The sequence below is a fragment of the Thermobia domestica genome, chromosome 1 (genome assembly GCF_964235325.1).
Source record: "Thermobia domestica chromosome 1, izTheDome1.hap1.1, whole genome shotgun sequence".
NCBI lineage: Eukaryota > Metazoa > Arthropoda > Insecta > Zygentoma > Lepismatidae > Thermobia > Thermobia domestica.
In genome coordinates this window covers 152,453,849-152,598,027 of record NC_137454.1, presented here as the reverse complement: position 1 = coordinate 152,598,027, position 144,179 = coordinate 152,453,849, and the positions used below count along the sequence as shown (strand labels likewise).

General features: G+C 35.9%; 1 protein-coding gene across 2 annotated transcripts; it reads left to right on the top strand.

The window, feature by feature from the left end:
- Positions 1 to 32,766: 32,766 nt before the first annotated feature.
- Positions 32,767 to 129,240, top strand: LOC145690017 (SMC5-SMC6 complex localization factor protein 2-like). Of its 2 annotated transcripts, none has more exons than XM_081764509.1 (11): positions 32,767 to 32,924; positions 45,558 to 45,641; positions 49,424 to 49,550; positions 54,960 to 55,085; positions 63,490 to 63,599; positions 84,763 to 84,946; positions 96,073 to 96,188; positions 101,284 to 101,475; positions 106,641 to 106,826; positions 119,253 to 119,378; positions 123,770 to 129,240. In XM_081764509.1, the coding sequence occupies exons 1-11, from the start codon at positions 32,922 to 32,924 to the stop codon at positions 123,980 to 123,982; spliced, it is 1,467 nt and encodes a 488-aa protein (XP_081620635.1). In that variant the 5' UTR covers positions 32,767 to 32,921; the 3' UTR covers positions 123,983 to 129,240. The 2 variants fall into 2 exon arrangements, with proteins under 2 accessions (XP_081620635.1, XP_081620630.1); XM_081764504.1 differs by lacking the exon at positions 32,767 to 32,924 and adding an exon at positions 32,963 to 33,638.
- The last annotated feature ends 14,939 nt before the right edge of the window (positions 129,241 to 144,179 follow it).

Below are 144,179 nucleotides of genomic sequence, written 5' to 3'. Positions count from 1 at the left end.
CGTTGATTCTTTGCCCCTTCTTTGGGAGGTGATGTTGGTGGGATTAGGGGAAAATATGGCTGTTATTCTGTTCTGGCTTTTTTATACCCATAGGGCAATGTCTCGTATGTGTCTGGTATTAATCGGCGTTTTTTATAGTTGAAACTGTACTTCTTTTCTTCAGGTTTTGTGACAAGATGATGATCGTGGGTTCTGTAAATTTTGTGCGGCGTGCTAATGGAGATTTTTTCACTCGATTGATTTATGATCATTTGCTCCAGACTATTAAAATTTAGCTTTTGACTTGCAGTATAATTGAGTGTAAACCCACGAATTTTGCATACATAACTGGTTGATTTCGTGTCGGGGTTGTAGATTTCCAAGGCGTACTGTTTTGGGCCACCAGACACGAATTTTTTAATGTATGCTTTTGGTCCAATTGATTCAAGTTCATTTGACATTGAACCAAGAAATACTTCTGGTTCTATTGTGGGCTGTGATGGTCGCTGCGTGAATATCACGGAATCTGTATCGAAATATAGTACTCTTTCTTGCAGCAGTTCTAAATATTTGTAGAGTTCCAGACGAGCTTGACACGTTGTAAATGCTCCAAGGACAACATTAGCATTGTGATTTTGTACTGGAACATCATCTTCATACTGCCAATAAAGGTATAACATCGAATCGTTAACAGGTAAAATTTGGTTGACTTTTATATCTGGAGCAGTTAATTTCTGATACAGTTCTTTGGGGTCGTTAATGATGGTCGTTTGGCTGAAATTGTCTCTTATAGCGAGTCGTCCCCAGAAGGCATTCAAACAGAGCTTTGCAAGACTACGACGTGCTGAATTTGTCATTATATTTGCTGCATCCAAAGTTATGCCTTCCCGTTGTTGTACCACTTGGATATACTGCTGCTTTTCTTCTTCGGTGACGCAATTGGCAGGCCAACCAGAAGCTTCCAGCTTCGATTTCAAAAATGTGTTAATGTATTCGCTGAATAATCCGCCAGTCTTGGTTTCTGGATCATATACGGTGATGTCGTAATCCCAAATTTCGTAAATTTCAATGACTTGATACCCAAGTTCAATGGCTTTTTGAATTTCATAGGACACCCATGTTCCCGTTAGACTTCGTTCACTGTCCGAATGTGTACATTCAGAATCTTGATTTAATGCTATGGCACAGGCAGCACAAAGTGGAAACAACAACTTCTTATTTGAGCGAAATGGCAGCACTGGATGAAACACATTTCTGCTAGGCAAAATCTTCAACTTGACCAATCCGTTGACATCTTGAATGTCGGGCATTTCTGGATCTCCCTGTAGATATATTCGTGGATGCCCTATTGGATACCGTCCACATTTATTCACATAAGGATACAGGGAGACGATATCCAAGAATTTTATTTCTTCGCCTTCATTTTCATTTGCGACGTGATACAATTTAATGGCATTAACACGGCCACCATAGAAGCTGTCTCTTGGATTTAATGGTGTCTTATTAGTATAAGGATGTGTGCTTAAAGAAGAGGCCAATGCTGGATTGGATTTTAACACTTGACGAAATTCACATTCCCACATTTCATGTACTTTATATCCCATGGATCGTAATAACTTCATTTTACGCTGTGTTCTCTCGTAGCGATAGTTCATTGTTTCTTCGGAGTTCTCATAAATGGGTTGATCACGGCCTGTAGGGACACATAGAGGACATCCATGGAATCTGCACCCTTCAAATTCATACACGTGTTCCTCTTTAGTGTTGGGATCTTGGTAGTAGCCGTCCAGATGAAAACCAGCAACATAAACTTCTTTTCCTCTCGCAGCATATTGAATTGAATGACCCTCTTTTTCTTCCATGTAGGCAAGCCACTGCAAAGCAATCCGTGACTGATTGTTTCTGTGACGGTATCCTCGTGCAGGAAGAATGCTAATAGTATTGGGTTTTAAGAAATTTCGTCGAAATACTAAATTGCACGCACTCGCCAAAGTGATAGCCTCCAGGAAAGGATTGACGTGAGTTTCTTGTTCAAAAGTGGTCATGAAAGATATACAAGCCATTCGAAGTACGTTGACGTCCTGGACACAATAGTTTACCAATTCTTCTTGGAAAATAAACGTATCGTTCTGGTGTTCGTTGTACCATGTCATGAATTTCTCTCGTTCATCCACTTTCATTTCATCTGCACCATAATAATGGATGTCCGGTAATTTTCCCACATACGTTTGATTTGCAGCAGTATTAAAAAAGTGTGGAAAATATCCTTTGGTCGCGGGTAAATGAAATGCCTTGGATAATTTACTTAAAGCCATTGGCATGAAATTTAAGGAGTCAATAAACGATAAGTGATTCACTTTCATGCTTAAAATTTTTGCTCCGTTCAAGATCAAAGTAGGTTTCAATTCATGTTCTTCCACTAAAGATTTAAGAATAAAATGACCATCATAGCCCTTACAGTTATGTGCCAAAGATACAATAAGTTTGATGTTGGGTCGTGGTTGACGTAAATACGCAAGAAAGGCATTGATCGGATCATCTTGAAAAATATGTTCTCGCTGTCCACAAACTTCACACGGATGATGTATATCTTCATCTTGAACACAGTTGTAACATACTTGTTGGGCCACCAGTAAATTGGGCTTATGAATGAACGTGTCTTCATCGAAGAAAGTATCCTGTGTGGCTTCGATATCATAGAAGACAATCATAGCTTTCTTGGTATGTAACACTGATGGAACTCCAGGTTTTAATTGAGTCGTATCAGGCATCATGTAGCATTGGTGGGTAGACGTAACGTGTTTACGACATACATTACAAAAATAATCTGTACAATCATGTTTTCTTTCCCCTGTACGGACAAACGAATAAATGCGTAGACATTTGGCACACTGTTTCACCATCTTGCATATTGGCTGGCCCTTATGGTATGGTACAGTCAGATGATTTGTATAGCATGTTTCACCATAAAATTCACGATTGCATTCTAGGCACTGCTTCTCCGTATTGGTCTTACTACATGGCGGTTTCTGCAAACATTTTTCACACATGGCCGAACAGTTCTTGACGTGTCTATTAAGATGATCATATTTTTTGTGGCATGCAACACAATAATACACAGTTGAAAAAACGGCTGTTAATGACGTGATGATGTCATAATGTGAATTGATGCACATTAAATTGATTGGAATTTTGTCTTCGCCACCTGGCCCTTCATACAGAATATCTTCTCCGGAAAAGCTAGTGTACACGGTAAGTTTATAATTTGTCAAGTAGCGTTGCAATTGTCGTAATTCTTCCACGGATCCCCCATGATCTAAATTCACTGAGGATCGAGACAAAAGTTCATGTACGGCTGGGAGAACGACACACTTGCTCTGGTCCTGGTATTGTCTGTACAGTTTCTTGTTCGTATCCTTATATTTCTTTAGGCCAATAGCAATCACAATTGCATACGCTAAACATTTCTTGTCGGTGTTTTTTACACGTAAAATGCCTTTCTTGCGTTTTAATAATTCGTCGTTTGATAAAAGACCTCGACGCATTCTTCCAAATCCACGGGGCACATCCACATGATGAAAATGGACAATGAACGGTTCGTTCATGAGAAAACTATCGTTACTTTGAAGGATGCGATCAAAGGATGCCCATAAAGTCTCCAGTGTCAAATTACTTGCATGCCGGAAAGATAAATAAAATGGCTTGTTCTTCTCATCGTGGGATAAAATCGATAATCCAACCATCGATGATTCGTCGACGTTTTCCAATAAATAATCCAACATCTGTTGAAAGGAGGCCTGAACCCACTCCACAATATCGGTGCCACTGGCCGGAGCATTAATTTGAATTTCCAGCATTCGTCCTTCGAGATTAAAACGCCGATAATGTCTATTGATTTCTCGCAAGACAGTAAAGCCAGAAGTAGCCATATTCAAATAGGAAAAAAAGGTAAGGTAAGCAAAAAGGAATAGGCAAAGAAAACAAATATCTAAAACGAAAAAAGCACGAATTAAAATTGAATTCAGAGATCACTACGTTATCAAAATGACTACACGATCAATCCTAAAAGAATGATCATATCTCAAATAGTTCTACTACTGAAACGTTTTATTGTCGTCATACTGGAAATCAAACCCGGACCAACATGTAATTGACCTAAGTTTCTGTAGTGATAAAAAGAATGAATGAAATTGTTTTCTAACTGTGCTGAAAGAATCATTGTAGTAGTAAGCATTTTTCCTCTGACACTGAACTTTAAACGTATGACGAACATGAAACGAAAACAAAATCTCATGTGCTTGCTTTTTTCGAGCTAAGACAAGACAGACTCGAATTCGTTTCTCGGCGGGAGATCAGATCCCACATTAAACTGCAAGTCCACGTCTCACGTTGTAGGGAACAAATTCGTGCGTAGTTTCTTTGTTTACTTTCAGAAACTGAGCTAAGTGGTTAGCGTTACGTTCCTCTGGCCCGGGTTCAACACCCAGTATGCGATCAGATTCAACATTAAGCTGTATTCCTAGACTCACTACTGAAGGGACGCTAAACCAAAATCAACAATTTTCTCGTGCTTACTTCTAATGTGTGGGATTCCTAATTCGATCCCCGGTCAAGTAAGTGAGGGTTATTCTTCCATTTGCTAAATAATTCATGCTAAATAAAAAACAATGATAACAATGTTATCCTCATGCAAAAACACTCCATTGATGTTAAGAAAACGCGGTCGATACTTACCTCAAATTCAAGGAACGGAGTAAAGTCACGCTGTCACTAGAGGTACACCTACGTTCATTCACGATCTTCGTGGAAGTAGGACTTCAAAAATGAAATTAAGAAATTTATTTAGGTCTGAAACGGTTCAACTATAAAGTGACAACACTATCAGCCAATCAGAAACGAGGAAAATGAATCAATGACATCACGGAGAACCAATGAAAACACAGCTTTCATCATGTATCATGAGCCGAAACGTGATGTAAGAAGCAATCTGATTGGTTGTGACATTATTCACGTTTTTCTCCTTACACATCAATCGTTACGACATCTAGTATCGCAATTTTGATAATGACATCATACCGTTGACTCGTTAGTTTCTTACGACATTCAAATTACCACATCTAAAATGTGATTCATTTTTCTTAAACTTGATTGAAAAAATGTAACACTCATCGATATGTTACGAAACTGTCTTTGACATAAATGTAAAGTTGAGCTTTAAAAGTCCGTCAGCTGAGAAAAAATGCTGATGTAGTATAAGCAGATTCTGCAATTTCACAATAACAAGCTTCTATGCGTAACAACGAGCAGAAATGTGTAGTAATGTAACATAATCTGTTCATGTTCTTTTTCATACGCAAAAATTGCTTGCACTGAAGTTGGCATGGTGCCTCAGCGTTTTTTTTTTCTGATGTGTGAGATCTCTGCTTCAATCCGCAAGCAAGTAAGTTTATGATGTTTTCTCATTTCTCATCATCGTTTCAAGGGGACGTTAACATTTCCTGAAAACTAGCACCAAGAATCAAACTCGGGACCATTGCATAGTAATCAACACACGTGTACGATGGCTCAGTGCTTGTCTCTACTGTATGAGGTCCCTGCTTCAATCCTCAGTCAAGTAAGTTCATGTTTCGTCCTATCATTTCTCACCGTTTTCGCGGGGACGTTAAACTCAACATTTCCAAGAATCAAACTCGGGACGATTCCAAGGTATCCATGTTCACTCCTAAAGCGGAACAAAATGCCCCCTAAAAGGGAACGAGGTGGACCACCCAAATTTTGTAGTAATATATATTAGGGTCCAGTACTATGATACCAAATGTTTACATTTGGCAATTTCTAAAACTTAAGGGGCGGGCCAAGGTACCATTCCCGGGGGGGGGTGCACATATGTACTTATGTTTCATAATAGGGAATGGACTCCTATACATGGCCATATAACCATATAAGGTAATAGGACCTCATCCAAGGAAATGAATTAGGTCAAAAACCAAACACGTGGTACAACGTAATGCTTACGTTTATATTTTGGCAATTTTGTACCCCTAAAAGGGAACGAGATAGACCACCGAAATTTATAGTAATCTATATTAGGGTTCTATACTATTATACCAAATGTTTAAATTGGGCAATTTCCAAAATTTAAGGGGTGGGCCAAGGCACTCCTGCCGGGGTGCACAAATGTACCTATGTCTTACAATAGGAAATAAACACCTGTATACACCCATATAAGGTAATAGGACCTCATCCAAGGGAATAAAATGAGCCAAAAAACCAAACATGTGGTTGTACTAAAATTTTGGCAATTTTGTACCCCTAAAAGGGAACGAAGTGGACCATCCAAATTTATAGTAATACATACTAGGGTTCTATACTATTATACCAAAATGTTTAAATTGGGCAATTTCCAAAATTTAAGGGGTGGGCCAAGGCACTCCTGCCGGGGTGCACAAATCGTCGACAGCGTCACAAAGTGTCGTATCTCAAAAAAATCGAAAATTGAGATATTTTACTATGTGGTTGCATACACTGACTTCTACAATTTCCCAAAACGACATATCTGTAATGTGCGTTGTTTTGACGGTGGTGATGACGTCACTGTGTCGTATCTTAAGATGAAGCATATAAACCATTTTCACAAACAGTCGTATCTTGAGTTACGACAGTTTGTGAGCAACAGATCTTTCGCAACTGGACAGATACGCCTATATTCAAAGCAATTGGTTTATATATACAAACTGGCCCAAAAGTAGGTATACAGTCCCGTACTGATAAACTCATTGCTTTTTATATCATTTCTTATTGTTATCCACTTAGTTTCTATATCATTTGTTCCTAAAGTATTTTTACTTATATCTTAAGCTCGGAACAGCCGAAGCAAATAAACTTATAAGCTAGAATGTTATACTTGATTAATGCGGGGCTGCATACATATATATTTACATGGCATGGGGCGTCCACAGGTTGCGGATCGACATGACATGATATTTTTGAGTTTTACGTCCCACGGTTATGCCGGTTAGGCTAAAGGAGACGGTGAATGAAATGAATGAAATGATGGAATGAAGAAAGTGGGAAGAAACGGGAGAACCCCGAGGAAACCCACGCACACGCTGTTTGTCCACCACAAAGTTCACTTGGCGGGATCAGGGTTGGAACCCGCGACCCCATGAACCAGAGGTGAACACTCTACCACTGAGCAACCGCGGCCCCAGGTTGCGGATCGAGGAGAAGGCCTTTAGATATAGAGGTTAGCTGCGAAGATCCTGAATAAGCAGTCGCGGGCAGACAAGGAGTGACCCTCCAGCTTAGGGGTTTGGGTGAGGCTAACAAACTCATCCTGTAATAGGAAAAAAGGACACTTTTCAGAAACAATCACAGAAGCCTCGGACCAAGACTGATAACTTGGCACGACATCAGCAAAAGAAAATGGACATGAGATTTGGAACATGGGATATTAGAATTCTTTATAGGGAGGCACGTTAAAATCCGTAACGAATGAGTTAGTGAAATACAGGATGGACCTAGTAGGAGTTCAGGTTGGTTGTTATGATGGGGTATGCGGTGCAAACACGTAAGAACATCAGAGAAATTTCTCTCCGATTCTTTGAATCTAGGCATGGATAAAATGAGGAAAATTCAGTCCACAGTGCTCTAAGCACATCTATTAAGCACTGTGGCAGTAATTTTGTACCCTCGCAACTTGAACCGATTGTTAAACTGGCAAGGAAAAAGAACCCATATACCGTTCATTGTGTTAACAGAATGGATGTATGAGACTAGATCTCTGTCCCAATGTCTGTATTCTGTCAGTTAGACGTGGCGAAAATGGAGATCCAATCAATTGGACGGAAATGCGCGAAGCGAAAGTGAACAAAGACTATCCAAACTGCATTCAGTTTAAGACAAGTCATTTTGAGGACACTTACATAACTATTTCCCTTAAAAGAACGCAGATTGAATCCACCAGATAGAAGTTCCTACTTTGCAGACTTGTCAAAAATTATCGCTCCAGAGAAGTACGAGGACTCGTTTTGATTGATTGATTTTTAACGTTCCTTTCAGCAGCGAGACTATATGAGACGTTGACCTACTGATTAACGTGCAATCCGAACCACATGAGCTCCCGCCGGGAATCGAACCCGGGTCTCCCACGCCTACGAGGACTCGTTATCATTGTGTCCGGGCCCAACTCCAATCATTCGAGATCCTGAACATGTTCAATTTTACAGAAACTTACTACATTAGCCATCCTTCTCAAGTACAATATCAAAGCATGCAATTTGCAAATTACTTTGCAAGATTTTATATTCTGGCAATGGCAACTTGATAACATTATTTTATGTTATGGTTAGTATGCTCTTAATATTGTGTTTCTTGTGTGTTCTCAGGAATTTCGTTTTACCCTTAAGAATCTCAGGAAGCATTTGTTAAATTATTTTGTGTAATAAACACGAAGTTTTTCAATAAAGTGCAATATATTCCGATTGTTCATCTATTAATGTAGTTCTCAGAATGAGTAATATGCGTCGTATCTTTCATACAAGAAAGGATTACCATAGTCACAAACTGTCGTATCTCTTTCCCGCCAAATTTTCCACAAGCTTTTACAAGCAAATTCCATAAAACTTTCTACACTGATTTCTTATGATTTAAGTTATAACTTGGTAAAGTTTCTCTCCTTTCGGTAAAATAGATTTTGAGTTATGGCTGTTCAAAGTTGTGTGAAAACCTAAAAATCGCTCTCCTGAAAAGTTTAGAAAACTGAGATACGACAGTTTGTGACGCTGTCGACGAAATGTACCTATGTCTTACAATAGAAAATAAACACCTGTATACACCCATATAACTATATAAGGTAATAGGACCTCATCCAAGGGAATAAAATGAGCCAAAAACCAAACATGTGGTTGTACTAAAATTTGGCAATTTTGTACCCCTAAAAGGGAACAAAGTGGACCACCCAAATTTACAGTAATACATACTAGGGTTCTATACTATTGTACCAAAATGTTTAAATTGGGCAATTTCCAAAATTGATGGGGTGGGCCAAGGTACACCTCCCAAAAATTTAAAGGGGTGCACCAATATACCCATGTCTTATAAAAGGTAATGAACCCCTGTATATGCCCATATAACCATATAGGGTAATAATACCTCATCAAAGGGGATAAATTAGGTCAAAAAACCCCGAAATTTGACTTTTTTGGCAATTTTTTACTCATGAAAGGGAACGACATAGACACCCAATATTGATAGAGGTACATACTGTGGTCCTAGGCTACCACACCCAATTTTTAGATTTGGCAATTTCCAAAATTTAAGGGGTGGTCCTATGTACCCCTGCCAAAATCTAGAGGGGTGGTCCTAAGTACCCCTAGGTCATTGACACGGGCCAGGGACCATGGGTCCTGGGGGTGGTCCTATGTACCCCTGCCAAATTTTAGGGGGTGGTCCTAGGTACCCCTAGGTCATTAACCCCGGGCCAGGGACCATGGGTCCTGAGGCAGGGACCCAGGGGCCAAAAAGTTCGGCAAAGTGCAGCCCATACTACTCTCAGCTCTTAAGAAAAAAGTATTCTTTCAAATGTTCGAACGGTAAAATATTTTTGTTCTTCATCTTTATAAAAACAACACCAATAAAAGTAAAATAGACTACCGGTATCATTGCACTCCTAGTTCACTCACTGAATGTAATGACTTGGAGCTGTCAAAATCTATGACAAAACTTTCCAGGTGCTTGCAATCAGTACACGTGATTTTCCTAAGGCTGTCCTCATCTTCCAAAAACGGCAAGTGGCACTACGAACTTAGCTGTTTCTCTGTGTGTCTGTGACTGTCGGTCACTGACATACATAGTTCATGCTCGATTGTTTCATTCTGAGAAATTCACTTACAGGAAAGAAAATTTTGTTTCCGAAAAAATATATACATATATTGTAGTTACTCATCCGAAATGTAACGCGAAAAAAGTAACGCAAACTAGGTACGTTACTTAAAAATTTGTAACGCGTTACTAGGAAACGTTACTTAAAAAGTAACGCGTTACTTGAGTTACGTTACTTCCCAAGACTGCACTACACTTATCATCACACTTATCCCAAAAAGCACTTTTTAAGTCAGATTATTGGGGGGGGGGGGACAGTGCCCCCAGGTCCAAGATTGGGGAACATGTCCCCCTCGTCGCCCGGGATTTCCGCCAGGGGTGTATTACATCCAGTGGGCAAGATTATTCAGATTCGAGATTATAGATTTATTTTGACAAAATTCATTCGTTTTAACTTAGAAAACAAAACTTTTACGCAGTACACAGATAAATAATTCATCTCTGGGAATATAGACGTAAACGATATGATTTCTTCACATTACATTGGACTCCATTCCGTAACGGTTTGTGTCAATGTAACACAAAATCTGCGTTGTAATTTGTGATAATAGGCATGCCACAGGGGCAGCGATTATTGAGACAAGAGGGGGCAGTGGCCCTCTCATTTTTTGAAGTGACACCCATGTGTATGTAATTTAATTTGGAAATATAGTTACTGTATGTATTGCTGGTTCATAGAAAAAAATGGTGCCATATTACAGTTGCCGTTGTGTGAGTAGGTATTGGTTATTTGTCTTCACATGGAGTAAAGAAAGCTATAGGAATTGCGTTTTAATTGCAATTCAAGGCAGGTAATATTGTAATTGCGTATTTCTTTAAATGCAGTAGTATTTACATGCTTCTAGTATTTACTATCTTTCATTTCCTAAAGCCTGTTATAGACGAACAAATATTCCATCATATATTGTTTCAAATATTTTATCAAAGTGGAATTTGAACGTTTACGATACCAATTTGTATGGGGTTGCACTAAAATCGAGTATAGTGTGGACAAGGAAAAGTTGACATTCTTTCGATGTATACTAGCAGTAATCTGTTTTGTATAACTATAAAATTAAAGAATATTAGGACTAAGTACCGCAGGCGACTTCCCAAAATTGGTGTTGATTGAGAATATTCCGTGAAATTTAAAAGAAAAAACCAAACATTTTCTTTCACTTTTCTTCATTTAAATGATTTCTTAAGACGCTCTGGTATGTTATTACTTTATCGTATGCTCAAATTATTGCGTACTGAATGACAATATGCATGCGTATGATGTGTCTGGAATGATTATATGCTATCTTACTATATGTAATTATTTCTTTACGTAATTCATTCATAACGTCTTAAAAATTATTTCTTAGAGTAGGAGTTGCATTCATGAGTGCAGATTCACTTTACGATAACTTTCTTTAAGTTATAAATACGCGTCAGACGAATACCATTAAAAAAAAAAAAAACTGCAGATAAAGCAACTTACGTTAGGTGGCCATTAAACGCGGGGATGATATTTAACCGGTTCAAAGCAGGAGCACAGCAGGAAACCCACGACTTAGCACAGGGTTGTGTTCGCAAGAGGCAGGAGTATGAGCGACTGAGAGTAGATGCGTAAACGAGGATAGTGTGAGAAATACTTGATGTTGTGTAAAATCACATAGGTCAGAGCATTAATATTTTCGCATTTCTAAATATAAATTAATAGTTTCCTCCATTGTGAAGAATTTCTCCGGAATTTAATGTCCTGCAGAATCCTCTTTAATATATACTCTTTCATATTAACTGTAAAACCTAATATTTTTATGACTGACTATTTATTCTTAATCAGTGTCCCGAAGCTACAAAACTTACACGGAAATTAACTGAATTAGATGAAATTTAAGGATCAGATTAGCAAATACAATATAAATTCATACGTATTTAGTAAACAAGAAAGAAAGCATGAAGGTAAGATGTATTTGGGAATAGAAATAAAGCAAGGAAATGAGACAGAAATAACTGTGAGTAGTCATTCCATTCATTTCTACAACCTTATTAATTATAGTTACACCAGCAGGTGCCACCGTAAAACTCACATATACGTTTAAGTAACCTAATAACTAAATCAAGAAATATAAACAATTGAGCAATGATATTCACCTTTATATCTCATCGTTTATAATGGGTGCGAAAGTTTTAGCCAACTTATTTGACCAAATTACCGTCAAAGAAAAGTTTGATACAATATTTGATGGAAAAGTATGACAATGTATAAGTTGCTTAAGAGTAATAACATATATTTAATGGTATATGTAGAATTAAAAGTATGAGTTGTTCATTAATCCCCAGTTTCAATATTACTTCTACAAAACAAACCTAATTTTTTATTACTATGATTAATATTATCCTTTCCATTTATTTCTTTTGCAAATTTGTTATTAAATAATGTGAGCAAGGATAAAGTCTCGGGACCCGGACAAATCCGCCAAATGACAAATCCGCCAATTACCAAATCTGCCAATTACCAAATGCGCCAAACGCGAAAATGACCAAATGCGCCAATTGTGAAAATGGACAAATCAGCAATGGACAAATCTGCCAATTACCAAATCTGCCAATTACCAAATCTGCCAACTACCAAATCTGCCAATTACCAAATCTGCCAATACCAAATCTGCCAAACGCGAAAATGACTAAATGCGCCAATGACGAGAATGGACAAATCTGCCAATTGACAAATCCGCCAATTACCAAATCTGCCAAACGCGAAAATGACCAAATGCGCCAATCGTGAAAATGGACAAATCAGCCAATTGACAAATCTGCCAATGACCAAATCTGCCAATGACCAAATCTGCCAATTACCAAATCTGCCAAACGGAAAACACCGAACTCTGTTTGTATTATTATCAAATAACTGGATAGTCTAGTAAAAAGCATACAGAAAGAAAGTATATATGAATATCAAGCAAGAAACTAAAAGTAATTAATAGAAAATAATCAAATCATCGCCCAAATATTTGAGGATTTGAACGAGGTAACCATTTAAAATAACATTAAAATAACTCAGTATATGTTAAAAAAAAAAAAAAAGTTGGTTATTTTATGAAGGCCGGAGAGACATGATGTAGAAGTTCAATAAATCGTACATGCTCTAACGCAATGAGATAATTTGTTTCTTCTTATATGTTAATTTGATGAATTTATAACTGTTAAAAATAAATGTTCTTGTTATTTGCTGGAGTGATTGCCCCCTTTCTGCACTGAGGTTATGTTTTTGGGGTGCCCAACCTCTTGGACATTACACTATAGAATACTTGTTACAGTTGGCAATACTTCTTAAAATGACGTAGTTGCGAGAAATTTTTAAAACGATAGTTGTTTGTTTTCGTACCTTTGACACTTGACCAACAGTTTTTGGTAGTCGCGATTACTACAAATTCTCCTAATTTCACGACTTTTAGCAGTATTGCCAACATTAACATTCATTATCACATCTCCTAAACCATGTAAAATAACAAATTGCTATTACGTGTTGTTTGCCATGACTCGATTTTGGTGTTGTTTGCCACGGTATTGTTCTCTCTAGCTTATCTTATATCACAATCGTGAAGACTTATACAAAATCGACTTATAAGCTAAGGGTTGCCAGATGAGCATATTATAATGATCACATCTATTATATTATAAACAGAATGCATACAATACGAATTGTCCCAAGCACGTTATTGGGTTACTACGCTATCGGCTGTTAACGCCACAGTTAAATTTATTCAAGGTGAGTTCAAGCACTCAATATAATAATTTGTTTGCTTAGAAACTCTACAAGTGCATTTTCAAAATTGATATTGCCTACAATTTGTTTGTGTTCGACTGTGTAGCCAACGTTAAATCTAGGCATATCATCAGGACTAACAATAAGGGGGATATAGGAATCCCGATAAATGGGGACCCAAACCTTCTAGAGGGGGCGCGATACGCGATATATATATATATATATATATATATATATATATATTTCATAACCTTTCTAGAGATAAAATTAAAATTAGATTTAAAAATCTGGATTTAACGATCTTTTAACCACCTTTGGTGAAAGTAGAAAAATTTAGTCTATTGATAATACAAAAATTTAGTGACTTATGTATAGTTACTGGGATATTTTCAAGTCCACACAAAGAGCTCCCTAGTGGATGAGCGGTTAGCGTAGGGACCCAGGTTCGATTCTTGGCGGGAGCTTATTTCGTTCAGATTCCACGTTAAATTGTAAGTCCACGTCTCATATAGCCTCGATACTGAACGGGACGCTAAGACTGAAAATCAAATCTGTCCCACAGAGATTATTAAAATACAAGGGTCGGCAATCCTTCCATAGCCTTTCTGAAACAAGATGGAATGTACACGAATTGGAGTGGATTTGAGTTAAGCATCCCATTCAGCAGAAGATTATGAGCCTTGGGCCTACAACTTAACATAGTTTCCGATACACATGAGTTTCCACCGGTAATCGAACCCGGGTCTCCCATACCAAAGGCGCGTACGCTATCCACATAGCCACAAGGGAGCCCTGTGTACGATTTAAGACTATAAAACGATTAAAACCTATGGCAGAAGAAACGGGTAGGTTACATTTCTCTAAGTTACAACCATTAATTAATTCTCTCGGACGTTTGAAGATAAAATCTAGATTATATCAATGTAAGAAATTGAATCCTGCATTTGATTCTGAACCACTCCGAGAAGAAATCAGAGAAGAACAATTTAAAATATTGGTACACAACCAATATTGATGTAATCGTACACAAGATCGTATCTCAGGTGGATTCTCGGTGTACAGAAATGAGATATATTTACTTGACTTTTCAAGCAATTCTCAGAGTAAACACTTTGGATGACAGTGTCGCAATCAAGAAATTAATTACAATCTACTCTGATGACTTCAGTTGTAATTTTGCCAAAGAGAAACAAGTTTATAAGTCAGTCTCTGTGCAGCTACTTTCTCGGATCTTCACACTAAAACTTATAAATTGATGTTATATTTGTTTCCTGAACTTTACAAGGCACTCAGAATTTCCTCGCGCGAAGTGGATTTTGTGGTGGACAAACACAGTGTGTCTGAGGTTTCTCGGAGTTCTTCTTCCTCCCATTTTCTTCATTACATTATTTTTCATTCATTCTTATCATTACCATCCTTTAGCTTACACGGCATAAGGGTAGGACGTAATTTAAATTGAAAACAGAAAATTATACAACAGGAGATAATATTAAAACTCCGTTAGAAGAGAAAATGCAATTATATCAATTTATTAAGTTATTGTGATATTAATGATGTTCTGTGTTCATTTGTTTTGAGTTTAATGTTCTCTTTCAACAGCGACTCTAATGAGATCTCTCTCGTCCCAAAGGCGAGAACATTTACCACTTACCTTGCTCCCGCCAAGTGAACTTTGTGGTGGACAAACACCGTGTGCGTTGGTTTTCTCGGGGTTCTCCTGTTTCCTCCCACTTTCTTCATTCCACCATTTCATTCATTTCTCATAATCACCGTCTCCTTTAGCCTAACCGGCATAACCGTGGGACGTAAAACTCAAAGATTTCATTTCATTTCATTTTCATTTACCACTTGTTCCAGAGGATTAAAAACAGAGGTGCCTGGCAACCCTTCCTCTTACTCCAGATGTGAGTAAATTTTCACGATTATAAGATATGATAAGATCGGAATGCAAATACTTCGTGGCAAACAACACGAAAATCGAGTCGTGGCAAACAACACCGTAGCAAACAACACGCCACCCAAATTGCTGTAAACGGCATTATGATCATTACATCTTTTGAAAATAATCTACGTAATTAGATGTGATACTTATCTCAGCTCTTTTTCGAAGCAAAGCCCTTTGCAAGAAGTCAAGTTTTGAATTCCTTGTAGCTTTTCTCTTCTGTTTGATAGAAATACATCATATGCTGACCATAGTATTCGACACTAATTTGCTTTCGATGTGCGATGCACCATCCGTCTCACTTGCGTCCTTACTGTCGTAGAGGCCTCCAAAAGTGTGGAGGATGTGTGTATTCACCAGATAAAGATTCAAATTCAACAAAAATTAGAATAACAGTAACCTTACACCCTTCACTACAATTGCAATATTATTTTGACTCACGACAATAGTTTATCCGATAAATATATTCTTCCTAACACAGTAACCTTCCCCTTCGTTTATATGCAATGAAAGATATAGCCATTTAACACACTTAAACACACTTGCACTTATACACTTTCGAGTGACGAACTCAGTACTAATCAGGAACTTTTACTCATCATACACAGTGTGAAACTACTTGAGCAAAGTACAGATCTTTAAATGTGACATCTCATCTGAAACCTGTTACCTGATTGACTCGTAATTATCAATCATCTTACAGAAAACAAAGTTACACAAAAATTCTAAAATCCCTTCCCTTTCCTGCTCTACCTTCGCAAATACATAGAAATAATCTAATTACATGAATATAAACATTAATTCTTATGCCTTTTCAGTAATTTATCCCACTGGCAAGAGCGGACTTGGCTACCAGGCTACCCGGCAATCATTTCTTTCAACTATTTTAACGTATTAGCATTGTTCATTTTTTAAAAAAAGTACTTCATTTTATACTATATTCTTCATTTGCTGTAGGCAGGGGGGTGTGCCTGGGGATCCGAAAACCCCTCTCCGAAATCACAACTTTTCTTAAATTTTGTCTAATTTTAGGGGCGATATTACAAATTTTAATACAATTTGTCCTCATATTGAATTTGGACACCTTCCCTCCGAAATGAATTCCTGCTCACTCACGTCCCTGGCTGTATGTAAGTATTAAACAAGTTTAATTAACATATAAGCGAACTCTATTTGGCAGGATATGGTTTGAAGGTCCAGCTCTTCGTTCCACTCTCTGGTTACCCTTCTGTATTGTACTCCTATTGCAAGTTCCTTGTTGCATTTTTTTAATGTCAACTTTACCAAATAAACCTATCCTCCCTTTAGGTTGTGAAAGAGTTCATTTATATTTTTGTCTGACTAAGTATAGTTATACACTTTCTGCTTGAAATTTTTTGCATACTATGGATCGTTAGGCTCAGACTGTTTGATGTCTGGGAAGTTTTCTGAATCGGAATTTGTGCAAACATGTTTTCATTACGCAATAAATGGAACATAATTATGAGAACTATCATTTTAATTTGTCTCTTCTTTACACATAAGTATTGAGCGTCGGTGAAGACTTTTTTCACTCTTCAAAAATTTTCTGCGTTCCTGATCCGAGTTAAGTTGTTTTCGAGGAGTTACAATTCTATTTCTGTAGGCAGAATAAACGATTTATATTGAGGTAAAAGAAATAAAATACATGTAAGGTGGATAATGTTAAAAGAGATTCTACTGTTTTACGTACAAAAACAAACACTTACGCACTCCAGAACTTGTAGGACTATGTTTATGCCGTTTTTCTTTTCTTCTTTCTTTCTTTCTTTTCTTTTTTCTTTTTCTTTTTTTTGTAATTAGGTATAACTTCGTTCCCGTGAATTGCAGTAGGGTGTTGAAAATCCGGATTCCTGAGCCATAATGATCGGATTCATGGGTCAAAATTTTGATGGTGGGCCAAAGTTTGCCAGTCCACCCCTGCTCTGTGATAATTAATTCTTAGTTCTGATTTCGAATCCATTACATTGTTACCTTCTTTTTCAACGCAACTTATTTCTTTCCAGTTTTTCAGTATCCTTCTGTGGGCTACCAATATATGAAAATTATTGTAAGGCGAAAGGGGAATTCCCATTTTGCCTTATGATAACAAGTCATTAAGTACCAATTTTTGGTTGACGTTTCCTGTGATAAGAATCATAAGGCAAAACGGGAGTGAAGACACGATTGGGATCATTTCCCCATCAACTACTTGTATCGCCAGGATTTCTTGTGTGTGTGTGTGTGTGTGTGTTTACGTATCTAGTTGTGTGATATTTTGTATGTTTATTAATAATAAGTAACCTTAAATTCAAAATTTTCAGTCATTAAGAAATTAAGTATGTAGATACTATAATTTTAAATATATGTAGTAGCCAAACTATATTTTGGATTTCAAGTACAAACATTAAACTATTCTTCACCACTATCGATCAATATTAAGAAATTCGCAAAGAAGGTCCATTCTGAGCTTCCGTTACATTTCACAAAATATTTTTTACTGTAAAACAATCAAAATTAAAATCTTCTTTATGTGGTCACATACCGAATAAAATTACAAAAGTTTACAATTATTATTGGAAATTGATGCTGTTACCCATTTCGAACATTTCTTTTTAAGCACATAGTTTCGTGAATTTTCATAACTGTTCTCAAGGTGGATTTGTGTACAGCCAGAGGCAGTTTTGTAAGTACAACAAAAAATCCAAAATAAGCCTCTTGAAAACAGATTTTATTTGTAAAAGAATAGAGAATGATCACTTTTGGCTGTTGCAATAATCTGTGCAACCAGCTTGATAAAAATTCAACGTAGCGTAACAACAGCTGTTTCTCTTATTTGCCAAAAAGAAAAAGAAAAGAAAAAGAAAAAAAGAAAAAAGAAAAGAAAAGAAAAAGGAAAGCTCGATAAGGTGAGTGTAGGGGCGCCGAAGTCTATAGCTACGGCTCTGTTTTGTCATCCCCCTTCTGAACATTTGTCTAGTTTACTGACACTCACTGGCATCTCTGGCATGTAAAATTTGGGGAGGGGGACATCGAAGAAAGTGATTAAAATGGTGCTACCTGGCCCAACATATTTAATATTTTGTACTTCAAAATATTGGGGGGACGCCCCCGCCAGAGACGCCTATGCTGACACTTATCGATACGACTGTGATATTCCTCATTGCTGTAAAAAAAATATATATATATATATATATATAGAAAATTTTTCGAACATTTAACTTTCCCCTTCACCGGACGTAAATTCTTATTAATTAATACACTGAAAAAGTCCGTTATCCGGACAGCGATACATTGTACAAATATACGGAATCATTATGTTTACTACAGGAATCTGCAAGGAGCACACGTTATCCATATGCTACAGACTTTCCTCACTTGGATGTTACATAATGCCGTTTCAGGATGTATGACATCTAACAGTCTTCCATATATCACATACGTATACGTATGTTACATACGCCAGCTGTATGTTACATGAGTATATCTGTATGTGACATCCTGATCACTTATATACAGCTGTATGTGACATCCTGATCAGTTCTTACGTTCGTACAGAAAGTGGGTTTATTCGAAACATTTATACGGAAAGTATGTTTTAGTTATACTTTTTTAGGTATACGTTTTTTAGTTGTACCTTAAGTCCAAAAACTACAGGATTTACACATGTAACCTACGTTTTTACGTACGCCACATACATTTTTTCTGAGTGTATAACTTCACAATACGCCTTATGTCCGCCTCTCATGTTAGTGTATAAGATATAAGAAATTTACAGCATTCAATGTAAGGTCTACTGAAAACATTTTGAAACAGCAAGCAGACACTTTTGATCGATGCAAACCAACTTTTAAATTGAAAAATGATTGATTCAAATCACTGGACCAAACCACATGTTCAAATTAGATATAACAAATTTGGTGTTCTTTTAAAAAAAATAATTTAGTTAACTGTAAACAAATTAAGTTGTTGGCCAATGCAATGATTGTTAGTGAATATTCTATGTTTGAACGCATCGTTGGATGACTAACAATTAATGAAAATATAATGAAACTAATTGTAGATCTGAAGTGAAGTGATTCAATAAAAGCGTATAGATATAATTATATACTACTAAAATTATCCCTCAACAATATCTTAAAATTCAGTTAAATTGGGAATAATATTAACAAGTGTGCTGTCCATCGGCGATTAGGTGCGTGGAGGTAATTGCTGCTATCACTTTTTTAGCTTTACACTATAACCTAATTACATGCTCCCTTTATATTAGTAGTGTTTTGTCCCCCTTTTTAGTGTTCATACCCAATTGGCGTACTATTGTATTCCAAGTGAATGGATCTGTGTTTTTGCGCAACTACAATCGATCACGGAAAGTAAGATAAATTTAACGCTTTATTAAAATTGTTATAGTTATTTAGTATACTAAATATTGAATTTTTCTAAAAACAGAGGTTTGCACGTATATGTTATATGGGAACAACATATAATAAAATGTAGGGTTGTTACAAATGATTGGAGCTGTTTCATGAATTTGGCGTAGCTATGATATTTGGCATTTTATCACGAAGCTTTACCATAATATAGACCTTACTTTATTTAATTTCGAACTTATAGTAGTCAAATTCGGTCCAAACATTAGCCATTCACAACTCTTTATCCTACAATTCAACTCAGATTAGGTTATTTTCAAACAAAGGTAAACTATTCTCAACTACTAGTTTGTTTAAATTTTACTACATGTTGGTACAAACATCTAACTGCTTAATTAAATGAATTGAGAACTACCCAATCTTGGTTCAGATTTTTCTTTCAAATGATTAAACTGTTAACTCATTAAAGATACTTTGAACCAAATCCATTCGTTCATTTAAATTTATTTTTTTACTACATTTGTTTCACAACTTATGAACCAATCAGTTTGAAGCAATCTAAGTCGAAAGAGTTTCCATACTGGTTCAGAAAATAAACAGGTTTGTTTTATTTTAACTTTTCATTTCTCTCAGTGTAAAGATCCCGTCGAATTGTATGTCTTTAATACTCCTAGTTCTTATATTCATTACATAAGGCATATTTCACTGTAATAAAGCGTGGTTATAAGGAATTAAGGAGAAAGTAAAAAGAAAATGTAAACAAACTTGTATGTTATACGAAACTGAAAACAATTAAATATCAATTAATTTCGAAGCTCTAGTAGTTAAAATATCACTAAAATAACACACTATTAAGTAGGAAGTTGCGTCTATATCAATTCTCCTGACAGTGATGGACATGCTACTTACAAACATAGTAAAACGATATAACTTGAGTTGATTTTGAGTTTAACGTCCCTTTCAACAGCGAGGCTATATGAGATGAGACCTACTGATTAACGTGGAATCCGAACCACATGACTCCCACCGGGAAGCGAACCCGGGTCCTTCACGCCAAAGACACGTACGCTAACCGTTTAGTGACAAAGGAGCTCAGTAAAACTATTGAATTGTTCATAAAAGAAATTTTTTTAAGTGTCAGGTATTCATTGTTATTTAATATTTTGTGGTAATATACCTTAAGTTAACGTTTATCTGGGAAAGATTGATAGTAACCATACCACAAAGGTTGAAAAATGCTTTAATGGAATACTACAAGTTAACATGAACTATTATGAGTGTATTCCTATTTCCTGCAAATGGGTGTCATTTCAATTTTGATGTTAGATATGTTATGTTTTGAACCTACATAAGCCATTAAAGTAAGTGTTGGTACAGTCCCCATCATGACGAGATATAATAAAATGTTGAAAAATATTCAACATAGCTGACTGATACCCTGGATTGAACTAGAACTTTTATGACTGGAAAGCAAGCACACTAAAACGAGCGGTACAATGATTCTTCTATTTAGACTTAGTATGTGAGCATTAATAGAGAAATAGGATTATTAAGTCTATTAAATTTAAATATGTGTACAATCTGAGGTTTGAAATAATACACAAAGAAAGAAACATTAGGCTATGTACTGTGGTTTATCACATTTTCTTTTTCACGAGTAAAGTCACGTGGAAAAAAATAGTGACTTTCTGAACCCATTTTGCTACAACTTCTTGTAAGATTGAAAAGGTACTTAAAATAACAAGCAGCAGGTGGTCGAAATAGCAAAAAACTTTTCACCGAATTTCGATACTCAAACGCAATTTTTTGCTCAGTTTTATCAGGCAGATATCGAGATAGTATCTTGTTGAAGGTCAGGATTACTACTTTTTATCTTAAATATACCTACTAGGTACCTCTAGCCTCTGTGCTGGTGATGATTTCTTCTAAAAGTATTGTATGGGTAGCGTGGGACCAGGGGTGTAGCCAAGAAGGGGGGGCATCGGTGCCAGCCCCCCCCCCCTCGCCAAAGGGTTTCCTGGCTCCCCCAAATGACCAGCTTTTAAAACATCATAGTAAAATTATCTCGCTTTATTCATTTAAAAGTAACAAAGTTTATTGACAATTAATAATTTACGGTAAAATAATATGGAGAAATATTGTTTTTCCATACCGATCGAAAAATAGTATAGTATCTCTACCTTATACCGATCGAAAAATAGGATACTTTTTTTGTGACAGCACATTACACAATTTACTGCGATTTATATTTGACAGTTTGAAGACAAACGTTTTAACAAGGTACTACAAATACAGCCATAAAACAAAGGTACTAAACTGATTTGTAAGTACAGCATATTTTTATATGTTTTAACAAGTGTTTTAAAAGACATAGAGGATAGAAAATTTGGTGAGAAACAATGCTTTGATTCAATTTGGATTTCATTCGCTCTCTCTTTAATTTCTACTCAGTGTAATAAAATAATTATTTTTTTTTAAGTCACGAATAACAAATAAATATTTTTGTCAGGAAATCGTAAAGAAATTAAGTGAAATTTCAAAGAAAATCAATCTTGTGTAGATAGGTTCTGTATACAAGGTCTTAAATTTAAATATAAAGGCAACCAAGAAAAGTTTTGTTGCTTTTTCACCCACCACCTTCGAACATCGATACGTCACCTAACCTGGAAGACCAAAAATAGTCCCCATCAACATCGACGACCTTCTGAAAACGTTCTGGAAGGCCATGGAATCCATCGCGGTAGAACTTGATGGGCCGTTAAACGAAGAAGGTATCAGGTGCATTTTAGATTTTTACTAAGGATTTGAACTGGCGTCTTCTAAGGTGATTGTCCAAAGAATGAAAATGGTGATAATCGGACGGTGCAATACCCGGGGAATATAGTGGTTGCAATATTGTTTCCCATTCAAGGCGGAGAATGGTGTCCTGAGTCATCCTAGCCACGTGGGACTTACCGTTGTCCCGTAAATGAGGACCCATTTGCAATTCAGAAGTGATGGCTCCAGAGTTTTGAGTTTTTCTTGAGCACAACTCAACTGCTGATACTACACAGTTGCATTGATACTCTGACCAGCTGGTATCAGTTCCCGATGCACGATGCACCAAACACACAGAAGGACCTTCTTCTGGTACAGTGCTGGTTTTGGTTGTTTTGAAATCGGTTCATGGGGTGCTAACCAATGATGGCGGTGCCGTAGAGCTTCGTATAGGACCCTCTTTTTATCACATGTCAACGCCCTCTTCAGAAATGGCTCCGAAATAGTAAATAAACACAGGCGACTGCCGCATTGTCTTCTGGCCCGGAGTCAAAACATGTGAGACCCAACGACCCAACTTGTAGTGCTTCCCAAGTTGATGGATGTGCTGCCGAATGGTTTCTCCACACACTGAATCGTAGTCCCAGTTCCTCTTTGTACATATGTTGGTCTTCTGGCATGTGGTGTTTTTGGGTGTTTCGTCATCGTCCTTAAACTTGTTAAACCATCGCTGCACTGTCCGCGTCGTCACGACACCCTCAACGAAGGCCTGGGCATATCTTCTGTCCCGCTACAGCGGCGTTTGACCTCCATTTGAACTCGTTCAGCATACATGCTCTTATGACGCTCTATGGATGTCCCATGTTCCCTGTGTCTTTATGCAAGTTCACTGTGTATCTGAATTGCCACAGCCAGGTAGTATGTTGGATATACCACACCAACAACTGACGTTCGCCTTATCTCCACTCGCATTCAACTCATGGTGTGAGGTCCAATTGAACACAGACCTCCAAGAAAAGTGACAGAACTTTCTTGGTTACCTTTATAGTTATGCACAAAAGTATAGCGTTTGGTCCCGGGCAGTATTTCTTGATTAAGCATAATAAAAACTATCTTGAATATAATTTATGGATAATAATAATAATAATAATAATAATAATAATAATAATAATAATAATAATAATAATAATAATAATAATAATAATAAAATAAGCTAAAATAGTGTTATTAGTTTTCCAGAAGGAAACCAAAATTTTCCTTTCTTTCAGGCCTCAAAAACACTAGCAGCAACGCATTATTTTTGGCTTTGTACATTGTAGCTGGCCCCCCTTAAAAACGACGGCCCCTCCTACACAAACCTGCTGGCTACACCCCTGCGTGGGACAAAACAAACTATTAGAAAGCTGCACTTGGACATTATTTGGTGGAGTGTTCTTCACAAGAGTGAAATGTAATTTATCTTTGCTTCTGGGAACATTTTTATTCATATTCGACCGGAGAGAACAAAGTGCCCGAAAGTATATCTGGAAGTAACATTGCTGTTGGTTGCCCTAACCTTCCTTCTTTTCCTTCTCTTGCTTTCTCTCTCTTTTATAAATAGCGTGACATTTTCAGTTTGGCGAGAATTGGTCACACCCTATTAAAAGTCATGTTATACTTCTCTTTTTAATATCAGAACATAAGCAATTCTAAAGGTGTGACTTCATCTTTATAACCATCTCGACCTCTGTGTGTGGGGGGAAGGGACTAATATGCAAATACTAAATTTAATGTTAAATTCGTAGTCGAAAGACAGCATGTTCGATTGGATTGGGTTTCAATTTAGCGACCTCTTAAACAGCGAGGCTATATGAGAAGTGGGATCCAAACTGCATGAGCTCCTGCAGAGAATCGAACAGGATGTCCCGTGCCAGAAAAGCGTACGCTGACCATATAGCCACGGAGGAGCTCTCATCATTTGCGAATTCTGATTAGGGGTATTGGATTTAAATAGCTTTTTCTCTATGTACTGAAAATTAATTATGCATTTTAATTAGGAAATAATATCTTGTTTTGTGCAATAGAAAATATTAATTTAGCCGAAATCATGTATTGTATAGAAAGACTGAAACTAAATTGGAATGATGATTTCTGGTGAGTCTACCAGCAAACCTCAGCAACGATCCGCGAGGACAACACAAGAACAGGTTTTCTCTTCTGAAAACAATAAAACCAGAACGGGTAGAAGGCCTGGAAAGGGCAAGAGACCACCTGCTGCTCGAAAACTCTTTCATCTGAGCCGTTTTTACGCGAGGTATTTACGCTCGAAGTTAAAAGCAGACAGACTTTTCCAGCGTATAAAAATTCGTTACGTAAACTTACCCCAGGTCCCATACACTAACGTATTGACAGCTGCTAACAAGACTAGCGTATGAAATTTTATGGTTACGACCGAAAAATACGTCAATGTATGGCTGACTTAAATGTGCAATTCGCATTTCCTGAGCAGCTGTCAGTCTCTTAACTCTCCCCAACTGAGACAATATTCTCTGTAATTATCTTTTGATTCTAATTGTACTGAATGAAACATGACAGAGACACGGACACAGAAAGATCGAGGACAGTTAAAATCACAGAGAATCTCCACTGCGGATGAAACCTCGAACCCATACACCAAAAACCCACCCACCAGCCACTATACCAGCTTAATTTCCTTTAATTAGTTGCAACCGCGACACCCGACTGTGTAGTCATCTTTTTTGGTTGCAATTCAACTTAAGCATACACGTTAGTGACAAACAGAAATGTAACGGACAGTGCAAATCACAAAGTATATCTTACCAGGAATCAAGGCCGGGACTCCTTATACAAAATGCTCACGTACTAGCGACTAGATTAACGCGAAGCTTGAAAGGGAGGGTTTATAGATATTGTAGATAAATGTGCAAAAAGGACTTTCAGAAGATTACAATATTAATTTAGGACCATTTTAACTCTTATACACTCCGATGATTACAATATTTGCTTTAGGCCATTTTAACTCTTATACCCTTTGATGTCTGCCCCCATTCAAGATAAGTACATAGAATAAGAATTCATTCATCTATACGAAAGCTTCTCAAAAGAAGAAGGGAAACTTGGTGTTCATGATTGCATCACTTGCTCGCATCAGACATATGTTATAAAGGCTGTAAAAAAACGCATAGTACTCATGTTAATATCACCTTCCAGCACAAATACAAACTGCTATTTGAGCAGGTATGTAGTCTTAAAGTAGCTAGGTGGTGGCCGTAGGAAATGCTGTCATAATCATATGTCTGTCAGAATCGCATGCTAGGGCTATGTTTGATGAACCAAGGGTAGGTTATAAAACGAGGGTAGAAGGTGTACAGTGACTAGAATATATCTGATTCATGTTAAGAAAACGTGTTATCCTCCTCGAAGATGAAATCGCAAAAAGTTGTTCAAATATTTATAAAGATGACAATTGAGGATGAAAGCACCCATAGCGGAACAACAGATGAGTGAGATATGTAGCTTAATGCCCTATAGTAAAATTTTGGTATTCATTCTATATGCGAAATTCATACACACTCAATAGTCGTCATTGTGTTAAAGGGTAAAACGACAATATTATCGAAATATCAGCGTCCTCCATGTGCCTAGTCAATGACGAAGATCCTGTAAGCGATGAACAGATGGAGAAAAAATCGTAGGAAAAGAACATAAACCTGCGATTCAATAGTAGATTGGTTACTGTTCGTGCGTTCACATGGGGCCACACATGTTCCAATGAAGTTGGTAGTGATCGTCCTATCAATTATGGTTATCCGCACGTGTCTTACTTACGACTTACAGCGAATAGCTATATACATCATTATCCACGAGAATGGTCTATAAATAAATACGTAAAATAGTGGTAAAATTCAGAGCAATATTTTAGTTTACTTTTAATAATTCAAGTAATAAATTACTTTCTGTAGAAAGGAAATAAATATATCTGGAAGAATCATCTGTTTTTGCTTCAGAGATGAAAAGAGTTGAAAATTAAGTATATGTAAACAGTTACTGTAAGCAATAATGAAAGTGATGTTTAATTTTGTATAGGTGAAAATTCTTTGCATCTCCTTAGCATGCACAACAATATGTTCAAAGAATATTTCTAACGTTAAATAAACCACCTATAGACCTTGTAAACAAATTTTATATTTAACTCAATCGTCATGACAAGGTACAGCACTTTTTAGTAAAAACACTGTATAAAATGTAAAGTTTCAATACTATAACAGATTTTCACCAGACTTAACACACTTATCTAGAATGTTATTTCTACTCTTTCTACATCTCGTGGTGTAGCTCAAGGTTGTGGTTGCAATGAGGTACCTAAAAGAACACCAAAAGCGATTCTACTAATGTAATGTCGTATAATGCATTGCCCTTCTTCCCAAGATGCCTCTATTGATACATAATGGGTTGTAAAAACTTTATCAAGAGCGTGGTATGTATAAGCTTTAATGTATGACATTTTAACGAACATTTCTAAGACATTATAATATTTATATATGCCATTAAATTGTATCATTGTGACTCTATATTACGTTTGCAATTGTAAAAAGACACAGTACATTTTTTTCTCAAAGAAAGTGACTGAATGAGAAATGGAAGAAGAATACATGTTGATTTCGAAGTTATGACTACTTACTTTATAAATTTATAGTTTACAACTATTCTCAGGTTATCGAAATGAATAATGAGAAATATATAACTAGTTAGTAAATCAAAGAAATATGAGTCGAAATGTTAAGTTTTGTATAAATAAATTTATAAGTACAGAAAAGGGAACATGTCATACACATCGTTATTTTAGAGAACCTAACCTATTCATTGAAAACCACAAAGTAAAAATTGTATGTAAGAGAATAACACTTACACAAATAATAAGAGAATATATATACTTTATATATGCTGTATTATAAGTAGGCAATTTGTGATACTTTTATTGAAGTTATAGTATTTGTTCCAAAGGATCAATCTAAATATGCCCATGAATATATTATAATGAAAGAAATACAAGAGAATATGAAGATAAATATGTGAGTAATATGTGAGTAATTTTTGTCCACGAGCTTCCACGTCGAAAATGGCCTGAAACAAGGAGATGCGTTGTCGCCATTATTATTTAACTTTGTGCTGGAATACGCCATAAGGAAAATCAAAGATAGCAACCAGGGCCTAGAGTTGAACGGCATTCACCAGGCTATGGCATATGCTGATGATGTAAATTTAATAGGGGATGATAGGAGAACAGTAGAAATAAATGCAGAGATCTTATTAAATGCTTGCAGGGACATGGGTTTAGAAGTAAATGCAGAGAAAACTAAATACATGGAAGTGCGTCGGGACCGGAATACGGCAAATTGTGGAGGCGTTAAAATATTAAATAATACTTTTGATAAAGTGGATACTTTCAAATATTTAGGATCAATATTAACAGACGAAAATCATATTCACGAAGAAATTAAATGTCTACTAAAAGCAGGGGATTCGTGTTACTATTCGGTTCAAAATCTCTTGTCGTCGCGAATTCTGTCGAGGAATTTGAAGCTTAAAATATATAAAACGATAATCATGCCTGTTGTTCTGTATGGTTGCGAAACATGGTCGCTTACTCTGAGGGAAGAACATAGATTGAAAGTATTTGAGAACAGGATCCTGAGAAGAATATTCGGACCCAAGAGGAACGAGAATGGGGAATGGCGGAAGCTTCATAACGAGGAGTTACATAGTTTATACGGTTTACCCAACATTGTTAGGGTCGTCAAGTCTAGGAGGCTTAGGTGGGCAGGTCATGTAGCTAGAATGGAAGAAAGTAGAAACGCTTTCAAAGTCTTGACTGGTAGACCCAAAGGAAAACGACCATTAGGAAGACCTAGGCGCAGATGGGAGGATAATATTAAGATGGATCTCGCAAAAATAGGAATACAAAGTAGAAACTGGATCCAATTAGCTAAGGATAGAAGTCAGTGGAGAGCTTTTGTGAACGCGGCACTGAACCTCCGGGTTCCATAGGCCATAGAGTTAGTTAGTTAGTTATGTGTTGGCTTATCGTATACTATTTATTCTTAAAAAGAATCTAAATGTATGTCGAGGAAATATTATCTTGTAAAGGACAAACTGCGTTTCTTTACTAATATGACCGCAAAGGGGGTAACCGTGGCTAATATTGTGGAAAAACGGTCTTTAGGGAGCAAGTTTATTTCTTTTCTTTGTTTATTTTGTTTATTCCGTTATGACTATTTCAAGTTTGAAGTTACCGACGAAGTGCCTGTAGTGCATTATCATGTAAGTAGCCCACTATGAGAGGGATACACTTTACACAAAAGCTCTTCAATTTTCAAATTGAAAAGTAGTAGAAGAAATAATAAAGAAAAAGAACTTGAACCATATAAATATTGTTACTTGACTATTTCAACAAAAGCGAAGTTGCAACTGTGCTGACGACCTTTACGGGGATGGAGATTTCACAAGTTTGGTTGGACCTCGCATAGAATTTGTGTGAAAGACCATGAAATCTACGAGCAGCCCTGTCTATGGCTGACCTAATTCATTAAGCGGATGTCTGCTTCTTTTTTACATTTTCGAAATAAACCAATATATGTATTTCTTATTATAAGTAGAAAAATGCAGTCGGTAAAAGTTAATAATAAAAAGTCTTCAACAAGAAGTTATAATCTTTAACAGAAAATGGATAACGAAAGTAAGAAGAAACGCAATTATTTTAGCAATAATAACATCGTTAATAAGTAGGCAGTAGTTAGTATAATCATGACTAGTTTGCAAACACGTATCTTGAGATCTTTTTTGAGTACTCTATTTAGAACGTTTAGAATATTTAGTTTTTTTTTTTTCATATAATTTATTAAGAGTCAGGTTTGCGGAGTTCTTAGATTGTAGGAACTTTGCCCATATTACAAGTAACTTTTGTCCTCTTGACCTGATTTACTGTCGTGAATTTTAAAACCGAAAACAAAAAATTCTTTTACAACTATAAATTTTGGTATTTATTTTCTGTACGATCTTGTGCTTGGTGAGAAATTCTAGTTTGTAATTGTGAAAGTTGTGAATATTTGAAAGAATATGATGAAATATTTTTCATAGCCTTGTAAAATATAAAGTAAATATTTTAAGTAAACACTTTTGTAATTTTCTTTAAAAAGGTTCTAAAGTGACGGCTTATATTTTGATGTCCCTATTCAAATTACCCGTCCCGAAAACAGGTTCGTTTTCATTTTAACCAATTTGAAAATACTTATTACCAAGACTTTTTAATTAACTTGATTGTTGTTACCTACGATTACAACTAGCATGTTCGAAAAAGTGTATGTGTCACCTTACGAAAAGACAAGGAAACTGCTAGTTCGCTACTGCCAGGACAATGAATGAAAGCTGTCACTGATTATTGGCAACGAAAGATACAGTTGTTAGTGTATCATTTTTTTTTTTTTTATATAAACTAAACTTGTATTCGAGCATCTCATTTTATTTGGTTCGATGTGATTTATCGATTTATACATATATAATGTGTTTGACAGTGTTATTTTTAAAGGAAGAAAATCAATCAACAGTGTGGACTATATCTCATTAACTGAGTAATGTAGTCTTATAAATGGTGTAATAAAGATCTTAATGACAGCGGCGACGACTTCTGTATAATTTTGGGGAGGCACTGAAATATGTGTATATCCTTGTCACAAATTCGAATAAAGATATCTACATTCAGGGAGGGCAATCTCCAAGATCAGTGTGCATAGTTAATGACGATATAATTCAATTTCACATTTATATCAGTAAGTAGCTGTAACAGAGCGTCAATGTTCATATCTACGATGGGTTTTTACACGCATGTATAACATTTTGTTTACCTCAATATTATCAATGGAATGATATATGTCTCGTCATTGGAAGACTGTTAGAACTACGCGTTTCATTCTTGGAAATATGTGTGTCAATGTTAAGAGAAATCAAGTAACAAAAGGTACAATTCGATTGTTAACAGTTAATATTTTTCACTTTAGAAATCTGTAATCAGGATCACAAAATTATTACAAAATCACTAAGCATACAAGTTACAAAACACCAGTTACTAATGTGTATTTACTAATAGATGCGAAGTGAACTCAATTATACTAATTTTCCTTTTATATGAACTAATCTTGGATCATATTCAATCCACATTAAACGTATTAACTACATAAAGAGAAACTTACTCTGAAAATTATTTTTTGGCTATCGAATAATTACAACAAACATTAGTCTTTTCGGGTTCGATTCCTAGTAAGAGGGCATTAAAATTCAAACGCGTTACGTCACGTCTCATATAACCTATGTACAGCAATGGGATACTAAACTCCAACAACCAACATCAGTAAACATTCATTTTGAAACATAATTGCGAATTAATTAAAGTAAGACACATCAAAATTAAAATACCCTTTTCCGCTTTCTTTCATAAATAATTCTTCTTCTTTTTCGTAATATTGTGGGATGATGATTGAAAAATACATCTAAAATAAAATGATAGTTCGGTGACTTATCTGTTGGCAGATTTGTCCATTGGCAGATTTGGTAATTGGCGGATTTGTCAATTGGCAGATTTGTCCATTGGCAGATCTGTCCATTCTCACGATTGGCGCATTTGGTCATTTTCCCGTTTGGCGCATTTGGTAATTGGCAGGTTTGTCAATTGGCAGATTTGTCAATTGGCTGATTTGTCCATTTTCACAATTGGCGCATTTGGTCATTTTCGCGTTTGGCGCATTTGGTAATTGGCAGATTTGGTAATTGGCAGATTTGTCCATTTTCACAATTGGCGCATTTGGTCATTTTCGCGTTTGGCACATTTGGTAATTGGCAGATTTGGTAGTTGGCAGATTTGTCAATTGGCAGATTTGTCCATTGGCGGATTTGTCCATTGGCAGATTTGTCCATTTTCACGATTGGCGCATTTGGTCATTGGCAGATTTGTCCTAGGCCCAAAGTCTCTTCCTACGCCTTCCTTGTTTAAGGCCGCACCTCTATTGCTTCCGAATGCGAATGCGAATTTTCCAGCACGTGTAAAAAAGTTGGAGTGCATCGATTAGTTCCAACCTGCGAATTGCGAAAACCGACGAAATGCGAATGCGAATGCGAACGATCCCAACCTGCTGGGATTATTCGTCCGAATTCGTGCGAATAGTCGTCTACAGAGGAATTGAACGATACCTGAGAGGAGAAAGTTTGTTTCGAGTGAAAGTAGACGACGTTGCGAGGTGCGGAGATAAAAAATAAAAAAAAAGATGGAAATAGATGTTGATGCTTTAATAAATTGTGTTTTTAATAAGTTCTATTGTGGAACCAAGTTCATCCAGATTACCAGAAACGACAAAATGTGAACAAATTATGGGCAGATGTAAGCAAGGAACTTGGAGTGGAAGGTATGTATATTTTTCTTTGTTTTGTTTTTAAAATATGAATATTTAATTAATACACGAACATTAATATATTCAATCAAAAATATTTCACGTTAAAACTTCGAAAGAGACATTGCAACTTGATTCGCATTTGTAAAACTTCGGATCTGGTACAGGAACATGAATTCGCAGTTCGCATTCACATTCGCATTCGGAAGCAATGTAGGCGCGGTACAAAAGGCTAGTACCTACTTGCGTTGCTCTTGTCAAATTACTTAATAGAAGATGAAATACGATGTACGGCATTTTAACTAAAAAAGATAGTATCCTATTAGTTATACAACCTTTCGTCAAACAATGTTTTAGAAACAAGCAGGAAAATTAGCATTGATATACAAATATTCAGATCATGTCATACCCCCCACTTTTAACGTCCATATGCCGGCACTGATGTCAGTTTGGCGTAGTGTTGTACTCCGCACTTTTTGCGAAGGTTGTATCTAATAACATCAATTGACCGCCGGTTACATCATATAAATTATTTAATGATATTTTGAAAGGTGTAGAAGTACTTATGCTGACTCTCATGGTGCTGGTGCTAACAGACTTTCCTTAATTTCCCTGATCTTTGACTTTTTGGTGGTATTTTCTTGGCATTGGATACATGAAGTTTTTGACAACACTGAAAACATAGAAGCAACAAAGTGCGTTGCATAGTTGTTTTCTAAAGAAGAGGTAGTTTTCAACTGTAATAGCAGATAATAGTGGTAATTTGCTGTTAAGTAGTGTGAAATTTGTAAGAAAAATTGAAGAATTGTTTGCATATAAAACAAATGGTAAGATTAATACACTGTAACTGATGAACTAACTCTTAAGGGTTTAGTCTTGTAGTGAGGGTGGGCTATGTGCAAACCCATTTACGTAACAATAAAATTACATGAGACATTTTCGGGACAGTTCAGTGCAAAATACGGATACGTAATTTGAGGAGAAAACCTAAGTAATTAAGAAAAAAATTGTGTCCAAAAAGTCAATGTTGACTAGTACTTACAGTAAAGTAATTATATTAAACGTTAATATATATTGTAATTTGGGACGAATCGAATATAATAATAAACAAGGGGCCTAGTGTGATAGCTGCGTGAGTTACTGCAGTTAAATGAATTTTGCATGATGTATGTTGCAAATGTGAAATAAGTTCTAGAAGAAATTCATAAAGGATAACATAGCCACATACAAAATTATGTTCATTGGAAGCAATGTAAATGTGCTTAAATATAGAATCTTTAGAATCCTGGGGAAGATGGAAGAGTGGAGAGGAAGATTAATTGATAAATTGCCTGAAGTTCATGAAAATTCAAGGATTTATAAGTGGGGAAATTACTGCAGAAATATTTATTTAGATTATCAAGATGTTGTGGTAGATAATACTCTTATAGCTCAAGGAAACCCTCTTAGAACGACCATTATTATCACAGGCCTTGGCTTCATCGGCTATTGTTTCTACAAAAATCCTGATGAGCAGAGTTTTCGAGACCTGGTGCTTAAAAGTGAGTCTGATTTCCTCCTGATTGGTGAAAATATTCGGAATCCATTTACAGAGCAATATCTCAATAATGTGGAGAAGTTATACATTAGACGTCAGCTTCGCAGAGTAAATTTCGGCGTTTTTTCTATAATTATGCAAGACAGCTGTAGTAAAGAATGTGGACTTTATAAAGAACGGTGTCCCTATTTGCAACCAAAATTTATGACATTGTATGAGAGAATTATAGATATAGGATTCATAGGTCAGTGGTGGATTTTAAATATGAAAATGATGAACTATGACCTGAACCCGAATGAATGGAAGGAAGGGACATAATGTTAGGTAGTGCCAGAGAAGATAACTTTGCTTTAGATTGATTTCGTGATCCGGGGACATAATTTGCGTAAGGCATAGTTTCTCCTGGGATAATGCATGAACTTAAGTCTACATCTTCTGGTTTAAAATTTATTATTTCGCACACTGTTTCCTTTTTCTATTATAGATAGAGATCGTTCGTACTTCTTCACTTACTTTTTAAGTATTTATTTGAGATATGTTTCTCTGTTCTAATACAGTAGAAATGTATAGTTCAGTCGGCACTGTTTTGTTGGGTTTAGTTGAACTTTCCATTATCTTAGATTATCTGCGGAGTGTATTAATTTTAGTTCTAAGAACTTTAAGGAGTGGTTGATCAAATATAAACATTATGATCAATAAAAGATTCTCACGTAGGTCAGCGCTCAAGATGCGCAACGCTTAATATGTTTAATATTAGTCAACACCATTGTACTACTTATATATTTTCGCATAGTAACTAAATGTTTATAAATAAGTTTCTGGCATTTGGAGTATTCTCTTTGTTTATACTATAGTTTATTTCTAAAACTCAGTTTTCTCAGTTGTGTGTTGGTTATTTTCATTTTCATTTGGTCGAAAATTTGTAGTAGAAAGTCGATATTCGTATATAAAGTTGAAAATGAAATATTTTAACTTTGTAAACTCAGTCTTAAAGTCTTGTAAAGCACTACTAAATGTTGATTCAGTCTTGACAACTTTGCAATACAAAATTAAGAAGGAAACTCATGTAAACTTCTAATATTTGGAACATCTATCAATAACTACTCCACTTTTAATTTATTAGGGGAGTAAAGTAGGCCAAAGAATTCTTTTGGAGGCATCTACTAGTTTTAGTACACCAAAACCAGACAAGGACAGAATCAGAGAACGTTTGCTGCTGATGTCATACTGATGTATATATTATTTATTTATAGTTAGTGTTATATGGATGGCAGTAGTGCAGAAAGGCGTTTACAGTAATATTTCATGTATACTCTGATGAAGAAGTACATAGTGTCTGTGTATTTCTTTACTAAACCTTCATGTTAGTACTTTACTCTTTGGTTGGCAATGTACCGATTAAAAATAAATAAATAAATAATAATAAAAATCTTTATCACAAATTCTAATTGGTGAAGTCGAGGCTTGCAAACCATTAGCAGTTGGCATCAAAGGGTCACCCATTAGCAGTTGACACCCATGAAGTACCGGTAACATACATGTTCCTTTACTACATGAGAGGGATATTGCAAACAAGTCCTTCGAGTTCAAGTGTAGTCTCTAGGTTGACCTGCTGAAAAAATTAATAAGGATGTTTCAACGTATTTACCCCATTTCTCATTCTGATTTCTCAGCATAGTCTGACTATAAAAACAGTGTGTCTTCGTTTTTTAATTTTTTTTATATTCGACGTTTTACAATGTATGTGTGTGTGTGTGTTTTTTTTTTTCTCCATCAGTAGACCTAAATACTTCTGAAATAAAAAAGTAGAGAAGTTGAGACATAAATCAAATAATCAAATTTCTCGTACGAATTTTGATGCATGTGAATCTTCAAATAATTCCGAGTAATCGAGCTCCTACCATTCAAAGAAAAGTGTAACAAACACTTTAAACAAAGTAAAACATTTGTGTGCAATGTGCACGGCCACATTGTAATAAATTATTTAGGAAAGAGTACAATTTCGGAAGCAGTCAGGATTTTTAAATTACGCAGGAAACAGTTTCAAAGAGCAGGGTTGGCAAAAACCATGGTTTTTATTAAAAAAAAACGTTTTTTTTGGTTTAAACCAGGTTTTTATGGTTTAAATGATTTGCTCTATATATTCATATCATATATGGACAGAAATAAGTTTATTTCGCCTTGATGTTATTATGCAACAACCGGGTTATGCTGGAAGGGGTCACATAAGCTTAAAGCAGAATAAAAACCGCTTCTCGAGTTACATCCGAGAGAAATTGTCCTCCAGTTGAACTCAGATCCAGGACTAATTGGCCACAAATGCGATACGTCTGCCGACTCACTCACGAAGGAATCCTGATAAAAAAAAAATACGTTATACTGATCTTTACATGCTTCTTAATATAACTGTCAAGAGTCATTTCAGAAGGACAAAAAGATAAACAGTTGCACAAGTGAAACCATTACACAGAATTACATATGAACAATTTCAAAGTACTACGGAGTACAGAAGAACTAATTAGTTCTTACTTAACAACGATTTTTATTGGTCCAAATTAAAGAAATACACCGACTTAATCTGCATATCAATAAGAAAAGTGAATAAAGATACGAATTATTTGAGTCCACTTTGGCTCAAACTCATTTATACATAAATAGATACCAAAGATACTTATTTCACTAAATGCCTCTCGTGGAGTCTGTATGACCCCCCCCTCCCCCACACACACACAAAAAAAAAAAAGTACGGCATTTTCGATGTATTTTATCAATAGTAAACATTGAAGCAAAACAATATTTAGAATTTTTCTTCGATTGCAATTACATGACAATAATAACAACTACAAAAAATCACAAAATAAACTTGTAAAAAGAAGTTGCTTTTGTAGTATAATCTTTTTGAGTAATGAATGGGGAATTTAAGTCTGAATATAATACGAATAATATACGGAGTGAAACGTGATAACCCACAAATGTGTGTTTATCAAGATTTTACAAACACTTACACTTTTACGAACATTTTTTGTTTTTTGGTTTAAACCAGTTGGTTTTTTTGAAAAAACCAGCTGGTTTAAACCATGGTTTAAACCACCTTGGTTTAAACCAGCCAACCCTGTCAAAGAGTGAGAGATTTGTCGGTTTTATAGTAAAGAACAATTGCCAATCATGTGTAACTATTAAAGTGTCTGAAATGGAAGCAACGATTTTAGACAGGGTTTGCCCAAGTGGGCCCAGCCCGAAAAAAAAACAATGTTTTTTTTTCGGGTTGGACCCACCTGGGTGTTTGAGCTTTTTGTTAGTATATTATTGGTACAACTAAAATGATCGCCTTGAAAATGATTTTTATCAGATTTGGGACTTTCCTTGGGCAAATTAGATGCTTTCACGTTAAGGTATACAACAACATTCAACATACGACCTTTATGAAGTTCTGAATGCACTAAATGAAAGAAAGAAAGAAAGAAAAAATAAACCTTAGCTTGAGGTAATTATAGAACAAATTAATGTATGGATTATGCTTATAGCCTATTTGAAGTAAAATATGCAATTTTATATTTTAGAAAATACTTTTCGTGAATAGTGTATTCCCCGACTAGGCAACGCCGAGGGATAAAATCCTCATAAAATTTGACGAGTTTAAGGTCATAGGTGCCGGCACTACCAGTAAATATGTAAATACATTAGTTAAAGTATTAGTATTATTCCTTGCCTTTAATGGTAACACAGGTATTCTTCAGTAAAATTTGGTTTTCCAACAACAACAGTTTAGTTGTCATTTGTTGCTACTCTACAAAAAGCATTCTGTGGAATCAACATCAGCAATACCGTAAAAATTATTGTCAAATGTAAGGAGCTTAATGTTCGGAGTTTCGAAGACTACGTAACGGTTACCATTTCAGATCTTGAGTTGATTTTGAGTTTAACGTTCCGTTCAGCAGCGAGGCTATATAAGAGGTGGACCTACTGATTAATGTGGAATCCGAACCACATGAGTTCCCGCCGGGAATCATTTCAGATTTTGAATTCAAATTTCCGTACTAGTGTAAGTTTCGATATACAGTGAAGAGAGCTGAATTTTCGGGAGAACCCGTCGTGATAGAAGTGTTCGGGAAATTCCCGCAATTGAATGCACAGAGCATCGAAGTGAATACTTCAACAATAAAATTATTTATTTTGCGCTGGAAGATATTTAATTTCATTTAGGACATTTTGAAAAATTTACTTTATAAAATATGAATTATATTTTTGTTAATTGTTTTAAATTAATTTTCGAGAAAGAACCGTCTTACAACAAGAGCTCGGAAATTCCCGAAATTGAACGCACAAAATATCGGAAGTGAACTTCAACAATGAAGCTATTTATTTTTCGCTGGAAAATATTTATTTCATGTAAGACATTTTGAAACATTTATTTTATAAAACATGAATTATATCTTTGTGTTACATAAATATGTTTGGTATTCATATTTGGCTATCGTGACTGAGGCTCCTGGGATGACTCGATCTACATTTGTTAGTTTGTCTGCCTGTACCGTACACACAACAGGGTACAACTTTTAGTTTTTTAAGTTTAAGTTTTCAGGCTACAAGCACGAGATACTGTATAGATTTTGGTGGCATGCTAACGTAAAATTTCAAAATGGTGGCTTTTTTTCCAAAATAGCGGGTATCCACGCTACAAGGTGCAATTTTCGGAGAGTGGAAGCACGAGACATTCTAAATTTGTTATGTAGATATTCTCGGCCCCCCAATGTAAAATTTCAAAATGGCAGCCATTTTTTCAAAACAGCAGTAAATAGAAAATTGTTGCAAGTTGTGACAATGACAATCCTTAAATATAAATCACATTTTAACACTTTTACCCCAAAGACATCGAAATATTTCGAAAAAAACCAGTTAAACCCGAAAAAGCCCATGTGGGCTGAGGTGAGTTTTTTTTTTTAAAGAAAAACACGTTTTTTTTTTTTTTTCAAACTGCTTTGAGAGCTGCTAAACAACCAGTTTTGTTTTCATCGCCTTAAAGAGAGAACTTTAATGATGGAATCAGCGAAAATTGTGGGTTGGCAGTACTGGTATCGGCCCAGTGACTAAAGGAGCTTCGGCAGGAGGTTAAAAGAGTGTTCTCCTGTCCGAAATTTGATCTGACATCAGGGTCTACAGAAGATATTGGTTGACGGCAGGGTTTGCCCAAGTGGGCCCAGCCCGAAAAAACCCGGTGAGTTTTTTCGGGTTGGACCCACCTGAAAATAAACACTTTAAACCACCTGGGTTTTTGACCTATTTGTTAGTATATTATTGGTACAACTAGGGTGATCACATTGTAAGTGATTTTTATCAATTTTAGACTTTCCTTGGGCGAATTAGAGGCTTTCACGTTAAGGTATACAACAACATTCAGCATAGGACTTTTATAAAGTTCTGAATGCACTAAATGAATTTAAAGAAAGAAAAAAAACTTACCTTAGCTTCAGATAGTTATAGAACAAATTAATGTATGGATTATGCTTATAGCCTATTTGAAGTAAAATAAGCAATTTTGTACTTTAGAAAATATTTTCCGAGAGCAGTGTGCTCGTCGACTTGGCTACACCGAGGGACATTATCATTCATACGTTTGACGGGTTTAAGGTCATAGGTGCCAGTACTAATAGTACATATGTAAATACATTAGTAAAACTATTAGTATTATTTCTTACCGTTGATGTAAAACATAAATTTCTTCAACTAAAATTTGGTTTTCCAACAATAACAGTTTAGTTCACTCATTTGTTGCTACTCTTCAAATAAGCATTCTGTAGAATCAACACCAGCAATAGCGTAAAAATTCTTGTCAAATTTAAGAAGCTTAATGCTCAGGGTTCCGAAGACTATGTAACGCTTACTATTTCAAGTATTGAGTTCAAATTTCCGTACTAGTGGAAGTTTTAATGTACACGCCGTGAAAGAAATGCTCGGGGAATTCCCGAATTAAACGCAGAAGGATCGGAAATGAATACTTCAACAATAAAACTATTTCTTTTACGCTTAAGCCTGCCATACGTCCCGTAAGAAACGGGACAGTCCCGTTTTGGGCCCGAGTGTCCCACGCCCCGTAAATTTAGTCGGGACAGGGAAATGTCCCGTATTTTAACTCCGTTTCATTTCTGCTATCAATATCAGCTTATTCGAAAAGTGAAAAACAAAAAATTCTGACATTGGCTGAGTATCCTGTAATTAGTGAATGAACAGTACGCTGTTGCATGTAACAGTTTCGAGGATGTTATTACACAACCCTGTTCGACTTGACAGCGAGCGAAATTTGCAATGCTGCTTTTTCCATTGCACTTGATGGAAACTCGGATACTCTCCGGAACATTATATATATATATATATATATATATATATATATATATATATATATATATAAAAAAAAAAAAGCTTTGAGTGTTTCTACATTTACAAACACAGGGAAGATGACTGACCTTTGCTCCAGCAACACATTAGATAAGTTAACAAGAATTATAATCTTTTTCAGAGGCCAGGGGCACAGAATTGTGCTTTGGTCCAGGTCTTAGAAAAATGTAAATCTGGTCCTGACAATTACACACGACACAAGGAGAAAAATCAGCTTTTCATCAGATTAAACTGACGAACGTAATTTTGGCAAGTACAGCCATGTAAATAAATATTGCTAAACGCGCGAAGAATATTGAAGGTATATTGTACCACTGATTAAAATAATTTGCATAGTGTTTTCCTGTAAAGCATTTTTATAGCACATCTTAAGTTTTTAAGCATCTTCAGTCTGTACAATTAATTGCAGAGTACGAACAGAGAAAAGCAGCTGCTGTTTAGTGAACTTTCGCCTATTATATTCTTGAAAAATAAATAAATAAAATGAAATCTTTTAGTCTAGGTGACGGTGATGATGAGAAATGAATGAAATGACGGAATGAAGAAAGTGGGAGAATCCCGAGAAAACTCATGCACAAGGTGTTTGTCCACCACAAAGCTCACTTGGCTTGAGCTGGGATCGAACTAGGAACCCCATGCACTAGAGGTGAACGCTTTACCGCTGAGCCATCGCGGCCTATTATACTTTTGTTCATAACCAGACTACAGTTCATTGCATTGTGTTGGAAAGTTGAGGGGGAGGGAATCTGAGGTGTCCCGTATTCTCATGGAGAAAATATGACAGGTTTATTTACGCTGGAAGATGATAATTTCAAATAAGACATTTTAAAACATTTATTTATTTCATACAACATGAATTGTATCTTTGTTTTAAATTAATAGACTCCTTTTGTTATTCATATTTGGCGAACGTCAGTCAGGCTTCTGGATGACTTGATCTACATTTGTTCGTTTGTCTGCCGAGCTTCTTCATGGCTATGCAGTTAGTGTACGCGTCTTCGGCGTGGGACCCGGGTTTGCTTCCGGAGGGAGCTCATGTAGTTCGGATTCCACGTTGATCAGTAGGTCCCGTCTCATAGCCTCGCTGCTGAAAGAGACGTTAAGCACAAAATCAACTCAACTCGTTTGTCTGCCTCTACCATACACACTACATGGTACAACTTTCGGCCTTTTAAGTTAAAATTTTCAGAGTACAAGCATGAGACGCTGTAAATTTCCTGTGTAGATTTTGGCGGCATACCAACGTAAAATATCAAAATGGCGGCCATTTTTCAAACCAGCGAGTATCCACACTACGAAGCACAATTTTCAGTCTTTTAAGTAGAAATTTTGACGGTGGAAGAACGAGATATGCTAAATTTGCTGTATAGATTTTCTCAGCGATCGAATGTAAAATTTCAAAATGGCGGCCATTTTTTTCAAAACAGCAGTGAGTAGAAAATTGTTGCAAGTTGTGACAATGACAATCTTGAAATATAAATCACATTTTAACACTTTTACCCCAAAGACATTGAAATATTTCGAAAAAACCCGATTAAACCCAATTAAACCCGAAAATACCCGAAAAACTCATATAGGCCCAGGTGGGTTGGGCTTTTTCAAAAAAGCCCGGGTTTTTTCAAACCCTGGTTGACGGTACCAGTAAATATATTTTAAAGGTGAAGTCAATGGAGGAGAAACGCATCACGGTGATCCATGCTGGAAGTAGTGGGGGATGAGCCCAGGTATCTTTATCTATAAGCATCTTCTGCAAATCTAATAGCTATGATGAAATGATGGCACAAGTCTTCGAAAATTCTTGATAACAAGTGCCATTATCGTGCACAATATTACTTATCTACCATTCGCGGCTCCTGGTGTAACTTTGTCAGTAAAACTCAGTTGGCATATTACCCGTGCTGTTAGAGGCAGTTAAATTGGAAACAGGCAAACTATATGTGATTTATGAGTTTGCAGCATCACGTGGACATAGTGTTGCGTGTCCTATCCTATCACTGTGTATCGTACTAGTATGGACCTATAATTGAATATTGAGCGTATGGAACACACAATAATAATAATTATAAAATTTTACCTGAATGATGTTCCTTTCAGGTGTTTTTGTGACTATATTTCAAGTACATCCCGCTGGCTCTTTTCATTGGAGCTTAGCCTTAAGTCTTCCTTCTATATAGGTCTTCATGTAGTTTTTTTTTTTTTTTTTGGTAACTACAGTGATATATATCGGGTGTTCTAAAAATGGCGCTCAAGGACCATAGAGCACTATTCTGCCGTGCGAAGCGAAAAAGGCCTTAACTCCATTTCACATACTATCGAGAAAATAAACAAAACGCGTTTTGGCTTAGGCTGTACGTTAAAATTTGTTGTATTTCAGTAAAACTTTATTAAATATATTTTCACGATCTAAAATTTGTGTGGTAATACAGTTAAATATTTTTGCTTATGAGTTGCCACTTAAGATCTTTTTGCTTAGTTTCAGTTACAGTTTTGAACATAAGGTAAACATTCATGACGTCATTACCCCGTACCTATTGGTCAAACCACGTCAATTTCATTTTAGATAGATGCAGAATTGTACTACGAACATTCCCATACCAATATCTCGATTTTCGAAAAATGTGGAGTTAAGATCTTTTCGCTTAGGACGGCAGTATTCTACAGGCCAAAACAAAGCGAAAATGTTATATGATGATTTGTTTTCCGGGGCTTCCTTCAGCATCACTCTACAAACACATCAAACAATTAAATCGATTGCTACACTAATAAGTAATGCTCGTTTTAATCTATATCGACTTTAGCTGCTATCTTGAAAAAATCGATGCAACCATAGTAGATCTACTCTATAGTTCTTTACTTACGATGTTGCCACAAAGTGCAATTCGTGTCTCCAGACAAAGGTATACAAATATATATATATTTTTGCTTTATTATGACTTGTAGAATGTACTCTGTGGTCCGTGGGCGCCACTTTTAGAACACCCGATATATATATAATCTATGGTCACAATATGTGTATATATACACACTCCACTGTAGTTACAAAAAAGGTTTGTGAAGACCTGCATAGAAGAGAGTTTTAAGTCTAACCTCTGACGAATAAAACCCGCGAGAATCACTTGAAATATAGGCTACAAAAACACGAACATTATTCAGGTGAGATTTAAGTATTAGTATCGTCCTACTTCGAGATACAAGGGCTCAGAAGAAAAATTACTTTTTGAGAAAAAAAAAATCAACTTTCTTGCCTGGGAAATTTTGTTCTTTTTTTCAATATATCAACTTTAGTGAAGAAATAGCATTACGTTCACCTTTTTTTTTTTTCGCATTATAACATGTGAAAAAACATCCTGAAGAAAATAAAATTATGGTAAGTTCAATAATCAACAGTAACTAGGCACTTGATGGAAAAGAAAAAGGGCAAATTTGTGATCACAATGAGTTTTCTAGTTTGAACGATTTTTTTTTTTTTTTTTTTGTAGAACTATTAATTGTTCTACGATAAAAATGTTTTGGTAAAAAAATTTATAATGATACCAAGAACCATTCTGAAAATGTTGTAGTAGTTAGACTTAATGGAACATAATTGTCACTTAGAAGTAATGCATAATTTATAAACTTCAGTTAGTAACGTTTTTGGAGCTTAAGAGGTTACGTGGAACAAGTTTATCACTCTATTTGTATGCGTAGCATTTATTGAGACCATTAAAAATTTGAGCGGGAGAAGGTTAAGATGTTATACGCAACTTGCCCATTTCAAGTATATTGACACGATATAACTCTAAAGCAAGAATAAACTCTGTAAATAATATATTTTTGCTTCCGCTAAACTAATATCTTACCAAAATGTCCGTTTATGGCTTTAGTTTTGTAAACTGAACTTATATAAGGCCAAAATTTGACATACAAAAACAAAAAGCAGAATTTCATATTAGGCTCCACACAAAAAAATATTCCTCTAAATTTAATCTAACTCACATAAAATGAACTAAAAGGCAGCAAATACTTATATAGTGTAAACGTAATTCTAAGAGTCAGTGATTGATATTTAGAGTGATAATGTACTTTGATAGTTACATTATACTTACTAGTCTCTATTACATATATATAGTGCAAACGGATATTACCGTTGCAAATTTTTATTGTGTACAAAATTATGCGTGCTGAACCAGGTGTTGCTGTGTATACCATAAAAAATAATAGGGTTATTTAAGCGAAGTCGAAAACGATAAAACTATGTACCAACTTTAGAACTAATTGTTTTTAACCAGTAAGTAAGAGATAATAATGACAATCTGAGCGTCTTGTGGGTTTCTTCTATAGCATTTTCTTCTGAATGGAAACCTCTGTCTTGTTTGGGATTCAAATTACGGGTCTGTTATCCTATCCATGGGCGCCGGAAGGGGGAGGCAAGGTGAGACCCCTGGCTCACGAAAATGTATATGTAATATAGCAACACTTATATTAAATACCAATCGTAATATAGCAACCATGGAATGGTCCCCCGTAGAAAATTTTCTTCGGGCGCCCATGATCCTGACTGAGGACTTTTGGCTTTTCTTCACCACTATTTTGGCATCGAGGGACTAAAAATATCAGTCGAGTACGAGTAGTGCAAATCAAAGCCATAAAGAAATCAGTTGCAAAATTGATAATAATTTAGATCAACTTTAAGTCTGAAAGAAACCGATGAAATATAAGTGTCACTGTTAATATTAAACAAATTGAAAATAGTTCGGAAAATGTATCGCTAAATAACGATGTCTAGTTGCCGGTACCGATACCAATACTCCTAAAAGTGGCCAATATCACCGACACCGATATCTATATATCGGTACATCCCTACATTATTTTAAATACGGTATGTAGAACAAAAATGGGAACTCCTTTGGAGCAATAAATCAGGGGAAGCATAAATTATACCTTAAGCTAGGTGTGATGAGAAACAGAAGTCACGTTTTCGCACTGAAGGTTACTACATCTCGGTATATAAGTAGCTACCAATGGCATGATATTTTTTGTTTTAATGCATTGTGATTTTATGTTTGTACTTAGTTGATCTGTAGACCTTACTAGGGTCTAATATTATATTCCGAAGTTTTATTTTAATCCGTAATTCTTATTCCTGAGATTTGTTTTTCTGGTAGCAAATCGATTACTTTTAGGTGGTACTTACAATGAAGCGTCAGTCACTTGTTTGATTTGATTTGCGAGTTTAGCGTCTCGTTCAGCAGCGAGGCTATGAGACGTGAATCTACAACTTAACGTGGGATCCGAACTACATAAGCTCTCGCCGGAAAGTTATTTGTTAACTGTAGATAACCAATATAAATGATGTACAGTGAATATCTAAAATAAAAATGAAATTCAGTCCAGGGGTCACAGAAGGAAAATAAGTCAGGGCCATAAAGTTGCCGAGTGGTGCAGTGGATTTAATGTTTTGAAGCTTTTTGATAATTTTCTAAGTGTTAATTGAACTCGCATGCTTTCAACATTCAGTAATAATGCTTTTTCTTGTTTTAATATTTTAAAGGGAGTTGCTGAGACAATGGACTGCAACTCAGACGATGATTTTGAAGATTTACCTGCTTTTCGTTTCAGTATCAAAGAGACAAAGGTTGGTATTTTTGCCTATAAAAAAGTAAAATTTCAATTATTCATTTATTTTGTACGCACTTGATACATGTTTATTGTAGTATATTCTGCTCTTACAACTGTCGATTTTTTTTAAAAAAAAATTTGTTTTCCATAAGTAGAAGCTTTTTGTTGTGTTGCATTTTAATGAAAAATATTGTTTTGCTCAGCAAGTAATTAGTTTATATTTAAATTTTGTTTATCATAATGCCCAGATATTGAATGTGTAATGTAACATATAAAAAAAAAGTACTTCTGTAAGTTCCAATTAGATTTTTTTTTTTTTCTGCACATGTCTGCGAAAGATTTAGGTAATAGAATAATAATACAGACTTTTTTTTTTTTTGGAGTCTGTACACTTACCGAGGCATAACATGAATTCCTCAACTACTATCCATACTTCCTGTCAATCTACATGCTGTATAAACAGATCATGTCTCGGTAAATGTACAGACTTCATTACCTAAAATGTCTGTATTATTATTGTATTACCTAAACCTATTACCATCTTTTATTACCTAAGAACATTTACCCTCGTCGATTCAATTTTTACGTTGAAAGATTTTATGGACAGTGTTTTAGTTTGTTTGGGTGAATTGTAACACTTGTGCGATACTATTTAGCAAAATTGACAGTTTCCAGGGTATTCGTCAGCTTTGAAAATTACATGTGCAAAACAAATATGAAATCTTTGATTTCGAATTGATTTACTCCATATTAGGGAAATCATGAATGCACTAACCATTTTACAGAAGAATAGAAAATGACATTATTCATTGTAAGTTAAAGTTTATATCATGCTCATACTTTCATGAATGCAAGCTATAAATTGCATATCTTAATGTACTTAATTAACTTTTCCGTACGATATTTTTCTACCTTGTACAGCAGCTGTGCAGACGTATATTGAAACCGAAATGTTCCCTCGCACTCTGAAGCAGTTGCTTTCCTTAACAGAGTTGTGTGAGATAAACACAGTTAAGTGTATTGGAAAGCACAGAAGAATAAATCACTGGAAAATTATTAAAGAAAAAATAGTACCTGTGTAACAATCCGTGGCGTTACCATCATCACATCGTAACACACGATGCTGGTGTTTATATACACAATTGATATCAAAACTAAACAAAGAGAAACTGTTACTAGAGCCTTTCTCTTTCAAGTATGCCCTTGGAAAATATGTGAAACGTATTTCGTATTTTCAATTATGAGCCCTCCATTCGATAGAGCATCAGACTATGTGAGAAAGTGATGGAATGTTTCGCATCACTCTTACCGTTCCTGAGATATTGGCCGAAAAAGTTCCGAATTCGAAAGATTTAAGGAGCCAGATCTCGGGAACCGTAAGTCATAGAGAGATGATGATGATGTTCATCAATACGTAAGAGGATAATAAACATTTTGTTCCAAATAGTAACCGGTGGCCACTGGCGAACTGGTAACCGTTTCCCAGATATTGGCCAAAAAAGTTCAGATTTCGGAAGATGTAAGGAGCCATATTTCGGGAACCGTAAGTCATAGAGAGATGATATTTTGCGAATTTTTCAATTTTGAGCAAGCAGTTTTCATCACGCTCGATTACACGGTTCCAGAAGTCTTGTGGCTTATTGATGTGAAATACATCTCTACCTTCATTAGACTTATTATTCAGCGAACTGACAAAAAACTTTTCCAAGTTTTTACAAAATATTTTATCTTTGTATTGAGTTTTACTTTATCTTTTTATAACTAACTCTAACTCTGTGGCCTATGGAATCCGAAGGTTCAATGCCGCATTCACAAAAGATCTCCATTGACTTCTGTTCTTACCCAATTGGATCCAGTTGCTGCTTTGTATTCCTATTTTTGCGAGATCCATCTTAATATTGTCCTCCCATCTGCTCCTAAGTCTTCGTAATAGTCGTTTTCCGATTGGATTTCCAGTTAAAATTTCGAAAGCGTTCCTTCTTTCTTCCATTCTAGCTATATGACCTGCCCACCTAAGCCTCCTAGATTTGATGATCCTAACAAGGTTTGGTAAAGGATATAAATTATGTAGTTTCTCGTTGTAAATTTTCCACCACTCACCATTCCTGTTTCTCTTGGGTCCAGATATTCGTCTTAGGATCTTGTTCTCAAACACTTTCAATCTGCGGCGACCATGTTTCACAACCATTCAGAACAACAGGTATGGCTATCATTTTATATATATAAAGCTTCAAATTCCTCGACAGAATTCGCGAAGACAAAAGGTTTTTAACTGAATAATAACGTGAATTCCCTGCTTTTAGTCGACATTTAATTTCTTCGTGAATATGGTTTTGGTCTGATATTGATCCTAGGTATTCGAAAGTATTGTTTGATATTTTAACGCATCCATAATTTGCAGTATTACGATTATCTTTTTATAGAGTACATATTCTTACTAAATAGTCCTTTAATTCTCTGAAGTGACCGGTATATTGTGAACATGGTTTGAACATATTCAAGACACTTCAGCAGTTAATTAAAAGAAAAAAAGAAGAAGAAAAAACTCTTATGAAATAAACCGATAAAATTTCTTTATCTTCTGGCCGCTTAGCAGCAAAAGGAGTTCATGAGTTATGAGTTTTTTTCAACTTTATTCTAATGATAGGAAACTTGAATTATTCGTTGTATAATTCGTGGAACGTATCTCATTTTCATTTTAAGTAGCTGAACCTGCTCTCTCTACACATCGCATCATTCACATATGAGCATAAATCTCCTTGTCATTCCTCACAACATCTGTACATGTCCCTTTTTAGACACAAGTGAAGGAGAACTTGGTAAAAGTCAACAAGGGGTATTATAAAGGGGGAGAGTTTTTCGATTATTTTTTCAATATTGCACCGTTTGCAAGATTTGAGCCTACTCCCGGTTGGAATTCTTAATTCATGGGTGACTAATGTTTTCTTTCTTATTGCATGCAGTATGTAATAAGCAAATACATCACATACACAGTTAATTGAGTTGAGTTGATTTTAGTTTAGCGTCCCTTTCAGCAGCGAGGCTATATGAGACGTGGACCTACTGATTAACGTGGAATCCGAACCACATGAGCTCCCGCCGGGAATCGAACCCGGATCTCCCACGCCAAAGACGCCTACGCTAATATACAGTTAAGTATAATGCCAGTGATATATGATGTTCATTGGGCAAAACAGTCCAAACAATAAAGATTAATCTTAGCCTGGAGAAATGGTTATCCTTCGTTTATCATTATCATTTGGTCATGAAACAAACGCCTGAGAGATGTACAACCCCTGTGTACAAGTATGTGGTGTTGCAACGTATAACTCGTAGGATATAATGCTTTATTCAAAAATTTCAACACTTCCAATGTACCTCTAAAAATGTAATAAAGGAATAGCGGCCATGTTTTTTTTAAATATTCAATTAGAACTGGACAATCTACACAAAATTTGGAATCGACCAGTGAAAATGGCACGTTTCTAGCACTTAATGTTTTTGAGATTTCATTATCGAAAAGATTGGAACCAAACATATAAACTTTTTCTGTGAAGACAAATATATAAACCTAGCATTTTAATAGATAGATAATATAATACACTGGTATTTTGTGCACTGGAAAAATATCATGTTCTTTTCTTTTCTTTCCTTTTATTTTTCTGTTTGTTTTTTCGTCCTTTCTTTTTAAAATGGAAGTAATATGAAATATAAGCGAACTTAAAATGTGTACGAAGTACGTTAATAAAATCTGGAGAATAAACTTTATCTCTTTAACTTGGGGTTTTCGTTTTGCAGAATGGAAAGAAGGAAGAAATTTCAAGACCTGAAAGATTCTCCAGCCCAAAGCTAGAAGATATAGTGTTAAAACGTGCTAAGGCTATCGAGTTGGATAAGGAAATAGAGGCAATGGCTTCTGCAGCAGGTACGAAGTGTACTTAATTGTTATGTTTTAAGCGTATAATAAGTTAATCAAACTAAACATAATTAAAGATATACCATATTGACATGATCCTAGTCTTCCGTTCCAAGCGCTGCTATCGGTTGAAGAAATTCCACTCCTTTTCTCTCGCTTAGCAACAGCTGAACCCTTACTGGCTCAACGCGTGTGGATGTGTCGAGGTTGTGAGCTTTAGTTCACATTTTCGCCACAGATCAAGACATTTTGGCAGCCCTATAGTTTATCAGCGATTCGAAATTTCTTGATAGCAAATGAAAGATAATCCACCATATATTTTTTAAAGCTTTCTAAAGCATCGAAAAATAACAGAAGAGTATCACAGTGCTTTTGACTCTATAACCCTTCTGTCGCTACAAAATACTATTGAAACGAAGTTACTATATTTTAGAAGGCCGCATGTGTCGAACAAAATTAATCAGCGAAACGTTTGTGACTTACTCAAGATGAAGTAATATTCCCAGAACTTCAGAATTTTAGTAAATTTGTTTATTGGTTTGTTTGTTGAACTGTAACAACCCTTTTTAGCACCAAGATTATATGAGAGACGGATCTACAGTTTAGTAGTCGGAGGGTGCCATGTCGGGGCTGCAGGGAGGATGTGGAAGTGTTTCCCACCCAATCTCCTGATGTGCTCCATAGTGACATGTGCAGTATGCGAACGCGCATTATCCTGTTAAAGAATGATCTTTTTTTCAGGACGCTTATCATGCAAGGCATGACGGAGCTTCAAAAGTGTCTGGAGTTAGCCGGCAGAATTTATGGTTTGTCCAGGTTCAAGAAAGTCAACCAGAATGCAACCCTATGCATCCCAGAAGACGCTCCCCATAACTTTCCCTACCGATTGCATTGTCTTCGCTTTCTTCTTCGGTAGCAAATTCAAGTGGTGCCATTCCATACTCTGTTGTTTTGTTTCAGGTTCAAAATGATGGGACCAGCTTTCATCTTCAGTCAGAATACTCGTCAAAAAGTCAACACCTTCATGTTGAAATCTCTAAAGAAGGGTTTGGGCAATGGTTAGTCTATGAAGTTTGTGGTCCTCGATTAATAAACGTGGGACCCAGTGGGCACAAACCTTCCGATAACCTAAGCTATGAATCATTTCTTGCACCGCACTATGCACAACACCAAATTTTGCAGCGATTTCATTCACAGGGATACGTCTATCTTCCTTAATTAGCTCATCAGCCCTTACCTTGTTGCGTTCCGTGGAGATAGTTCGAAAGTGCCCGCTGCGAGGCTCAACTTCGATACTCGTGTTTCCATCCTTAAAGTGTTTCGCACGCTGCATAGACACGCTGCAATCTGTGGTAAATTTCAGAAGCAGATTGGTCCTCTTTAATAAAAAATTCAATCACAGCACGCTGGTGAAACGAAACCTCGCTCCCTGCCATTTGGGAAATCCTGCTTGCGATCACGTGCTAGCAACAAACAGCGTCAACGTCTGGAAAGAGACAGAGAAAGGTCTTTAGATTGAGATGATATTGTAATGTCCCACGTGGTGTTGTATACAACTAACTTCACGCTTTTGTTTACAAACACCACCACATGGTTTTTCAAGAGGATTCTACACACCAGATGGATCCACTATCACCTGCAGATGACGGTCTTCTGGCTCCTTCCACGAAGCAGACGACGACAACGGAGCAGCAGCGCAACCGTCGTCCGAGGATCCCTATAAATTTGATGGCCGACAGCAGACCTGTACCAGTTCTCTGGTGCCCCTCCTATTGTTTGCAACGGAACATTAGGAGTAACCTAACCCTAGGCCCTAGTCTGCTTCAGAACTTTTGGCTTTTCCTTTGTCCTGGCCTAGCCTACTTCGGGGCTCTGTGGAGATCCTGTCAGCGACCTCTCGGTCAAAGACGACCTATATCCAACCCTGCAACTTAGAGAAATTATCTGTATAGTATATTTATAAAATACTGTTTATAGTAGGATTTTATAATAAAAGCCGGTAGTGTACATAATATGTGTTTACATAATATGTTCATTAAAAGTGAAGTTAGTTCAAGTTCATTCGCACTGTGTAACACCTGTTACAGTATTGAACAATTTTTAAAATCAAAGCCATTACACTTACGAAATTTCTGTTTGCAATATTTACAGCAACATACTTTCAGAAAAGTACACATATAATTGAAAACAAATTTTAAGCTGGACATTCGCCGAGTTTGGCTTAACTTTATATGCATCCGGAAGTGCATGTTCAATTGCTGTAACGCCCGTTACGCCACATTTTTCGCTATCACTGAGTTGTGGTATCATGTATATGTAACGAATTTAGTGTTTACTAAAATATACAGACAAACGGTTTTGTTTCGAGACAGTTTGATATATCTTAACCCAATAACTACAACTCTATAACAATCTCTATTCGTCCAAATGTAACACCCGTATATATATACTAACGATTTTCTTGAATGTTGAATAGTGTTACGTTATGTTTCATAAATCTATGTTGCTGCCTTTGTCAAGAATATTATTTAGGGATTTATTGATTAAGATAATAGTAAGTCCGTCACAGTTTAAAATGAACAAAGTAGATTATACAGAAAAAAAATCATGTACAAAACATTCAAAACATAGTGACAGAAAGCAGTACCAAGGTACCTTTAATTTACCATTTGAATTTACCAAGGTACTACCAGATTTGGTATAGGAGTAGTAAAAGTAATTAGAAAGAAATTGAATTTTATTTTTAAAGAAACTTTCTGAAGCCTTGCGTGTTTTTTTAGTGTTTTTTTTTTAAAATCTAAAATTACTCGGAAGCTACGTATTCTTAGGGTTTAATACCTCTTTGTAAACAGTGAAAAGTCATAAAATATTCCTTACAAGTTACAGTAAATGACAGTCAGTAGAACATTATTGAAATTCTAATAATGTTTTTGTCCCCATTATCCAGATGATTTTCATAAAAGAATTTTTTACATTTGAAAAGAAAAATGATCAGACGTGGTGTAGGTGAACAATTAGTTTTCTATTTTGGTAATTGGAAGTTTCTGGATTTGAATGCTATGGCATCTATCTAGATTAAAGTTTCTCCGTAATCCTGTCAGGTAATTTCCGGGATAATTCCTTTATATATAGCTCCTAGCTCACTTATTTACCAGAAATCATTTTCCATTTTCCAGTGTTAAAATGCTTTTAGTAGCTATGTATAATACTGTTAGTAAATAAATAAACTTAAAGGTTAGCATTGTTTAAGAGAGTTAAATGTTTTATAATAATTTCCTGTTGCAAGTTAAATAATTTCTTTGTGGGTAAAATGTCGAGTTCTGAAAAAAATGTATACAGTGCGAACTAAAAGTACTAATAGATAAATAAGTAAAAATAAATAGTTTATTTTTAACTAGAATGAAAGTTCGATGTTAGAACTTAAGAATTATATTTCTAGGTATTAGTGTTTTCTATGGCCTAAGCCAATTATGTGTGAGGCTAACGTCGTTCGACGATCACACTACTGGTAGTGGAAAAAGAAATAAGTAGCCTGGAACCTTTTAGGTTAAGTACTATCCTGTTATTTGCGTGACGTGAACGAGGAAAACCCAGGTAAAGCCTCACTCAGGATTGCTGGCCTAAAAAGGTTTTTACACTTTTCGACTGAGATCCCACCTGGAATCAAACCCGAGACCACTTCAGAAAGTCCGATGTGTAGCATAATTGTCGAAGTTTGTGTTTATGTCTCTTGTGGTCACTTCTTAACCACAACAATAGCATTTGAGTTGGCTGTTTAATTTTGTGTTTGAATCAAGACCAAATTCTTCGATTTAGCTCCTTCATTCACTTATTTGAGATTCATTCACTGCGGATGATGACAGTCATTGAAGCTCTATGCAATTATATGGAATTATTTGATTTAATGAATGCTTAAGGTGAGTTTGTTAAGCTAGGAAACGAATGTTGTTGAAATTTACTGTGTATACTCCGCACTGACAAAGGAACATCTTATATTGATAGTAGCATTGCCCAATCAAACAATACGCAATCGATAGAGGAGTGAAGAAAAGTGAGAAATCCAAAGTTTTACGGACCGACATCCAAAATCACAGGAGATACAGAGGTAAGAAGGATCTAGAATCATGTGAAGATAGCAATGCAAAAGATACACTGACACAGAAGATGATTAAAGTAATGAAAATGACATTTACACAACAATATAGCAAACATTGTACCCACTGACATGCTCAATAACATCATATGTAATGCAGCGTTGCTAACTGAACACAAAATGAAGTTTTCTTAAATAGCACGGAACACAAATTATAACATATAGAAAATCTAATTAGGAGTAGAACCAAATCTATGAAGTCGTGATGTACAGTGTTGCCAATAATGTGTAAGGTGCCACAATATTACGTGCATCAGAAAGTGAGCCTGCTAATCAATTGTTTATTCAAGAGCATGCATCATTTCAGTTTTGTGTATTGTGTTTGATACTATTCTGATTTTCCACTTGGGCAGAACTGCTTCGACATTGTGCTTCGTCCCTTATTTTCGTACTTCATTGATTATATTCTTGTTTGTAGTCTCATATTTTGGTTTTAACTAGTTCGAATCGTGTACTGTATGTACTCTTCTACATCCAAGAGTCATATAGAAATTCATATAACCTTATCCACAAACGCTGGCAACACTGTACATCACGACTTCACAGGTATGGTTCTACTCCTAATTAGATTTTCTAGATGTTATAATTTGTGTTCCGTGCTATTTAAGAAAACTTCATTTTGTGCTCAGTTAGCAACACTGCATTACATATGATGTTATTGAGCATGTCAGTGGGTACAATGTTTGCTATATTGTTGTGTAAATGTCATTTTCATTACTTGAATCATTTTGAAGTTTTTTTCTGTGTCAGTGTATGTTTTGCGTTTCTATCTTTACATGATTTTAGATCCTTCTTTCCTCTGTATTTCCTGCGTTTTTTGGGGTCGGCCCGTAAAACTCTTTTTAACTTTTGTTCACTCCTGTATCGATTGCGCATTGTTTGATTGGGCAATGTTACTATCAATATAAGATGTTCCCTTGTGACACTGAATGTGACGTAGAGTACATGTTTAAATGGAATCCGAATCTCACTAATGCGTTCAGTGCCCTTCCATTGGAAATTGAATCCGAGACCATGTGCACGAAAGGCCAATCTGGAGGACTTCGGAAGGAAAGAGTAAAAACAGTGTCAAAAGTTGTAGGTAACCAAAGATAGAACACTAAGTGCCTATTCCCAAAGGCAGGGAGAAAAATGCACTGGGCTCATCGAACGTGTGACGACGACGACGACTTCTTCTACTAGTAAAACAACAACAACAACAACTACTACTACTACTACTAATAATAATAATGTGCCTGAAATTCCTATATTTTACTTTCTTTTAGATGAACCTGAAGAGACAGCGTTTGATTCCGAGATATTGTTAAAGCTCACTGAACCAGAAATACTTTTCACTCCTTCAGGCTGTGAAATCTTTAATCCTTCTGGACATTGTGTTTTCTTCAATGCAGGTATGAAACAGTTTTTTTTTTTCCTTTTTGTGTGCGTGTGTATCTTCAAAGATTATACTGTATAAAGGTAACCAAGAAAGTTCTGTCGCTTTTTCACCCACCACCTTCGAACATCGATATGTCACCTAATACGTACATGGAAGATCAAAAATGGATCCCATCAGCATCGACGACCTTCTGCCAACGTTCTGGAAGGCCATGGATTCCATCACGGTAGAACTTGGTGGGCCGTGAAGCGAAGAATATATCAAGTACATTTTGCATCTCTACTAGGGATTTGAACTGGCGTCTTCTGAGGTGATTGTCCAAGGAATGGAACAGGTAATAATCGGATGGTGCAATGTCCGGGGAGTGTGGCGGATGCAATAGTATTTCCCATCCAAGGCGTAGAATGGTGTCCTGGGTCATCCTAACCACGTGGGGCTTAGCGTTGTCCTGTAATAGATGGACTTCTTTGCGATTCAGAAGGACTGGCTCCAGAGTTTTTAGTTTTTCTTGAACACGGCTCAACTGCTGACAGTACACGGTTGCATTGATGGTCTGACCAGCTGGTAGAAGTTCCCGATGCACGATGCCTTAAGCAGTCCACTGAACACACACAAGGACCTTCTTCTGGTGCAGTGATGGTTTCGGCTGTTTTGGAACCGGTTCATGGAATGCTAACCAATGGTAACGGCGTCGTGGTGCTTCGTACAAGACCCACTTCTCATCACATATCAATACCACCCTGTCCAGAAATGGCTCTTCCCTCAGACGAGACAGCAAAGAAACATAGGTGTCTGCTCGCATTACCTTCTGGCCCGGAGTCAAATCATGTGGGACCCATCGACCCAACTTGTAGTGCTTCCCAAGTTGATGGTGGTGCTGCCGAGTGGTTTCTCCACTCACATTGAATTGTAATTCCAGTCCCTCAAATGTCTGGCCATTGTTCGCTTCAATTGCTGCCTAAAGATCTTAATTTTGTACATGTGTTTGTCTTCCGGCACCTTGTGCGTCTTCGATTGTTTCGTCACCGTCCTTCAACTCGTTAAACCACCGCTACACTGTCCCCGTAGTCACGACATCCTCACCAAAGGCCTGGCATGTCTTCCGGCCCGCTGCAGCGGCGTTTGACCCCAGTTTGAATTCGTACAGCATACACGCCCTTATGACGCTCTGTGGAGGTCCCAAGTTCACTTTGTCTTTACGCAAGTTCACGGTGTAACTGAACTGCCACAACCAAGTAGTATGTTGAATATACCCACACCAACAGCTGACTTTCGCCTTATCTCCATTCGCATTCAACTCACTGTGTGGGAGGCAATTGAACGCAGATCTCCACAAAAAGCGACAAAACTTTCTTGGTTACCTTTATATTAGTTGTTATAAAAACGTTCGAATATTTAGGTAATACAAACTTTAAAATAAGACTCTGTAAAACTCCTACAATAGCCGGGAAACTGTAAAATATTTAGTTTTTTTTATTAATTTATTTTACTATGACAGTGACACCTCTCTAAAGCGGACAGCCATTGGGGAATCAAAAATTGTCCGCTATAGAGAGGTGTCCGTCTTAGAGAGGTTTCAATATTTTATGACGTAAATTAGTGAACAAGGTAATACGCAATTAGAAAACAAATATTTTTGCATGAATCATGTATTTACGAATATTACAAAAATGCCTGAATTATCCTCCGCCACCCAATACTCTATGTTCGAGGCACAACATGGAAATAAGATGATATAGTTCTCTGCTCTTTACACCTGCTACTACTTACTACATTTTCGGTATGTTGTTTTAATTTGTGAGTTAATTGCAGTCCAGTAGTGTCTACTTTTCAGACAATATGTGTACCCGCGGGCCAAAAATACCAAACTTGTCTTCTGCTTGCGTACAGATTCTAGTGGAACAGTACCATAACGTGTCATCCCAAATTGTGTGTAACTGTCTAACACTTTGCTGTCTAAAACAGTTTGGGTGGGAGTGGATGCAAGCAAAGGACATGAGAGTGTTAAACAGAGACTTCGTCTGGGTTGCTGAGCAGCCAGTTGAGGAGGCAAAATGTCACAATGCTTCATTGATGACACATGTATGAATTACTAAAAATGTATTTTTACGGCACTTTCCAACTTGTTTCTAGAGAAAGTGTCCGTAATACGGAGGTAAATAATACTTATAAAAGACAGGAAAGACTGTCCGTGTCCGTACTAGAGAGTGTCCGCTTTAGAGAGGTTTATCAATATGTTTTTTCCTATTAGAGTGTTTGGGGATTACAAAATATGTCCGTTACGGGAGGTGTCCGCTTTATAGAGGTGTCCGTTGGTAGAGGTTTCACTGTATTAGGAAACTTGGAACTAAATACACACCAGCATCTTTTGCGGCTGAATTAAGGATTTATTAATTTTATTTCAAAGTATTTTTTAATATCGAACTTTTCCGCATATAATCATGATCGAAATTAATTCGAGTTTGCAATCTCTTATGAACTGAACTTGAAACCATGCCATGTCAAAGAAGCGGCTTTTCATTATACAGCACATGCATAGCGTTTGTAATAACTATTTCTCCTAACACAGAGAATGATAGTATTGTTAACCTGGGTTAGTACTTTTTAAAAATTGAGTTTGGAATGTTGTATTATTATGAATGGAGTAAATTTAGATTGTTTTTGTTATCTTAAGGTACATTTTTGAATTACTCATATTGCTGATGTTTGATAAATACACATGCAATATGTATTTTGCTGCAGTATGTTGCAATATGTTTGTGTTAACATAGAATTACAAAAATGTTTACATTCACATAACATTTTTTTAAGAATTTACATTAACATTTGCAGATTATGCTTTATGAAATTGCAAATTCATTATTCAGTTTTTACAACTGAAAACTAAAATTCACAATATTTCTAATTAATAAGGATAAAATATTAACATTTCTGAACAGTATTATTATTTCATTTGATTACTAAAGTGCAGCAATTTGGGGGAGGAGTGGCGAATGAAGGTTTCATAACCGTGTCAGATACAGATTGAAAGAAGAATGGAGAAAAAAATAGAGAACAGAAAAGTAACTATGAATAATCACAACCATCTTTCTGATCTCTAATTTTCTATTTCTTTCCTTATTCTTTCATATTTCTTTTCTTCATATTGGCGAAGCGTTTAAACAGGATGTCTATCGGTCACGAATGTCACGAAAAAATAACGAAATTTAGCTTTTGGGTCACGATTTTTTTAACTGTACAAATGTAAGTACACATTGGAATATTTTGTTCTATAAAACGTCAAAATTCACCACCAAAAATGTCTATGGTCGGGTTTAGACGCTACCAAATCGCAAGCAAAGTACGTTTCTATCGCATGGATGAAAATTCGACCTAATTCGTACCCAAATTCGCTCTTGAAAATGTTAGGAAATTTTATGATTTGGTAAAGAAAAGGTCACGAAAAAGTCACGAAATTTCATTTTGGAATTTTAGTAGACACCCTGTTAAAGAAAGCGTTTATAATGTATGTTCTTTGGTGTGTGTGATTATGTTTTATATATATAAAGTTTTCGTGCCGGAGCTTTCGCCCCTTTATATGCCATAGGATAAAATCGTGGTTAATTAAAAACTCTAATTGGTTACATTTACCATTTTTTTAAATAATTAAGTTCAAACAATAAGTTTTTAAGTAGCAACTAAATCATCATGTGATTTTAAATCGGCAAATTGCCTGCACAGTTTAACATCTCATAGCGTAGGTAACAGCATCTATTACCTTGACTATTTACTATTAGGAATTAGCGTGACACACAGGCTGAGATTTTGCTGTTTAGTATTAGGATACGAGGGTAAATCAATAAGTATCTGCAATCATATTTTAATAAATATTATTACCACACGAGTACAATGTTTCTATTCATATCATTTTTCAACATACTCACGTTGCTTTTCAATGCACCTGGTCCACTGTTGTACAAGCTTTTCGGTATCTTCTGCTAAAAATGTTTTTTGGTTGCGCAGGAAGCCACGAATGCGCCGCTTCTTTCATGTGTTGATCGAACCTGAATCGACGGCCTCTGAGAGCATCTTGAAGTGGACCAAACATATGGTAATCCGACGGGCGAGATCGGGACTGTATGCAGGATGCACCAACATCTCGAAATGCAGCGTCTGAAGAGTTCGAGCGGTGTGGATGGCGGTGTGTGGACGCTCATTGTCATGTAACACTAGAACGCCTTCCGACAATCGACCTCTGAGTTTATTACTTCAGCTTGCATATCAGTGTACCTTTTACTCTTATTGTTGACCCTTTTCCAGGTAATGTTTCAGGATTGGTCCTTGTAAGTCACAAAATACTGTGAGCATCACTTTCCTGCAAAAGGTTGACTCTTGAATTTCTTCTTGACAAGAGATCCAGGATATTTCATTCCATGCTCTGGCGTTTGCTGTCTGGTTCAAAGTGATGAATCCACGTTTCATCTCCAGTGACGATTCCTGAGAAACGTCTCATCTTCGTTAGCATAACGGGCAAGTAGGTGCTGACAGGTTCTCAAACGGTTTTGCTTGTGCTCTTCATTGAGTTTTTTTTCTTAACTCATCTCGCACAGACTTGAAATTTAAGCCTGTTATGCATGATGTGATATGCAGAACCATGATTAATCTGCATATGGATTGCCACTTCATCAACAGTCACTCGTCTTTTATTCATAATCAAGGCACGGACTCGTTCAATAATGTCATCGATTCTTGCTGTAACTCGACACACTACTCTTTTCTCATTCTTCACGCTCGTTCGACCACTTTTGAAATGTTCAGTCCACTGGTAAACACTTCGTTGTGCCAACACATTGTTCCCGTATTGTACTGAAAGTCTTCTATAAATTTTCGCTCCGGGTACATCTTCAAACTACAAAAAACGGATGATAAAACTTTTTTTTTTTTTCTTTGGTGCACACAAAGTGTGACGCTGCCATTTTTACTTCGCAGTTGCGCAAAGCAGACTGATGTGATAACGTTGCAACCTACCTCAGTCGAAGCAAACGGTGACACCTGGCGTCTGGTGAGCACACAATGTCGTAGATTCAACCTGAAAAGAAAAAAAAATATATTGCAGTTACTTGTTGGCTTATCCTCGTATAAAAGGATAAACTTTCTGAAAATGAACATAAATTACATGGGTCAACTCTAGAACTTCTAAGTTAAATATTGAAGTCCGAGGTTTTGACTTCCTTGCTGATCATCCCTGCAGTTTGGTAAGTACGAAGTCCAGTGAAGTAGTAATTGCACACTTTGTAATCGGAAAGTTATGCGAGTTTGGAACCATTGCTAAATGGGAAATGTACTTTATTTTTATTTCATTTTACTTGCAGTGATCCTATATTTTAAGAACTACATAAATTTGATTAAAACAAATGAAAGCTTATTTCTCGTATACACAAAACTAGTACTGGTATGAAACTGGTTATAATGATTTTTTATAGTTCTGTAGGCTGCTGTGAAGCGATTAACGTAGGAGTGTTGAGGGAAATTCATTTATAAACGATTACAGTTATAAAGGATAATAGCAAACTTGTTGTAATAGTGTGAGAACGGTAACGTGGATTTTCTTCTGCAGTTCGTAGTTAGAGCTAATACGGTTATCGAGGAAAAGTAGGCAAAAACTTTGTGAGAAGATTATTTTTTAACTATGAAGACAACCTTCAAAGAATTATGATAGTAATAGCATCGAATTGAAGGACGAAATCTTATTATTAAAAAGATAACTTAATTAAAGACTTTGAAAATAGGCAATAATAATAATAATAATGGTGCCGTTTCCAGAAAATCAAAGACTATACAGCAAGTGAGTAATGCTCAGTGTGCTTTGGTTTGGTTATTTGGAGTTTTAGCGCTCCTTTTCAATAACAGGCTATATAAGACGTGAACAAAGATGGAATTCGAACCATTGTATTGCGTTCAAATTGCAAGACAGTCCAACCGGGAATCAACCCGAGACCCCGTGCATCAAAATCGCACACGCTAGCCACTAAATTAGCGGAGAAAGTGACGCTCAACATAGTGATGCGTAGTCAGAAATTCTGGACACCATTATTTATGGCTTTTTTAGTACAGGTTGCAGTTTCGTAATTGTAGTAACTCAAATTAAGAAAGAGCTCCTTCGTGGCTAAGCGGTTAGCGTACGCGCCTTTGGCGTGGGAGACCCGGGTTCGATTCCCGGCGGGAGCTCATGTGGTTCGGATTCCACGTTAATCAGTAAGTCCACGTCTCATATAGCCTCGCTGCTGAACGGGACGTAAAACTCAAAGTCAACTCAACTCAAATTAAGAAATTTGTTTTGTCCTTATCATGCGATGTTGGGTGAATACCAAACATTTTGTACACTTCCTTTTGGTTTAGTGTCCAGTGGACGTTGGCACGGGGTCTGGGGTTCGATTCCCGGTGGGGGAACATTCAAACGCATTACTGTGGTTCAGTTTCCACCTTACTGTAGATCCACATCTCATATAACCTGGGTACTGAGAAAGAACGCTGATCTTCGACAAACAACCACCAAACATATTGTGCTTTCTCGATATCGAACTCGGATGATGCGCACATAAGGCATGTGAATTAATTATTAACTAAATAAAAGCAGTGAAGGTTGGAAAATGTAGTGTAAGCACTTCTACAAAGTTAGCCAAAAATTATTGACTGTTAAATTGTTTTTTCATTCCTTATGATTGCCATTTCTGTTTAGTTCTAACGTTATACCTGGTCTAGCCATAAATACCTTTACAAAAGTACCAGAGGCTGCAACACTGTTTGTTGTGAGTACAAAGAACGAACCTAGCGGTGGAAAGTGCTATAATGCATTGAGGGTGCTCTTGTAGAAAGAGATACACGTAACCTGTGTAGGCAAGGTGGAATGGGGTGAATACAAAAATAGGATAACAGTGATAGCGCTACATAAAGTTGGAAAAGCAAGAAGTGAAATTTTTAACACACTAAAAAAGCTTATCAACAGTCGCATGTTTGTTTACTGTACCACCCAGCGTTTCCTTAATACTGGATCTGTTCAGGATCGCCCGAGAGCTTGCCGACCATGAAGTGCAAGGATTCCAGAAGCTGTGAAAGCAGTGGCAGCGCGTGTGAAGAGAAATCCCGTGCGGAAACATACAGTAATGAGCCGTGAGATGAACATCTCCAAGGGAACAATGTCCAGGCTACTCAGGGACGATCTTTGTATTCGAGCCTTCCGATAGTCAATGGGACACTTTGTGACGCCGCGTCTGATGGAGCAAAGGAAGCGTAAAAGTAAACGTTTGTTTCAGCGGTACCCGCAAAATCGGCACAGACAGATTCTGTTCACCGATCAGAAAGTGAAAAGTTGTTCACTATCAAAGAGTGTTTCAATCGCCAAAATGTTATGGTGTATGCGTCATCAGCTCATGAACCAGGAACAATGTTCCGAAAATCCAGAGAGCCCATCATCCCGCGTCCGTCATGGTGTGGTGAGGAGTGAGCTATGCTGGCATCACGTCTTCATTTTTGTTGAAAAGGAGTGAAAACTAGTACCCGGGTGTATCAAAACACTGTGCTGGAGCTTATAGTGAAAGACTTGATCACCACTCTCTTCAGAACACCCACATAGATTTTCCAGTAAGACGGCACCTGCTCACAAGACAAAATCAACCCAGGAGTGGCTGGCGTACAATGTGCCTGACTTCATATCCACTGAGGGCTGGTCCTCTAGCAGCCCTGGCCTTAGTCCCCTGAATTACAAACTGTGGACGGTGCTTGAGGATATTGCCTGCAAGAAGCGTCATCTCACAGTTGTCAGTTTGAAGCGCTTTTTACTGGCTGCAGTGGCGTCAGTTCCCCTGGAGACAGTGCGTGTTACCATAGACGAGTAACCCGCCAGACTCCAAGTCTCTGTGCGTGCTAACGGCGGACATTTTAAAATATGATCGGTCGGTGCAAAGTGTTGTCAGACCATGTATGCTTCACATACTAGATGTGCATATTAAATCCCCTTTTCTCTTATTGCTGATGTTGAGTTTGTTCTTTGTAACAGTATTTACGGCTAGATTAGATACATCGTGGCTTTCTCTCATGTCAGTCAAAAATTTGGTTATTATGCTTTTTATTTCTCTCTCTTCCGCTCTTTTGCTTTTTCATCTTCGAAGATAGAGTGACTCTATATTTCTTATTTCTTTAAGAACAAAATCGTTGAGTTTTTCCCTTTTCAAAAATAAACAAACGAATGAACAGACAAACAAACAAACAAACAAACAAAAAAAAAACTATTTTGTAAATAAGGGAATGAAGACAATGAGACATGATATGAATATAATAACTGGAACTGTAGATTTTCATTATGTTTGTCTTTATAATATGTTTAATCTGTGTTATTGTACGTAGTACTACTATATTATGATGAATTTCCATTGTTTCAGAAACACTGTCACTAGAATCATGTGAAATTCGTACCGTTCCGGATAGTTTGAAATTTCTGCAGCAAGCATCCAGACATGATCCTAGTTTCTACGAATTGAATCGTTTCTCAGTAAGTTGGTTCTATATTTAATACATAAAAATGGTTTTCTTGAGTTTAAAGGGTTACCGTTACTTCCTTTGAAGAAAGAGACCTGAGTTCAATTCCATACGGGAGCCCATGTAGTTCGAATCCCAACTTGAGTTGGTGTCCATGTCTTATTATAATTGCAGTACTGAAGAGGGACATAGAACTTCAAATAGACATAAAAACTAAGTAAATCTCTGTATATATAGATCTATTCAATTAAGTATTTACTTGTTTTAAGCAGCTTGATCATTGTACCGTAAATTGAGTGGTAAAATCCCTTCTGAGTTTCTTAATAATAATAATAATAATAAAAAAAGTCTCAACTATACTCGCCGCGACCTTATCCTGATAGCCGAGATACGCAGCTTCAATTCGGGCGACTCCGCGCACGTTACATAGTTCTTCACATTACGCACGAAAATATTACTTAGGAGATAAATTCAAAAAGGTAATTGAGTGTAAATATATAAAAATGTCAATACAGGAACAATATTTAAAATAAAAGGTACTAGATTTATTAGTAACGGGTTATGAAAATGATGTCACTATTCAGAATCGGAAAGAGAGAAGGAAAGAAACGAGTGAAAAACCGGCAGCTAAGTTGCGAGTCTCTTGCAAGTGTTGCAAGATTACAAACTTCAAAAATCTTATATCAAAAACAGAAGACCAGTAAAATTAGTTGATTGATCAGTGTTGGTAATCGTCCACAGTGGATAGAAAATGGCTTGATATTTTTATTTATAAATTAAATAGAGTAGTTACTCCGTAAGAAACGTCTTTGCCTGCTGGTAAATGAAACAAAAGAAAGAACGGATCTCATGTGTAACTTCTGCAATTTTTGTGCAGATGGTAACACTACTTAGCCAAATATCGTCTGCACGCGTGCGTTAGTGTGAGTACGTGGGTGTAGTGAAACAAATCACGGAGAGTGTTGAGCGCGAAATTGAAAATATGAAAGAAATTGGAATTATCACCTTCTTTGTATTATTGCAAACACGAGAAAGAAAACCTCTTCAAAGTCAAGCAAAGCAAATGTCATCAATGTGTACGCTCGACTAAGAGAAAAAAATATGCAGACAAAACTGTTGAGGAAATTGTTGATTGTTGAAATTGTTGAATTTATTGTATGGGAAGGTGACTGTTCGTGAATTTCTGTTTATAATTGATGTTTTTCAGGTAGACATATGAAGATAACTTCATTTCTTATCCTCTCTTAATCTTATCAATCTTACCGTAAACAATCGAAGTGAATAAACAAAATAGTATTCATTCTATCAGTTTTTAACAGGATTGCCACAGACCTGGAAAGTCAGGGAAAGTCATGGAAAATTGTATGAAGATGTATGTTTTAAATTATTTTGCTGTTTTAATACTTTTTCACAGATTAAGTGGTTATCTTAGTAATGGTAGTAGTACATACTTTTTGTTTGTGTGACAATAATAATAATAAGTCTTCTTAAAGTTACAACATACGAACAACCCAGTATTGACAGAAGAAGTAGTATGACGTACTGTTTTGCTGAGGGTTAATGTAATGCATATAAGGGTTAGGGGGTGTTCACGACGAAGAGTTAAAACTCTGACGAAGAGATCGCTATGATATTGGTACTGGAATGCGAGGAGTTGGTTGGGAGATGAACTTATTTCTGAGAGATTTGTACTATATTTTTAATAACTCACCAGCAAGACGTGGGGAATATACAGCAGTTACATGTAGTTTAATGTTCCCTATGAAGTATTGCGCAACAAGATGATTGGTAAATGAAAAATGCACTGAAAGGGCATTGCAAATATTTGAGGATGTAAAAAAAGCACATTCATGAAACAAAACCATTAAATTCTGAGCCATACAAAAGGGTTACTCAGCACATGCGGGACACCTTTCTGAAATGTAAATTGAGTTTCTTTAAGACCATCCCATGTGATTGCCAAGGCTTTTTGAGAAGATTCCAGACTTCGGATCCACTGTCTCCATATTTGTATGAGAGCTTTTGCATCTGTTGAGGGTCTTCATGGTTCGAATTGTTAAACCAAGAGTAATGGAAGAAGCTACTACTGTCAAGCAGCTGTATGCTGTACACAAGGATAAAGAGTCAGATACCTTGCTTCTTGCCTCCAAAGTAGACATTGGATTCGAGTGTGAAAAGTTTTTAAAAGAAGTCAAAGGTGAAAAAAATGTCAGTGATTTACAGTTTCGGAATGAATGGAGGACATTTCTCATGAAAATGGTGGACAAGTTGAAAGAGAGATGCCCCCTTCAATATCCTGAAGTGAGAAGAATATCTTGTTTTGATTCAGCAATTATAATGAACGAACCTGAGGTAGGGAAATCTAGAGCAGATGTTCTCCTTAAGAGACTCTTCAGTTTAAACAGAATAAGTGGAAGTGTTGCAGAGAAGGCAAAGCATCAATATTTTCAACTATGTTTTGAGGCAAACGGTTCTTTGAAGAACATATTCGAAGAACATGCTAATAAACCACAGAGATTAGATGAATTCTATGTGCGTGTTCTTCAGGATAAAAAGTATGCTGAAGTGTGGGAAGTTGTAAAGCTAGTGTTGATTGTTTCGTATGGTAATGCATCTGTGGAGTCTGGATTTTCGAGTAACAAAGACTTCATGGTTGAGAATCAGAGTGAGTTCAGCATCATAGCACAGAGAACTGTTTATGAGGCCATTCAGTTTCACGGTGGCAGAGAACATATAACCATTACAAGTAAAATGTTGGGATCTGTTCGAGCAGCAAGACAGAGGTATGAAAGTTTTTTAGAAGAGGCACGAAAGCAGAAGACAGAGGAGAAGAAAGAGAAAAATGACGAATTTAGAATTGCAAAGGAACTACAGAAACTACAAGAAGAGAGAAAGGTCATTAGGAAAGCCCGGAATTAATGGCGAAAAAAAAAGTCCGAAAATGGCTGGCAAAATTGCAAAATAAACACCCAAAAATGGCAGGTAAAATGAGAACGAAGGGAAAAAGTGAACCACTGTTATTCATAACAAATCACTTGTTAACACATAAATCATTTAGACTTCATAGTGAGCATTCAAGACGAATTTTTCTTGCTCTACACAAAACTTATTGTATCGAGGAAAGTGAATTATTGTTATTTTTAAAACGCATGTTAAACACATACTTAACGAATCATTTAGGCTTCATAATGAGCATTCAAGACTTAATTTTTCTTGCTCTCACACAAAACTTATTGTATCCAGAAAAGTGAATCATGGTTATTCTTAAAACGCATGCTAAAACACATACTTAACGAATCATTTAGACTGCATAGTGATCGTTTTCTTTCTCTCACACAAAACATATTATATCCAAATGTTATACTTGTAAATATATTTTGTAAAGTGTACAAAAGAAAGAAAATAAATAAGGTGTGCGTTCTGCAGCTATGGGGATGGTAGAGGCCGTAAAAAAATTTGTATTATTTTAATTTTCCATCTAGCGGTAATGGAAAATAAGTACAAAACAGCTGGAAAGTCATGGAAAATGATTTTAAAAAAATTGTGGGAACCCTGTTTAATTGTGAGAATTCCAAATAAATCACGTGCGAATTTCTAATATATATATTCCTGTTGTTGTGTCTTCATGAATTATTAAAATATATAGGCCAAGAAACATATTATTTTCGTTGCGGCAGGAAATGGACGAGAAATCACCGCTCCGCGCTGTATCAGCTGAAACCCAGAGCAGCGCCAGTCGAAACAAAGCGATTGAGAACCAACCAAAAAGACGGTGCAAACCAAAACACACATAACACAAAGGCTTTCCTGTAAAAAGGTTTCTCGCGCCAACATGTAGTAATGCGCTTGCGATCCGGCTCTCAAGATAACATTGCATTTAGTATAGACTCATCCACTAGACATTGTCAAGTGAAAGCCTGGATCTGCATCCGACACTGACATCATGCTAAGCATAAAGAATTGTTACACATATTCTTAAACCACCAATTCTTAGAAGTATCTGCTAATGAAATCTTTTACAAAGTCTGAAGTGTTTTCATACGTACAAATAATAAGTGACGAATTATTCCTAATCTTAATCCTAAGCTTAGTTCCCCTCTACGAAGTTACTATTGGTATGAAGCAATAGAAAATGCCACATCGAATTGTTCCTTCTTTCTTCGAACACAGTGAGTAAACATAGTCTTTTCGAAGTGCCGCACGTTAAGCATCAAACTTTAAATTACAATTCCCATAACAGTAATATTGTTGCAGTGAATTTGGAATAGCAAAGTGATACATACTATGGTGATTGGATTAGCACATCATTTTCAGCGGAAGACTTGATCTATTTCTGTGGATTACTCAGTAGCATTAGATTGGTTCAATGGTATCTGTCTTCGGATAATTTGAAAAAGTCACCTTTATGCACATGGATTGGCGAAATTTAATTTTAAGTTATTCTCATAGTTGAAGTTCGAACTATAGGATATTCCTGGAAATCCAGTGCTGTTAAATATTGATAGTTGTGGTCTTCATACAGTTAATGGGACATTCAAAACCGATCTTAAGGAGAGAAGTTGGGATTTAATAGACATTTTACGTGTCTTATACGAGGATTTCCCTTGACATACCAAGACGGAACGTAAGGTATCGCAATTATTAGCCCTTCTCTATATAACTGTAACTATATTCACATATTTTCTTGTTTTATGCAGCTACAGATGTCCGTGTTGTAGAATTCAGCAGATTGGAACGGAAGCCCATCATCTTGGAAGATTTTCTATTTCATAAATAACTCCCTGAGGAAGTAAAGGTGAATATCAGATGACACATGATAAGATAATAAGGAGAACGATGGGGAATCTCATGGTCTTCAAAACATGCTTCCAGTTGTACGACAACATGGTTTGTAAACAGGAGCATTGTCTTGTAAAATACGGGCACCCTTGGAAAGCACACCACCCCTTTCTTCTTGATGGCTTTCCGTAACTTCACTAGTAATAAGTCCAGGTTCTTTTGGACCTTTTGCCAGGAAATCTGCCTTCATTGCTCCATACTGATGGGGGTGGGGGTGATCACCTTGCCAACATGGGGTACATGGGGTTAGACACATTGCCTGTTTAGGGTTTGGGAATCATAGTGATATTATGGTTTAGACTAGGCTATGAATCCACATCTCATTTTGCGTAGTTAGTATTCCGATAAAAGAGTCACAGGCTAAAAGTTTACTAGAGCAAGTCACCCTGTCCATCTTTTGAAAGATGAGAGCAAACAAGAAATACAGTGTGCCGACATCTTCCGCATAGGAGATGCTTCAGAATGATTTTTCTTCATTCTTTTCAATGATTTTACACTAACTTGACTATGTCAACAATTTTCCGAATTTATGTATTCTGTTTTAATATATTGTAGTTTTTGAGCTTTGCTTCTTATCGTTGTGCTCTTCAGGATAAAGTTGACAGTGAGATATGAATGGTGATAATGAAATAAATGCTACAAGCACAATATGTAACATCTATCTCATGAGAGGAGTCCGAATCTACTATAGGCAGGTCTTGTAATCACCATCGTAGTGCTTTAGACAGCTTGGCAATGCCAGCCGGCTTTTTCGTCAGAATGTTTAACAGTCTTCTAGCATAATAGCGTTCAGTTTCTTAATGTATCCATCAATTGCTAAATGAGCAACCAGGAATGAAAACTATGTATATTGTCATTCGTCCATATTTGAATTGACAATACGAATACTTTTGTGAGAAAATTTGGCATCTGATTCGTGGGTCATCTTCATCTCCTTAAAAATTAGTTGGTGTCACCTTTCAAAAAGACAAATCTGATAACCACTCTGTATATACTGGGTTTGATAACCACTGTGTATATACTGGGTTTATCCTCACACTTTCATGCAACTTCGTAGCGTAAAGCAAAAACAAAATTATGAGTTCAGAGTTACAACTCGCATTGTGCCAGTGTGATTGCATCTTTATTCATGTGTATTTTTATCCTTCATCCACTAGCAATGGATCGTGGAAAATATTGGATACGTTATTATTGTTCACCGGATTCAGCAGCTTATAAGTGGGGTTATATTGACTGTACATGATCTCAAATATTAATACGAAAGTTGTGTACTGTGAATTGGGACAAGAGCGCCGCATTACATTGCGGACAGTATTAATATTCTCTCAATTTGAAAACATGTATCCAGCGTCTTTTAATAAAAGAGATATAACACCAGTTTTGGGTGCTTGGGAATCTCAATTCCCTTGTGTAGACACAAATGAAAATCATAGTGCAGGTCAATGTTCTAGGCAAGCAGTAGGATCAATTGAGAAGATACCCAATAGAATAAAAAATACTAAGCTCTTTATCCGGTTGAAAGTTTGAGTTTAGAAACCATTCACTTTTCCCTAAACATGTGGGCATAAGCTTTGCCACAAGGGATGTCATATGAATCATTGCGGAAGTGTCTGACAGACAAATTGCCATTGCAACAAGCATGCAGAGAAGCCAGCACAACAATCTAATGCTGTGTAAAATAAGATAGGTCACCTTTGTAATGTAGTCGAATATATTCGTTTAATCGAATTATTCTTGTAGATACGTTGAGGAGATAACTAAGACACATATAATTTTCTTGATCCTACTATCTGTTACAGCATGACATCCGACCCCCCTGATAACATCTTGTTTGAACAAATTGATGCCAAACGTTAGTTAACAAGAAGCAAAGCAGGCACCATCAAGAAATAATATCAACAGGTATTTTTGTCATCTGATTTCAGTAACTAGTACAAAGAAAGAAGCGCTTAGATAAATTTTACGTTGCACTTCTACATTGGCCCCATATAAAAAAATATTTTTTTGAAAAGAATAAAGCCTGCGTTGCACAGACATACATTTATTTCCAATTTATAAATCGCTGGTCTTACTTTGGGCTTTGTGAAATGTTTATAACAACATCTTTAGTTGTATGTGTTAATCAGTTGACAATTATGAGATCAACATTGGACCCTCGAATATGCGTATATTCTCAGTATCCGAATGGTAAGAACGTATGTTGTCGACTTCCGTGGAGTTAAGTATTGAACTCTAGGTCCACGCCTTATGTAATCTCGGTGCTGGAAAAGGATTAAAGTCCAGTAAAGAAGAAACAAACAATCGAGACTAAAATGAGGAACTTACGTACAGCAGTGACAGTTGTTTTTTCCTTTCTTTTCTTTTTTTTCCATGTTTTCTATCTTAAGATACTATTGTCAATATACAGGGTAGCGCAGGTAAAAGTAGCCCGCATCTCCTTTGAATGCGAATGTAATATTTCAACTTCTGAAATCGGTCGACGTGTATATTACTGCACGTGGCTTTTGAATAACATCAAGGATGGTTTGTTAGATCCCCATTACATCATGAGTAAGGCCCGGATTTTTATGTAGTACAAAGTACCGAAATATGTACATAAATATGTAACAAAAATCAATGAAATATGTAAGAAATATGTTAAAAATATGAAAATAAGTAAAAATATTTTTTCGTGTTTATTTTGTGTCTGTGCTATTTTCTTAGCTAATAAATATACTGTAACATCTTTCTGTAATAACTTCCTACAGATACGTACAAATTTTCAAGAGAAACAAATGAAAATATGTATCAAGAAAGTAAAAAATCACAATATTGAACATAAAAAATATTGATTTTTTTCTGGCTTCTCGCTAACATCTGCAATCCACCCGAAATTACTTGCAATGTACGCTAGTGAACATTGAACAACAGGATTTTTGAACGCACTTTGAGAATCACGTACTGCTGCAATGGAATCTGCAGGAAATGTGGTGACAACTGACTTTACAGCATCAACATTTTCATTGTGAGAAGTTAACAACAGCCTGTATCCAGGTGCCCGACCGTGTCAGTACAGGCTGCAGTGGTAGCGACATATTTGGTATCATATTGTTGTAGCACTGCACACGACCAGGGGCTTTCACAAAAACTTTCTTAGTAGAAGACACAAGCTCATTGACTTCAGGGAAGTTGATCCGCACTTCCTCTGCTACACGATGTAATCCATGGACCAAACAGCACATATGAATGAGGTTTGGGTAGAACACTTTAAGCGCATTGACAGCTCTTAACATGTACGCCGCAGCATCAGAACACATCAGAAGAACTTTTTCTGCAGGAACGCTTTTTGGCCACAACACTCTCAGTCCATCATTTACGAAACGTGCAACTGTGGAATGGTTTGTTTTGTCTAAAACTTTTGAACAGATCAGAAATGGTCGTGATGGAGAATCAGGGTCAAGCTTTCCTACTACCAGATTGGCAACGAAACGTCCTAATATGTCTGTAGTTTCATCGACCGCAAACCATATATGCGAATCACCAATTTCAGCTCGAATGTGTTTGATAGTATCTTCATAGCACACATCCAAATAATTCTTGCGGATAGTAGATTCGTCAGGAATATGCCTCTTGCAATATTTTTCCAAAAAGGAGGCGAACTTTGGGACTTGCAATTTATACCACGGTATGTCTGCTGCTATGAACGCATTGGCAAGGTCTTTGTAAAATTCACTGCTGTTTTCAGATGCTGGTTTTGTTTGGGTTAAAAGTTTTTGCTTTGTGGCACGCTGTAACACCTTGTTTTTCATGTGAAGAGCTGTTTTCGTGTTCTGGTCCAATTGCGACTTCATTGAACAGCCCACTTTCTTATCGAATACTTGACAAAATACAATTTTACCGTCTGTGGTACAAGCGTCGTCCATAGCTATCCACGATTCCAATTTTGACGCTAAAGAGGAAGCCATATTAAAAACAAGAAACAAACTGACTCGGTCACAAGCTGCACACTAACAAACCGGTCGCGAAACTGAATCTTTTTTCCCTTTGTTTTAAGGAAGAAGTGCCGAAGTAGCCATCGACTCATACAAAAGCGATTTTTTATTCGATTTAAGAAACAAGTGATAAAGCCTAGCCGCTCCAATCACCTCCCTCTCACCGTCACCCCCACCCCCACCCGTAGAGGTTGCACATACAAAAAAAAAAAAAAAAAAAAAAAAAAAAAAAGTGACAGAGCCAGTCAACTGTGTGCGTTTTAGTTTGTTTTGTCGGCACACATCCGAGTGGCGTCTGCTTGCAAAGGGGATAAGCACAAAAATCCTTATATTGTTTTCTTTCTTTATATATAAAAAACAGATTTTTTCGTGATTGGAAGCGATAACTGACGACGTTTCTTTGCATATTGTAGGGTGTATGATTTGTTTTAATCCAGCTTTCCCGCAATGCAAATCGGTTGAACAAAGTGAGAGAAAAAATGCAGAGAATTAAATAAAGTACTTTTTGAGTGATTGTTCCATATATAGGCCTATTTTTATTTGCGTATTATTTAAAGAAAATTAGCGACAAGGAGCAAGCAAACTGAATTTATGTAAAAATATGTACAGTGGTTTGGGTACAAAACCTCGCGGCGACAACCTCGCGGACCAAAACCTCGCCTCCCAAAACCTCGCGGCCCAAAATCTCGCCAGGCCGAAACCTCGCTTGGCCAAAACCTCGCCTACCAAAACCTCGCGGGACAAAATCTCGCCGGGCCAAAACCTCGCCGCCCAAAACCTCGCGGGGCCAAAACCTCGCCTGGCCAAAACCTCGCCACCCAAAACCTCGCGGGCAAAAATCTCGCCGGGTCAAAACCTCGCGCCCCAAAATATCGCCATACCCAAAATCTCGCCTGACCAAAATGTAAATGTTCCAACAGATGATAAGGATGACGGTATAAAAGACGCTGTTTCAGAAGAAGTATCACGCGTATTTGACCAAGTCCCGCGATAGCATATGAAAGTTCTATTTCTGTATTAGAGGATTTCAATGTGAAGGTAGGGGGACAGGATGTTTTTAAACTGGTTATAGGGAAAGAAAGTCTGCATAAGGAAAGTAATGACAACTAACGAGGTTAGTTTCGTGAACTTTGGAACATCCAAAAACTTAAAATTTTAACAAAAATCTAATAATATCTATGAAAATATGAAATAATATATGAGTTTTTACGACGTCCCTTGATTATGTCCTATAGGTTAAAGGAGACGTAGATGACCAGGATGAAGGAAATGATCGAATAAAGAAAGTGGGAGGAAACGGGAATAACCCGAGAATGCCCACGCACACGATGTTTTGTATCTTCTTCATCATCTTCTTCTTCTTCTTCTTATTATTATTATTATTATTATTATTATTTCTAATGTGGAATTGCATATTAAGAAACACATTGGGTAAATTTTAAAGAAAAGTTTCATTCGCGGCGAGGTTTTGGCCCGGGAGATTTTGGGTGGCGAGGTTTTGGCCTGGCGAGATTTTGGGCGGCGAGGTTTTGGCCCGGCGATATTTTGTCCCGCGAGGTTTTGGGCGGCGAGATTTTGTCCCGCGAGGTTTTGGGTTGCGAGGTTTTGGCCACGCGAGGTTTTGGGCGGCGAGGTTTTGGCCCGGCGAGATTTTGTCCCGCGAGGTTTTGGCCGGCGAGATTTTGGACGGCGATGTTTCGGCCGCGAGATTTTGTCCGTATCCCATGTACAGTAGACGGAAAATATGTAACAGACTTCAAAATATGTAAAAATATGTAACGTGATTTTGGTTTATATGGCTCTTTACTTCGTAATTTGCGAACATTTCATATTTTCACCTGCGTACATACAAAGGAAAAAATATGTAAAAACATAAAAATCCGGGCCTTAATCATGAGTGATGAAGCATGGTTTCATCATTCCAGTCATGTGAATTCATGAAGTGCTGGGCAACGGAGAACCCTAACATTGTTTATCAGCAACCACTCCATGATGAAAAAATCGGCATTTGGTGCGGTGTAACAGGAATGCGCATCATTGGACCGATATTTTTTGACACTAGCCTCAAGACGGTTGCATATATGGAAATTTTTGATGAATTTTGTGCTCAATTCACTGAATATGAAAGACAATACTGCTTCTTCCAGCAAGATGGGGCAATATGCCATACTTCTAAGGTATCCCTGGAACGAGTCCACTATATCTTCTCTGAGGAACGAACTGTCAGCAAAGATTTGTTGCCACCACGTTCGCCGGATTTAACAACATGTGATTTCTTCCTGTGGGGATACCTGAAGAGCAAAACTAATCCACACACAATATAGAAACTGAAAGACAACATTAGCCATGAAGTGGCCGCCATCGATATCCGAACTCTACTCTGGGTGTATCTGAATATGCTTACACGTGCAGAGCTGTGTATTGATGTCGCAGGAGGTCACTTTCAACATCTTCTATAAATGTATTTTTCACGGTATTTTTCTCTCTATTTTTCATTGTAAATAAATGGTAAGTCCATTTCAGCTCTTCGTTTCTGTAATTTCACTACATTTCCTTTATTCTTACACGGACTACTTTCATTTTTGCCACCTTGTAGTATTTACATATCAAATCTCTTCTACTCATTGTCATTCATTTCCAAAAATATTCAGCAGTTCACTTGATTTTGAGTTGGATATAAGTTATGTACAAATTTACATTTACTCTCTCGTAGTTAAAATTGCACTGATTCAACTACAAATGCTCGTTTTGCACTACTCATGTGGACAATCCCAACAGAATAGGATCAGTTCACATTTGTATTTTTCGCAAATTTCCGAACTTCGACGATCAAGGCACGAGGCATTCCAGTATACATGGTGGAAAGGTAGCAATTTTATTTAAGTTTGAATTCAGTTTGAAACACAACTTTACTTCATTATCTAACTTGTTTTCAATAGTATTATAATTTTAACTGTTGTTAACATGTACTACCATGAGCAAAATAAATGACGCGTCTCTTTATTTTGAAGTTTTTTGAAAATATCTCCGTTTTCTTTATATGTTCGAAATTTCGGAAGGTTTCCCCAGCAGGACAGGTTAATAACAAACCCGTTTTTAATATTTGTGTTAGATATTAGCTTAAAATAAAGAAATTAGAAGCAAAAAACATTAAATCGACAGAAATCTCGAGAATTACCAACTCTGCTAAAGTGGGAAATTTTCAAGAACACGAGGGAATTCTGCATTTCAACACGAAGCAGCGACATCTATGTCATTGAGAGAAATGTGGATTAAATCTACAAACTAAACTTTTAACGAATATTTCTAGTATGTCTTATTATATGCATTATCTGCAAACTCCAAATATATGAATATATGCTAAGTATTAACATAAAGATAGAGCAAATAGTGGAAATTATCTATGGAAAAGGACGAATTGGTATGACGATCGTAATGAAATATCGTCTTTACCGGAACAGGCTCAGTTCACGTAAAAAAACAAATAGCTCAGTTAGTTAAAGCAATGAGTCTGTATGCTGAAGGTAGCGGGTTCGATCCCACGGAAGTGCCGTTGTCATTTTTATCTCTACACTACGGTTATTTTATTTATTTTTTTATGTGGGAAAGAATTAAATTGTAACGTATGTGTAAAACTCATGACGATACCAAAAAAAGAAAAAAATGCCGTTGTCGCACTTGCATTAGCGTCCCTAATTTTGTTTGCAAACAGTTTATAATTATTTCCCCTGTGCTCACTGCTCACCATATGCTCGCTGGCGCATAACGAATGTTTCCCAGTAAATGTTAATTCTAATTTGGAGAATTTTATAAAGTTTCACAATATTTCTCACTAGATACTCTTCTATCTACGTGTTTGGATATTTTGATAACAGATGTCCCTATTAAATGTTTAATTTTCCCTAGATGTTTAATTACGGAAAAGTTTTACAATGTATTTGTATTGAATTGAAATTGTTTTGAATTTACTACATAAGGTAAGTAGACCGAAGGAGGAGAACTCAAGTAATTGATATTCTACGTAAAAGCAACCTATTGTAGAATGATGATGCTTCTTACCTTCAACACATAATCTTTACGTTAGAGAGTCAGACAGAGAAAAATCCTGGTTTTTCCTCCTCTATGACCACCCATCTTAAACCTCTACATATCACTGTTCGTCTCACAAAATTTCGGTGCTCCAAAAACATTCAAATAATAATAATAATAATAATAATAATAATAATAATAATAATAATAATAATAATCCTGAATATGCCATCCTTACATAATGTAAGGATATCTTAGTTTCCTAGTTTAAATCTTAAATATCTTAGTTTAAAATGCTTTCTTTAGTACTTATTTGAGCAACCATGTAGGAGGGGGTACGACTTTTTATTTTGCCCCTCTCATTTCAGTACCCTTCCAACAGAAAGTAATTTTTGATAAGCAGGACAGACAAAATGAATAAGAAATATATTTACAGCATCCTCTTCCCTTTCATGATTGGAATATCACGTAATATTTTTTATTCTACGAAAGATGGCCCTGTGCGGTTAGGGGTAGGTAACTAAAAAAATACCTAATATATAGCGCCCCTTGATTGTAATATTACCGCTTCTTTATTTGTACGAGGGAGCCCCTACACACAAGGGTGACAAAAAGAATAGGAAGAGTGTCTATTGATTCCAGTGGTGGATCCAGCACGAACTCCTGGGGGAGGGGAGTTGAAGTGAAACATTCTTTTGATGATGTGAAGCTGTCATAAATTACCACTTAACTAAACTAAACAATAGTGGGGGGGAACCGGAACCCAGTCAGTTTAAATTGATGTAAAAGTTTAATTTTTGGCTTCATATTAAAAGTTATGGTTTCAAATGAGAATTTCAGTCCAAGTGGTCAATCATCAAATCTCGTGGGGCTCTTCAGTGTAGGCTAATACGGCCCCCTTATGAGAAAAGGCAAAATTATTAACATGTTTATAACTTTCGAATTTTTCGTCTATTTTAAAGAAATATTTTGCTTCGTATTAAAGTGTTGGTTTGAAATGACAAATTCAGTCCGAGTGGACAATGATCAAATCTCCGGGGGGGGGGGGCTCTTCAGTATAGGGGGCTACGGCTCCCTTATAAGAAAAGGCAAAAATATGAAAATGCTTATAACTTCCGAATTTTCCGTCTATTTTAAAGAAATTATTGGCTTCATATTAAAGCCTTGGCTTCAAATGACAATTTCAGTCCGTGTGGACAATGATCAAATCTCGGAGGGCTCTTCGGTGTAGGGGTTTCGGCTTCTTTATGGGACAAGATTCACGTAGTTGATATTGCAAAATTGTTTTGTATATATAAGTGGAAACTTGCACCATTTGGTTAATTTTACCTCGTATGTTTTGCAGATTCATATTCCAAGCAATAGTTACTTCGCAGAGCTAAAAGAAGGCACTTACTAGTTTCATTAAAATGAAATGTCTTTTATGAGAAGTTCTCATGGAGCCGACGAACGAATAGGCACCCAAACGTTGGTTAAGTCGAACGGTTGAAACCCGTTGAGCTCGCTACAATTATTATTATTATTATTATTATTATTATTATTAATAATAATAATAATAATAATAATAATAATAATAATAATAATAATAGAGCATTCACCTTTGGTGCATGGGGTCCGTGGCTCGATTCCACTTCGCGCCAAGTGAAATTTGAGGTGGACAAATACCGTGTGCATGGGTATGTGTTTTCTTGAGATTTTCCATTTTCCTCCCACTTTCTTCATTTCACCATTTCATTCATCATCATTCTCCCTTAGCGTAGGTGCATAATCGACCAACGTTAAACTAGATATTGCAATTTCAATAATAATAATAATAAAAATTAATTCAACTGAAAGGACTGTAATTTATGTGGACAGCAATTATCATAAATATGCAACCATTATAAAAACAATGCTTTGAGTAGAAAGATAATCCTTTTCAAGTGTTAACGAATGCGCACGAGATAAGACATATCTCGAGAAAGAGACAAGACGCGCTTTGTGACATCCAAGATAATACGAGGCAAATGTTTTGGATACGAGATAGCTTGTAAAATGTCTCGTCTTGTCTGGAATGTCTCGAAAACAAAAGTCTAAGTTTTAATATTATCTTTCAAGATCTATTCTCTCAGAAGTAGTTCTCTGCCTTAAAATTAATAACAACATTTGTGATTTAAAAAAAGATAAACAATGCCTAAAGTTAATAGTTAACTTTTCGAAAAGAAGCTTCATTAAGGGTGAACCTGAAAGATGTCCACAAACTTCGGGAGGTGATTCGTGACATCAAAAGGAGACAAATGGTCCTCTTGCAGTTTTCGAATTCAGCTTCGTTGTCGAGATACAGGATTGCCAACTGGTCGTGTTTGAGAAACTCACTGAGAATAAATTCAAGTCCAAGAATAAACTACTACTCATATATTTTTCAGGTCAATTGACTTATACCATGTTGTAAGGTCAAATATTTATTTATGAAGTGTGTACAAAATTCGCCAGGGTCTTTTCTGAGAAAATCGTCGAGAAAAAGTCACCTCCAAGAATAAACTACCCCTTGTAAATTTTTCTAAGAGAAATATCTGATACTGCAATATAGGGTTGTTAATTAAATATTGATTAATGAAAAATAAACAAAATTGTTAAAACCATTTTTGAGAAAATAGCGTTTTTCGATTTTCGGCTGTTTGTAAACCACACTTATTTTAGGTGGTAGGAAAAAATGGAAAAGCTCCTGTAAGAATACTAAGTAAACCCTACGTTTAAAATTTGGTGTAGATAAGTTGAACGGTATGGCCTCTAGGCGAGTGCATATAAAAGTGTGCCGAACGGACGGACCGGAAGGACGGGTGTCAAAAAGTCACATTTTCGGTATGTAGACGCCATGAAACATGTAAATCCGTTGAAATCTGAATTTGATATTATTTTCATAATCACTATATTTTCTTCTCTCTTTTGTCGCTCGAAAAAGAAAAGCCTAAGTTTACCACAAAAAGCTAGGGAGTTTCTCAAAAAATATTCAATTACAGGGCCACCGCACTAAACTTTTTCAATTCAATTTCTTAACTGTGTTAGGCCGCAGTTGTTACTGAAGTGTGTATTTGGATAATACGAATAAAATTATCGTATTATTCAAATACATCGAATGTCAGATTATCGAATAAAAAACTTCGATTGAAGAAAATCCACACTACAAAGCTAACTCACACTTTGAGCACATTTTCATTAGACATATAATAGACCAATTAATGCAATCATTGTTTATGAAATATGAAAAAAATCAAATGAGTCACTTTGGGAAAGTCGTTCAAAAGAACACGTGAAGAGTAACCTACCTCTTGTGAATTGTTTCGAACAATGAGTTAAGATATACTTTTGGTTATTAATGAAATATTTATTTGCGAAATTTGAACAAAATCGCCTGTCGTTCGAGAAAATTGTCGGGGAAATAACCTTGACCCCAAAAATAAACTATCCGTTGTAATTGTTTTTCATAGAAATGACTTATACTAAAATATAGGGTTATTAATGAAATACTTATTTATGAATCATCAATAAAATTGTCCGAGTAATTTTTGAGAAAATCGTGAGGGAAAAATAACTCCCCGAATAAACTATCTCTTGAGGATTCTTTCAGGGTAAGCGAGTTATTCCATATTACTAGGTTTTTAATGAAATATTTATTTCTGAGTACGAACAAAATTGCTTGACTCATTTTTGAGAAAACCGTGGAGGAAAAACACCCCCAAGAGTAAAATACCCCTCGCATATTTTTTCAGGACAAACGAGTTTTGCCATATTGTTCGGTTATTAACGAAATATTTATTTTTGAAATATGAATAAACTCTTTTGAGTCGTTTTTGAGAAAATCGCCCAGACAACACTCCACCAAGAATAAACTACCCCTCGCATTTTTTTAGGACAAACGAGTTATGCCATATTGATAAGTTATTAATGAAATCTTTATTTATGAAATATGAACGAAAACATTTGAGTCCATTTTGAGAAAATCACTGAGAAAAAACTCACCCCCTTAGTATAAACTACCCCTTGTAGATTTTTCTCAGATAAATGCCTTATACCACAAAACAGGGTTGCTAATTAAATATTGATTTATAAAAAAAGAAAGAAAACAAGATCGTTAGAGCCAGTTATGAGAAAATATCTTTTTTCTATTTTCGTCGTACAGGAAACTACCCTTGTTTTGGGAGTAGGAGGGAAATAAAAAAAACTATAGGAAATACTATGAAAATCTTAAACTAAAATTTGGTGCAGATAAGTTGAACGGTATGGCCTCTAGGCGAGTGCACAGAAAAGTGTAGCGAACGGACGGACGAACAGATAGACATGTATCGAAAAATAACTTTTTCGGTGTTAGGGGCTATAATACGTATAAATTCGTTGAAATCTCAAATTTGATTTTTTTTTCGAACACCATACTTTCTTCTCTCATTTGTCACTTCAAAGTAAAAGGAACTCAGAACTACAGATAAAAGACACCTACTTTTACACATAGACATTATTTATTGATTTAAAACTGTTTTAGTTTGTGTCATTTCACTTCCAATTGAAAGGTTTTACAATGATTAACGGCATACCAATGACGAGACGGAAGTTTTCAGGAAGTAAATGCATTCAGAAGTCTAGATTGCATTACAGCTATCAGCCTGTTTTTATTTCTGCAATTGTTAACAGCTGTAATTTCGTCCAAACGCTGCATGAAATAATTTTTGGTTGACGTCATTGTGTTACTATTTTAGTATTGTTCTCTTCAGACTTGGTTGAAGTTTTGTCTTAACGGTTATACATTTTTTTTCTTATTTCATCGTTACACATAAGAATAAAATGTTGTGGTGACTGGATAGATTCGAACCTACGAACATTGAGTTTTTATTCTTCAAACAATTTACCAATGGACCAAGCTTTGTCCTCACGTTAACGTACGGTTACAGGGTTTATTACGATTTAAATAAAATGGCTGGCTGTTAGAGTTTCCTGCCCAAATATTTCGATAAAAAATTTTCATTGCTTCGTACATTGTTTAGATACACATTTTAGGAGAGTGAATTTTGGTGTATATAATAATTTCATGCCAGATAAAAGCTGGATAAGTTTTAATAACATGTTTCATATGTAGTTCTCAATAATAGACTTGTTGTTCGGGATGACGTTCCAAGGTTTAGCATTGACTAGCAGTTTTTGCTATTAATATCCCTTCTAGCAATATTGGCAGTAGACAAAAGTTAGCCCGTGTTAAAGCTTTTTGCTCCTAATTTAGTTATTTTACTTTATTATTTAACGAATATATTGAAAATTGTCAGAGACACGTATGCAGTAATTTATTTCGGGAGGGGTCCGACTTCAATATTAGGATAAATTATAATAAAATTTTAAAAGATAATCCCCAAAATTAGGCTAAATTTACAGAAAAGTTGGGGTTTCAGAGGGGGTCCGGACCCCCTAGACCCACCCATAAATGCGTTCTTGTTTGTCAGTAACATTTCCTCATTTTGAAACCCTCAAAAACTTCGGATAGACTATATAAAGGAAAACGAGTTATTTTCGACGAAATATCACTTCAAGGAGACGCGTCAGTTTTATTGCACAGTGTGGTATCCCACGTTCACAATGGCAAGAGTTTCTTTCCTCTGATTCTCTGTCATTGTGCTCTATCGAAAGGTTAGGTTTGTAACATATTACTCCTACGAACAAGCATGACTGGCAGATAGGAATACTGAACACAACTCCAGAGAAATGCATGCTGGAACTTACGTTTATAGCTACGCTTTGGTGATTTGCCCTCAAGGTCAATCGAGTGGTAATTCAGTTCCGTCTCTGTTCTTAAGCCATGTTCGTATTACTTCGAACAGTTTTGATAATGAAAAGCATGCCTCTTAATATAACAGACTTCTCTCACGTAAGAAATCGAAACTCAGTTGGTCAGAGCAACTAGTCTGTACGAATTAGGTTGTTAGTTAGTTAGGAGCCCAGTACGAGTGAGGGTTTTTATTACTATTGTTTTTATCTTTTTTATGTGAGGAAAAATCAAATTGTGACATCGCGATATCAAATGTATTTGGTTAGGTAGCTTTGTCTTAGCTAAACTTTAAACATCAGTAACCGTCGAAATTATTTCACTAACCGATCACTTACTGAACATTTCAAACACGTCAAACCAGTGGCATAACATGAAGGTTAACCTCTCCTCCGCAGTCCTTAGTTATGCGTCCGTACTTTCAAGGGCGGACTAAGGGCCGGGCGACTGCCCGGGGTGCCAGAGAAAGAGGGGCACCAAAACGAGCCTCAAAAAGTAAATTTTACAATGTGCTTTCTACTGACGTTTTTGGTTTATATTCTTGTAAAGTAGTGGCAATTATATGATCTTTTTACATTTCACTATGGAAGAAGAGAGTTTCATAGTACTAAGGGGGCTGTATCGAAAAATTGAGAGATGGCATGTAGAATAAAGAGTGCCGGGAATTAAGTATTGTTTGTTTGTTTGCTTGAGTTTAGCGTTCCACGGTTATGCCTTAATGGGCAAGGGAGATGTGGATACTAATTATAGTGGAATCCGAACCACTTTTATCGTTCAACAGTAATCCACCGGGAATTGGACCCGGTACCACAGACGGCAGGCGTGCTAGCCACTAGACCAGAGGGGGTGGAGTTGGTATTGTTTATAGCGGGCCATATTCTTTGTGAAGTTTTCCTAGGTAATGAATTTCTTTTTGAAAATGGGTTTAAAACAGGGGCATCATTTAGGGAGGGCAGGGAGGGGCATTTGCCCCCCCCTGAGTTTGAGATGTATATAGATTTTATCATTAGAATAGTAGTAAATCAGTGAAAAACGCGAAATTTTACTTATATCAAGAGGTCTTGCCCCCCCCCCCCCCAAAGCAAAATCTGAAATGACGCTCCTGGTTTAAACTATTAAAAACACTATGATAAAATGTAAAATATAGGCTACTACTAGGGGAAGGGCGCCAAAAAGTCACTTTGCCCGTGTGAAAATTTGGCCTGCTCCGCCCCGGCGTACTTTCTGTATATTTTTTGGCCTTGCAGCTTGTGCGGTCCCCACGCCACATTGTTGCGGGGGCGCTATTTACGCCTACCTTTCGAACGTAATTCAATAACTGTTTAAGAAATTCTACCATCAGCGTGGAAACGGGAATATATTTTTCTAATAATCCCATAGAACTTTCACTCAGAACGCCAGATGCAATTTTTCAGAGTGGGCTCTGGCTCGTATTCAGGAATAATAATAATAATAATAATAATAATAATAATAATAATAAATATGAATGTCTTTGGAGAGCCGAAATTATGTGACACGAATCATTATAGATAGAGCTTTAAGATGAGTGGTCATAGGGGAGGAAAAACAGGATTTTTCTCTCTCTGACTCTCTAACGTTAAGATTATGTGCTGAAGGTAAGAAGCATCATCATTCTACAATAGGTTGCTTTTACATAGAATATCAATTACTTGAGTTCTCCTCCTTCGGGCAAATTTCCTTATGTAGTAAATTCAAAACAATTTCAATTTAAGACAAATATTTATAGAGAAAATTAAACATTTAATAGGGAAATCTGTTATCAAAATATCCAAACTTTTTTTTTTTTTTGGTATCGTCATGAGTTTTACACATATGTTACATTTTGATTCTTTCCCAAATAAAAAATAAATAAAATAACCTTAGTGATAAAAATGACAACAGTACTTCCACGGGATTCGAACCGTCTACCTTCGGTATACAAACTCGTTGCTTTATCTAACTGAGCTATTTGCTTTGTTACGTAAGCTGAACCTGTTCTACAGTAAAGACGATTTTTCATTACGATTGGGCTAACAGTTCGTCTTTTTCCATAGGTAATTTCCACTATTTGCACTATCTATACGTTAATACTTAGCATAGATTCATATATTTGGAGTTCGCTGATAATGCATATAATAAGACATACTAGAAATATTTCGTTAAAATTTTCGTTTGTAGATCTAATTCACGCTTCTCTCAATGACATAGATGTCGCTGCTTCGTGTTGAACTGCAGAATTCCCTCGCGTTCTTGAAAATTTCCCACTTTAGCAGAGTTGGTAATTCTCGAGATTTCTGTCGATTTAATGTTTTTTGCTTCTAATTTCTTTATTTTAAGCTAATATCTAACACAAATATTAAAAACGGGTTTGTTATTAACCTGTCCTGCTGGGGAAACCTTCCGAAATTTCGAACATATAAAGAAAACGGAGATATTTTCAAAAAACTTCAAAATAAAGAGACGCGTCATTTATTTTGCTCATAGTAGTACTTATAATTTTACTTTAAGTGTTACGATAATATTATCCGAATAAATGTTTACCTTTATTTTAGATACTTAATAGGGATAAAGAGCTTTGCCGTGGTGTATCTTTGTTCCTGTTTCGTTTGATGGCTGTTCATGAAGATTTTGGAATAGTACATAGATGTTATCAAATACTTGAGGCTCAATTTCGTGAATTTAGATACGAATGGTTTCCGTCTGTTCATGAAATTGTCTTCTTACTTTTGAATTATGGTAAGATTTAACTTTTATATGCTTGTGTATAAATTACCTAGCTTAGATTTTATGTATAGTCTTTCATTGATGTAACATATCAGAAAATAATAATAGATACTATTTACGTACGGTTTTTTTGCTAGGCTAAAGGTACTGTGTTTTTCTTTTTTTTTTTAAAGTAGCTATTTTATTTAAAATTCATACATTGACTCTTTTCCCTTATTGATAATAATTGTAAAATATATTCAACCATACACTTTTAGGAAGATTTCCTGATGTATCTGATTTAATTGAATATATAGGGTCTCCTTCTTACTTTATGACCACAAACCAAGAAGCGTTTTATCGTTCATATTTAGTGCTCTGCAGCGTGCAATACTGAAATAACCTCACTACACCGGTAAACGCATTTAATCGGGCAACAGCTCTTTGAAAACTTGGCTCTTTGAAGACTCTCATCAAATCTGACTCATCTATTTGCGCATGGATGTCCATAGATAAGGAACTACTACTCTACCCAAAATATATAGTTGGACAAGAATAAATACTAATTCAAAATCTCAGTGGGATCCATCTCAATAAACGAACTCACCTACTCGAGCTTTTCATCCTTTCGTATAGCTTACAGTACCGGAGAGATTTTAAAAAATATATATATATCTGTGTGTGTGTGTGTGTGTGTGTGCGCACAAGTATAAATATGACCCTGGTCAAATTAAATATTAGATTGGTAAATACTACTGTTGATCTAAAATATTCCAAGAAATTGTTCTCTCTTTTTTTTCTTTCTCCTTCTTTTCTTTTGTTTTTCCATCGCCGGCTACGATCCCTTAGCACCTTACCATATCCCTCTCGTAACATGAGATTTAGCGTACAGGGGATAGTTGACCTTTCGGCCGTTGTGGCGTTACTAACGTGCACTAAACAGAAGGACAGGTTGTCTGTCACGTAAGTCTTAGTGGATTTAGACACGTGTAGTGTGGTCAGGATTGCAAAATAAAAATAGTCTAAATAAGGGATGGGTTGATGAATTTCAATGAGTATTAACGGGAAGGTTTTAATAAACATGATCTAGTGGTAGAAAATGAACCAGGCATCACATAAAAAAAGTAATAATTTTAGACTGAAAGAAATACAAAAGTATGAACTAATACAATGAGTTAATATAAATCTAAGAAAAAGTAGGTAAATCTTACTTTTAAAATATTGGATTTACGTAATCTAAACTATTTCAAAAATCCTACTTCACGCTTGACTTAACTGTACTTATAATCTTTTTCAAGTTTTAGTTTTTCTATAGGCTGTCGAAAAACTCAGCTGTCATCAACTGGACAGAAACACATATTTCTGTGTCAGTCCATTTCAAATTCATATGTGAGAAAACTCTTTCCACAAATGAATTTGACGGTGGGATCCTTAGGCAAAAGGATACGACTTTAAATAAATTTGGCAACTCGGAGCTTTTCTGAAATAGCATTTGCTATTTACTGGCCACACTCATGACGACTCATTAAAAAATTGTGGGCTTTAAAGTCGTCGTCTGAGGTAAATTTGTCATTTGGGCAAAATATGGGACTTTTGCTGCCCCGTATCGAAGCTCCCCGGGACGCGAGACAAAATCATAAAATAAGGGACTGTCCCTTAAAATCCGGGACATTTGGGAACCCTAAGTGTGGTGTTTTGCGTGATTTTTCTCCTTGCTAACAAAAGAAGTCACGTGGCGTGTGTAGGCACTATAGTTGCATAATACTTGCAGTATCTTTATGTGGTAAAATTAACAACACAAAAATGTTCTTTTATTGTTTTAATTATGGTATATTGTTGTGTATCATTTTGTCTACGAGCAATGTTATCTTGGTTAGCAGAGCCATTGTATATACAATAAATCGAATTTTGAAAAGTGGATTGCTATCGCTGCCTTCCACTGCAAATTCTACTACTATTTCAAAGGAAAATATTCCCGATTACTTTCCTGATTCTGAAGCATATATCCCCATAGCAGATAGTTACAGAATTGTTAACTGGTCTTCATACTGATCTAGTAAGTGTTGTTTTTTGCTTGTGTAATTAATTTTATTTATTATGTTTCTGATTAGTAATGGGATCTATGCGTAGGTTAATTCTTTTCTAAAGAAAGAAAAAAAAAAACTTAAAACCTTTAACTTATGGGCAAGACTACCGATTTCTGTGTAACTTTGGGGGAGTCCTATGGCAGATACGCTTTAGTAGAACAGGAAAACGAATTACCATGTACTGTAGAAATTGGAGAACCTACTTCAACTTAGCATTCCCCCCCCCCCCATTAGGGGAGCCAATTTCAACTCCGGGGGGCCCGGCCTACAAAGCTTCCCAAAATTGATGCCCTTGCTAATGGGATAGAAGAAGAACCCAGAGCCTGTATTTCAGATACTATCCCAGTATTTGGTGTGCCAGTGGTAACCCCAAATTTCCCTAATATTTATCTACAATAGATAAAATGATTTTATTTATTTTGTGAAATATCGTAATAATATATTAGTAGACTCCTATTTACATCTTGCTAAAACAGATAATAATAATATACAAAGATCCCATGTTTTAGAAAGATATTTATGTATTTCTGACAATCTACAATATTAAACCTACTAATATGATAATGCCAGGAAAAAATATAACCATTTTGCACTAGGAGAAAAATAGACACATTCATTAAAGTGTCAACTAAAAGTGAAATTCAGTTAAATCATAATGCAAATGAAATCGAATCCTTAACAATTCAGTCTGTACACACTATATACACAATAAGAAATTAGTCAACTCATAACATTTTTAAGAAATTAGTCAATTCATAACATTTTAGCCTATTGTTCACTACTATTGTCACAATTTGTATAATACTTTAATGTTCCCATTTATGGTTTTGTTTTCAGACATTTTATTAGGAACAGTGAAATTAGCTTCTACTGCTTTCTTAGGAAGTTCTGTAGATCGGAAAATTATTCAAAGTATAGATTGTGCCTCATGTCACAAAATTATCGGCCAGAACAAATGCAATTCCACGCTTATGAACTTGATATATAAACAAGACAGTAGAAACGTAATGTGCTATTTTACAAAAGAACTAGTATGGGTGATTCACGTTGTTGAAAAGGCCCATCGGTTTGTGAACACCCAAATTTCGGAAACTCTTTCCGCCTATATTGTTTCCTTTCTGCAACACGTTTAGTATTTGCAGTGCCTCTTTTCGGACAATCATTCATTCAAATTAAGTGTAAAAATTTGCGATGTAATAGTTCCAGTGTTGCTGAAGAACATAGCAGATGTTGAAACAGGATGTTTTGAACATGCAAAATTTCTAAATGCCAAGCTATTATCTGGGGAAGTACTTCGTTTGTAATTTGTAAAGGATTTCTTCTCAGTGTGTTTGTATTATATTTTATTCTTAATTAATCGATACTAATTGTATTCAATTTTAAAAATAATTTAAAAACAATGTGGGGGGACTTAAGAATTCTTTTCCTGTTATAGCTAGCTATTTCAATTCCCTGCTACACAGAGAAAATATTGGTGCACGTAACTAGCGCCACAGTGGCTTCTAAAGGAACTAGGCCCTGTTCGCTTGTCTATGCTATTTGGGAAGGCGCTAAGAGATCGCAGGCGGCGATGGTTTTTCCTTCCGAATTTTCCTCTCTCTCTCTCTCTCTCTCTCTCTCTCTCTATATATATATATATATATATATATATATATATATAATGGAAGGAAAAAACTAATAAAAAGTGCTCAAAATCAAAGAAAAGCAGAGTTTATTTTTGAAAATTTTCTTACGCTTCGCACCAACCGTAGTGGCGCTTCGCGGCTGGTCTGTCGACCTCACTCATATGTACGAGGGTGCCGTCGTATACTCCCGTTGAGGTTCGCTGATATTCCACGGCACGGCACAGTTGCTAAGCAAAGGAAGTGAGAGACTCTTCTCGTTGGGGGTTTGGGGAGGGGGAGCTAAGGGATATACACGGTAAACTGTCGAGTATTCTGTTCTCAACTATCCGGCCAAGTTCCGAAACATAAAATAAATATCTTCTTAATAAAACGAGGAGTAAGTGTTTTTGAACGATCTATTAGACTCAACTTCATATGTAGAAACATGACTTTGCAGAGAAAAAGCAGTAACCTATCAGGGACTTTTTTAAAAACTAAAAACTAAGTTTTGACTCTTTTTAGGACTACTTTTTCATATTTGTGTAATCACTTATCAGTGAGCAGTAAGACAGTTTAAATCATTTGCTAAAAATTAGGCCTACATTTTACGTTAATGTTCCGTTTATTTTAAAATTGTATGTACATTGTACATCATTTTGTTTCCTGCAATTAAGTCAAACATTATAAGTTTCATTTTAAAATATCTGCAATATTTTTACTCTTACAGACTTCCTTTTTCTGCAGTGATTTTTTTTTAAACGTATAGTACATAAATATTTATAAAGTACTAGCCTGTACTGAGAGGTCAGAATATTTGAAAAAAATGAAATGAAATCTTAAAAGTTTTACATCCCACGGTTATGCCGGTTAGGCTAAAGGAGACGGTGATGATGAGGAATGAATGAAATGGTGGAATGAAGAAAGTGGAAGGAAATGGGAGAACCCCGAAGAAACCCACAAACACGGTGTTTGTCTACTACAAAGTCCACACGGCGCGAGCTGGGATCGAACTAGGGACTGCAAGCAGCGGAGGTGAACGCTTTACCACTGAGCCATTGCGCCCACATCAGATTATTTGAATAAAAGCTTGTTTTGGTATCGATAGTTTATTATTATTATTATTATTGTATTGATTGAGATCTACAATCTCAATCAATACAATATATATAGATGTACGGCCTAATTATAGATCTACAGCCTATCTAGCGTTTTTGTTATCCAGTAGCCCTTTCATCACATTAAATTGGATAGTTGGGAGTCTATCGTTTATATATATATAATGTACTGACAACTTTTATATGAAGAGATCTTTATAACATATATTTGTTACTCACATAATACAATTAAAAAAAACGAAGACTATTTCTCAACAGCATAGAATCGTAATTACCCAGATTACTAGTTCAAAACCATACAGCAGCTTTCGAAATGCATTTATTATAGAACCCTGGAGAAGACGCTTATCCATGATATTCTCAGTGAAATCCAATTTTAGTTAGGCATATCCACTTCCACTTGAAGGCCACGATGGCTCAGTGGTAGAGCACTCACCTCTAATGCATGGGGTCTCTTGTTCTTTCTCAGCACGCGCCAAGTGGGCTTTTGGTGGTCAAACACCGTTTGCGTTTGTTTTCTTGGAGTTTTCCTATTTTCTCTCTCTTTATTCTACTATTTTGTTCATTATCATCATCACCACTCCCTTAGCCTCGGAGTATAATCATGCAATGTTAAACTAGTCTTTTCATTTCATTTCATTTAAAAGTCTATCTCAAACTATCATTTTGCACTTACTACAGAAACACAAAAAATCACCCAAATTTAATCTACCTAAAATTCATAAACCTAGTAACTCGGGTTATTGGTTCCATTATTGGTAGCACCCGTTCACTAAATGCATCACTTTCATCAACTGCCATCTTCAACTCCTTATCCAGTCTTTATTATACCCCAGGGACATAAATCTCTTCTTATTTATTATTTGCTTTATCATCATATCTTATCAAATATCATCTTAACCTCCGTAGATGTCACGTTATTACAAATTCCTATTCCACTCACCCATAGCCTGAGCGCCCGTGAAGAAACTAAATACAATTCGAATGTCAAAAGTCCAGTACACAGTTTCTAATCTAGTTAGCTTAGTTTATTCTAAATATCAACAGTTTCATATTTGAAAATAACAGCTAACATCAAATCAAGAGTACTGCCATGAAAGTAGTCAAACTTGTTAATTTCGGGTCAGAAGAAACGAATTTGGTAATATATATTTTTTTAAATGTTAAGTCTAGTTTCAGAAATACTTAGCTTATTCTTCTATGGATAATTACATTGAAAACCACAATTTTACCCGTAGTATTATATTATACTACTATAACGTAATTAATCAATCATAAATAACACAAAATAAAACAAATAAAACCACAAAATCATACAAGAATTGAAATTACTATCTAAAATATAGAAATAGTGGCCTACAAGTGAGTGCGTCTTTACTTTGCTTATCGTCTGTATTACTGTTCTGGTGGTCTTCAACCATGGTATAGTTTCACAGACTCTGATGTCCTTGTGATTCGGATTCCACGTTAATCAGTAGGTCCACGTCTCATATAGCCTCGCTGCTGAACGGGACGATAAACTCAAAATCAACTCAACTCAACTCTGATGTCCTTGTTCCATTGTTAAAGTGTCTTGATGGAAGCGCCCACCATAATCAATACTTACTGTATCGCAGTTTTCTGGGAAGAAATCTAGATGTGAATACATATTGTAGCCTTACTGATGATACTGGTCTAGAAGGTTGTTTACAAGTTTAACATAATTTTGAACTCATTGGTTACTCAAGAATCCGTATACAACACTTTCGGAGGTTTCACTTCTCATGTTGTTTGCTCATTCCGTTGGAGAACTCCTGTTCACTGACACTTTAACATTACGTTGTAGAATATTCCCCGTTTAAGCCTAGAACTTAGAGGCTCGGCATTATCTTTTGGTAGCTTCAGGTCTCGAATTAAATCACGTAGTACATCTTGGGTAATTTTATGTAATTCACCCAGGAACTCCGGTGCGAAATCAGTATCCTGGGAAGCTTCAGAGTATGGGTATGATATCGCTCCTTTAGTGTCTTTATCTTCATCTGAGTGCAGAACTGTACTCTTTGGAAACTCAGGTACAGAGAGATCTTTCCCAAATGGTGCTGGTCGGATAACTGATAGAATATTGGAGTATTTCATGCTTAGTTTCCTCTTTTTTGATATATCTTTTTTAACAAGAGTTACCATACAGAAATATCAATCATGTACATGATTTATCGGCTCTCCAAATCACAGGAATGCCAAAGGAGGTCTATTTTTATAAGCCATCCACGTAGATTTATGGAACAAAAATTACAGCAAATATGGGTTTCCAAGGTTTATCGTGATCCCCTAATTTCACACCAAAATAAGTGTAGCAGGCTGTCTTCAGGAGTGTGTAATTGGATGTTCTGGGCGGCAAATGTCACGTCACCACACACAAAGAAATCATCAGATTTGTTAACGCATTTACCTGACTTCTCAAAATAAGTATGACTACAAATCTGCAAACAATGAACGGAACAATACTTAACTTTCACTTCAAGCAAGCTGAAAACAAAGAATGAACGAAAGAGAAACCATAATGACTCCTCATTCCCGGTGTCAGGTTTGCCAACACTATATTTTTAAGTACCATCTTAGGAAGTGAGAATTAACTAACGAGGGAAGGGCGCGGTGTCACTCAGAGATACTTACACCAAATATGGTGTAGGAGTCGGTAATAGGAGTAGAAAAGAACGTGGGAAGCATTCGTTTCGCAGGCGTTCGGAATCAGAAATAATGGGCCCTACAGTTCTGGAGAAGTATGGCCTGTCAATCAGATATTGATGGGAAGGAGCCTTTGGTGGCTGTTGCGGCCAATGCAGAAGTTAAATAAAGTAGAATAGAAACAGAAAAGATGAGCTGAACAGAAAATGCACCAATATGCGCCCTCAGTCCCAACAGGCGAATGCCGGGATACTAAATCTATCAACTTCCCTTGCCATTACTCATTGGGTATGCATCACTAGTTAGCTTAATGAAATTATATTAAGAAAATGAGGAAAATATGTACAGAAATTAATCATGGGTATCGCGAGAAGTTTTCCAGGGAAGGAGTCGAAATGAAGTTGCTGTATTTCTTCAGACTATAAGATGCTGTCAGTACGCAAATATTAAATGTTTGAACTCACCAATATTAACTGAATACACTTGTACGGGTTTTTGATACCTACGACGTGGCGCCCATCAAAATTCAAGTACTGTGTGTTTTTGAGGAAAATTGAAATATATATTTCGGGATTAGTGATGTTTAAAATGGGAACTACTGTGGGCGGCCATGACAAAAATAACCGTTTGAATACATACAAGACTGTTCATTAACACAACTATGTTAACAAAAAGGATAAAGGAAACATTTGAATTTGGTCTACTCACCACTAGAAAGCAGCAAAATGTATTCGACAAAAACAGCCTCGTAACAACAACTTCGTTCCAGACTCCAAATATAACTCACGCATATTTCACAAATACTGCACTTTAATAGTGTGAACACAAAATGAACATGAGCATTTCGTGACATCGAGTTATTTCTGTGTATATATTGAAAAGGGTGAGTAAGAGGGAGGAAAAATCGGGAAGAACTCCTCTTACACAAGCCGTCAGGAGAAAGAAATGGGAATTCTAGCTCAAGACAGGTACTACGATCGGACGGCTATCCTTTGAAGAGAAAGCATAATTATCAGAAAAGAATTTAGCAAAAGGTTTTCTAAAAAAAAAAAAAAAAAAAAAAAAAAAAAAAAAAAAAAAAACTGGGTGTAGGAAGAAGGTTAGGAAATTGAAAGGAGTACCTTCATTTCGACGTCTGGGCTCAACAGCTGGTGTCCACAGAATCGGCTCCTTGCTCTCTCGATGGCTCTGGTGGTCCCCTGGTCTCGGGCCGTTGACGGAATTCCCTCTGGTGAATCAGGCTCTCCTCCACTGGTCAGAAGCAACAATCTTCTGCCAGTTCGCAATCCACCTTCGACCGCAACCTCCTCTTCTTCGACCGCGACCTCCCAAAGCGGAAGTTTTCGGTCCTATTTAAGCTCGGGCCCAAGGCTCGGCGACTATTACAAGTGAGTCTAGAAGCGAGTCCCAGACATCACGGGAGGTGTGACACATGGTAGTGGGTGGAGTCAGGAAAGAGTCTCTCACACATTTATTGCCAAGCATAAAAACAAATACATAAAAACATTATTTTGCAGAGTGCTGATTCAGCAAAACACTGAACAGTCGGTTACTAGTTCTTCAGAGAATCAGTCCACATGTCGCTTGTTTCTTACGATATAATAACAGCACATAATAATAATATTGCAAAGGTCTCTGTCCCTTCCTGTAATACACTAAATCGCAATAAACATAAACAGCACAGACAAAATTAGGCAACCCTCATCATTGTTCGCTGAAAAATATGATACTTGCAAAATCAATCAATCGATAACAAATCACTGTCAGTCTTTAATGTAGGCGCCAGCACAAACACACAGATTCCTTTACAATATTTTCTTTATTTTCTTAATATCATTTCATTAGGGTAACTAGTGATGCATACCCAATGGACAAGAGATAATGTGGGTAATGACAATGATAGTTATAGATCCCGGCATTCGTCTGGTGGAACTGAGGGCGAACATTGGTGCATTATCTGTTCAGCTCATCTTTTCTGTTTTCATTCTACTTTATTTAACTTCTGCATTGGCCGCAACAGCGAGCAAAAGTTCCTACCCATCAGTATGATTGACAGGCCATACTTCTCTAGAACTGTAGGACCCATTATTTCCGGTTCCGAACGCCTGCAAAACGAATGCTTCCACACGTTCTTTTCTATTCTCAATACCTTCCCCTACATTAAATTAAATGCAATGATCTCTGAGTAACTCGCGCCGTTCCCTTGTAAGCTTCTGAAATATGTTCGTCTTTAGTTCCCGGCGTAAGCATACGGGAGCTTATAGTTACACTCCAGATGTGTAGGTTTGTGTGTATATGTGGTACTTTATTTCTCTGTAACTACCAGCCAAAACTAAACGTTATTATGTAGGCAAGTACTCGTAGTTCATCGTCTAAGAAATAAAGATCGCTACATTTGGTGGCCGAACTCAGCCACTAACAGGCTTTCTCTTATTTTCTCTTGGCTCAGTGGTAGAGCGTTCACCTCTGGTGCTTGGGGTCCCGGGTTCGATCCCAGCCCCCACCAAGTGAACTTTGTGGTGGACAAACACCGTGTGCGTGGGTTTTCTCGGGGTTCTCCCGTTTCCTCCCACTTTCTTCGTTCCACCATTTCATTCATTACTCATCATCACCGTCTCCTTTAGCCTAACCGGCATAACCGTGGGACGTAAAACTCAAAGATTTCATTTCATTTTCTTATTTTCTCTGTGACTACTGGCGGATCTGAACGAACCTTGATGGGCAGGTACTCGGCAACAGATGCTGTGTTCCACAGCTTTGCACACTGGAAGCTTCTGAATTCGGTTCACCGTGTTCCGCTGGTTAGCATATCGAAATACATAATGAAATAAACATGAAGTAAGGATTTTCAATTCAGAAACATTTTTATTATTGAAGAGTGTACTGGGAGAACAGTTACTCAGTGCTAAATACTAACAGATAGTAGTGTTCTGTGGATCTATCAATGAATGGAAAATAACATAATATTGTAAATATATACTTAGGAAGCCCCTTTTTATCACACTTGGTTTTGACAATGCTGCCAACTAAAGCAGCGAAAATTCGGTGGTTAATGATTATGCATGTCAAAGATGAGCAGCAGCAGTAGCAGCAATAATAATAATAATAATAATAATAATAATAATAATAATAATAATAATAATAATATATATTATTATTATTATTATTATTATTATTATTATTATTTAAATACTTTTTTATAACTCATCAAGCAACTTACTTGTCAGCACTTATAACTTACGTTCATTTAATTGTGTGTGTTTTACTTTCTGATACTGTACTTTCTAACCACTGTAACTCAAATCTTGCATGCATCACTATTACTGTAGTACTACTTGAATAGCAAATAGGATTAGAATCAAGAGGATTTTTTTTTTTAAAAAAAAAGCAGTATCTTTGTATTCAATCAGTTAATATTAAACAAGCAGCAACAGTTCTTGAGATAACTAAAATTCTGTCAAAAACTGTATTTCATGCTTTTCTTTCTTGGGTATGTTAGGATCGAGAGAATTTTTTTTTCTTTTTTAAAGTATAAGTTTTATTATGTGCGAAGTTTTGAGAATAGAATTAAAAAGAATTAACGAGAGTAATCGTTTTGACATTGAGTAATCACTCCCATATAATAATTTCTCTCCTTTTAATCACAAGAAGATATGTGTCTAGTTATACTTATTTTGGTTCTTTTACAGGTGCATTTTTGGAAAAATTGTGCCCTAAAGACTTCTCATTTGTTGTTCCATACAAAAAAGAAGCAAAACGCCCAGTAAAGCTTAGATCAACTTTCCCATCTTTGAACTTAACCCAGGTAGATAAAGAAATTTTTATGAGTTTTTTGTTTGTTTGTTTGTTTATGTGGAAACTTCAATTATAGTTTTATTTGTTCTTCTTTTGGCAAAATTTATGACCGGTCAATTACAATTCTTGCTTAGAAGTTACATGATTTACTTTATACATACGTATGAATAATTCAAAGATTTAAAAAAAATGCCTAATCTAACTTCGGGAAAAAAAATGTTTCTGAGGTGTCTTTCTAGAGTAACAAATCTAACAATCCGGCTATTTCGGGTCTGTCCAGATTTATTTTTGTAAATTATAGGACATCATTTACATAGCAGATAAAAATATAACATTTTTTTAAATCTAGAAATACGAGCTCCTTTGTGGGTAGCGTTCACACCTTTGGCGCCTAAGTCTTAAGTTCGGTTCTCAGTGAGAGCTCATGTGGTTCGGATATCATGTTAAGCTGTATGTCCACGTCCCCTATAGCCTTGCTGCTGAAAAGAACTCAAATCAAATCAAATATATATACAAAAAAACAAAACTTATAAATACATTATAAATTAGCTTTTATATATTAGTGTATCAAATAAGGATATACGGAGAGTTGCTTCTCCTAAGATGGCCAGACTTTGCGCACATACCTGTTCACAGCAGTTGTCTCCTCCACCAGCGTTTTAGCTTGATGTGATAGTCACGAACCTTAACTACCACTTTGCAACTTAATTTCCACTGAGTGGTCCCGAGTTCGTTTCCTGGTGGGGACATTCGGTCGAAAAAGTGGAAAAGCTTTTTCAAGCCAGCCATCCTAAGTGAGGTTTTCCTGGGTTTCCCTCGTTTACACCAGGCAAATACCGGGATCGTACCTTCCCAAGCCGCTTCCTTCTTTCCTTTCCTTGGATAGTGTGATCGCCGAGGGATGTCATCCTCTATACGTGACGAGCTAACGTGGCTATCGATGCCGAGAGTCCAGAAATCTAAATCCTAATTCTAATCCTTAATTTACACTGTAACACTGCGCTACAAAGATAGGAGAGTGGAACTACATAGCACATTGTTCGACGGGCTTTCCAGGGGCCCGCTAATGTGGTGGAACGTCTTTGTTTCAATATGCCAAGGCTACAGAAATCCATTGAAAGGCATCGGGGGACTTGTCAGGGTTGGATGGAAAAGGGATGATAGAAATATCAGTCTTAGTCTTCATTCGTCGATAGTACGCCACTGAACACCGAACAGTGTTATTAGATGCATTGTTCGTGTGAATCAACATTGTTCATGCAGACGCTGGTCACTGTCGAACACTCCGAAATTCGGACATGAGTATTTGTGATGATATTTGCAATATCCATGTCCACAAGATACGTTTGTCCTCCTGTCAGTGATGTAACGGAGTCGTTGGGATCCTTGACATTGGCGTGTTCCTTTTTCCTCGAGTCACTGATTCGATATTCGCAACACTTTGCTGGTTAAGACAATGTCGATTTCAATGTGTTGGAAAAAAAAAAGAAAGAAAAGAGAAAGAGAATTACCCCTTTCCCCTTTAAAACCGGAATTTTGGCAAACGTTGGGATACAACCAAGCTTATTCTTAATGAGGATTTTCTATACAAAGTTTCATCGTCCTAACATGATGGAGTCGCGAGATATGCTATTTTTCGCATAAATTTTGAACCCTTCCACCGCCCTTAGGAGACATCCTTTAATGAAATTGATATAATAAAAACTTAACTTGAGGTAATTCTATTATTAATTGAATGGCTCTGCCGAACAACGTTGCAAGTGACAACAATCCAAATTTACAGAAATCGAACAAAAACTATTTGTTCATTATGTATAGGCTTTAAATTTACTTTTTCAGCTTCAAACTATGTCTTTTTTTTTTTTATCAAATGAATGATGTTACATAGAATTGGAACTTTTATTACATTACCATTTAACGGAGATATTAAGGTTTTAAATGCTTTCATTCCAGAAACAACGTTGCAAGCGACGGCATTAACAGCGTTGTTTTTGGGACAGCTATACTAAACACTGACTGAAATGAGGCTGGTATGTACGTCAGTAATGCGTGTCAATTTAAAAATACGACTTTTATGAATACATGGATGTTAGTAAAAAATACAAAGAACTGTTGGACATCGTTAACATGAAAAGTTTTAGAAAAAGGAACAAACGTTTAAGGGATTGTCTAACAACGTTCTTCTTTAATTTTTTCATAAAATTCCGCAAACTCTTTAGGGATGTACTTGCACATTTCTAATAAATCTTTTTTTTTTTTTTTTTTTTTCCTTTGATTGGAAGTTTGTCATCTTACAAAGGTGGGAAACTGGGAACTTTCACTGGAGGGTGTCGTTTGTTCCCGAGACCCTTCACTTTTTTGGCAATGTGTGCGTTGACCAACTTCGAAGGACGCTGTGGGATGTTCTTCCACGAAATGTTTTATTCTTTGGTCAGAATATGGACGATAAGCAGCTAAAGTTAGTAGTATTGTTACTAAAATAGCAAACGTTTTCGCAGTAACACTGCATACAAACTTAATGTACGTCGGTTGCAACGTTGTTCTACTTCTCTTCAGATGGTAGTTTGCCAGGCATAGGTTGCTTTCTTTTAGATATATATCGATTTCCAGCATCTCTTACACGTTTATGACACTTATCTTTCCACTTACTGACATTAATTTTCTTGTTTTTACCATTATTTACACGATTTTGGTCACCAGGCGAGAGAATAACACTATCTGCGACATCACCTAGGTTGCAACGTTGTTCTGGAAGAGAGTGACGATTTGCCGCTCACTCCATTGGCTGTTAAGTGCTGCCAACCTCAGTATTATGGGAAAAGAAATAACCTACGTGGTGGGGAATGTCGTTTTCCATATTTTTCTGTTAAAATCTCAATGTGACAGAAATTGTCGCTTGCAACGTTGTTCGGTGGAGCTATTCAGTTATTATAAAATTCATTTCAAATAATTCAGTTGTTTTCCTATGATGCGATCAGAAACAACAGACAATGGCGCTTTCAATGTAATGAAGAAGTATAGAAAATGCCTTCTCCTCTCCTTAAAACGGGAATTTAGAAAAACGCTAGTATTTTATAAATTACTTATTTTTAATAACGAGTTTATGTACCGAATTTTGTCTTCCTAACTTGACGGACTTGTGACATACTCAATTTTCCACCTAAAATTTGACTCCCTTCCCTCCCATATCACCGTAGAATACACATTTTAATCAAAGAAGATGGTAAAAATCCAGTTCAAGATAGATGATAACTATATTCAAAAATCCATTAAAACTTTTCAGCCGTTTTCCTGTGATACGATTCCACACAAGATCACTATCATTTTTGTATGTTGATTATCAGCTATATAAATATTTTGTTGTGATTAACAAAAAAATGGCTACTTACCAATGAATCTTCCCTTGAAGAATTTAAAGATTTTGACGTTTCGGAACTCTCAGCTGGTTCCTTCCTCAGTGGCAAGGTAAAAAGGATTAAAACGGAAAGGAGATAAAAGGAGTAAAACCAGGAATACATACCACTATATAAAAGTAATGTACAAAAAAGATCCTGAGATGAGCAGAGCAGAGTGAAAAAAAGAATGAACTGAATAAAAAAGAACGCGGTGTCTATGTTAGGCCACTATTGCAAGATCAAAAGTATGCATCAAAGGTAGGTACCCAAGTTCGATCAATGTTGCCAATATCAAGGTTCAATGCAGGTTTGTATTTATGAATAAAGAACGATTCTTTAATTTCCCGTTGTTTTTGATTTTGCTGAACCTATTACCTTAACCTGTTTTATATTATGTGAATGTTGTTTTAGATGAAGCGCTAAACCCGACATGCCTTCTTCTTGTGACTTTTTTGTTTGTCTAACATGTTCCTTCACACGCATGTCAATATTACGTTTAGTTTAGCCAATGTATGAGGAATCACATTCGCAATGAACGCGGTAAATACCTGCTTTATTTAATGGATCAGTTTAATCAAACACGTAGATCGCTGCAAGTCCCCAAAACGGTAACTTCCAAAGAAGCAAAAACTTGGATTGGAATTCCTTATTTTCCACAACTTTCAACAAAAATTCAACGTATTTTCGCAAAGCATAACATATCTGCTTCAAGTATTTTCCCCAAAAGTTTACTAATACATCTCACTGGATTTAAAAGCTATTTTGTCGATCCATTAAATAAAGCAGGTATTTACCGCGTCCATTGCGAATGTGATTCCTCATACATTGGCTAAACTAAACGTAACATTAACACGCGTGTGAAGGAACATGGTAGACAAACAAAAAAGTCACAAGAAGAAGGCATGTCGAGTTTAGCGCTTCATCTAAAACAACATTCACATAATATAAAACAGGTTAAGGTAATAGGTTCAGCAAAATCAAAAACAACGAGAAATTAAAGAATCGTTCTTTATTCAAAAATACAAACCTGCATTGAACCTTGATACTGGCAACATTGATCGAACTTGGGTACCTACCTGTGATGCATACTTTGGATCTGGCAATAGTGGTCTAACATAGACACCGCGTTCTTTTTTATTCAGTTCATTCTTTTTTTCCTCTGCTCTGTTCATCTCAGGATCTTTTTTGTACGTTACTTTTATATAGTGGTATGTATTTCTGGTTTTACTCCTTTTATCTCCTGCTCAGTGGTAGAGCGTTCACCTCTGGTGCTTGGGGTCCCGGGTTCGATCCCAGCCCCCGCCAAGTGAACTTTGTGGTGGACAAACACCGTGTGCGTGGGTTTTCTCGGGGTTCTCCCGTTTCCTCCCACTGTCTTCATTCCACCATTTCATTCATCACTCATCATCACCGTCTCCTTTAGCCTAACCGGCATAACCGTGGGACGTAAAACTCAAAGATTTCATTTTTCCTTTTATCTCCTTTCCGTTTTAATCCTTTTTACCTTGCCACTGAGGAAGGAACCAGCTGAGAGTTCCGAAACGTCAAAATCTTTAAATTTTTCAAGGGAGGATTCATTGGTAAGTAGCCAATTTTTTGTTAACTTTGAATATCCTCCCATGCGCCCATGTAATTATAATTTTGTTGTGATGTTTATATACGCTTTTTAAACTTTGATAATTAAAAATATTTTCTCTTTTTCTCGTATAGGTTCTGAAGCTTGTAGGATTATATATTATAAGGCACAAAATTGCCTATGAAACCAAAGAACTGCATACTTTAATACATATTGTATATGCCATATCACGAGATAAAAACATATGTGGTACAGTTGACATAGGTGCTCCACAGTTCTTAAGTATAGCTCTTGATGATATAGAAGAAGAGAATTGGGATGATGAGGTAAGAAATAGGAGTAATGGTACCATCAGGATCTGTTTATTTTCGTAGTTTGTTAATACTTACCCCAAAATGGTAAAAGATCAATCTCTAGTGTTAACGTGTGGCATTCTGATAAGTTAATACTGTAGTAAGAATTTATTGTAATGTTTTTTGAAAATGTATTAAACATTATTTAAACATTTTGATATACAACACCCAGCAGCGAAAAACCGGATGGTTTTCAATTGAAATTGTGACCGGATTATTCATTATTTCACATATGAGTTTCTTTTTTTCTTTCTAATTGTTGAACTTTAATTCAGAGTGGGTCCGCAGTGGCTCAGTGGTAGACCGTTCACCTTTGGTGTATGGGGTCCTTGGTTCGATCCCAACTCGCGCCAATTGAACTTTGTGGTGGACAAACACCGTGTGCATGTGTGTTTTCGGGGTTCTCCCATTTCTTCTCATTTTTTTCATGCCACCATTTCATTCATTTCTCATAATCACCCTCTCCTTTAGCCTAGCCGGTATAAGCGTGGGACGTAAAACAAAGATTTCATTTCATTCTTTTTAAATCAATACGTTTTGCTTACAACAATAAATTGCAAAACATACCACAACTACCTTAATTACATTTTTACATTTTTCAGATGTTTTCCCCACGACTGAAAGCCGTATTCACGACTGGAGTAAGTGAAAGTTTGTTTTTCCCTTCTTTCATTCTTTTCTAGATCAATTTTGCGCAGACGTGGGTGTTAAGGTTAGAACGGTTTGTTTATCAAACTAGTTGTTGAGCCCATAAAATACATCAATGTATCCTTTTATGTACTTAACTTTAATAAATATAATGAAGACGTGTACATATACATTTTACACAACTTTCTAATATGTCTGCTTAACTCACTCAATCTATTTATTTTTGGTTGTCCTGACAACGACATTCCAAAATCCTATTATTTAAAAACATTTGAATATCTTTTTATAGACATTATATCTAACTTATTTCTTTTTCTTTCTCTTTTTCTAATAGTAGAATCAGCCTAGTACATATTTAAAATACCTTACGGCCCAAAATTACAAGTTAATAATCGTTACAAGTAAAAAAAATACACAACATACCGTTGTATATTATGGAGCTCGACGGACTTTTCTTTTATTTATTTTATTTAATAAAAGGAAAAGAACTCTGGACCGTTAACCTTAGGTACTTCTTATGTGCCCCTCATACATACAAAATATACCATATCATAATACACATGCATTTTCTTATTTTTACATTAAAAACACTATTATTAATTATATTTCATTATAATCGTTGATTACAAGGCACACAAAAAAATTATGGTCACTTAATTTAAGTCCGTTATGGGCCATAAAAAGGTTAATTGTTAACAAATTTAAATCTTTGACTTTGGGCCAATAACTAAAGATGTTGATATACATTTATTCTAGGCAAATTAAAACTTAATCCGTAATAACATTTCATTTTGAAGTTCTTTGAAAAACGTATAAATTTTGATTTTCATTACTCGTACTTCTTTCCATGAAATACATGACATCAATTTTATATAATAGTCATTACTTTCATACGTTTACATTAAAAATATCATCTTTTATTCTTTAACATTTATATTATTAACATATAATTCGAATGTAACAAGAACACAAAAGTAAGAATTGTTTAAATACAAAGTCCTTATAGAAAACAAAAATTATTAACTTCAATATATTATAGCATTACAAAGATACTTTCAAGTATACTTTATAATATGAAACATGAATAATGCGATTAATATTGCGTTTTGCACATGAATAGTATAAAATACAAATATCGAATAAAACACATAACATTAAGGCATATGTTGACATAAATTGAGTATTTACTGTTATAGATATAAACTCAAAAATTAAATAACATAAAGTAAAACGCATTAAACCAACTCACATATCCATAAAATATTTTCGTTTTTCTCTTTTGAATACTAAGTTCCCTCTGTTAAATTACATTGTATCCCACAATCTTGAGTACTTCCTTGGCAATTATGTACTGGTACAGCATTCGGATTCCTATCAATGTAATTTCTGCCATCTGTAAATCGACTTTGTGTAAACAGGCGATGATTACTGTTCCTATTGAAATTTCGATTACTATTTCTAAAATTCCTATTTCCATTTCTACGATTAGGTTGCGTCTGATTACCGGTAACATTGTGACTATTTACTCTACTATTAAAACGATATGAATTAGAAGCATTTTCAGGTTGTATATTTAGGTTGCGAACAGGAGCATATTGCATAGGATTACGACCATAATTACCTTGACCTCTATCCTGCCCACTATTACCATTCTGTATTGCAGATTGACTCTCATAATTTTGAATAAGCATAATCAAATGATTAAAGTTGATACACTGTACGGACATTAATACCTGTTGTAACCTGAAAGGTAACAGAATTCGGATGGAAACAATGATTCGTGATTCTGGATGACTTGGATGTAAGGCTCTCAACTCGTTATAGGTAGAAACCACAAATTCAGTAATACTTCTATGTAACTTGGGATTAAGTGGTTTCGTTCTCAGTAAAGCATCCCTATTCGCTATCATAAAATCATTCTCGTAATTGGATAGCAAGGCGTTCTTAAAGTCGGAATAAGTACGGAGATTATTCCTAATGGCCTTGAACCAAGTTAGACACGGTGGCAATAATACATGTGGTAGTAACTTTAAATATTGAGATTCGTCTACGCCCATTAGTTCGCACTCGTCCTCAAAATTTTCGAGGAACCCCCTCGCTGGTATGTCTTCCGGTACACCACTAAATTTTGTAAGTGATTTCACTTCACTAAACCGTAATGATTTACCTGTATTAGCCTTTAAATACCTGTAGTGGTTACGCTTCTGATGGGATGATCGTCTCACTCTTTCTCCTTCGGTACTATCTTCATTACAGCTCGAGGATTGATTATCTTCAAGAGTTGTTCTGGGATGACGTGTAGATTCCCAACCGATAGATGTGGGGTGTACAGCATTCATGTGCCCACCATCTTGCACTGCACTCTCATGAATACCTTTTCTTTAATGAAGTTCACTTCATCCTGTAACTGCTTAATTTGATTGGCATGTTCATTTACCGCAGTTTCTATGATATCTACAGAGTCCTGAACATCGGTGCATCTCTGTAATCTCTGTACTATCTTTTCCATAACCTCATCATAACGTCCAAATTTGGCTGTAATTTGCTGGGTCACCTGATTTAGTTGTTCTTGTATTTGGTCCCATTTGCTGTCAGCTTTGCTGCAGTTGCTCCAGCTTTTCATCTACTGTGCTTGTAGATCCATTTTTTGGTCTAACTTCTGTGCTTGTAGATCCATTTTTTGATCTAACTTCTGTGCTTGTAGATCCATTTTTTGATCTAACTTCTGTACTTGTAGATTAATTTTTTGATCTAACTTCTCAATTTGTTGAGCTTAATCCTGAATTTGGTGTGATATCTCTCTTAAGACATCCATTGGGTTCTTTGGATAATTCCTTTCCGTCTGAACAGTCTGGCTATAAGTACTCATGATCTTTCGATTTATTATTTTCCCACTTCTTAAAATTGTGAGATTGACGTTGGGCTCAATGGTGCTCGTTTTACTATACTTCTAACGATGCACTATCTTTTTTTTTTCACTCTTCCGAGGTTTCGGCACCAATTTTAGAACGGATCAAACTAGTTGTTGAGCCCATTAAAATACAGCAGTGTATCCTCTTATGTACTTAACTTTAATAAATATAATGAAGACTTGTACATATACCTTTTACACAACTTTCTATTATATCTGCTTAACTCACTCAATAATCTATTTATTTTTGGTTGTCCTGACAACGACATTCCAAAATCCTGTTATTTAAAAACATTTGAATATCTTTTTATAGACATTATATCTAACTTATTTCTTTTTCTTTCTCTTTTTCTAATAGTAGAATCAGCCTAGTACATATTTAAAATACCTTACGGCCCAAAATTACAAGTTAATAATCGTTACAAGTAAAAAAAATATACAACATACCGTTGTAAGGTTGACCGTGACATTGTAGCCAGCTTATTACATTTCAGTCATTTTACTCATTATGGAGAGTTAATAAACACAGTGAGTCAGTGATTGTTGCTCAGCGTGCATTTCGCTAGCAATTCAACATTCATCAGAATTATAGTGATGTGGGTCAAGAGATTTCGGGAAACAGCTTGAGCTTTAGAAAAGAGACTTTTAGGAAAACTCCGTACTGTTCGAACTCCAGAGAACATTGAACGTGTGCGTCGCTCTGTTCTGCAAAGTCCACAGCAATCTGCAGTAAAACATGGTAGTGCCATTGGAATTTCAGACTGCTCTGTGACTGACTACACAGAATATTTTATACAGACGTTTACTTCCATCTGTGCAAACTTGTGGTGCAACAATTGAGTGCCGCATATAAGAGAATTCGCAGTCTTTGTTGCAATGACATTTTGAATATTTTTAATGGAGAAATCTGAAAAATGTGCTGTATGTTTTATACCTGAGTGTTGGTATTCAGTGGATAGCCAGATTACTTTCATCGGACCCTTGATCTTTGAATATGGGATACGTCTTTAGATACCAAAGGGATTTTTTTTTTCTTTGTAAAAAAATTTTTATTAAGTGTTTGTGATTTCGTAATAAAATACGTTGTATTTGCTTTTATATTATTCATTATTCTAGTTGATCAGCGGAAAATGCATTACTTAGGTATCGTCGTTGTCGTATTTTTGTGGTCTTGTTTATCCATCAGCATGAGAAAATTTGTGGCTAATTATATATCACGGGGAAATTTTCAAAAAATGTTCTGAATTTCCATCTGAATTTCCGAAGTGCATTCAAGACATGGAAAAAACATTGGACGAGATGCGTCATTGCTAATGGAAGCTACATTGAAAAACATGGTCTTGTAGCTAAAGGATAAAAGTATGTTCACCTAAAATTTCATCACCATATTGCAACTAATAACAATATTTTAACCATCGGTGCAAAACTTATTGAACGCCGTGTGTGTCAGTTCGTTCCAGAATTTTCTAAACAGCTTCTACTGTCTTTAAAAATATATATGGTAGAAGCTAAGATTTCATATTGAAAATGGAAAGCTATGTTTAATATTATATACTTTTCTTCTTTTTTTCTTCCCTAGTGTGTAATATTGGCGAAAATGCTTCATTTTGCAAGTGATCATCCTCATCTGCAGATGTATTGTTGCACCGAGGTTTTATCTAGTTTTGGAAGAGCAAGTCAACTTGGACGCACATTAGGATTTGCTATTGCTCAGCAGTTGGTTGGAAGAAAAGGAGACGAAATAATCTATTCGAAGAATATATGTGTTAAGTATCGGTTTGTCGTTGTTCTTACAAGGCATATTAAGGGTTGATTTATGTAAGGACTCATATAAAAAATTTGTAAAGTATACATTTTTATTTTTAGTTTTGTGTCATGTTTTACAGATTATGGTCCACACACACTCATCTAAACTCCTAATATAATCTGTAAAATATGACGCAAAAGCTGAAAAATAGAACTAATCCTGTAAATTTTAAAATTTGTTACATAAGCTCTTATAAAAATCTACCTTTCATATGTAGAGGTTTTCACCCATAGCTAAAAGAAGAACGACTAGCCTTAATATGTTTTTAAAGCAGAATATTTGTCTCTCGTAAGAAAATTGTGTAGTTACGTAGATGTATCCTATACTTACATTATGTTGCGATTTACATTATTCATTCTTGATTCTTTAAGTCAGATTTCTTTCTTTTTATGGCTTAATATTGTGAAATTATCTTTGAAGACATGCATATAGAGTGAAACCTGTGTATGTTGGCCATCATCAGTTCAATTGAAAAGTGGCCAACTTACAGAAAATAAATGTGATTGGTGTATTTTTAGAATAAGATTTTTAGCATTACTTGATTGTAAAATTTTTCAGCACATTTGCACATTCTAATTTTGTAGTTCTTGTATAGTATCGTCTACGTCTTGTTAATGAGCTACTATTGTTTCCCTCGGAACGAAGATGTTTTGAGAATATCTTAATGGAATTCATATCTCAAAATCTCCACTACCTTTCGCCAAGCCTTTAGGTGCCAATAGTTGACAATTGAGATGGTTAGCTTTAACCTTGAGAATTTTCCGGAATTACTAAAGCTTCCCACTGAGGAAAGGAGCTGATATAGCTAATGGTTTTACCTAAACAAATAGAGTTAACAAATACGTACAACCATTTCATGAATTCCTCTATGTGCTTTTTCTTATTCACATCTTCCTTCACCACCCCTTTATCAAGGTAGTGTTTTGTCCATTGACCTCCAAGAGTTGAGTTGAGTTGATTTTAACTACCTAATGAGCAGCGAGGCTATATGAGACGTGGATCTACTGATTAACGTGGATTCCGAACCACATGAGACCTCCAAGAACAAAAATGGTATGAATCCATGATACTTTGTCTCTAATCACAAATACAGAACAACTTCGTCTCATATGGAATTACGAAAGACGTAAGAAAAATAACAAAACGGTATTTTGCGTGGCCAAGATACGCAGGTAAATTTATCATTATCATTTAGGGTGAATATTGCTTCAATGCGGCCAACTTCCAAGATAGACAGAAGGCCAACTTACAGAGTAATAAATAACGAATGTCTTATGGGAAAATGCAAGTTCAAGACGAACCAAGTCAAGATGAGAAGGTGGTCAACTTAGAGAGGTGACCAAGTTGACAAGTTTTACTGTATTTTAATTTAGGTAAAATCAGTTTTACATAACATGTTACAGCTAAGTGTAGGCTTTCTATTGATGTAGTCATATATTCGAATGCCAGTGGGAGTACTTATCTCAGGTACGTAAATCCTGAGTAGTAATTCCAGTCCTACTTTAGACAGTAGTTCCCGTCTCATAGCTTCGTTGCTGATAAAGGACGTTAAATCAAATCAATCAGTCAGTAACATATTAAGCTTAGATGTTGAAAAAAAAAATGATAGCAACTGTCCTTTGTTTTATTTTATACGTGGGCAGTTCTAAAGTTTTTTTTATTATTATTATTAAGATGAACTAGATAAGCACAAGCTGATGACAAACTAACTTTATATAGTAGAGTGCAGAACTGTAGTAATAGATAAATTATTATGTAGATACCATTTCTTTACAAATATCAATTAACGGAAGGAAATGATATTATCTATATAATTATTTCTCTGTGTCGTTACTTTCTGCAGTCTATTAGTACTTCTCAGTAATTCTTTCTCTCTTTTTCTTTGATTTCGAAGAGAGCAAACTCTGAAAGAGATACTGGTAGGTGCAGAAACGTAAAGGAATAATTATAACAATGACATACAAGTAAAAATGAAATTTATTTATCTTAATGCCATAGTAATATTCAAGGTATATAAAATAACAGGTAGCCCCAGTTCGCGATTAGCGTTCTGATTGGCTCCCTGTCCGTGACGTCATGTGGAGGTATCTGTGAAGATTGTTTTCGCTTGCCTGCTTGTTACACTTCGCGCTTTATTCGTAAAACTGGATTCAAAACATAATTATGATATTCCTTGTCTTTCCAAATACAAATAATGAGTTATTTCTACTCATAGATGAGACAATATAATGTAATAAATATATAAATATCGTCAATAATGGTTAATTATCTATACAAATAAAAATGAATATAATGTTTACTTGCTAATTCATTCTAGAGCATTGGATCGATTTTTATAATTTTTAGTACCGTACATGAGTTGACCTGGCCCTTATTACTTTGATTAAAGGCCGAATCCTAATGGGTAAAAGGGGTTCAAAATTTGTACCTAAACTACAGTATCTCACGAACCTAAGTTAGAAAGATGAAACTCGGTATATAAACTCCTCATTAAACTTAAAGAAAAACATGTCCCATTGTTTTTCAAAATTTCCGTTTAAAGGGGAAAAGGGGGCATTTTCTATTCATTGTAACAATGTTTGATTGCCAACTCTCCTCGACCAACTTTAACGATTTTTGGTACTTTAATACAGCCAGGACTAACTAACTTAGCCGAAATTGGTGTCCAGTCCATGCTTTTCAGGGTCACTGAAATGAATAGTGACCATCCCGATGCCGTTTAAAAGCAAATTCATCCTCTTTGGGCGTGGGGAAGGGGTGGCATTATGGATTTTTGTCATTGCACTTTCATTGAAACGTAAATTCTAGGGGTGGAAGGAGTTCAAATACTTTCCATAAACCAATCCTCTCAATAAGAGCATTTCAGGTACCGTAGTAAAATACATAAAGCAAACATTATTCAAAATTTCAGAGATTCCGGGTATGTAATTAGGTTAGGTTGTGTTAGGATAGGTTAGGTTATGTTAGAAATCTAATCTGCCCTAACCTAATATAACCGAATCTAACCTAACCTATTTGATTAGGTTATGTTAAGTTAGGTCAGGTTAGAAATCTAACCTAACCCGTTGTATTTAGTGTGTATTAACCAAATTGTCAGAAATCGTGACAGCAAAATATTTCCTTTACATTACTAATATTTGTTTATTACTCAATATAACACATTTTACAGTATGTATTATAGGTTACAAATTGCACAGATATCTATAGAGTGGTATACATACATAAAAGAACCATCTTCACAAGGGAAAATTTGCAGTTATTTGTCCTACACTTTGCCCTTCGATTTATCGGAATTTAGTTTTTGTGGCTTAGCCCCCTCTCTCGGCCAGCCCTTCAATTATAAGAATATGGTAAGTGTGCACTTTCATCACAACAAATGATTTTGTCACACGATGTGGCATTCGAGAAGGAATAAAATCAATGTGATTTGTACGTAACAGGTACGGTTCGGTTGAACAAGATTAGGTTAGATTAGGTAAAGTTAGATAAGGTTCGGTTCGTAATAGGTTCCTATGAATGTTCTGCTCAAATTCACTTTGAACTTTTTGCTAGAATAATGTTTCAGATACTTAACAAAACTTACGAATATCATTTAAACTAAAGAATATATGTGGGTATACATTTATATTCTCGTTGATACCCCCTTCCACTTCACTTTACGTACATAAACTCCTTAAGCTTCAGGCCCTCAGAAACAAATGTCATAAAAGTAAAATTAATATTGTTGTTACACACCTGTTTTTCAACTTGACTAGTGTCTAGTTTATTTTCCCCCATGCCAGTTTGGAATCAATAATGAAGAAACAGCGTCAGATCTTAAACATTACTTTGCAGGAAACTTAGAAGCTCATTTTTTCAAACTGTTTGATAATCCTCTGGTAAAAAGTGAGCAGAACATATTCGTGCGTTATCCACTTAAAAGTGTTCTTTCGCTTACAGCGGGAAATCAATCTTCTTCGAAGTTCATCATTTTTAGGGAATCGATGGAACATTATTTCGTTTGTATTGCTTCCTATGTTATTAGAATGAGCTACTGCACAAGTAAGATAACTTTTCCCCATCTTGAAACAGAAGTGTTATTGTTTATGCAGAATTTCACTTATTTTGAAAAATACCGCGATACCTCCACGTGACGTCACCGACCGCGAAGTATCCTGGGAAAAATGAGAGCAGAAAAGCTATCCTGAGAGTCCCCTGAGTAATATTTTCTCAGCAATATTTCATCTACGAGAATTCTGTACATTTCTTCTGAATGTTTCTACAAAGCTTGTTGAGTACTCCTTTATTCCATTCTGTTTTGTGTCTTCCCACTTAATCTTTAACCCTCGCACGGCCAAGTGGGATACCTAAAGTCCCCCAGATTATTATTTTTTGAAATCATTTTGTGTGTTATTTTCTTAGAGCAGTGTTTCTTTAGCTATGTTAATATTTTCGAAGTATGTATATGTTCATGTGATGGTCATTCCCAAGCAGCTCTAGGTTTATTTGTTATACACGTTGGGGGATCTAAGGTTCCCCACTGTATACCTTCACGTCGCCTAAAATTTTGTCTTCACTTTTGGTTATAGTGGGGAATCCTAGGTACCCCATGAATATTAATGAATTTATGGAGACTTACTTAAGTTCCTGATAAAAGAAATTATTTACATTACGAAGTACCCTGATTGGAGTCAATTTCACAGTTCCCGTCGGAAGGTTTTCATAAAGGAACTTCGCAAGGAATTCGCTCTTCCAAGAGCAAGGTAGCATGTTTACCGCTTGCAGGTCACTCCAAATTTAGCAAGATAAGATTTTATATTCTTTTATTACAAGTTTACTTTTTAAGTCATGTAAATATTACAATAATTTTTAAGAAAAAAAATATTAACATTACTATATAATCAGTAGTAAGTGCATGAACGCGCTTGTGGTATAATCGGGGAGTTCAAGGTTCGAATTCCAGGATCGGCCATTATTACTGAGACTTTCCTTCTTGTCTTCAGTCTCACACAACAAATGCCAAGAAGATATATTTCATTAGAATTAGCAGTATATCTTTATGCCCACAAAATAACTAAATAGTGTTGACTGATTATAGCTGTACGACAGAGATATACAAACAGGTAAATAGATATATAAACCAAATCATATGGCACAACAGCCCTAAAGGGTTAAGGCCTGCCACACGGCTTTTTGTGGGTGGCACGTGGTCAGCGTACCGCTATTCCCAGTTGCTTTATGAGTGCCGGCTTGGCACCAGGGTTGCCCCCTGTACTCATTTCTGGAGGTTCCTTCTTTCACCCGCCGGGAAACGAACCCAGGTCGCTGAATAACCAGTCGGACGCTCTATCGACTTCACTACAAGCCAGCTTAGATAAATATATAGAGAGATGCATGGATGGATGGACGGAAGAACGTATAAATAGATGGGAAGATAGATCGATGAATGCAAATCATGAATTGTTTGTATATAATATATAAACATGGAGTAAAATTGAAATAGTCTGCTTATATATATACATCAAAAGAGACATAGAAATGCCGTTCCAGAGGCTTTGATAATGCCTTTTATTGGAACACGCCTAAAATGTTTGTCTGCTGATGAAATTGAAACAAAAACACAGAAGGAAGTGAAACGTGGAAAGTGTTTCATGTACGACAGAAAGTAGGTACAAACTCAAAGGTAAAATGCGAAACCTGTAAGCGATGGATATGTAGGAGGCACAGAAAGACTGTAACAATTGTGAAATATAACAACTGTGCATAAAATCTGAATGAAAAAGGGATAAATTGCGGAGAAGGTATGTAATGAGACATACAATATAGATAGGAACACAAAAAATGTGTTACTAAAACTTTGTTATGAAAGCAACGTTTAGAGTTGCATGTATATCTTAACAACAGTATGTTATCAAATCAAAATGGATATATAGACACTGTAACAAGAGTTGTTGTATAAGGGAAAAAAAGGTAATAAGAACAAAATTTAATAGAATTTATAATGGGGTCACTTAGGTCCCCTACTTCATCGTTTATGTCATGATTTTGAGCTTGGCTGTGCGAGGGTTAAAGTATGATGTTTTCTTGGATCACGCCAGAGAGTTATGGTAGCTAAAGAATCAAATGCTTTGAGAAGAAATTCTTTTACACTATACAGTAGGCGCTCCAATCCGATATTCTGTTGTTCGGCACTTTCTGTAATCCGACACCGATCGAGCCACTCACATTCTTCTTTTTTTTTTCTTTCTTTCTTGTTCGGGTGGATTCAGTCATTTGTTGACCGCCAGGTCGCGCGACTGCGTTCCCTATGTTTTTAGTTTGCTCAGTGTTAATCATGTCTGTCAGTTTTCATTTCCTTGTTGCTAGCGACCTACATATTGCGTTTAAACATATTTTAATCGTTTGTTGTATATATAGATATATATATATATATATATATATATATATATATATATATAGAGAGAGAGAGAGAGAGAGAGAGAGAGAATGATTTATCTTTGGTATTCTCGTTAGAACTATATTGACGTTCGATAATCCGGCACGGACTTGTTCCCGAATTTGCCGGAGTAGAGTGCCTACTGTAATTGTTTATATTGCGTTTTCATTTACTGCACGTAGGATGTTAAAGGCTTAATGATTCATCTTTGATCTCTCATAACTCGAGAACCCGAGATTTATAAAGGAAAATATTTGACATGCATATTAAGCAAGTCAAGCTCCATGCGTATCCTAAGTTTGGTCTCAGGTCCTTGTGATTTTTTAAAAAAGGAAAAATCAAGTTAAGAACGGAAAATTAGTGAAAGTTTCTATTAAAATATTTGTCGCCAAAATAGACGAAAGAATATGTGAATGAATGCAGTGTGCAACTTCACAGTATCTACAATCTAGTAAACGGGTAATATAATCGAGACATCTAATGGGGACGGGACAGTTGTTTGCATGAAAAGTACGCGCTAAGTTATAGAATTATGGTTGAGTGACTAGTCTTTAGGGAAAGAAACCTTTGGATAGATTTTTTTTTTTTAATAGACCAATATTAAACAATATCTTCAAGAGGTGGGTAACAACTATTTTGAATAGATTAGTCTGGTACAAATAGAATCCAATAGCGAGTTGTGTGTGTGTCTGACAATAAACCTTTGGGGTCATTCCACCTCAGTTCAACCACTCCCTCCCAGTGACCATCTTGGATTTTCATGAAAAGTTGTACACATGAGCTGGGTAGTATTAAGAGATAAAATACCAAATTTAAAAACATTCCGGTAAATAAAACCAAAGTTATAATTAGATACGAACCACAGTGCGTAGGCCCAATATTTGTCGAAATAAGCAATGTTGCCTGCGGCACGTTTTCAGTCTCACAACTTTTTCATTATAAATGACATCAAAGTGAAATTTACAGGATGTACAGAACTAAACACATATTTTGTACTAACAGCAGCAGAATGAATTTCCAGCAACAATTCTGGCTGATATATTCATTTCAAATCAAAAGAAAAAAAACGAAATAGTAAAATGTTACAAAGTTCAGCATTTTTTTTTATGGGAAGAAGAAAGTAGGTGGGGCGAACCTCTGCCAATCTTTGGATACACCACCTTGCCGACTTTCAAACAGGGTAATAACAAAACAGTTGGTCATTTACTTTTGTTGTAATTTAACAATGAAAATGCGAGAAAAAAAGCAAAAACGACGAAAACATACACAAGTTGGCAACGCTGTAGCACAATTCTGATAGCTCGTACGAACTTCTATACTTGCATTCATGATGACCATAACATAGTGTAAATGTCACATAAATTACATCTTGTTACTCCAAGGTATGTGGGAGTTACGAATCAGTAAAACATAACTGATGAATGAAAAGCTCGTACCGTAATATGCCAATATGTGGTCGACAATTGACTATGTGCATAAGCATAAATATGAATATTCATAATGTAAATTATTGACAGGAAACCTGTTGCAATAGCGCTGGACATTAGTAAACGTTATAACAGTAAAGTTTACAACCCTGTGCACAATTTATGTTTAAATTTGAACAGTGGTTAGGCAGTATTTACGTGATAGTACATGTATATCTACGTGGTTGTACAGGTATATCATATTCTTACACTTGGAAGATTAAAATAGAGACGTTTTCACCTTTAAGTTACTTGTATTTCTTTGAAAACGAGTCCCACTTTTCGCAAATTTTTGTGTTGATGCCTTGATCAATGTAGTACTGCTTGCCAGTGGCTGTGGAGGGAACTGGTAATTCCATTATGATATGTTCAAAGGGAACCCAGCGTTCGTCAGGAAACTGAGGCCAAGCAAACGTTGTAGCAGGTCCGGCTGGTGTCATGCAGTTCACCAAGATGTCTCCCTCCTCTTGGCAATACTGAACTATACAGCCCACGTACCAATTGCTGTCATATGCAAAAGCAACATAACACCCTGGCTGGATGCTACTCAGAAGTCTTTGAAAATCAAGCTCTTGCTTAGTATCTACACGGACACGCACGCAGTACCTGAAGTTGTGTCCAGATAGTCTGCTCATTTCTAGTTCACTGCAATTAACAGGACGAAAATAATGATGACTTCTGGTTCCGGCAACAGTTCTCACATGTTGCATCCTGCTCTGTTGCACCAATTCACACTTTCTTACATTATCTGCAGAAACAAAGAATAATTTGATGCCATGAATGTTTTCGTCCGCCCATTTAAACAACTGTTGGGGTATGAGAATTTTCCCATCAGTTGTGTGTTGAAGACTTGCTCTTGCTACTAGTCTTTTAATTGTCCCACCAATACCATCACAAACATTCTTACCGTGACTAGTAGCGAAAAAATTCCACTCAGCTTGCCAATGAAAATCACTGTAATGCATACATAAGTTTTTAAAACTTTTACAGTTTTTGTAATGGCTAGCTGCACCATCAGTAAAATATTTCACCGATCTAACATGGGTCATTTTTTGTTTGATGTAGCCGATAATAGTTTCGATGTGTGCATGCACTACTGTTGAGCCATGTACTAAGTGATCACTAAGAATAGCTAGACTTGGCACTGCCAGTTTGCCCTGTTCATCTTTGTAGTATATAGCAAAAGGGTGAATTGTAGCTTGACTGTTGTTCCAGTGAAACCCCTGAACTTCATCCTGGATGATGAAGGAATAATTTTCTGAAAAATCAAGTATTATTATTATTTCATTAGTGGCTAAATTATCTTTGGATTGTCTAAGGTATGATGACTGGGCTGCCGCTGTAAAACTGTGAACAGTTAGCTTATCTACTTTTTCACAAAGTGAATGTACGAAATCTGCAACTGTCTCTTGTTTGGTTTCGAGAGTTGTATGATCAGTATGTGTCCACTGTTTGAATGTGACCATGTCTTCCTCATCCATACACAGTTCATTGAACATGATATTTTTTACATATTTCTCGAGTTTCCCTTTCCCTGGACACTTTTCACATCTGTGAATCATGCATGTATACGAATTCGAATCGCAGGTTATTACCTTCATTGCCTCTTGATGGTCCAAATTTAACTTTACAGCAGACAGCATTAGCTTCACATTTTGGTGTGTCTGGCACACACATACATTATGTGTACCTCTCGCACCAGCCGAAATTACCCATTTTGGACGAAGACTATAAAACTTGGACACACCCATGTTAACATTGGGATACTTTTGCTTGAATAAGACATACAATTCGGAGACATTACACAACTACAACCGTTTTTGTATCTGAATTTTGTCTCCATTAACCTTCACTGATATATAATCTTTTTTGCCTGGACACATCCTACTATTCTCATCGTCTTCATAAAATTCCTGGACCACCCGTTCAGTTTCTTGACTTACAGCCTTTCCTATTAGTTTTGTAGGATGTACTAGCGGTCCATCGCTCATCTTCAACTTTCTAGCCTGTTTGACGAGATAATGCGACACCTGAAATTCATGAGCAGTTTTTTCTATTGACCAACTGTCTGGAACTAGAGTAAGTACTGTCATTTTTTCCTGACGTGTTGACATTGCACATTTCTTCTTCATGTCCTCCAATATTTTATCAAGGTCTGAACATTTGTCACATTTGGACTGCTCTTTCGTTATTGTTAATTCATGCTCATCAATCGCGAAATCCACTTAATTTACGTTTTGCCACTGAGTCAATCTACCGTAGTTTCTTTCTTGCATAACTACATCTGTCTCTTACGCTAACACTTTGGGGGTTTTATCGGTGAAATACCTAAAGCATTCACTGATGTCTGTAACTCAGGAGATACAAATGGCACCGTAGAGGGTTCATAGTCCTCATCACTGTTGTCCACACTATTTTCTTCCTTTAGTCTAACAAAGCACTTGGAACACAGTTTCTGGCCAGGCTTCATGTCCACCCCTGACATCTCCTTCACCTTTAGAACTGTCGACATGTTAGCTTCACGAAGGCTACGTTTGATGACCTTCTTGTGCACTTTGAAGGGATCAACACAATTCCTTTGAAGAGAAGGAAAATAATCCACATATATCTTTTTGTGGTGGCAGCACACAGTCATACACTCAGTCATTACAGAACTTGACCCAACTGTCTGCATACCACTTCTCCACAACAGGAAGTTTCTATCAGGCAAAGGTAAGTCAGTCACATGTATCAAGCCACCTTCACTGATATATATTAGAAGTGTATACTGTTCTGTGGCATTCATCTTGAACAAACACACCAACACTACATGTCTTTAGTGCAGATTCATTGTAATCACACAATGCCACAGCCATCTTACCGGTCACAAACACTAATTACTAAACAGAAAGAAAGGAAGCATCAACAGTATGATCATACTGATTGCACATCAACCAAGTCCTTTCTCAGAACGCATGGATGTCATCACTCCACAGTCACATGTCTGCCATTCTGAATTTTCCATTGCAAGCATTTCCAGGTGTACGATTCTGCAATAAACAACAGCAGTTCGTTTGGTCATGATTTACATTACAAGTATTCACAGTTTTGCTTATGGGGCCGCGGTGGATCAGTGGGTAGAGCGTTCACCTCTGGTGCACGGGATCCTTGATTCGATTCTAACTTGCACCAGGTGAACTTTGTGATGGATTAACAGCGAGTGCGTGGGTTTTCTCGTCTCCTCCCACTTTCTTCATTTCACCATTTCCTTCATTTTTTATCATCACCGTGCCCTTTAGCCTTGCCGGCATAACTTTGGGACATAAAATTTAAAGATTTCATTTCGATTCAGTTCAGTTTTGATTATACATTTTGTCAATTGTTGACTTCATTATTTTATTTATTATTTATTTGCTAACAGACACCAGGTACAATTCAGACACCATTTTACACTAGAAACCGGTATAGAACAATAACAAAGGGAAGGAATTTCTTACGGTATCGGCCTGGACCTGTATGCTAAGGTACTATCCCGGCATTTGCCTGATAGGACTGAGGGAAATCCTGGAAAACATCAGTCAGGATAGTTGGCCGCGAGACGTGAACCCGCGGCGTCCTCCCGAACGTCAATCCAACGCGCTCCCAAATGCGCCACGGCGGCTTGGTGCAAACGTTACTGTTCGAGATTTAAATCAATTAGTTAGATTTACAGATTCATAACTCCCACATACCTTGGAGTAACAAGATGTAATTTATGTGACATTTACACTATGTTATGGTCATCATGTATGCAAGTATAGAAGTTCGTACGAGCTATCAGAATTGTGCTACAGCGTTGCCAACTTGTGTATTTTTTCGTCGTTTTTGCTTTTTTTCGCGTTTTCCTTGTTAAATTTCAACAAAAGTAAATGACCAACTGTTTTGTTATTACCCTGTTGGAAAGTCGGCAAGGTGGTGTATCCAAGGACTGTTAGAGGTTCGCCCCACCTACTTTCTTCTTCCCATAAAAAAATGCTGAACTTCGTAACATTTTACTATTTCGTTTTTTTCTTTTGATTTGAAATGAATATATCAGCCAGAATTGTTGCTGGAAATTCATTCTGCTGCTGTTAGTACAAACTATGTGTTTAGTTCTGTACATCCGGTAAATTTCACTTTGATGTCATTTATAATGAAAAAGTTGAGAGACCCTGAAAACGTGCCGCGGGCAACATTGCTTATTTCGACAAATATTGGGCCTACGCACTGTGGTTCGTATCTTATTATAACTTTGGTTTTATTTACCAGAATGCTTTTAAATTTGGTATTTTATCTCTTAATACTACCCAGCTTATGTGTACAACTTTTCATGAAAATCCATGATGGTCACCGGGAAGACCTTTGAAAATTGGTCGATCTGAGGTGGAATGACCCTTTGGGGTTTTTGAGCGATAGACTTAGAGTTTAGGTAAGTTCTTGTAAATTTATCAATATTTGATCAGAAAAAAATAGTAGCAATGTGTATTTTTTTTATGTCTCTTCCAGATTAATGATATTTATAACTTCCTGTACGACTATGAAGATTGCAAGTTTTCGATGTATATGTTCTATTGTTTTGTACTTCTTGTAGATTTTGTAGTAGGAAATGAGCAGATTTCGGAAGAAGAAATGGTAAGTACTATTCATCCATTTACCTGGCGTTTCCTGCCTTCCATCTTTGTTAATTTGTTCTTAAAAATGATAGATAATTTTATCTATGTCTATACTAGTGCGTACAATGCGTGACAAAAACTTACAGTATTCTCTTTTTCAGATCGTATTTCTCTCTCTCTCTCTCTCTGCAAATAACTGAATTTTCTGTGTTAAAAGGTTCAAAACTGGGAATAGTGTCTTATCTGCTTCCGTTATAAAATTATACCATTTTGTCAGAAATTTCAAAATTTTAGTTGTATAGAACGGTAATAAACAGATCTAGAAAAAATTAGAATTTGATGCTAAACATTGAATTACAAGTCAGTTGCATCGAAAGCTTAGATTTTATATCATTTTCAGATTGCTATACAAAGAAGAAAGAAAATTTTGTACTTCGAGTAATTTTACTTTTATTTATTTTGCTACTTAAGAGGAATCTTAAGTCATTTTTGCGGTAAAGTTTTCTCACTAGATGGCAAATCACATTGCGATGTTGCCACATCAGTTTCGGAGAGAAAAGTGATTAGACAAGAACACATTTTATACATGATTTAGTCCGAAGAGAAATGATATTTTTTTATATATCTTTTATTCAACACAGCCCGCTTTCGAGCTATTAATTAATTATATTCTATAATCAGAAGTGATTATTTTAACTCACGAGATGTTATATATTTATCTACAACTAGATAACTCTATAGTGCAGAATAAGAATCGGTGTACAAATTCATAGGCAAAATAGATTTAATACCTTTAAAAATGATATTTTATAAGCGATGTTATTCTTCGGCACAGGTTTACTTAAGGGAGTCATAATCATTATGACTATAAATACAGCGTTTTCTGCGCAGAGTTCGATTCAAACTTTGGAAGGCAATAACCACGTCAGCACGAGAATATTGACAAGACACACTGTTTCCGAGATGCTCGTTCCCAGCCGTCTGACCATCACAATATGGCTCCTATCGACTTCTGATATATCGCCGGCTTTCCCCATTGTACACACGATCACCGCACTTACTGATCGAGTGAGATACCTTTCATCGTCTGGCGAGTGGTTTTGCTGTGCCCCATGACTTACGTAGCCCAACGACTTCGTTCGGAAAGTGGCGTGTGGCCACAATGATTTGATTGATGAATGTAAATGATCATATATGGTTTAATCTCGTAGAGAAGTCTTTCTTACTTAAAATTAAATACGAATACCGTATTGATTTCTAGAAACGACATGAAACCATTAATAATTTTAAATTTTGTTCAGTGGCATGGAGTCAAAAGAATGTAGGGGCCAGACCTCCATTATCTTTCGCTAATCATGTTTTTCACACAATTTCGATGCACATTGCCAGTGATGTTTATCCGAATACATAGTCTTCTAGTACACAGATACGTTGCTTTAAGTGTGTAACAGCTGGGTCTTGCAGATGCTGTTTGAATCATACTAGGCTCCCAATTGAGACTGTGTATATTTTACGCCATACTTTTCATACGAGCTACATACATACCTTTCTGATCCTAAGGCACTTCACTGTATGTATTCGCATTGTATATACTGTAACGAGTTCATATTTGCAGTTTTGTATTTAAAAAACTCTTGCTATATGCCTGTCAGTTTATCTACTTCTTTTCTTTTTTTATGAAATAAAATATGTTCCTCACAACTGTCTTCGAAAATTTCCAGCTTGTGTTCTATACAATACAAGATACAGAATTATTCATCTATACATTTTTATTTGTATCTTATTATTATTTCTTTGTGTTTCCTTCTTAATTACAGTATCTACAGTAAGTTCTTTGTCTTGTGTACATTCACTTACTTGCAGACTGACAAATACACTCTGTAAAGAAAAAATAGCGACCGCAACATACTTTAATCAATATGATTTTTTACATGAATTCCTGATAATATTACAATGCATATTCTTAATGAGCAGTTCATTCTTAATACTTGCGCAAAATTTTTTAGGCTTTCGACATGAATTTAATGATTTTATACGCATATATAAGTAGCTGTGTGTGTTTTGAGCAAAATCGTTTATAGGAAGAGTTATACATAAAACTGAAAAAGATCAACAACAATAGCAGAAAACAAGAAATGGAATTTCTTGAGGGTAAGACATATTATGTGCAAACATCGGGAAGTACCATACACCAAACTAGTATTTTGTATGTGCACCATGGGCTTTCTGCAGTGCAGCGAATCATCGGAGCCCTTTGGTAACAAGGCTATTGCAAAATGCAACCTCGATTTCACGGAATAACACCCGGATTATCTGTTCCTTGAATTCCATTCTGTTTGAGATAGTTGTCTATTTAATCTTCTACTCATATTGATCCACAAATTTTCAACTGGATTCATGTCAGGTGAGTTTGTAGGCCACATGAATTTCTAAATAGTCATATTCATGAACCACGTATTAACGGTTTTCGCTCGGTGACATGAAGCATTATCGTCCTGGAAGAGGAAGTAATACAAATTTTCTTCAGAAAAGTCGTCTTTAACTGTTGTAAGAACTTTACGTACCAAAATTTGAAGATATTTTCGTGCATCAAACGATCCTTCACATATATCCGTTGTTCTGACGTCTTTAACGATGAACCAAGCCCATACCATCACTCAGTAACTGAATATTTGCATCTCTTAAACAAAATCCTTGTCAAGTTCATTGCTTGTTCGTATCCACAACTTCACACCACCATCGTTTCCCTCTATTCTAAACTTCTTTTCAACGAAGAAAACGACGTGCTTCCAGTTGTCATAAGTCCAAGTTGCATATCAACTCACAAAACTACATGTTGAAATCCTCTGTGTTTTGTCAGTTTGGACTTTCTATGCGGTTTCTTCTTTGTAATATCCCCTTCATACAGTCAAGACAATACAGTTGTACGAATAACTGCAGTTCCAAGATCATGTCAAACTACGTCAGCGATTTTTGTAGAAATCACTCCTGAAATCGGCAGTGCTATTGATTTCATTTAGCAATCTGCTCTGGGTTATGCTTTCTTTTTCCTTGCACACTATTGACGAAGGGACGATTGTTATGCTGTTTCCACTTGTGGATTACTCTTCCTGGCGTAGAATCATAGATTTTCAGTATTCCATCTATTCCCTTAGAGATTTGCCTTAGCTGCGCAAAGCAATAATTATGTCTTGTTCACATGGTAACAAGTCACATTTCTTACCCATCTTATTTGTTTACAGTCCACATGTAGCAACAATATCACATACAAACAACGCTGCACAACAACAATTTTGTCACTTGACACTGTTCAAACAATGAGAAAGCAAAGAACAATCATAAAACGCTATTTACCTCAGCCTATACATCACAAATGAAATACAAAATTCTGACTACAATAATTTACGAGACGCACTCAGTGCCATCTAGCGAAAATGTTACTGATACACAAACAATTGGCAAGCGATGTCGAACACCACAGGTGTCACAAATAACGCAAATGAACTATCCCACTCTTCATTTCCTTCTATTCCTCTTCTAACGGGCTGCAACTATGGTTTTCTGTGTAAGTTAGCTTGAGAATTGAGGTGTCGCTATTTTTTCTTTACAGAGTGTATAACTAACATGACAAAAAAGGAGTGATCCTTCGTTGCCAAGCGGCTAACACGCGTGCTTTTTGTGTATTCAATTCTGGGTTCGATTCTCGGTGGGCATTTGCTTCGCATTCCACTCAAAACAGGAGGCCTCGTCTAATGTAGTCGCAATGCTGAAAGGGATAAACTACAACCAAACAGTCAAAATGGGATTATTAAAATAAATGGGATTATAATATCAATAATATAGGACATCGATACAATAATAATACGGACACCTAATGAAAATGGACGAGAACTGATTGACGAAGAAAATTTTCAAGTACATCACAGGAGTGAAAGCCACAACGAAATGGGTAAAAGAGGTCAATACAGTACAGAGGAGAGTGGACTTAGAGCGAATGTGATCCATAACAGGAAGGAATTTATGAGGTGAATCAACAACTTCAAAACGTTCGAGCAGAAACCATCTAAACATAGGCCCAAATTAGTAATTTCCGAGGAGCAGAGAAAGGTTACAAGCGAAAGAATGAAGAGGTTTTGAAAAGATAAGAGAAAGAAGAGATTGACCACAAAGTCAGAGATTCCACAGCTGACCAAATTCGAAGAAAGAAAGAAGAAATAATAATAATAATAATAATAATAATAATAATAATAATAAATTTTCCTGCTCTTGCATTAGAACCATGCCTTTCCAAACATGTTTGACCTGTTTTGCCCTTGGCTGTTGACTTGTTATAATGTTTATCTAATATGTATATTGTGAATAAATAGGCGTAGAATGTCAGAAATTTAATGAGCTAAATTTTTGTTGCAGGCGAAGCTTCGGGGATTAGTGGACATAATAAGGACAATGCGAACTCAATTTGATAATATAACGTCAAACCCAGATAAGGTATTAATTCAGACGCAGGTAACAGCATCAACGCAAAGGTGGAATATGATGCTTAATAATCCTCATTTTGGGAGACCTGCATTTTTGCCTGTCGTTACTGCGTTAGGTGGTCTAAACGGAAGTTGGGGCAGTTAATCGTCTTGCAAGAAGACTGAATATGACTGAAATAGAAAATAGTGAAGTTAAAACTTTAAGTTGTTTATTTATAAAGTATTGTTGAAAATTAAGTGTAAATATAGGACCTGGTTGTTCATTTATTTATTTATTGTATCTGTATTAAAATGTACTTTATTTGAAATCACGATAGGTAAAAATAATTTTTTGTGATGTTGTTATTTACGTTAGATGTTTTGGCTTAAATAACATTTATTTAGCATCTGAAAGAATGTGTAGTGAATGGAAGGAAGATAACACTTTGTCGTTAACATTAGATGTAAATTTCATAATGAAAATTTTGTATTTTCTAATCATTTATTAAACCAACTGATCCGACTTTTTGTTAAACCAATTGAAATAACAATTTAACCCAAATTCTTCGTTGTACAAAATCCGCCTATAAAGTGGATTATCTCTACTACAATCTATCGATTATTTTTCATTATAATTTTTATGAATGATGATAGAAGAGTCTGACCAATGTCACTAAATTCGCGTTTTGTTCCTCCCTCTTTTAATTTTAGTGCATTCAGATTCATTATAAACGGTTTAATAAAATCTTGTATTTGATGTTAGTTTTTTTTATTTTATTATTTATTTATTTTATTTTTTATTTTTTTTAATGTTTACATTGTGTGACACCTTGCTTAACTTAGTATGCGATACCGTTAGTTCTTTCTATAACTCGACTTCGCACGTCGAACACCCACGTGTTCCCTAATTCGTATTGTGCACAAGTTTCTCATCAAACTCTTCATTCGTTATCATTAACATTTATCATCATCGGATTCCCACACATTTCTGAATTCTTTAAATTTATGGCCTGCTAGTGCTAAAAGTTGTACTAGCATTTGCACCGACGTGTCGTATGAGCCGCTTGCACTAGCTTGCTTGTTTGGTTATTTGTTGAAGTTTAGGGTCCTTTCTCGTTACCAAGGTTATAATGTGATGGAATTCGAGCCACTTTCCAATATGTGATTATTCAAACATTTCACTAAATTGTCATGCAGAGTGTCTCAATATGTGATTACCGTATTTAAACACACATTCACCAAGTCATCCTGCAACGTTTCTCAATATGTGATTATTCAAACGTATTCACCAAATTGTCCCATATGTCCGTAGCGTTTGTGTATATTAGAAAATTATTGGTAACTAATTAAATAAATAATTGTGCAGTCATTGATAACCTTCGTATTATCACGTTGACACTACAGAATTGTTTGTTCTTCCAGAGACGTATTCTTGGAATCACCATCAGGGCGCTATTGAGTACAATCAATGGTTTGTAAGAGTTTATACTGCTTAAAAGCCAACATCTTGGCCCAATTTGCATTTGCATCTAATTTTTCGATTTTCATTGTAGGTTCTGCTGTGTTAAATATTTTCCCCTTCATACTAATTGCTTACATGCTAAGACTGTGGCGTAGTCTAGAAATAATGCTATTAACCTTTCTCAACAGTAAAGCCTATCTTGCTAACTTATCAATACAAACGTAAATAATAGGACTTCTGTACTTTTAAACACTTCTCTGTTTCACTTAAAACTTCTTTATCAAACACCGTGTCATCAGCCAGCTATAACTGAATTTATGTATCTGTTAAAATATCTCCATTGCATTGCATTTAATATTCTTTGAGTATCTCACCTGTAAGTCACTTAAGTTCATACATTTTATAATAAACTCTAATTGGTTTTAACTTAAATTCTTAAACTCACCAAAAATCGCTCCCAGTTCGATTCACTGTATTAACGCATTTCTTCCCATTGCCCCAAAAATGGGACGGTCTGGTTTTTTTTTTTTTTATATATATATATATATATACCTACTATGTTATTTAAAAATAATTATTTTACGAATAAATGGCTTTGATATCCAGCAGTACAAGGCCTACAATTTCAGCTTGTCATTTGTTTATTAAGTGCTTATGGAAAGAAGTGAATTTGGCGGAAATTCAACACAATGTGGAGTCGGAAAAGATTAGTTTTTTTTTCCTACCTTTTAGTATTTTAACTGTGATCAATTTCATTTACTTATTAAATTAAGTCCTTTTATATTCAAAAATAATATATAACTTGTACGAATATGATAACTGTATATTGTTAATTGACATAAAACTCAGACAACCCAATAATGGGGCAGTGGGAACTGTAGGCATGGTGGGAGTATAATCTGCAGAAGCTGTTGGTTTACATAACTTTATCTGATACTTGCAATCTAGATGTAAATAGAAAACGATATTTACAATATTTGATTCTTGTAAATGCATTACCCACGTTCAGGATAACTTTAGACGCACACACACAAATGAAATAATGAACAATATTCCGTATGAGCCAAACCCAAAAGTTGCATATAGCAATTCAACGCAAAAACTGCGAAAAGTAGTTATAGTACCTATGTCAATAAGCGGAAACTAAAATGAAAACTGGTATTGAATGCCCCCCAATTTGTTTAATAGTGTTTATTTCGTTACAAACCTTTATTATTTCAACTTCTAATTAATCTGATTCGACTTCTTGTAAACAGTATTCATTCTGAGGGTCATTCACTACTTCGATACTAAGATATTATATTGCAGTGTATATTTCATATATATTCACTGCAATATAATATCTATATAATATAATATTTATTTTCATATAATATTTATTTTCTGTGGGCTTCATTCCCTAGCGTTTGCGTCAACGCAACACAAATTTTGCGTTTTAGTTTCCGGTAATCGACATACCAGCTATAATTATTTGCATTGCGTTTCAATCCGCAACTTTTGCGATTACATACGGAATGTTATCCGTTATTTTATTTTTGTGTGTGTGTCTAAAGTTATCTTAAACGTGGGTAATGCAAAAATCAAATATTGTAAATATCGTTTTCTAGTTGCACCCAGATTGGAAGTATCAGATAAAATTCTGCAAACCAACAATTTCTGCAAATTTTTCTTCCACTTTGACTAGGGTTCTCAATGTCCCATTATTGGGGCGTCTGACTTTTATGTCCATTAACAATATACAATTATAATATTCGTACAAGATATATTATATTGTTTTTGAATATGAAAGGACCTAATATACATGTAATAGGAAAATGAAATTGATCAAAGTTAAAATACTAAAAGGTACAAAAACAGCTCACCTATAAGTATGCTTTTTTCTCTCCCAATTATAAGTTCTTAATATTTCTTTACTCCGATTTATAAAATATAAGACATAAATTGCTAAATAAAACAAAACAGTCAAATCACTATGTTCTTTTGCTTGTAAGCATATACTAAAAGTGCAGCTAGCCTTTACTGGTACTTTTCATGTCACCTACCCTCCGGTACCCATTGTCGCATTTTTGGGGCGGTCTGCTGCGCACAGATAAACGGTCAGAAAAATAAATCGTAACTTTCTTGATGTTACTCGGACTAAATAGATCAAGTAAAAGCGTAAAACTACAAAAAATCAAGAGAAAAATAATTTGGGAAGATACGGGTGAAAGTACACAAATACTTCAAATACCTTCTTGTTTTTCGACTGTATGGACAGTTGTTGTATTAATACATTAAACACTATACATTTCGCATTGTGTCTTCGATTGCAATAGTTGTAAACTAGAAGGAATGCTGTGTCATTCAATATTTAGAAGATATCCTGTATCATTCATCATTTTCTCGCAATCCTGGCTCTCATATGAACAACCAATATTCAATTAGATTTTCAACTGCATTACTGAGACGTTACTTCAGTAACACAATTTAGTGCTGTAAAATGCACCATAATGTAGAAGTTACAGCTCAATAGCTTTTTTAAAAAATGCTTGTTTATTTATATTGTAAATTTCCATGTATATTGATTGATAGGTTAGGAGCGATACCAAAATATTTACATTTTACAAAGTAAGTGCGTAGTGGGATGAAAGTTTGTTTTGGTCTTTTATTGGTTTAGATGGAATCGAGAATATGATGACTATCCTTTGCCTCTTTTATGATAAGTTCGCTGTAACACTGTTTGTTTGTGCTGCCGTCTATTAAAACTTACGAGAAAAGTGTACTTGTTTTGGATAAATAATATATTATGATAAGTCTTTTGACAACTTGGCCTGGTTAATGTGTGGCGCTCCTAAAAGGACTGTAGAAAGTTGGTCTAAAAAGAAATAATAATAAAAAAAAAAGAGGACACACTTGTTAGCAAAACTTAGACGATACACACAGTAATATAAGGCACACATGTGTAATAAGATATAGAAGTTCAGTTACCAATCCACTTGGCGTAACGGTCCGATTTGTGGGGCTGAGCCGCTCCACGCCATCTGTTAGCGATTGATGGAACTACGTCCAACCTAGCGATGAACGCGTGGTGAGCGCGCCGCGTCGCCCCATCACTAACCGGATTATCGGGAGCTTGCTAGACCTATATAGAAGTTCATAGCAATATCAATACTTTAGAAGTTTAAATATTGTAAGATACGAATAAATAAATATTGTAAAATACGAAACGGAGAAAATGTTTCAAAGTGGTAACTAACTTCTAATAATATTCGTTTTTTTTTTTAACATAGAACACAAAATACTTCAAACGAAATTTGGCAAATAAATGTCATTCTAACATAATGTATTGCAACATATCACACGTTAATTGAAAACTTGTCATTCACATATCCACAACATAATGATATTAAGTTCTTTTGGTGGCAATTATTAGAGGGAAATTCTAGCTAATGTCATGGCACAAACACATGTAAAGATACTGAAAAATATTTTCTCGTTTTACTTATTTTTGTTATTGATAGTTTTTGGTTAGAGAGATTTACTATATGAGCTTAGAGTAAATATTCTCTTAAGGAAAATTAATGATTTGTATATAATACTTAAATGGTTATAATTCCAAAGCTTAGTTTGGTTGTTTCTAATGTATGCATTTGAGTTACACAGTTTTATTGTGTTTTCTTCCTTCTAGAAGGCAAATAAATTACTTAGTGGAGTCTGTTAAGAGAGGTCACATTAGTAAGAATTTAAATTTTTGCTTCTAAGGAAAGAAAGCTTTCTTAATGCACTTATTTTTGTATGTACCTTTCTGCAGCTGTATAAAACTTCCTTTCCGTAGCTGATAAAATTTAAATTTTTACCGATATTACTTAAGAACCGCTACTGGAAGTACTACAGAAGATTTCAGTGTTTAGAATAATTATTTTGTGTAGAAGAAAATCATATATATTTTTGCTATTTTCGTACAAAATAAATAATATGTTTTATGTCTCTTAATAACCTGTGTTCATAATCGGTCGACTTATTAAACTATTATTGGAAAATAATACAGCATAGCTTCTTAACTTGTCAACGCAACTAACATGGCTTCGTTTTTATAGAACTTGCAATTCTCCATAAGTTGTATATTTTTTAATCGAAGTAGTCTTATTACTCTGCAAGTGGGTTACATGTGTAATTTTAAACGTGACCATATTAACAGTAACTTTATTCATTTGGTGCTAATGTTAAACTCACCACTATATGTTGGACAACTAAACGGAACATTCAATTGTGATTAGTGTTTTTTTTTTATATTATTATTAAAGATTATTATTATTATTATTATTATTATTATTATTATTATTATTATTATTATTATTATTATTATTATTATTATTATTATTATTATTATTATTATTAATATTTTCTGAGAAAGAAATTAAATTTGAAGTTGTTCTTTACCGTTGTACTGTTGCAGAAGTTTAATAAACCCAGAAGTTGCAAATGGTTCGCAGTGAAATGGTTTGTAAAAGGCATTGTGTGCTGTCTCGTATACTATTCAATATCGTTATAAATGACATAATTAGAAGAGTAAGAGAACACATTGATAGAAATATGTTTATATTCGTTGCTGGTGTATTGATTTGGATAAAATACGAGGGATAACAGCAATTTCCAAATACCTGGGATCAGAAACGACGACAGGAAACCGAATGACAATTCAAATTACTAGGAGACGACAAAGAAGAAGAAGATTTTAGCGTAGCGCGAAACAAATAATCTGGGGTAAGAACATATTTAGGGAAGGTAAAATCCGAGTACGGTACTACAGTACAACAAACACTTCTTTCCCTTAATAATCTAATAGTGTGGAAACGTGGATAAAAGTGTAGCAGAATCTAAGCGACGAAGATGAGCTACCTAGGAACCATTGAAGGAACACTTTCAGTCAGGAGATTTAGTGGAGTGGATAAATCTGACTATACTAAAATAGACGGATAGAAAAAAAGAACGGAAAACCTTTACCAAAGAAGTTTCTAAACGGGAAAACAACAGCAGAATAGCTACGAGAAATGCTAAGAAACAGATGACAGACTGAAGTACAAAAAAGTACGAAAAGAAGGGAGAAAATATGAGATGAAGTGGTCGATCGATAGGAGTCGCTGAAGAGACCATGTACACACGCGGTGATAATGTCAGGAAAAGAACCAGAAAGAGTTCAAAGAACAGGCAGCAAGCTTAAGTATAAAAGGATGTAGAAGGAAGGGAAAAGTTATGGAAAAAGTCCAGGATCAATAATAGTGGAGTGAAAGAAATCGCCGGAAAGGCCTCGTATACGAGAGCTGAAAATGGCACACAAACAATCACAGGGAACGCAAAGGAAAGGGTGGAAGGCTGAAATACAAATGCGGAGGGAAACGGAAAAAAGAGAAATTGGTAAATAAAGAATAGTGGAGGAAAAGTTGTTGGAGGAGTTTCGTACTTAGGAGATGAAAATGACAGGAAAATAACCACGAGAAAATCAGAAGCAGGTGACAGGCTTGAAGTACAAAAATATGCTGAAGGAAAGGAAAGAAAAAACTATGGGATAAACATGATGGAGTAACTTTGTATACACCCAAATCCAACAGAATGTTAGACTCAGGTTTTATTTTTATTAAATTCGTAGCCAATTCATCGGAAGGATCCAAGTTGACTGAGGAAGGGATTTGTTGATCGGAAGTGACTAATTCAAAAACATAAGGAAGCGATGTTATTTATTACATTTTATGTCTATTGTCAGCATATGTTTGACCAGTAGGTGCTTGTTCTTAATGCAGCTTTTCTATTCATTGTCTACAAGTGATAAGTCTTGTAATCCAGTTCGTATATGCACTATGGATCTTCTTTTGATTTCCTCACGTGTTCTATAAACATCGTTCAGCGTACTTCTGACATGAAATCACTAATAAATGACTTGGTTCGTGATGTATCTGTACCTATCAATAACTGTAGTGAAAGGGGTAAGAGAAATTAATGTATAGTACCTTTAGTATATTTGTTAGGTATAACAAGCATGTTAAATTTACAACATTATAATGATAGGTGCGTGTGACAAACTGTTCAAAATAGTTTTACTTACTTACAATTGTGTTTCTTGAAAGTACTTTGTACATTCTAGCTTTCGCTTCTTTCCTAGAGCCTTGTTCAAGGAGGATTAAAACGAGAGGAGAAGCATTGAGAAGAGTAAAAGGCACGGACTTACCGGGTTAGAGCAGTGCGAAGAACATCTTGTCTTGGCTGCTAGTTACACGTCTAATGGTAGTGTAACACACTGTGGAATGACTGGCTTAAAAAAAAAAAAGCGTTCTTTTGTTCATGTAGAGGAGGTTTCCAGCTTATGTTGGTATTTGTTTTGGTGCCTATGTTGTATGTACTTTTTAAATACTGTTTCTCATTCCTTGTTTAAGCAACAGTAAAAACAGTTAGGAAATAAAACAGCAAACCTGTAATCTCGTCAGCGCTAACCATATTACAATTGCTTGAATAGATGTAGTACATATGTGTTCACCTATTTCATTTGAACTGGTCTTCGAATCTGTAACTTCCATCTTGTACATGAAGGAACTTAACAACTCTAAAATAAATGAAGTACTGAAGCTTCGTGAATGCTGTTTAACATACATTTTCTCTTTCGAAAAAACATATATCAAGTAGAAGGTTTATTCATGGGCAACCTTTTATCTCAGTTCTTGGCTAACTTAGTTCTTCATACTTTTGCAACGAAGATCCTTCAAGGACGAGAACTATGTGCTATGCGATACTATAGATATGTCGACGATGTACTTTTTCTGTACAAAGAAAAGTTGCAGTTGGATCGTTAAAAAGCAAACTAAATCATATTATACTGGCTTGAAGTTTACCGTGGAACACGGAAAGGAATGTAAGCTTACCTACTTAGACCTAAACATGAAAAAAAAAAAGTTTATCAGCGTCCATTAGAAGCCCACTGCAAATACACAATATGCACATTACAGATCTGCATTTTTATCAGTGACGAAAGCGAATATTTCAAGAAAGAAAAAAAATCTTTTTCTATGTGCTATAAGACGTACCTCAGTGGAGTCAGACTTAAGTATAGGGATCGATTACTTGTAGAAATTTGGTATTATGAATGGATATCTTGTTTCCATTTTATTCAGTTGCTATAATCAGGTTAAAAGGAATATGCGTTTCGACAGACTTGAAACCGAGACTGCCGATAAAAAGTGGGTTGGACTACCAATTTCCCCAGAATGACAACTGTATTGAATAAGTTATACACAGTGTGGTTTTGCGCACAACATTGAAAATCCCCAAAATGTTGGAGAAGAATATCATTCAATTTAGGAGCTACTACTCTGATTCCAATGAACAATCAAGAGTCTACGAGATGAAATACAGTTGCCTTTACAGTTACTTATGCATGACAAAATGAAACTTAAAACTACGGATCAAGGAAACATCTAAGAGATGGTAAAGCACTTTACCTAGTTTCAGATCTGTCGAGACATTTAAAAGAAACGTAACTCAATATTGTTGATTCAAAAAAAATTATTTGGAGCCAATGTAATAGACTTGTTTTTGAATTTTTATATATATATATATATATATATATATATATATATATATATATATATATATATATATTTTTTTTTTTTTTTCTTAAAAATCCAAAGCTTAACATAGATGAGGATTGATTAACCAAGGAATGGAAGACAATAATTAAAAAGTGCATACAACATCGGTACGAAACAAAAACATGAGATAGCGACTTCCCCCACGTGAACAAAAGAACACACAAATTGAGCCCGTCATTTTGCATTGTGTTACACTATCATTCGACGTATGGTTAACAGCCAAGACAAGATATTCTTGGCACTGTTCTACCCCGGTGAGGCCGTTCCTTTTACTTTTTCCCGATGATTTTATCGTTTTTCCTCCTGTTTTTATCGTCCGTGAACAAAACTCTAAGGGAAAGAAAAACCAGAAAGTGCAAAAAATATTTAGGAATCACAATTAAAATTCCTGAGCGCTTTAGTATATTGTCTGAGTATGTTAAATATTAATTTTCACTAGATATACTCGTACAATTATTTTTGGTACGCTGACCGCTTTTAGTCTTGTCCTTTGGAAAGGACGGTTTCGCGGGCGCGTTTACCTAATGTACCTGTACAAGACATACCTCATGACAACACGTTTAGTGACCTGACAGTCCTACCCAGACTCAGGGAGATGTTATCTTTTGGATGGATCTTGCTTAGTAGGAACGGACTCATAGTGTCTTTATTATTTTTTTTTCTTCTCGGTGTTCCTCACAGTGTTTTCAGTGTTACTTATTTTAATGCAAATAGTGTTTCGTGTTTAGTGCATTTAGTGTGCCAGTGATATTTGCACATACTGTTACAAACGATAATGCTCCATGTCTATATTTTCAAAAATAAATAAATAAAATAAAATAAAATAAATAAATAAATAATAATAATAATCTTGGGATTATTTTTCTTTCTCAGTATGGAGTGTGTAAGGATTTATGTACCCACACGTACCACAAACCACATGTTTTCACTACAAACACGTTTTTACAATTACAACCGTGACAGACGACAAAAAGAGACTACACCTCCAGAAAGAAACGAAGAGGATTCGGAGAACTACGAAGAAAGCCGACAACCCCTTAACAGATCCTCCTTCCAAGAGGATGGCTATAAATGAGGACGACGGAACCACAAAGTTATCAGTTCCAGTGTTGATCGCTCACCTACCAAAACCTCCCGAGGCCGGCATGGGTTACGGAGACTTCCTTTAATTCCTAGTCCCGGGGCTGCTATGAGCTACTAAGTGTAATCGATCCCGTCTGAGGCCGCTGTGGGCTAAGACAAATATCCTTTATTTCCGAGGCCACGTCGTGTGCCGAGAGACTTCGCACTTATTGTACACTGGAAACATTTAAAGACTTAGAGAAAAGACTTACAAGAACTTTGTAAAAGTTTTATTATACTTTTTTATAAATGAAAAGGTGAGGGGATAAAATTCTTGCGTACTTTATGTAGACTCTACCTACAGAACATTGCACTGTTATCGCTAATACGTGAGTATATACTATAAACTCGTTATGGCTCCAAACTTCAGTGCTTTTACTTAGTAAATATGTAACAGGGTGTTTACTAGTCTGGAAAACATGGAAAAGTCAGGGAATTTTATAATTTCTGGAAATGTCAGCTAAAAGTCAGGGAATTTTCTATATACAGTGAAACCTGTCTTTAGCGGAATCGAACGGGACTCGCAGAAATTTCCGTTAAAGTCAGGTTTCCGCTTAATGGAGGTAGACGTTGTCTTTTTTTTTAAATATATGCTTATAACGGACATACTTGGAAAATATTGTACGTACGTTGTACGTACATTTTTCAATTACAATGTTTCTTTCTTCTACGAATTAATACACAAAAAAGTTTAAAATTAATACAAAATATGCTATGGACATACTTTCTTTATTTTTTCAGTTGCCAAGCAGAGTTTTCTGTATACATTGCTGCTAAGCTGTTCTACTTTCCGTACACACTTTAGCCTGAGAAACTACACTTAGTAAATCAGTGTCATTTTTCCGTAAGGCAAATTGTTGCAGTTCCTTTAAACTTCTGAGATCATCTTGATACGTCTTTATTCTACACTCTTTTTCGAACTCGGAACCGTATTGCTCTTCTTCTTCCGACTTCCCGTTTCATTCTTGATTAAGGTGAGGGGACTACGGACAAATTGTGGGGGTGAATATGGGTAGTGCTTGGGGAAGGTCAACAATGACCAGAAAAATTTAACAAAAGAACGAAGAATTTATCGCAGACATGTCATGTGTATATTTACCCTGTCACACAATGTCTAAACATTTTCTAAACGCTGTAGTCTGGAACTCGGAATTTTCCGTTAAAGGTTTATTTTGCTTTCCGTTGTCCGCATAACACAGTTTCCGCTTAATGAAGGGACTTTTATATGTTTTGCACTCCAAAATTCATGGGACCGTGAAATATTTCCGTTTAAGACAGTTTTCCGTTTAATAAAGGGTCCGTTGAAGGCAGGTTTTACTGTATTTGGAAATTTTTGGTAAAGTTAGGTTTATTTCATTGCTTTTACATTTTATCTGCACAATGTTTGGAAAACAACTTTTCGCCTCAGCAGAAATCATCATACAATGAAGGATTTCTGAAAGAAGTTAGCAACTCTTGCGTCTGGAGCTCGTGGTTTCTGATTTCCACGCTAAAAATGATCCTATGTCCTCTAGGCTATTGCAACCGGTGACCTCCAATAAAGTGTAAATAACACTTGTTCTGATCTTGTTGATTTTAATGTAGCGATAAGTTAGAGCCGACCTATGTATGGTTAACCCTAATTTATATTATAGTGCGTACCTACAGTAGTTAGATTTAAAACTCCTATTCCATTTCCTCTATATTCCATTCTCAATGCTGTTTGGCGTTCCGCTGTCTTTTGTGATGTTTATTATTATTTTGCAAGTAATTTCTGTGAATATTTTTTATATGCTTGTAACTTTTTAATAAGGTCATTCTAGCAAGTGCTCATAATTTTGTAGAAAACGTGAATGTAATAGACAAAGCTCAGCGATTATTACCACACTTGAAGTATGTTGATTAAGTTTCAGGTAGTAATCGAGAACTATCTTGTGATAACTTTAAAAGTTTTAAAATCTTTGCTTGGAGCTAAATTAGCTGTCTCCAAACTATTGCTGCAGACATTCAATCTTTTCTTACGAAATTTCACTCAGACTCACCAATACTTCCTTTTCTTTATGGTGAAATACTTAAACTTCTGAAGTCCCTTCTGATTAAATTTGTTAAAAAAAAATTCATTGTGATAGAAGCAGCAAGTTCTGAAGACTTGATGAAAGTTTGCCTAGAAAATGGTAGTAAGGATCTGTATTCGGCTAAGCAGCTTGATGTCGGATTTGCAACACGTACAGCATTAAAATCAGAGAAGTTGTCTGATCTGAGTATCCTTCGATTTCGGAGGGATTGTTCACACATTTTAACAGGTTTTTGTAAGAAGATTATGTGTAAATTGTCATTGAAATACAAACTTACTTATGGTGCTATATCCCTCTGTCCCGATTCAGTTTTAAACAAGAGACTTGGGGAGGAACAAATACCCGTAGCATTGGAAACGCTTGTAGAGAATCATTATTTGTGTGGCCCTGCTGCTGATGAAAAACGATTCTACAGTGAAATTTGCACTCAAGATTCAGTCATCACAAGAATGACGAATTTTGACGTAACTAAGGATCGTTTAGATCACTTGTAGTTCTTCATTCTTGAGAACACTAACACCAGCAACAACTTCTTAGCGTTCGTTAAGAAAATTCTAGTGTTATCACACGGAAATGCTTCCGTGGAACGCAGTTTCTCATTGAACAAGGAGTTTCTTGTGGATAATCTACGCAAAGGATCTTTAGTTTCGCAGAGAATAGTACATGATGCTGTCACATTCCACGGAAATATTTAGACAATACCAATCTCAAAACAATTAATTCATGCAGCAAGAAATGGAAATACCACATGGAAAGAGGCTCTCAGAAGGAGGTAGACAACAACCGACACAGAGAAAAATCGAAAGAAAGAGAGCAGCTGCAGAGTTGGAAAAATAAGAAAAATAACGAAAAATTCCTTGAGAAGGCAGAGAAAGAAATCAACGAAGTTGATGAGCACATGAAAAATATTAACAGGAAATCCAGTAACGTGATCATAAATTGGAGATCTCATGTAGATTTTAGTGTTGTAGATTATAAAAATATCCTGTATTTAGCATTCTATATAGAAATACTAAATATAGGATATTTTAATAATCTAGAGTACTGAAATCCACAATGTTTGCCAGTATTTGTATCTCGTAACAACATTCTTGTTAGTATTTGTATTGGCGTATATGTATTAGCCCTAATTCATGTCCTGGAATAATAAAAAAATCTAATAGACGAAAATCAGTGAGTGTACCTCACAAGTACGTGGTATGAAATTTAAAATATTTATACGCATTTTGTATTATCATGTATGTATTGTCATTCACACTTTTTGTATTTGAATATATATATATATATATATATATATATATATATATATATATATATATATATATATATATATATATATATATATATATATATATAATATTGTATTGAAACGGAGCGGAGAGAGGGGTGGCTATAAGGGAATAGGTACTTATTTAAGGATTTGGGAGGCCATAGGTACGTATTTAAACGTTGTTCATATTTTTATAACAGATGTCGCAACTAAGAGAACAGATATTAATTAATTTTTAATATCTTAATAATTGCTACTTATTATTGACTGCGTTGAAATGGGTCAAGAAAATGCTGAAATCCCCAACTTAAAAAAAAAGTCAATCGTTTCCACAATAACATAATGTAATCAGCATTTCTAAAAAAAGAAAGGACTAATTACGATGAAGTACCCTTGCCGTTCGAAATAAAATTAGCACTTTTTTTTTTCAATTTTAACATTTTTTTCTTTTAAGGAAAAAGGCACTACAGTAGAGCATCGATAACCAATCTCAATAGTGCAATGTTCGGTGTGGTCCGAGGCACCTAGAAAGAACCAATATTAACAAACGGGAATTCCGTTCCCAGCATGCTTTTAAAGTAAGTTACATTGTATATCTCAGTAATATATTCCAATTAGCGCAGTAATTTAAGCACACTTTATTTATCCAATCTAATACTGATTGTTTCTAAAACATTTGTTCCATTTATGTTTTATATTATTGTGTTTTAATCCAATTGTTTGATTGAAAGAGTGAATGTTAAAAATAAAATAAAGTTTGTCCTATACGAACAAAATTAGGGTCACTCCAGGGACAAGATTGAAACAAAGGCATGAAAAAGATTCTTCCAAATTATAGTGTAAGTGAAGTAATCGTAAAATGCTAGGTCGAAATAGGAACAAATTATGCAGTTCTGACCTAAGCAATTCCCGAAAGATTCAGTACACAGTTAAAGAAAAAGAAGTAGTCGTATAACGCGGTTAGGAATTAGTTGTAACAATAAATTGTTTTTAAAACAAGCACAGTTTAGTTTATTTATACTATACTGAACTTATGAATTTTACTGTACTATACTATATGAACAAAATCAGTAAAATTAAACATTTTGTCTCCTTTTTGATAATTGGAAGTAGCCTCGTCCCATCTAACTCAAATTATCGAGACTACTGAACTTGAAATTTGGAGAACATAAGATTCCTAGCACACAGGAATTGCCATGGAATAGGGTAGAAAGTTTTCAACGTGGTTTGTCAGTTAAGGAGTACGTCATAATCATGCTATGATATCATATTGTTCACCTGTAAATGTTCAAAAGTTTTCACTTATTCTATAGTACATCCTAGCTTCTGGATAGCTAAATTCTCCAAATTTTAATCTTATATATATATATATATATATATATATAAAATATACATATTATTTTGTCAAATGGCGAAAGTTTATCTCGATTGTCTTTTTCAAAATGGTTCAAATCATGATCTCCTTCACGTTACAACAAACCATAATACTTCCATCAGAGCAATAATGGTTTCCTTAATTGTATGAATTATTGGATCAAGCAGTATGTCATAGGTCTGTGCTTTTTCTCTGCACGCTTTTAAGTTGGGGATTTCACCACTTTCTTAGCCCATTTCAACGCAGTTAATAATAAGGAGCAATTATTAAACCCAGGGAAACACATGTCATATTTCATGAAAATTAATTTTATTTAAACGAAAATTACAATGAAACTTTTTTTTTTTTTTTTTTTTTTTAATTGTGGATGAATTCGACCCTTACCCGCGAAGTCAACCATTTTGGGAAAGCTGAAGCTCGTACTTATGGAACTAGTACATGCTTTACTCGATTTTTAGTATATAGTCTGTTGTTGATTTGTTACGTCCGTAGTTGTTTCCAAGATTAATTTAACTTAATTGGAATTATTGATACTATTATAATTTGCTTATAATAGTAAAATTCAACATTTTTAAAATCGTAAGTAGCCCACTTATAAATGAGCAACAAACTATATACTAAAAAAATTTGGATAGTTTTATAATCCTGTGTAATGTGGGTTCCTGTCATCACGACATAGCATCCTATCTGTCCTTAGTTGCGGATCGAGAACAAGGCCTCTAGATATATTGAATAAGCAGTCGTGGACAGACGACAAAGGGTGATCCTCCAGCTTGGAGGTTTGGCGTGAAGCTGACAACCTCATCCTGTAAAAAAAGGCACTTGTTCAGAAACATTCACAGAAGCGTCGGACCAGAACTTTTAGCACGACCTCACCGAACCATAAGATTTGGAACGTGGAACATAAGAAGTCTTTATAGGGCAGGCGCGCTAAAATCCGTAACGAGTGAGTTAGAGAAATATAGGATGGACCTAGTAGGAGCTCAGGAAGTTAGATGGAAAGGAAAGGAAGGAGTGAAGTCCGGAAATTTTGCCTTCTTTTACGGAGAAGGAAATAAAAATCCCCAACTAGGAACAAGGCTTTTTTGTTCACAAACGAATAATATTAGCAATTAAACGGGTTGAATTTGTTAATGATAAACTTTCTTGTATTACTCTTAAGGGGTCGGTGGTTCTAAATGTATATGCCTCAACAGAAGATAAGGATGACGATATAAAAGATGGTTTTACAAAGAAGTACAACTGGTATTTTCACCACCTCTCGCAAAAGTATATGAAAATTCTATTCGGGGATTTTAATGCGAAGGTACAAGATACATATGCGAGAGGATATTTTCAAATCGATTATAGGGAATGAAACTCTGCATAAGGAAAGTAATGACAACAGCGTTAGACTCGTGAACTTTACAACACCCAAAAACCCTTATCGTGCATACAAAATTCCCACATCGTGAAATTCATAAATATACTTAGAGTTCACCAGATGAAAAAACAAATAATCAAATTGATCACTTTTTAGCAGGTAGAAGAAGACAATATAGCATTAATTGATGTTCGGTCGTTCAGAGTGACTGTGACACTGATCACTAACTGTACCAGTGATAATAAGGAAGAAATTATCGGTGAATAAAGAAAATATTCAACATTTGAAAATGGAGAAGTTTAATTTAAAGAAATAAGAGGGAAGCCAGACGAGAGTGGAATACTGGATTGAAGTGTCGAATAGAATCTCGGTTCTAGAAGGTTCAGAGTGCACTAGTGTTGAAGATACTTGGGTTGAAGTTAGGGATAGCATGAGAATTTCAGCAAATGAAAAAGTTGGGCACATGGAAATACACAGGGACAAACCATAGTTGACCAAGTGCACTAAATTTACAAAGAAGAGAAAACAAGCAAACCTGAATTGACTACAAAATTCAAGCGATATAACTACACATAGTTTCGTTGACATCAGGCGGAACCAAAACTTTTAGAACCAAGAAACACGTTTTTCAGGAGTTAAAATTAATGAACTTGAAGATAATAATAATAATCAGAGACCGGATTTTAAGGTGCAAAAATGTGGTAGGAAAAAAGGGAATAAAAGGTGCTAATAGGATATCTTTATTAAGTGCTACAGTATACACTTACATGAACATTCTTTATTTATTACACTACCGAATATTGTTAAAATATTGGCTTTAAACATTTGTCATAAATTGCAAAATTGTTTGATTTAATCTCATAAACTTGTACAACATTCAACATTCTTGTAATAAAATTGTTAAAACCAACGCGGTACTTAAAAAAAGAAAACATTAATTTTGCAATATTAGAAACCTTACATACTACTATACATTGTTCAGCGTAAGCTCTAAACTCCGATAAACAAAACATTTGTATTCTTCCGCTTGTCACAAATACGATTGGCTAGTGATGTATCACTCCTACTCCCCACGGGGAGGAGCAATTTATACACGTGCGTTTTGACGATACTGTCTCGTGTTGTCCAGATACTTAGAGCAGCAACAGAAAAAAAAGAAAAAAACGAAAGATTTAAAAAATATATTTGAATTCGCTCGTAAACAATTGTTGCTTAGTGAGTAAATGTTTGCCTTGTTGGTGTTTCACCACAACACTTGCGGAACCGGGATTCATGCCAGTCATCTTTCAGACTTTAAAAGCAGAACACCCGTTCACAGTTGAGTTGGCGCCATAATTACTGCGCATGATTAGTGTTTATTTCTATTGTTTCATTAGCCACACTCGATTGCAGTATTATTAGATAATCCGTATTATATTTTTGTCATTTATAATAATGTAGCAGTTTTATATGAAGCTTCATAGTAAAAGTAATAATGTAATCAAGGGGAGTACAAGCGTCGGTAGGACAACAGCAAATCAGGGAGATTTAGTTTCACGTGGCTTCGTTTATCGCAGTTTAGAGCTTACGCCGAACAATGTTTAGGTTTTCAGAAACTGATTATACATAATTATGCACAGCATTTCTATATTTTCGAATGCTAGTTTCTGTCGCTTGGAACTCAGGAGATCCTTGTATGTGGAGAAACTTCGCTCGACATCAACGGAAACCATAGTGCATAGTTTGTAAGCACATGGACAGGAAGTTCAGTTGACGCTGCAAAGGTTTCTACGTCCAAATTGTTTCGCAAATTAAGTTCAAATTTGTCCCTAGCAAATCTGTCAAGATTGCTTCTAAATTTATGGAATGTTATGTGTAAACTACATTGAAAATAAAATAGATTCTTCTGTCCAATTTTTTTTAAAAAAGAGAAGAAAAGTGATAATAAAGGTGCTGAAAGCTAAAAGAAGTAAAAAAGGGGGATATTTTATTAATCTAGCAAAAAAGGTGCAACAGTCACGAAAAAGTGCAACAAAGTCCGTTTATTCAGTTCGTTTTATGCCCGGAAATACATATTTTGAACTTTGGTTGTTATAACAACTACATTTTTAGAAAAGGTGCTGCACCTTAAAATCCGCTCTCTAATAATAATAATAATAATAATAATAATAATAATAATAATAAATATTCGGGACAGTATAAAGGTAAAAAAAGAAAGTTCTGTCGCTTTTTCACCCACCTCTTCGAACAACAATATGTCACCTAAAACGTACCTGGAAGATCAAAAATAGTCTCCATCAGAATCAACGACTTTCTGCCAACGTTCTGGAAGGCCATGGATTCCATCGCGGTAGAACTTGGTGGGCCGTGAAGCGAAGAAGGTATCAAGTGCATTTTACACCTCTAACTGGTGTCGTCTAAGGTGGTTGTCCAAGGAATGAAACAGATGATAATCGGGCGGTGCAATGTCCGGGAAGAATGGCGGATGCAATAGTATTTCCCATCCAAAGTGTAGAGTGGTGTCACGGGTCATCCTAGCTACGTAGGGCTTAGCGTTGTCCTGTAGCTGGAGGACCCCTTTACTATGAAGAAGTGCTGGCTCCAGAGTTCTGAGGTTTTTTTTTTTTTTTTTTTTTTTTTTTTTTTTTTTTTTTTAAATACGGCTCAGTTGCTGACAGTACACAGTTGCATTGATGCTCTGACCAACTGGTAGCATGCCGCGAGCGGTCCACCAAACACAGGAGGACCTGGTACAGTGCTGGTTTGGGCTGTTTTGGAACCGGTTCATGTGATGCTAACCGATGTTGGCGGCGCTGTGCAGCTTCGTACAGGACCCACTTCTCATCACATGTTAATACTCTGTCCAAAAATGTCTCCTTCCTCAGACGAGACAGCAAAGAAAACAGTTGTCTGCTCGCGTTGCCTTCTGGCCAAAGTCAAATTATGTCAGACCCATCGACCCAACTTGTAGTGCTTTCCAATTTGATGGAGGTGCTGCCGAATGGTTTCTCCACTCACACTGTATAGTAGTCCAAGTTCCTCATATGTCTGGCTATTGTCCTCCTCAATTGCTGCCTGAAGGTCTTCGTTTTGTACATGTGTTGGTTTTCCACACGTGGTGCGTCTTCTAGTGTTTCGTTACCGTCCTTAAACTTCTAAATCACCGCTGCACTGTCCCCGTAGTCACGACACCCTCACCAAAAGCCTGACATATCTTCCGCCCTGCTGCAGCGGCGTTTGACCCCGGTTTGAACTCGTACAACATACACGCCCTTATGACGCTCTGTGGAGGTCCCACGCTCAGTCTGTCCTTACGCAAGTTCACGGTGTAACAACTGACCGTCTTATCTCCATTCGCATTCAAGTCACGGTGTGAGGGCAATTGAACATAGATCTCCACAAAAAGTGACAGAACTTTCTTGGTTATCTTTATATATGGGTATCAACGAATTTAAGAAAGGCGCGCTTATATAATTTAAAGAAAAAAAAAGCCGAGAGGGAAAATTCTCACTGATTCAGATAGCATCTTGAATAGATGGAAAGAATTCTTTGATGATTTGGTTAACACACAGCCAAAAATTCATGTTCATGGAAAAATGGAAATGCACACAGCAGAACAGTATATTTCAGAGCCTAACCGAAATCGCTATAAAGAAATTAAAGAAAGGCAGATCTCCAGGTGTAGAGGAAATTCCATCTGAGTGAATTTTAGCTGGAGGGGAAAATTGCTGAACAAGATACACAAACGCAGTCTCCTTATCTGGAACCAGGAGTAATTACCACAAGAGCGGAAAGAATCAATCATTGTTCCAGTTCATATGTAAGGCGACAAAACTGATAATAATAATTACCGAGGCCTCTCTCTTCTGTCAACATTCTATTAGCAAGATTGACCTCATACGCAAATGAAACTATTGGAGATTATCAGAGCGAATTTAGGCGAAATCGAACTACCGAGCAGATATAGGGTTTGTCCGTAATGATCCTGGCCGCCGGATGGCACTCCAGTCACCAGCAGCGTACTCCCGGACAGGAGATTTTGTTGGGGGTCTAAGATAAGCAACGCACCGGGCGGCAATCGCGTCCGAGCTTTGACGTAGTGAGTATCACGCTTGGTGCAAA

Coding starts and splice junctions, on each gene's coding strand:
- LOC145690017 (XM_081764504.1), top strand. CDS start 33,606: ATGAGCAGAGTTTTCGAGACCTGGTGCTTAAAA. Junction 63,600..84,762: donor ACGAATTGAATCGTTTCTCA/GTAAGTTGGTTC, acceptor CCTTTATTTTAG/ATACTTAATAGGGATAAAGA. Junction 106,827..119,252: donor TCTATTCGAAGAATATATGT/GTTAAGTATCGG, acceptor TGTCTCTTCCAG/ATTAATGATATTTATAACTT.